At 53.0% G+C, this 102,429-nt stretch overlaps 1 protein-coding gene across 1 annotated transcript; it reads right to left on the reverse strand.

Annotated features, from left to right (window-relative positions):
• Nucleotides 1-16,092: 16,092 nt before the first annotated feature.
• Nucleotides 16,093-95,258, reverse strand: IGDCC3 (immunoglobulin superfamily DCC subclass member 3; the record flags this gene model as incomplete). The annotated part of the gene is made up of 14 exons (XM_084293547.1): nucleotides 16,093-16,248; nucleotides 16,358-16,571; nucleotides 17,013-17,151; nucleotides 18,239-18,343; nucleotides 18,629-18,817; nucleotides 23,816-23,980; nucleotides 24,339-24,586; nucleotides 32,313-32,478; nucleotides 37,277-37,435; nucleotides 43,156-43,293; nucleotides 47,149-47,279; nucleotides 49,661-49,805; nucleotides 87,089-87,394; nucleotides 95,192-95,258. 14 exons carry the CDS (start codon nucleotides 95,256-95,258, stop codon nucleotides 16,093-16,095), a joined length of 2,328 nt encoding a protein of 775 aa, XP_084149673.1.
• Between the last annotated feature and the right edge of the window lie 7,171 nt (nucleotides 95,259-102,429).

Raw genomic sequence — 102,429 nt, forward strand, 5'->3', positions numbered from 1 at the left:
CAGGGGGCAGCTGGGCGCCACCAGCTCCTGGCACCGGGTCCTGGGGACCTCTGCAGGAGAGGGCAGAGGACAGGAACTAGAAACTAGAAAATGGATGATATAACAATAAAAATAAACGATATCTCCAGTGGCATTGATGCAGAGTTTTGCTTTGAGACACCCAGCCTCCCCCAGCATCACACCTGCTGCATCGCTCTTTTTATTTGATTTATTTATTTCTTTATTTTTTGTGCTGAAGGATGCCTCTTGGAGTGGAAACAGCTCGAGGACGGCTCAGGGTGTGGAGCAGCGGGTGTTTGGTGTGGCTGTGCTGCCTCTCCTTGCCCCTGTGCTGGGTTCGGGTGCCGGATGATGGCAGCAGTGCATCTGCACTGGAGGCAGCGCAGGGAGGCTGGGAAGGTTCCTCTGCCTTCTCTCCTGCCCCTTCCCCTTGCTGCTTTGCCCCAAAAGTTGCAGTTTAGGGTCACAGCACAGCCTCCCCCTGCCCTGCTGCCATCCAGCCCATGCATCGGACCGCAAAACTCCTGCGCAGAAGCAAGGCTGCTGCTTTGCAGGGAAAAAACTGCAGGAAACTTTTCTTGTCCGTGCCCCCACCCTCCGATTTTTCGCCTTCAGGAGCAACAAATCACCTCCAAAACCAAATGCCGGGCGCTGAGTTGTTCCTCCCCTAAATGCAGGACTGAAATCACATCCTTGGAGGCTGGGGGTGACGGGTGGCTCCCTCCCCATCCGAGGGGCTGCGGGTTTGCTTGCAGGTGTCCCAGTTTTCCCTGGGATTTGTTGGTGCATTAAAAGGACAAAAATATTCCCCTTTCGCCCTTGCACCCAGCACAGCTTTGTCCCCGCTGCCACGGAGGATTTGGGATTTTTTTTCCATGTCTCCAGGAGCGGTAACGAGCACGAGAGCTCTCGCTTTAGGATACGAGGAGGAAGAAGTCACCTGTAGGGCACCCACCGGGTGCCAACCAGCTGCCCCTTGCACTACCCCATCCCGGGCACCTGCTGCTCTTTTTTTCTTCTGTAAATCCCCCAAAGCAGCTGCTTTTGGGGGATTTACAGAAGAAAAGGATGCTGGGCACAGAGCGAGCCTCTCCGAGCAGCTTTACGCTGGCACATTTGGTGCCGTGCGTGGCACCAGGTCTGATCTGTGGCCACCTGGGGGGAGCTGGGTATAGCCGAGTACCAGACACAGGGGGGTACACAGGGGGTCAGGATTGTGCCCTAACCCCCTGGAGTTGTTTCTTTCTCTTCCCCTGGACTCATCCAGGCTGCAGGGACCTAATTTGTCTTGGCACGCTGCGAAGCCTCGAGGCTCGTCCAGGTCCTATCACCCAAACCGTACCCCTTCCCCTATCCTCATGAAGTTCAAGGGAGGTTTTTATGGCATTTTAACGAGGTTGCTGCTCAGAGCAGGACCCCTTTGGTGTCGGGTTGAGTCCCTCACAGCTCCTCAATGAAGGGAAAAGGAGGCGAGAGGGACCGAAAAGCGTGCCCCCCCCCTTCCCATGAGGACACCTTTATACCCCCCCTCAACTACAAAGGTGAGGCTCTTGATGGATTTGGGATTAAAAGGAGCAATCCGCCTGCCTGAACATCTGGCCCATCGTCAGTGGTGACATTAAGAGCTGTCACACCGGAATTGCCATCTGTGATGGGGTCGGAGGCCTTTCAAAGGGAAGGAAACGGAGCGGGGAGGGGGATGCAGGAAGGGTTTGCTGCAGGGAGAGCGACTTCCAGGCACCACAAGGAGCATGTGCCCTTCCACCCCCACCCGAATCACTCCGTTCCTCAAGGAAAAAGTAAAAAAAAAAATCTTATTTTTCAGGAATAAGCATGCCTCAGCTGCATAGACAGAAGCACGAAAACCTCCAGGCACCCGGGGATGCTCTTTTCCTCAGTTTCCCCTCTTTCACAGCATTTTGGGCTGGGGGAAGCTGTTTCCAAGCAATTTGGCTCGCAGCTCCACAACAAGAAGCGTGGCAGGCAGGAGCTGCTGCCCGTCGCCCTTCAGCTGCTCCTCATCACATGAGCTCTGGCTTCCATCTCCCCGACAGTCCTGCTAAAAGGATAATAACGCTTTAAAAATTAGAGTCAGCCCAACGACTACTTCATAAATTCATGGCCTTGCCCTGATCCTTTCCAGAAGTTTTTCTTTTGGGTGAAGCCCACGTCAGGCCTTGGATGCCTCCCCCCTTTGGAGACGCGGCCGCTGCTCTCCTTCCACCCAGCTGTGTAGTGGGGGTTCCCAATTAGCTGTCATTAGCTCAACACAAATGAGCCTCGCTTTGGGATCATCTTGTGATCTCTCCTTTAGATAAAGCAGGGTAATTTCCCTGCAATATTGTCTCATGGTGGGATTTTGCCCTTGGTAGACAAAATGCTCCTGAAATCCTGTCAAGAGCCGTTCTGCCTCCCCTGAACAAACTCCTGGCCAACTAAGAGGAGCCTCAGCTTCATCCACCCGATGGAAAACGGCTCCCTTTCCACCTGCACCTCTCCTGGAAGCAGTTTAGGTTGTAACACAGCCCCCGGGGGGCTGAAGGGGCTCCTCAGCCACCAGTCCTATACCAGTGCTGCCGAGAGCTCCCACAGTGCTGGTGTTACCACTCTGCGTCCTACACCCCATCGGGAAAAGTTATGGGATTTTAACTTGGTCAGCGAAAGTCATCGGGATCCCTGAAGCTCTGTTTTGTAGCCTGCTTAAGCTGGGGATTCATTAAGCACCAGATTATTTCCCATTACTGCAGCTCCTCAGACACTAGAGCCATGGAGCCCTGCAGAGCCCTCTGCAAGGGGCGCAGCTGGAGGCAGGGTGGGCTTTAGCCCCGGTTTCTCCCACTTTTGCTCTTTCATCAGGGCTGGGGGGGTTGTTTTAACCCTCTTATTTCACCCTCTGCATCTCCTTACTCCCAGGGACATCCACGGGTGGGGATCGATTGAACAAACCGTGCATTTTGCTGCTGCACAGGGGGACTCAGCGAGCAGTGCCAGCCAGGGTCAGGTGCCTGCTGCATGGAAAAGATGCAAAAAATTCATTTTTCAGCGCTGCATCTGAGAACGTCGATGTGTTGGCTGGTTTCCCATAGCAGGTTCGTGCCTCTCGGCTGACACACAGACTTCAAGGTGCAAAGAAATATTGGCGTAGCAGGAGCCTCTCAGACAACACTGCTATAAATACACGTTGTGTGTTTTTGGCAATCCCCGCTTGCTCTGCAAATTTAGGGCCTTTATGTCTCGGAGAAAGTTATGACAATAAAGGAAAAACAAACCCGTCAGCCACAAGGGGAGTTTGGAAATGTTTTTAAAAACCGTGCGTGGATTTGATGAGAAATATCGAGTGAGGTGTAAAAGTGAAATCGCATCCTTTAGAAATCTGACAACTCCAGCAAAGTTAAATTGCTTCTCAAGGGATGCCAACAGGAGGATAGACACTACCAAAGTCTGGAATTTATAAAAAAGGAAAGAAAATTGTCTAAGTTGTCTTGGATTTCTTTTTTTTAATCTTATTTACCGAGAGCCATTCAGCCATGAAGGGCTGGCTGTGCACATGCACCGGGGTCTCCCCACAGCTGTTTGCATCTCAGAAAGCAGCGAGGGCGATCTGAGTCCCTTGGGTCCTTTCCTTTCCCTGCAGTTTGCTCTTGGCCCCCCCAGGTCTTTGGGAGGCAGGGATCTGCTTCTCCTCGGGTTGTCCTTGCAGAAAAGATGTGCACCGAGGGCTCCTTCCAGCAGGGAGACTCCAGGTCCCAGCAGCCCAACCTCCCCTGGGGCCATCAGCAATTTCCATCACTGCAAAGATTTATTTCATTTTATTATATTATTTTATTTTATTTATTATTTTATTTTTTCCCAATGGATTTTAATGGCTTTTCCAGTGGGTTTAGTCCTGGAGGTTCATTCGGCGGAGCCTGAGTCTCCAGCAATAACCCAGCCCGGGGCAGGCAGCAGATGAAGCTGCTGCAGATATAAAGGTCACATCCTAAAGGCCAGCTCAAAATGTGCTCGTAGGAAACGACAGCTTCTAAGTGCCCTGTTATCTAATTACTTGTGTCAGGCGGAGAAGCCTGGGCAGCAATTATTTGTAACCTAAATCACATGAGCAACTACTGTTGGGGCTTTCCTGGTTCTCTTAATTATGATTTTTGGGCAAAACACGGAGCTTTGCAGGACAAATATCTGTCTGAAAGGGTTGGGTTTTTCTTCCCTCGAGTCTGAAGGTGGGGATGCTGTTTTCTTTTTTCTTCATTTCCCCAATGAGAGAGGGGTCCCATGGTGAAATAAATAAACTTTTCTTAAGTTTTTTTCACCAGTGCAGCAGTGCTCAAAGGGATCTTTGGTTGGCAGTGAGCTGATGGTGGGCCTGATATTGCTGTAGTTGGGGCACGGAGGTGGGTGCCCTCCCAGGAGCTGCCCACAGTGGGGCTGGGGACAAAGCCAGGAGGGAAGAGTGGCCACACACCTCCTGGTCACACTGCTCCAGAGCCATGCAGGAATTAGTGATGAGCAGCTCGTTAAATCTTTATAAAGCACTGCGGTGCCACCAGTCCCCACCGAGAGCCCTTTTGCAGGCGCCGCAGCTCCAAAGGGCCGCTCCTGATGGAGCTTTTCTTTTCCTCCCCCTCAATTTTTCCCAATATGAATATTCGGGATGAAAAGCACATTACTCCAAATGCGATTAAGCCGTTTGGAAGAGGATTATGGCGTTTTGGGGAATAACAGCCTCTTATTCCACAAGGAGATCGGTCACACAGGGCTGAGCCTCCGGCCCTACGCCGAATGCGCGCCCGCCGCGCTCAGCACCAGGCCTCGTGTCGCAGAGGCAGCAGCCACACGTGATTTCATTTTATTTTATTTTTCATCCTCTGATATGTATTTATTACTGAAAATTAAAGGGTTTCCCAAATTTTCATTTCCAAGCACACAGCTTAGGCACAAGCGACGCTTATTTATTTGCCGCTCGAGCAGGAAAAATATAACTTCTTTCCTCGTGTTTCTGTAATTTCTTTTCTGTGCATATGCAAATTGCCGGTTTATTTGTGCAAGATTTATGCAGCTAAATGATGGGGAATTATAGAGGCAATTCAGCGCTTAGAAAGGAGAGAGACAATTGCTGCAATTTGCTTGTGCCATGCGCTAATTCCTTCAGAAAATGCTTTTTGCTCATTTATTTGCACCAATTTCTGCACCTCTAAGCAAGCTGGGGAAATTTCCTCCAGGGTCAATGTAGAGCAAGCGGCGGATATTTCTTCCTGCCTGTGCCGTCGCCTCCCCGTAATCCTTTATAGCAATTAGCGATGATAATGAAATGTAGCTGGGACTTCTCAGCGCTGGCTGGAGGAGCAGCTCATGCTTGGGAATCGAGCACATTTTCTGGTCAAATCAGCCGTGCGAGCGCGCTGCTCGGGAAGCTTTGATCCACCTCTGTGAGCTAAGCTCAGTGGGGGAAAAGCAGCATCAGGAGCAGGATTTTTCCTGTTCCTGCCCCCGATTTTGTCACTGCTAAAAAGGTTCAGCCATGGGATGCTCACAGGGTTGGGGGCAGCATCTCAGCATGCTCCTGAGAACCCCTGAGTGTCCTCGCAGGTGCAGCAAGATGCTGGTTTGTAAACCAAAATTTGGGCGTTTCCCAGGGTTTTTCCAGGTGTACCCATGGGTGAGAACGAGCAGGGCAATGCCATGGGGTCGGGACCCATCTGGACATGGGATGGGGTCGGGACACAGGGCTGGAGGAGGCCTTGCTGTGGCTAAATGCCACCAGACAGCTGGTGCCCAGCTCTTGGGGAAGGGGAAGTGATTTAGGTTGGGCCATTACCAGAAAAACATGTGCGGAGGACGGGGCAATGAGAGGAGCAGCCGTTTTCTATTAGGATAAGAGCAGGTCAGGTGTAGTTAAAACTGGGTAAATGGAGCAGGAAATGTGGCTGTATATTACTCACCCAAGATATATTGCACACATTAGCTTTGTTTGATCGGGTTATTCCGAGATCCCGCGCCCCGAGTGGTGTTTTAGGGTGGCCGAATCCTGGCTTTGTACTCTATTAAAATAAATACATTGCTGGTGTTTAATAAAGTCACCGAGTTTAACCGCAACCAAAAGTCTGCACGCGGGCCCTTCTGGAAGTCTGTGCCCTTAATGAATCCATGCCCACGATGTGCTTTTGAAGCTGGAAGGTGTGATATTAACACCGGTTATACAGAAAAATAATTTATGAATATTCATTTAACCGCCTTCCTGGCTTCCAGCGTGTTCCTGCTCTCGGGAGCGCTCGGGGTGTTTCAGAGAGCTGCAACCCGGCTCTGAACACGGCCGTTTTTTGCAAGGAGGATTAGGAAAATAATGCACGGTTTTGGTTAAAAATCCACGTGCAGCCGGGCTGGTGGGGCACGGGGTGGCTGCGCACCGCACTGAAGCGCGGAGCTCCTGCAGAGCACGGGCTGCTGGCGGGGCCCAAATGGTGAAAATAATAATAATAATAATAAAAAAAAAAACACCACGGGCAGAAGGTGCTAGTTTTGGGGGGAGCTGCTGTCGCCCCGGGGAGATGCCGGCGTGTCCTGCGCGCATTAATGAAACACTTTCGTTCCGGTTAGGACTTGAACGATGCTCATTGAAAATCAGGCTGCCATGGAAACCGGAGGTGTTGGGTCTTTGGGGAGTGCTGCCGGACGGAGGCGCGGGGAGGGGAGGGGAGGCATTTTGGCAAAGCCCCGGCTTGCAGAGGGTTTTGGCAAAATCCCCCCAGCGGGTGGACGCGGGGACAAGAGAAGGGATGGAGGGGAGGAGGTGGCCCTGAAGCCCTGCCACCACCAGCACTGCCACCGTGCCGCTTCCCAGCCCCGTCCCATGACCAAATTTTGATTTGAATCATCTTTTCCTCATTGCACATGAGGAAGAAACGAGCGATGCCCTCAGTGGAGGAACTGGGGGGATTCTGCAGAGGCTGAGACCTCGCACACCAGGTGCACGAGCCCGGGCAGTCACTTCTGCAACCCTGCTTTTTCCTTTCTGTTTGTGCTTTGCTCGTGAGTGTTTTACTCCTCTGGGGCTCGGATGTCACCTCTTGGAAGTATTGGTGGTGGGGCTGGCCAGAAGGTGACAGCTCTGCTTCACGATGGGCTCTGTGGGCAGAGCCGGTGTGTGCCGCCCTGAGAGAAACCCAAAGCCTCCCTGCACTGGGGACCATTTCCCCAAGAGGCTTTTGAGCTCTCCCCAAAAAGCGCAGGTTAAAAAAAAGAGCTTAAAAGTGACTCGGAGCCTCTCCCGGTCACACACACACCACATTTTATTCTCTGCATGCCCCCAGTGATTGCTGAATGATGCTCACACCTGGCTGGGTGCTGCCACCTCCCAAAAGCAGCGCAGGGCCTGCCCCGAGCTGCCCCGAGCTCTCCCTGGCTCCGTGCTCCGCACCCTGAGCCCCAGCCCGAAATCACACAGCACAAAAAGGTGCCCTCAAAACCAGTGTGCGGTGACTAAATATTTCTGATCTGGAGGATTATTTTCTCTATAGGAAGCTGTTGGCTCGATGTGTGGCTTGCCTCATGTCCAGGTCACCCCACACAGGTTTTTCTGGGCACCGTGCCCTTGTAGCTGCTACTGCAGAGCCGCAGGGTCCACGGTGTGCATCTCCACGTAGCCCTGTTACAGCCTACACAGAAATAACTGGAGGGTTAAAAAATAAATAAAGTCTCGAGGACGGCATTGTTCGTGCTGGATAAAATTCTGTGAACAAAGCAATTGGCGTAATTTCACTTGCAAATTGAGCAGCGAAGCAAAATAGCATTTATGAAACCGTAATTTATTCCTGGGAAATCAAGCACTTACAATGTCTGCTTGTCGCAGGTTAAGTTACAGAAAGGGAAAAAATAGATTAATGATGAACGTGACAACATCGCAGGCTAAATCATCACAGCCAAAGCCTTTGAGAAGCTCATGCGCTCTGCACAAACTGGATTTTTTTTTTTTCCCAGCAGCTTTAAAACTGTGATTGCTTGGGGATGGAGATGTCAGTGCCACCGGGCTAGCAGTGGCTGGGAAAGAGGAGAGAGTGGAGAGTGGTGTCCTTGGCCCCATCCTGCTGGTGGGTTTGTCCTAACACCTCTTGCTCAGCTCCTTGCCAAGGGAGCTTGGTGGGGACATCACCAGAGCCACCATCGGGGCACCAAAGCTCTCGCAGAGGAACCTCGGGAGATGCTCCACGACCTGGTTCACCAAAGGGGGTCTCCTCAGGGCTCCTTTCTGCCCTGGCTTTTGCTCCCCATCCCTCTCAGCCCTTCTTGCTGGGGGTGCACTCTGTACGTCTTTATTAATGGACACACCAGGGACCAGTCCTAATCCCCTAATTCTGACTTCATCGACATCTCCTACAGGTCTCACCCAAGCGCTGGATCCCCACCTCTGCCTCGGGAGGAAATTCCTGGTCTCAAAGCGAAGTTTCAGATAAAAAAATGAATTAAATGCCCTCAGACTGGGGGTGGTGACCGTGCTGTGATGGTACCCGACACCCCAAGCAGTTTGGAGGCATCAGGGGCTGGGTTTGGGGCTGGGTCCTGCCGACCCCATAGCACCGACTGCATGCATCCCGGTACCTGTGGAGACTGAGATCCAGCTTTTGGGGCTTTTGGTGGTCAGAAAAAACTGAACCCACTGGGCTTTGGCAGCAGGGCTGGGCTTTTGGCACCGTAACACACACAAACACACACAGACGAGCAGCGATAAAGCGGAGTTCGTGACCTGGGGAGCGATTGCTGGCTGTAATAGTGTGTCACGTATTAAGGGAGCATGTTTGAAACCACATTATATTATTAAAATTCATAGGAGTGATTTATAGGGGGGTTTAAAAACAGCAGCTTGCCAATATAAATTGGCTTAGGAAAGTCAACTGTAATCCACACAGGTCCAAATAATGACATTTCCTCCAATACATCCAAAAAGCTGAAAAGCAGAAAATAATATCCAGGCTCCAGAGATAAGGCGAGCGCCCAAGGGAAGGAGGGCTCTGAAATATTCATGCGGTTGGAGATTGGATGTCGGAAACGGCCGTTCCCGGTGGCTGTGTTTGGGGACTGATGAATTTAGTTACTGTACCTTTATATTTATCGCTCGATAAACAAGACAAGCTCCTTTACAACTGCGAGCAAGACTAATTTGGCCGTTTTAGCACGGAGGAAACGGCTTTCTGGACAGCGCGAGGTTTTGAGCAGGAATCCCCTACAAAATTAGGAGAATTTTAAGCCAGCCTGGCCGGAGGCGGCCAGCAGCAGAGGGCTGGGGGGAGCCATCCATAACGGGGCTGAAAACCCAAATTTGAGGTTTCAGATGATTAAAAGCCAGCAGGGTGGGTGCCAGGACTCCCTGGCCATGTGTGCTGTGGTCAGGGTGCCCGGACCCCAATTTTTCCCTTTGTGGGAGCCCCGCGAGGTCGGGATCAGCCCAGCCTGCGTGGTGCTGATGGAGATGTTCCAGCTCGTGGTTTTTAAAGATTATTTTTCGAGGCAGAGAACAGCGCTGTAAAGGTTTTACAGCGGCTGTGCTGGAATTAAAGGCGGATTCGTAAAAGTGTCAGCAAATGAAGCCGTAATGCCCGAGCTGTATTAGCGCTGAGATGACCTTTTGGCTAGTTAGGGGTTTATGGGATATTATAAATTCTCCTTGTGCTGGCAGGGTTATACCCAGGGCATCGTTTCCACCCGAGGCAGGAACCCAGTGATCGGTGCCATTGGCCACGAGCTGGGGGCTGGGGGTGTTTGGGGACTGGGGGATCCCAAAATACTCAGCCCGAGCATCCTGAGCACTCCTGCAGCTGGAGAGGCAGTATCAGGTGGTCCCAGTAGCAGTGGTCATAAGGAGATTTCTTTTATTTTATTTATTATGAGTTTTGGACGCTCAGTTAACTGCTTCTTGAGCCTGCTAATAATTCCAACAGCCAGAAATCAAAGAGATTTAAAAGTATTGTTCGGCTTCTTTTTATTTCCTTACCCTCTAAGACTTTAGATTAATATCGTCGAGGCTTTTTTTTATTGCTCTGAAGGCAGGGAAAGTCCTTTTTTAATGAAAGCCGAGAGCTTTATATAATACCTTGGCTCCAAAGCTGTGATTTGAAGCTCCGCATTTCGCAGAACTTACAAGAAAATCCCTGGAGTTAACCAGCTCTGATCTTTCTTCACCTCTTGCTTTGCCACCGGGAAATAAACCCAGTTTTTATGCCCGTGTTTATTATGAAGTGTGTGTTTAGCCCTTCCGTGCTGCAATTTACCCATTCTGGGAGCTTCAGGGAGCTGTTTGAAGCGACACTGCTCGCTCACCTGCTGACTGAAAGGCTCTTTAGGAAGAGCTGAGGGGGCGGCAGGGTTGTGGTCGTGTCCCCACTGGGGTCAGCTGAGTCCCTAAAACAAGCCGTGCTCTGCCCGCTGCTGGCTCCCTCCTCCCCTGGGAGATTTGGAGGCTGAAAATGCTGATTTTCAGCGTGGTGGAGATCAGAAGAAGGGGCTCAAAGCTCTGCTGAGACAAGGAAGGGACCGTGGTTAGCGGGACACCCTGGAGGTCTTCATCATCCAGCACCAAAGCTGCGCTGCCTCCTCCTGTGCTCTGTTTCTTAGGCACATCCCCAGTGCCCGACGCTGCAGCACGCCTCCAATAATGGTTAAAAAACCCAGCCCTCAGCCCTTAAAACCTGCGATTTGGGAGCCGCTGGCTGGTGAGAGGAGCCAAATCCTCCCAGCTCCCGAAATCCCGGAGCGCCGCGCGGTTCCCACGCTGCGGCCATTCACGCGCTGCGGCAGGAACAAAGCACGGCTCGGGCCGGACACTGGAGCTATTCTCGTTTATTCTAGCTTTATTTTTCTTGTACAAGTAGCCACAGGCTAAAATCTAAACAGAGCAAACTACAAAAAAAAAAAAAAACTTTTTAATTTTTTTTTTTTCCTTTTTTATACAGAGCTAACAATCGTAGGATCAGTGGGATTTCAAATATCACGAGAGTTCAAAGTAAGGAAGGTAGAAAACAAACAGTAGAAAAGTGCTTTGCAATTTGGGTTTTTAACATTACTCTTAACGGCGGATTTCCGAAGAGGGCCGGGACAAAGGTTCACCATCAGCTTTGTTATTCCTTCACGACACACACAAAGATATTGCAAGTTCCTAGGATGTAACCGTGACCAAAGCCAAACCCCTCTTTGCTCCCTAAGACCCTGACCCAGAGCCCCATAAAACCCGGCAGTTCCCCAAACCACTGGGTTTTGCCCCAACCTCCTTGGCACAAAATCCCGATGGGTGAAGGCTGCTGCGGGGTAATCCCAGAGCCGCTGCCCCGACACCGCCGCCGTGGTGGATGCTCCTGCATAATTGTTTCTAGAGGTGAGGGCCAGAAACTGCCCCGACCGAGCCCTTCCCTTTTCCCCTTCGTTTTTTTTTTTTAATTTGCTGGGGGGAGGAAAATAAATTAGCAGGCATCAGGTTGCTGGATGGGAGCTTTAACCTGCCTTCAGTGGCCCGGCATCGGGAGGGATCCATTCCCAAGCCCCGTTTGCACAGATGAAGTCAGTCGGTCGCTCCCCCCGTGCCACTGCTGTTTGTTTTTGCAGGTTTTTAATTTCCTTTTTTCCCCATTTTCGAGCCGGGAGAGCTGCCAGGCGGCTCGGAGGGGGCTCAGCTCCCGAAGCTGGTGGCCGAGGGGTCGGGGCTGTCGGGCGAGCAGCGGGGACGGTGCCAAATGTTGGGGCAGCGAGAGGTGAGGTGGGGTATCCACGGCCAGCACGGTCACACTTGGTTAAGGGAGGGGTGGTGGAAACATCTTTTAATTGATTCTCTAATTACCGGTGGGCTCGTGCACACCCGGACCAGGACCAAAGCCATCGATGCAGTTAGGAGCATCCCGCTCGGCTTCGCGGCGTCCCTCATCCTTCGTTGTGCACAAACCTGGGGCTGTGCTGCGTAAAAATGATGGGTGGAAGCCTGAAAAGCCCCAAACTGGTCCAGCACTTCAAGATTTCAGCGTCTTTACCGAACGAGGAAGAAGAAAGGTACGTTAGACAAATAAATACCTGAATCCAAGAGCGTTGAAAATACCCTGTCACAGCATAAAACTATTCCCTGTCCAACTAAACACAACGTGGATCCTATCCCTGAGGTAGCAGCCGTCTCTGGTAAACTTGAGAGCTCCAAGAATAGGTTGTGCCCATTATGGGTTACCGAAAAAAAATCAGCTTTTGGATACTTTGCTCCTTGCTGCAATTTCATCTCACCACAGCCAGAAAAGCGAGAGGGTTTTGGGATCTGCCCAGAAAAGGCAGCGGGGTTGGATGAGTGGAATTAATTTGATTGGGAAAAAAAAATCACAGGACGCGATTCCGACCCGAAAACGGGGGTGGTTGCCAGCAGCTGGCTCGAGATCCAGCACCTGCCCATTATCCAGCAGATAAAACGCTCTGATCCCTCCTGGCAAGGGGGGAAAAAGAAATAAAAAAGCCGTCGAGCTTTCTCCTGAACACCGGGGGTGCGCGCTCCGGCCCTGGGGACAGGCGAGGATGAGTGGGGCTCATCCCACAGCTCCTGGAAAAGCAAGAGCCCAACCTGGCATGGGGATGGAGAAACTTCTGATGACAAACAAACGGGAAAGTGAATGGGAAAGACCCGGGACGAGCACTTTGACTCCTGGAAATCTCCACCCAAGCCACACGGGGACCAGCAGCCCTTATTCACCCAGCAACTGGACAGAAATCCCACAATTTCAGGCAAAAGCAGGCCTACAGTTTGGCTGGATCGAGGCCAGACTTGAAGCTCTGCCACAATCTGAAACCAAACACAAGCTCTTTCTTTTTCCCTCCATCCCACTTCACAGATTAAAGCCCAGACTCGCTTCAGGTAACATTTTCCCAAGCTTTTTCGGGCACGGCTTTGCCTCCAGCCTGGCCCAGGTATCACAGAGGCAAAAACACCAGGAGTACTGAAGAGTACAGATGGACTAAAGCTGGAATTGGATGTTTCAAGGGCTTTTTTTGCTCAATTTTGCAGGCTTGAGAGGTTTCGATAATTCAGGGAAGGTCGCATCCCCCTCCAGCGCCTGCGGATCGGTCCCAGCGGTACGGATTGACAAGAGCGTAAAAGAAACCCCAAAAAGAGGAAAAGCTAAACGTCTAAAAATAGTCTTTAAAGATTCACATCCATCTTCAAGCGTCTCAAACCAACCCACAATCTGCATTGGTTTAAGCCATTACATTTCTGCATAATTATTAAAAAAAACAAAAAAAAAGTCTACTCTCGACATACTATCGCATTTTCAGCTAGTCAAATGGCACAGCATTTCCCTTTAATAAAAGGAAGTAGTGACAAATACTTGTTACTATTACAATATCACAATAATATGATATTAAATTAATAGCATGTTCGCAGCTCCAGGGACTCTGAGCTGAAAGCTACTCTACATCATGTGTTCACTTTGGCAACAGTACTGATCCGGCGCGAGCTCCGCCGTTCCGCACGAAGACAGCGGCACGAAACGCGGGAGCAGGGTGGGAGGAGGAGATTTGGGGTGCTGTGGTGTGAGGTCAGGACCCAAATTTAGGAGATGGGGCTCAGATCCATCCCCATCTCGACGTCTGGGGGGCCAGGAGTGAGCTGAGCCTCCGGTCCTTGGCCCAACTTGGTGAAACCCGGACTCCGTGCCGTCGGCCGGTTGGGTTGGTCAACGGAGGGGTTGGGAATCACGGCAAGAACTTTGGGGTGGGTGAAAAAAAAAAGCTGATGGGTCTGCAAAAATGAAACCCTCCTGGCCGTGAGCACCACAGGCTGCAGCCGTGGGCATCTCCTCCTCCTGCCTGCCCCATCGGTGCCCTTCGCACGCTGTCCCCGAGCCCAACATCACACGTCCACGTCCCCCAGGGCTGATGTGAGCAGGAACCGGCCCGGTGGAGGGGCTGAGTGGGGGATTAATGCACAAACCTGACCTGGAAGCACATTTTCCTGCTCACATCCAGCCCCCGGCCGTCCCCAGCCCAGCCCCGGGGCGACGTTTTCCTTCTCATCCTGTATATCTCATTATTTACACAACGAGCATCCCGTTGCCAAACGTGACGGTGACGGGGGATGCTTCTGACACACGGGACCCTCCCCCTGGTACCATTTTAAAAAAATACAATTACCATTTCTTTTAAACTCAAAACTCGTTTCCTTTCCTGATTCCTTTCTTTGCAAATACGGCGACGCCTGATGTACCACCACCTCCACAAAGAGTTCGGACCCTCACATTTGTCCGGTTTTAACGAATCCACACGGGGGGGGAGGGAATTGTCAGCCCTCTGCCTGGCGGACATCCCCGTCCCTCCTGTGCGTGCCCCCATCTCACCCCACGGATGTCATCGCTCACACACCGACTCACGAGGCCTCGCCGGGCTGCCCCGTGCCAGGACAACCCCAAAACGGCGGCGGGTTGGTGGGGGCCACGCACAAAACCTCTCTTTGGTGTCGGGAGCCCCTTTGCCCACCCTGGGTGTGGGTGGCTGCCGGCAGCCCCCAGCGTCCTCCAGCGTTGGATCCTGTCCTGCATCGCCCCCCTCCTCGCCTCGTCCTCCACGGAGAAGCGAGCCCGGTGAGGATGAGTCCATCCTTTGGCCATGCCCGCCTGGGGATGAGCCCTGCTGGCTGAGAATACGCTGGAGGAGCTCAGCAGCAGCTCAGCGGGGTCTGGAAGTGCTGGGTCAAGGTTTCCACGAAGAGCTCCTGGCGGCAGGGTGGGCTTTGAAGGGACAAGACGGTGACATCGGGGTTCCCAGCTCGCCGGGGTGCCTCGTGGTGCTGGCACACGCCATAAACCGTCCTGGGGGAATTGGATTTGATGGCAGCAAGCTACTGGGGCAGGGGGGTGCCTTGGCCCTGGCACAAAAGAGACCCCAGCACCCAGCCCAAATGCACCCAGGATGGACCGAGACTGACATTTGGGGCTGGGAGCCTGGTTCCATCAGGAACAACGGTGCCGGCGAGCTGCAGGGCACCAGCAGCCACACATCCATCACGGCCCCAACAGTCTTTAAAGTAAAAACCAGGATATAAAATCTCCACCCGGCGAAATCCCACCGTGCCTGCAAGTAAAGCTCATACGACCAGCCCTCCACGGGGCTGGGTGGAGGAGGCAGGAATTGGGGTGTTTGGGGGGGGGAAAAAAACGCACACACACGACTTTCTCTCACGCTTGAGGTAGAACATTGCTTTCAAGGTTTGGAAGTGCTTTACACGGGAACGACGACAACAAAAACGACGACGCGGCAGGAACAGAGCGTGACTGCTGAGGTAGGACCAAGCTTGTACTGACCAAGTGCTCCGCTGCTCGTTTCTGAACACGAAGGAAGACGCAGGCATTTCTGCTCCCCAGAAGACATTCATTCCGGTTGAGGTAGGTTCTGATTTCACTCGGGTTGTTTTGTCCAAGTCTTTCAGTAGCCCTCAGGCAGGCCTCCTTTGACACACTCTTTTTTTTTTTTTTTCTTTTTTCTTTTTTTTTTTCCATATTATATAGAGTCATTCAGCAAAAAAGTATCCTGAGAAATAGCAAAAGTGTACAAAATCATCAAATCCATGGAAAGACGGCCTTCCCAGGCCTCGATTTTTGGAGTCAAGTTCGAAGGGTTTCTCCGAATCCAGTCTTCTCAACATAAAAAATAGATCCAAAAAGTAGTCCTAAAGCTGCTGAGCGGGAAGAAGTCTGTGATGCCAAGAGGACGAGGCCCCACTGGATCCCCAAAAATGTCAGGGATGGGAGAGTTTGCCAGACTCTGCCAAGGAGTCTTTTACTTAGCAGCAGCGGGAAAAATCCATCGTGACCAGCCTTGATAAAGCCATCGTCGAAAGAAACGCACCAAGAGGCCTGAGACAGGTCGGAATGACAAACTTCACAGAGTTTCCAAAAGGCTGTACACACACACATATATATATATTTATATATATATATATATATATAAAAATAAAGCAAAACAAAAAAATAACAATCAGACTGTAGAAATCTTCAATTGACCTGAGATTGAGGAAATCATCGTAAAGACGTCGCCAGCCGCGGTTTTGGTTTCTGGTAGCTCCTCCACGAGGGTTCGAGCCTTGGCAGGTTATCCTTCATGGGTGGGAATGGGGTGGGGGGCCACAGCAGCGGGGCTGCCGCCGCAGGGGCTTTTTGGGGGAGGCTCTGGCTGCTCCTCGATGATGCTGAACTCGTCCAAGGGCAGCGTGGAGATCTGCGTGTCAGCAGGAGGGCTGCGAGCCGGCTGGGAGGAGAGAAAGGGGAAATAATTCAGGGATGGTGGCAGGTCACCGATGCTCTTGGACACGTTTGTGTTTTGTGGTGTGCCCCCAACCCCTCGCCGCTGGACTTACCGTTGGTCCCTTGTCCTGCTGCTCCCGGCAGGGTGCTGCTGGGAATAACCTCTCCAGCTCGTTCATGTCCAGCTGCTTCCCGTTCAAGTCCCTCTCGTCCCTGTCCCTGTCCCTGCGGGCGGCCCCGTTCAGAACGAGCCCCGCGGCGCTCCTCTGGCTCCTCGGGATCTGCGGGGTCGACAGCTGCTCCTGCACGTTTTTACACATCAGCAGCCTGGAAAATAACGAGGCGTAGCCTGAGGGAGAGCAAAGCTGGTGCCTCTCCTCCTTTCCTTCCCTCAAGCCTCAATTTGCTTTATTTCTCTGCTGCCTTCCTTAAATTCCTTAAATCCTTCCTAAAAAAGCTACGTCTCTTCCATTCGCTGCAGAAGGGCTTTTGGTTTGCAGGGGGGATCAGGGCTGGCCAGAACAGAAATATTGATGTTCCTAGGAAGTACCAGGAAGGACTGGAGCTGATGGGGTCTCTTATAGTGTATTTGGAGAAGCCTGTGGGGTCTGCATGCATGGGAATAAGGCAGAGACCGTGGTGCAAACAGCACCTGTGTGGTGGCATTCCCAGGAGCTGGGCTGTGCCATTGCACACTGGGGGATGTGCGTGGCAAACAGCCTGTCATTGTACTGGGGGGGAGAACCTGCCCCGGTGAGCAGCTCCTACCTTCCTCTGTAGCCAAACATGAGGAAAAGGACGCAGAATATGATGCACGTGACGCCGATGTGGATGCCGATGATGATACCCGTCGTGGAGGTTTTATTGTTCTGCTCGTCCTTCATGCAGTCACAGGGGGGGTTCAGCACTGCCAGAAGAAAGGGGAGAGAAGGGGTCAGCGGTGCTGGTTTCCTGCTGCTTGTCCACATTTGGGGATTGCTGGGAACAGACTGCACCTCGCCACAGGGCGATGGCTCAGTGCTGGCTCACTGCTACAGCCCCTGAGGAAAAGCCAGACCCCGAGCAGCGCTGGGAGCTGAGTACAGGGCTGAGGAGAGCAGGGTGGCACCGTGCAGCACCGTGCCAGCACGTTCTGAGCTGAGCCGAGCAGTGCTGTGCTCAAGCCCTGCAAGAGGATTCAAAATAGCCCTGGAGCTGCTCTCCCACACAGCCTGGCTCGGCTCAGCTCCCTCCCAGCACCAGCACAGCAGCTGCCAACCAGAGGAGTATTTACTGCAACGCAGATAGAGCAGCAATAACTGTCTCCCGGAGATATTCCCTCTGGAAGGCTTAAAGGGACTCTGAGAGCAGCAGGATGTTTTTTACACATAGATGGATATGAAAGGTGTGATCGGTTAGAGATTCCCTCTGGAGATTTCCTCTCTCCTGCCTCGCAATGTAATGCTCACGCGCTGCAGCCCCTCTCCTTCCAAAGCCACACGGCCTCCCTCCTCCTCACCAGAGAAGCTCAAAAGATCCAAGGGAGCTCCAGAAGAGCAAAGACCTCGGTGCACCACATCTCACCTGAGGACAGCAGCTCTTAGCTAACACTTGAAGTTTTGTTCATTTTCATGGCCTCACTTCTGGCTCAAACTTGGGGGACAAAACTGGCAATTGTGGAAGCATTGGGCTTGTCCTCTCCCCCATGGTGAAAAAGTTACGGGGCTGAACTGTGCTGCAAAGAGGTGTTGGCTTGCTGAGGCTAACGAGGGGCAACTGGGATGGAGCGAGGCACCACTGGCAGCATGCACACCTCACCTCGACAAAGGAGCTGCGCGGCCTCGTGGCAAGGAAGCCACCCTACCAACCCCACACGGTTCCATCTCGTCATGCTGAAAATACAGGGACTGAAAGCGATGGTGTCTGACATCAGGTGCACCATCAGAGTCACACCTTGCTGCTCTCCTCCAAACCAGTTCCCATGACCCACCACCGAGAACAACGGCCCGTCCTACCTGGCCTCTCCACGGTTTCCCTCAAGGACACGAAGCGGACGGTTGAATTTCCATCCCCGTGCTGGTTGTAGGCGAGGAGTTTGACTTCGTACACCACCGACGCATCTGTTTTGAGACATAAGAAGGGTATTTCAGCCTTGCTCATTGGCGTTATCTCCCCAGGGAGGAAGGTATTTAGGAACCACGCCTAACCCAACACACAAGACACTGCTAACGAGTCACAAGGCAAGCTCCCACCACCTCTGTGGTGTGTAAAAACCTCTTTTTTGGGTGGGAAAGCACCCAAAAACCTGGGGGAGAGCTGCAGCATCCCTTGGTTGATGTCTGAGCATCACATCTGAGCCCCTCGGGGTCGGGAGGTGACAGGGATGAAGCTGTCACCGGACTCACCCAGGTGGGTAATGTTGTACGCCGTGATGTTGCTGGCCAGGAGCACCGGGCCCGTGTACTGGGAGAGGTGGACTTTGCGGTAGAAGAGCTTGAAGCCTTCGTGCTGGCCCAGTTTGATGGAGGGCTCCCACGTGGCCTGGACAGCAGTGCTGTTAATGACTTTAATGAAGAGGGACGGCATGGCTGGGACTGAAAGAGAGAGAGAGAGAAAGATGGCGGGGTGAGAAATTCCCCCCCAGCACTGCCCTGCAGCCGCTGCACCAAAGAATGTGCTGGGTGAGTTTGAGAAAATCAGATTAGACCAGACCCTGCTTTAGCAGCTTTGAATGTCTTCAGGGAGCTGTGTGAGTTTCCAAAGGTTTCCTACGCTCCGCTCAGCAAGCAAAGAGGCTACTTTTACACTCGGGTTGCAATTTGATGCTCGGCCCCCCGCGGGTCAGGGCAGGAATGCAGCCACTTTGGAATCGCATTCCCAAATTCCACTTTTCTGCCCTCGCCTCGAGGGCAGCGAGGACCTTTCAGAGTGATTAATCCCCGCAGGAGGAAGGAACCAGAAGGGATGGAGCCGGAGACATCCATCTTGAAAAGCAGTCAGTGAAATATCCTACTGCCCGGCTGAGGGTACGAGGCTCCTGCGCTGCCTTGCAGGGTGTTTGGGAGCTCGTTCTCCCATCAGCTTTTGGAAGGAGGTTTGTGATTCTGTGCTGGGGATGGAGGAGAGAACCGGGACATCTTCAGCAACAGCCCTAACTACCTGAGCAGCCTGAGGTTACTGTGGTGCTGCCCGTTTCAGCAGGCAGGCACTTACCTGGCCTTAGGGGTGCCCAGGGATTTAGCTGGGAAGGTGTCCCTGCTGCTGCCCGGTGTCACCGAGGCCTGAGTCAAAGGACAAACTTTCCTATGGTCTGTGCCAGCCCGGTCAACACCCCAAAATCCTGCCCTCATTCTCGGGGTGTACAGCAGCAAGGTGTCAGTGCCACTTTGTCCATAGGTCCCTCAAGAGCTGCCCGACCCCGTCCTGCCCCCTCAGCCTGGGCTGAGAGGCAAAGCTTTGTAAACCTGAGCCAGTTTTCTTCTGACTCAATACGTGGCTTTTCCAAAGCTGGTTCTGCACAAAACCACGCAGAGCAGTGGCAGGCAGGACCACGTTTCCCCCGAGCATCTTCCTTCCCCTCGCCCTCCCTTTCTCGCACACCGAGCACATCAGCGCAGAGCCGTGGCTCAGCAGGACCTCTCACTGATGATTTTTTCACTTCATTTCCACCAAACAGCCCTGGGCCAGATGCTCCCATCGATTCCTGAGCCTTTTGCACCATTCGGATGGCACCAGGTTCTGCAGGGTCTGCCTTGCCCACGGGCTCTGCTCCTGCTTGTTTTTTTGGGCACTGCTAACCCCAGGCAGCGAGCTTGGCTAAACCCAGCAGAAAAAGCACGGAGCAGAACAACAGCTCCGCTTCTCCACCAGCCTCTGGCCAAGAGAAGGCTTTGAGGCAGAGCTATTTTCCAGTCCCAAGTGATTATAAGCTCAGAATAGCCCAAGTAGAAGGACTGCTGGGCTTGCACTGCACCGATGCTGCTTTTTGTCTTGTTTTCCCCACGGGGTCTCTAAACGATGAGCAGTGAAAACCTGGCCTCGACGCTGTCCTTTGGCACGGAGTTCAGCACAGCCATTTAGTGAGCGATGTTGGAAAGCCGATGAAATGTGGTTGTGTCAATCTAACGCTGACAAGAGCTAAAAAGGGCACTTCCTCAATTTAACAGCAAAGTCAAAGCGGTACAGCGTGATGGTCGGACTTTTCCCGGTCACCAGGAGCAGGATTTCGGGGAAGACATCTCTCCTGGTGAGCAGGAGGGTTGGGGAAAGCTCTTCCCAAAGAGATGCCCTCCTTCTCCGAGCCTTGGCAGGCTGCAGGGCTGTTCCTGATGCATCAGGAGAGGAACGAGTCCCTGCTGGCTGGTGAGCTTCTGCATGTGAACGCAGGACAAAAGATCAGTGAGCGGCTGTCCTTGTTCAGGTTAGCGAGATCCCACCCTGCCTGAGTGCTGCCAACGGGGAAAAAAAGGGACAGGAACATTTCCTCTGGCTAGGATTTATTCCAACATGCTTTTCATTGATGGGAAGGCTGTGCTTAGCCATTTCTAGGTGGCAAAACACAGAGCAAATTCCATTTATACCATTTATATCATTCTTCCCAAGTCCTCATCCTTTTTTAATCCAATGGAATAATATATATATTTTTTTTTCTCCCAATTCCCATTAGGGTAAAATTAGGAATTGCCTGGATCACCCCTCTGGGAAGCGGGCCCCTTGCTTAGAGCAATCATTTTCTGAATCATCAGTGAAAACGCCACGGAAAGGGAGATCGCATCATCCCATGGACAAAGAAACACTAACGTGGGCCATCCTGATTTGCGAAGAGTCGGCTTTATTTTACGGTTGCAGAGCCTTACATTTCATAAAAACCACAAGAATACCTCTCCTTCAAAGTACGAAATATATAGTATTTATTCAAACTCTGAGTATATATATATAGATATGTATAATACTGATTATATGTAGGCACTTGTAGAGCACGTGCTGTTTATAATGTTATTACACAAATAAGTGTATACAGGTGGATTATATCTGTGTGTGCATAAATATATGTACACACACGAGTGTGTATGTGCTTCACAGAAGTATATATAAAACACAGCATGTTTCTAATATAAGTAAGGCACCTCCCTCATGCTAAGGGCTGGGTTACTCGTTTTCCTCTTCCGTGCTGTTTGGAATTTTCCCCAGGTCATTTCAACTTTCTTCTTGAAGGCGTCTTTAGCCGAAGGAGACTAAAGGAACGGTCTTCATCCTAGAGAAATGTCAAAAAGTCCTGGAGAAAACCCTAAAAAGCATTAAAAGACAAGAACAGGAGCGTGTGCTGCTTAATGAAGCGGATATAGTTTGAGATTAAAAACACCACAGCATTCGTAAAACGGTGGAAAGGAGCCCCGAGCCGGGCACACGAGCTCACAGAGAAGCATTCGATTGCCAAAGCGAGGCAGTGAAGGGGCTTGCCACGGAGAGGGCTCCCCGTCTATCCAGAGAAATCCCTGCAGGACCCCTGGGACCCTGCTCCTAGCCAGTCCTGGGGAAAGGGGAACAACAGGGAGGAGACGAGAAGACCTTTGTAGCGAGAGATGTTTAAGGAGGACGAGGTTAACTTGCTTGGTTTCCCTATAGCATCTCGCCTGCTTTTCATCCAAAATTATCACTGGTCACAAAGGAACGAGCACTGCACTTTCAGAAAGCATTAAAATCTTCAGCCAATCTCTCAGCGCATTACTAGTCCTGCAAAGCTGACCACCAAAGCCGGGAGCATCCTGCTCCCAAGGCCCACACCCGCAGAGCAAGGCAACTACGAGGTAATTCAGACCCATCCCCAGCTGCCAGCACCTTTGCAGGAACTCCAACAGATGCTGCCCAGGCTCTGCAGAGCTGAGCCATCCTCGGCAGCCCAAATCAGCCCCCACATCCCTTCCAGGCCAAGCAGCACACAGCAGCACTGTGGCACGCAGGGCTCTGTTTGACCACGCACTCAGGAGCTCCCCTAAGACAAGGGCTCGCAGCCCCCTCGTGTGTCTCAGGGAGACACAAGGCAAAATGGCTTGGCTGGGCATGAAAAGAGGTGAATCTGCAAAGAAACCTTAATTTGGTGGCAAAAACTGCTGGTCCCTGGCTCCCTGACCTGCTCCCAGCTCTGTGAGCAACCAGGAAAGCAAAGCAAACAAGCAAAGCTTCTTGCACCCTGCATGCCTAAGGATCAAGCCAGAACTGGGCTTTGAAATCTCTTTTTATTTCCCTAGGACGCAAACCCAAGCTGGGTTGAGTGATTTCAGCCAGGACAGTCTGTCCACCCTGCACACGTAGCTCATTGCTGAAGCTTCGTTACACAGAACAAGACCTTAAAGGCTAGTAGAGCAGGACAACGATGCCTTAAATTTTTAGAGAGCCAGGAAATTTATGATCCCATTACCATACTTAACTATTCCTGTCGTGATTGAAGGTAATAATGACCAAAAGTCCTATCTTGCTTGACCCAAAGTCCTGCAGAAACACCAGACTCCATGAAGCATGGCTGGCTTTTAGCTCCAGTAGCTGAACTCAGACTGTCGGGTCAAGGAGTTTCAAGTTTTAGCTTAGCCAATCCCTCTGCCTCTAAATTGGAAGGAAAAACAAACTCCAAGGGTGACTGATTCCCTGTGGAGTACCAAGGAAATAAACTCACAGGACAAGGATTTATTGGTGGCGTTGCCTCAATGCTGCAGTAACATCTGCAGCAGCTGAAGATGGAAGGAGGGCTGGATCCCCCACCTGGAAGCCAGTGCACTCCTAATCCTAAATCACATCCTCATGTCCTCTCTGCCGCAAATTCCTAATTACTGAGTGTTTATGAGAATAATGCAGTCCTCCTAGGAAATTACTCTCAGTAAGTGAGACGAGACAGGATTCAGAGGTGCTGGAGAGGCACACGAGACGAGGAAAATGTTCCTACGATGCCACTGCCAGAGGGATGATGTTTGACAGATCACACTGGGACTGTGGTTTGTAGGTAAGTGCCCTGCATCAGAGCACCCACTTCTTACTGGGGAAGCAAACTGGTAGCCACATCTGGGAGGCCAAGGCAGGGAAAAGCCTTGGAGACCACTGTAACTTCTCACTGAACCAGGGCTGCTCCAAGGCAGGGACTTGGGAGTCAGGACGGCTCAGCTCGGTGTGTTTTCTCCAGGGTAGAGCAGAACAAAATCTAAATTCAGAAAGGTGTAGTACCTATAAAGTAAGAACCGTAAGTACCAGAGCTGCTGGAGAATGCTTGAGACATTTCTGGAACAGGAACTCTGCATTTAGCAAGCAGTTTAGGGAAAGCCCACAGCAGCTGCCATACACGACCAGACGGCGGAAAGGATCGACTTGCACTCACAGCAACACAAGCTGTGAGAGGTAACGCCACGTTTAAAGCCATCAGGCGATCCCCGTGTACAAGTGAGCTTCACACAATGACCCAGGGTGTGAGGAGGAGTGGAAACAGGGAGCAGCGACAACACAGGCTGCGTGCCAAGGCACTCAGAGAGGGTCTGGGGGTGACTGGCGCCGCTGCTACGCACAGCAGGATTTAGCATCTGATGGCCCAAGTGCAAAGCGTCCCTTACCTTCTCCCAGCGTGCTCACCACTGTGACTTCTGAGGCCTTGCTGGCACCGCGGGAGGTGTAAGCCTTTATATAGAAGCTGTAGCTGGTGGAGGGCTCTAAATCCGTCACCAGCTGCTGGAAGGTGCTCTTGCTAACAGCCTCCTGGTACTCCATCTCCACGGGATCTGAAGTGGGAAGAAAGAAGAGAGCTGCGTTAGGCTGTGCAAGAGCTAAAGGGACTGAAGAGATGCAGCAAGCAGTAATTTTGGTCCCTAACGTGGACCTGGACCTGCCCAGACCCTTTTCTGCTTACGTTTCTGTGTGCTTTGCCAGAGACCTAAGTAAGCAGCAAGATTCGACTGTGCAGCTCCACTTTCCCCATTTTTTTTGGTGTTTATATCACCGTTACTGCCTCATCTCTGTCTTTCAGAAACAGAGGGGTGATGGAGGACATGGCAGCACCACCTACTGCAGTGCAGTCCTGCCTCACCCGCTGGGCCTCGCGCCTTGCTTCTGCCAAGGCCGAGGAAGCCGGAGACGTACCCGCAGCCTTGCGAATGTGCAGCACGTAGCCGATGATCTCCTTGGTGTTCTGGAGGGGCTCCTTCCACGACACCTGGATGGTGGTTGCAGACACCGTCTCGGCCCTCACAGCCTGCGGAGGCCCCGGCAGCCCGTCCGCCCACAGCACCGTCAGGCGGGCGCTGGCCTGCGTGGAGCCGGCGCTGTTCTCGGCGATGCACTGGTAGATGGCCTCGTCCGCCTGGTTGATCCCGTAGATGGAGAGGGTGCTGCGTGGGGACACGAGAGGAAAAAGCATCCCACTGAGTGCTATCCAGCATGAGTCCCCCCCCTCCAGTTGAGGCTGTGAGGGTAGGGCATCCTACAAGCCTCTGTTTCCAGCCCCACGCACGCGGTGACCCCAGGAAGCTGCAGGGTGGTGTTTTTTTGGGAAATAAAAGCCCAGCAGGTGGATGTGGCATTTCCCTGACCTCAGGAGGGGCAGACTGTCTCCGTCCTGAACTCCAGGATTGCACTTGGGATGCAGACGAGAACAGGAGCAGACGCCATGCACACGTGGGCACCTCACACCCTTCTGAGCTGCACGGCTGGGCAACGTCAGGGCCAGCCCAGGACCTTGAAAACCACAGCAGCCAGCACTGACTCAGAAATAAATGCGCAGCACTTTGGCACTATCTTGCCATTCAGCGTGCAAAACAGCTTGTCTTAAGAACATTTATTTACAAACAGAGACCCATCAGCAAAAGCTCTGCGCTCTCCAGGGCTTAGCTCTCTTCCTGAAACCCAGCCTGGAACAAAACGATTCGATTTGTGAGAATTCAGCAGGCACAAGACCCCGTAAATAAAAACCCAGCGCATCTCCTGGCCAAGACATGGGGCTGGGGGAAGTCTCCCCACACTGTTTCCATCCTTTACTGCTGGAGATTTTGTACCAGCCTTAAGGTAGGAGCTCAGGAAGGTAATAAAATAGGCTTATGATGCTCTTAGTCCCGTTCGGATATCCCTGCACCTCTGCTGATCTGAGAGGCACTTCAAGGCTTTGGGGGAGTCATCACCAAAGCCGCCTTTTATGCAGGTGAAACACGGGAGGTGGAGATGATAAATAACTTGCCACCGCCTGCCTGTACAGCAGAATGAATGCTGCTTCTAATTGCAGCAAAATATTGGGCTCCCTGCATTAAAATTTATTATTGCTGTTGATTTAACATTTGTATTTCTGCCTTGCAAATTGTCGGGGCCATGGTGAGCGAGCAAATGTTTAACAGTCATCTATTTATGTCCTGGGCCTTTGTTTCCTTGGTAACATTGTAAATGGAATATCAAATGTGATCTTTTCAGCTGATATGGTGATTTTAGAGAATCAGCCCTAAGCCCCGATAGCCACAGGCTCAACAGAGCTGAATAAATGGGAGGAGAGACCCGATGGGTGGCTCAAGTGTGCCAGCAAAGCCCGGCTCCTGCGAGGGCAGATGGCAGGAGGCAGAAGGATTATAAAGTCCAAAAGCTGCACTCGCAGCCCTGCACGAAGCAGATGTGAGCAGGGAGCGGCGGCGTTTCCCCCCGCGCCGTCAATGCCGCGATTATTTTCGCGCGGCCACCGCGCATCTGGGCACCGGGAGCAGCCAGGCTGGGCTGGCACGCACATCGAGAGCAGCCTCAAGCTGCCCAGGAACAACGAGGAGCTCTTAAACTTACACACCAGCTCCTCGAAAACAAGGCTTTTCTCTCCCTGCCGGGCCCTCTGGCACACACAGGCAGAGCTCTACGAGCTGCAAGCCCCGATGTGAGCTCCGAAACCTGCTGGCAGCTGCCACGAGGAGGGCAGGGGCTGCCGCTGAGTTACAGGCACCCCAGCAGCACCCCAGCTGGTGCCTCTCCATCCGAATTATCAACAAAATTCTCCCCCATCCAGCACCCCTGGGATGCGGAGGATGCACGCGGCGTGGTCCCCGGCTCTCCCAGGTCTGGCCACTTTTTGCTTTTTGCTTTTTTTCCTTTTTTTAAGGAAGCTCAAACAAAAGGGAAAGATGCAGTTGCCACACGAGGAGGCGCAGAGCGTCTCCGCGCGTCAACCATCTGAAATATGCGGCGTCCTTTTCTTCCTTCCCGTCAAGGGGGGGGAAAAAAAAAAAAAAAAAAAAAATCTGTCACTTCGGGACATCTGCTGTTGGGAAACTTTCCCGCGAGTGCCAGACCGGCAGCGCCGCGAGCACGTCGGGCGCGGCGAGATGCCAGAAGGCTTTCTGCTGGTCACCAAAGGCGCTCGGCGAGCCCAGGGCTCCGTCACGGCTCCGCACAATGCCCTGACAGGCAGTGATGGAAGTGGGGAGAGGAGCTGCTGCACGTTCACACCCGGCCGAGCCGCGGCACGGAGGGGAACGGGAGGCAGCTCGAAAGCCGCCTATTCCCAAGCTGTCTCGCGGCTCGGAGGCAATCAAGATGACTGATCTGGCTCGGGTCAGGGGTCCGGTGCTGCTGACCGGAGATCGGCTTTCCAAAGGCTCCTCTGGAAAATAAAAAAAAAAAGCCTGAGAACTGAAGGCGGCCTCTTCATCGATTCGGCAGCACAAAGGAGAAGAGGGGCCCAGCTGGAAGGACAGCAGCGTGCGCGCGCACAGGCGCACAAAGGAGGGAGTGTGATGAAATTAATGCGGAGCAGGCTGCCGCTAGCGCCGAGCCCCCTCTGCTGTGCTGGTGGCTGCAGAAACGAGCTGGGGCTAAACGCAGACACCCAGCACCAGCACACCAGCACCATGCCCTGCTCTGCCTCGATTCCTTACGGGCTGCCAGCCGCTGGCACGCTACAAAGGGGCTTTTCCCTTTGGTGCTGTGCCCCGGCAGCCTTGCAGAAGCACCCTGCCTTTGAAGGTTGTCTTGGGCCAGGCTGAGAATAGGGTGCAAGGCATAAAAAGTGACCCTTACCGGCCCAGAGGGACACTGCAGATCGTCCCCAGCCCTCCCTAAGCACGTCCTTACGTCTCCAAAAATTAAATACCATACAGAGCTTCCTAGCCCAAACTGAAATTCCCTGGGCTGTCTTACACAGGAGAACGATCCCTTCCCACGTGGATGGGTTTATGTTTAGCAGATCCTGCAGCACGCCGGCCAGGGGCCCAGCCTGGCTCTGCGGTTACAGACTCACCCCGCTGGGGTCCCTGGAGGGATGCTGCAGGTCCCAGCGGGGTGCACAGCGCTGCAGGAACCATCCCAGCCATCTGCCTGCCCTGTGCTGGATGGAAAGCCTGCAAAGCTGGCCAGAGATGCTGTTCCTTCTTGCACTTCTGGGAGGGGACAGCATGTGGCAGGACAGGGATTTGTCTTACAGCCTCTTTTCTGCAAAATGGGATGCTCTCCATGAGTGGCATCGCACTCGCTCCAGGAGGCACGGCAGCGGAACCATTTCATCCCCAAAAGCTGAATCTTTCTGGCTGGCTTCACATCTGGCTTTGCACCGCCTCGTTGTGACACCAAGGACACGCGGTGAATGAGCTGGCTGCCACTCCATCTGTCCTCATGAATCAAGACTGCAATCACAGACGTAAATGAATCCTGTCCTGGTAAAAGGAAAGCTTTTACACCCACAGGACCGCAGGGGAGCACAGAACACCTCGGGAATTGCTCCTGGAAGGGAAGGGAGATCCCTGCGTTGGTTGTGACGGTGCCAACAGCTGGCAGAGCCCTGCTGCCAAATGGAAAGCCCCCGGAGCTTTTTTTTCCAGCAATGGCCATGGGTGTTGGAGAGGAAAAGGACTCAACCTAATTCCAGGGAGGCTGAGCTTGGGCTGCCCCATGACGGGCTCCATCCTGCCTCCAAGCTCCTCTGCAAGGGTGCGTGCTCGCTGGGGGAGGCAGGGCCAGGCGGCCGCCCCGCTGCTCACGCCGAGACCCTCCCTGCGAAGGCAATTAGGAGCCCACGCAGCCTCCCCACGTGTCTTCCCCACAAAGTCAAAGCCATAAATTATGCTTAAATCAGGAGCAGCTGGTTCGCATCCCGGTCCTCCACGCACGTATTTGTCATGCTTCTGGGAACCGAGCTGGGATTTTCTACGCGGTGCCCTGCCAGAACCACCAAAGGTCTTCGAGCTCCTTGCATAAATGATGTGCACCTTCCTCAAGGTGTCAAATCCCTACAAAATCAAGAGTCTGGGGGGGGGGTGAACCCCAAAGGGACCAGGGTTCACCCATTTAACATGGGTTTCATGGTAAAACGCCTCCTTGCAAATGACAGGGTGGAGTTTCCCTGGGTTTGGTACCAAAACAGCTGTCCTGCCTCAGGTGCATGGGTATTCCTGCGGGCAGCCCGCTCTCCCTGTCTGCTGTAGGGTTAAGTAACACCACCAGTGCTAGAAAAGCAAAGTCCTGAGGTTGAACTGCAGAGGAATATTTTCTTTGATGAGCCCTGAGCGTCCACAGCCCTTACAGCGAGTCATTGGCAGAGCCCTAAAACGAGTGCAAACCAGCGAGGAAGAATTTAAAAAGGAGACACTTGATAAGCAAAGGTCAGCGAGGAGAGCAAATGCCACCTGAGCCCGGGTTCTGATGGAGCCTTTTTCCTCTGGAACAAATGAAGTCCCTTAATTACCATTTTGTAAATAAAATCTCCTTGGAAAAATCAATATTTAGAGCCTGCCTCCTCTGAAGATGTTGGCCTTTGTTCCGTGCTATTAGGGCAATATAAACCCCACGGTGTGATATACTTCGGGGCTGAAAATTATCCCCCTGAACCTGATTGGGTTAAGGGAAGGAAAGCAGTAAACCTTTCAGAGCAGTAATTCGGGTGCTATTTCATGCTTCCTTGTACATTTTGAAGTAATAACCTAAAAAGCAGGATTTTCCACGAGCTCATGACCAACGTGGCCAGCCAGCACCCCTTCCCCCTGCAGCGACACCTCTGCTTTCAGGCCAGGCTGGCGATGCCAGGTAGGAATTTAGCTGGCAATGCCCACTGCACCTCTCAGGCTGGGGCATTTTGAAGCGTGATAAACCCAGATCACCCCATGAAAAATAGGGCCATGCCATCCCTGATTATCCAAGGAGGACAAATGATGTGGCTGCTGGGTATGGGGACGGCTCCACACAAGTCCAAAAGGCTCCACCAAGTTCTCCATCCCAGAGCGGCGCCGAGTGCAGCACCACGCCGACACCCCCAGCGTCAGCCCCCTCGGTGATTTTTATTCACAGCTTTTAATGGAAAACCCCACAATTCCCTCCACCTGAGCCTCCTTCATGCATTTTTCATCACCAATTACCCGCTGGCCCAGAGCCGCTTTTGATTTTTGCTAATCATCGATTGGATATTTTGTTCCCACACAGCTGGCATTTCCCAAACACAACCACCACCTCTGGAGGGGGGCACAGCAGAAGGCTGATCTTTAATGCTAACGTGTCAAGAAGCCGTCAACACATCAGGCGATCAGAGGGACCGCGAGGGAAGAGGTATTTTGTTGGACACAGCCTGCAAGGCTTATTTTACTGCACTGCAAGGCTGGAAATTGCATGGTGAGTGGCTCCGGAGACCCACATGATGTTGTACAAGCAGCCACAACCAACCTGCAGGGAGCCCAGCCCTAAAGCTGCCATCCCACCTCCACGAGGACGATCTTCTGAAGCCCCCTGACCTTGAGGGTTTGTTCTCCTTGGCTTTGTGGTTAAATGCCCCGTGTCCTGCAGGTCTGGACCTCGCTTCTAGCTGCGTTCGTCTACAAGAGTGAGGTTCCTCATAACGATACATTTCGCAATCAATTAGCACGATTTGGGATGATTTAGTCTTTTTAAAAAAAAAAAAAAAAATCCCTTTGGGGGGCATTCAGACCTTTATTGCCATATTAAGCAGAGTTTTAATCCAAATGAATTTTCTAGGAAACCACGTAATCTAATTAAAAAGCTCACGGTGAAGTTTAGCAGCTTCATTACTGGTAGATTCGCGACCCATCTCTACACGGACAAATGTTTTCCAAGTGCAATAGGCTGATAAATCCAAGGCATAATCACAAACCAGTTCTGCCTGGAACTAAGTGGGTTACAGCACTTAGTCATGCCCATGGGAATGAAACAAAGGACAACTTGAAAAAGCTCCAAAAAAAAACCCAACCAACAGTCGTTGATCTGTTTCCTCTGATTCCTGGAGGAATCCGTGGCTCCGATTCATGCAGCACCCAGCCACGCTGTACCAGCAGGGGCATTTTTCAGACTGACAGCTTTGGGAACCACCAGGCACGGCCACTTTCCTGAAGCTGAAGGTTGGAGTAGACCAAAACCAGGGTAAAAGAAGCCAGAAGTTGAATGTTATCAACTTTAGGGCTCGGCTTTACCATCACGTTACTCTAGCTTAAGAGGATGCCCCACGTCAGCGGAGCCCCAGCAACGGGCAGAGGTCCCCCAGCCTGTGACAGATACAAAAAAATCTGATCACTCAGCTTGCAATGGGGAAGACTGGAGCTAAACTGCATGAAATGATTGCCATAAAATACTACGACAATGCTCACCAAGTTAACATCCACGTGTAGGGCACTGGGGCCTGCTCAGGAGTCGTGACCAGGATCGAAGACCCTACGTCTACCTTCCTGGAGCAGTGAAAGGAAAGATTTCATAGGCAAGGCACTTGGGAAAGACAAAGATCTGGACTCTGTGAGTTTTGGCATGGATTTAATGACCACGTGCAAAGTCTTTGGCTACAGAATCATGGAAATATTTATGTTGGAGAAGACCTCTCAGGTCATCAAGTCCAACCAAGTCACTTCCCTGGTCAATAAAGGGGAGAATAATGGGAGAAGATTTCCCTTCTCCCCTTTCTGGTCTGTTCATATGATAAGAGCACACGTGCCTCAGAAACCATGCACTGTAACACCACGAGCCTGGAACGAGTGACATCTGTGTGTGCATGCACAAAGTTCACCGAAGCTTTCTAAAAACTGCCAGCACGGAAAAAAACCTCTGCCGATCAAGATTTTATTACAACCCACACCTTATCCTTCTTGCAACTCACCGCCTTCCATCCTTCACATAATAAAGCTTAAGAAAGCCTCTCTCAAACCTGAAAGCAAACAGCTGTATTACAGAGAACCTTAAAAAAATAAAACCACTGTTCTCCATACATGCCATAATGCCTGCACAGGCTAAACTGAACATCCAGACCCTCCATGGAGGTGGGGTTGTATTCACGAGACACATTTGTTAACACAGACAGCAGCTATATGACACCATAGAGTACAAATCTCTACCAATAATTTCGGTTTACAACACAGCTCCTATTATTTTTCAGGATATTGTTCAATGCTATTTCCATAGAAACTGTTGTCAACTGGCAATTTTCCCGCTCAGAGCATCGCACCGTATCATTTCCGCGGCACAAACGTCCCCGTCCCCTATCACGGGAATTTATTTGTTCAGTACTCAGAGAGAACACTCTTCCCCGGTGAGACGAAGGGCTGAAGCTCAGTGACAGCCAGCTTCCACGCCAATATTCTCCCAAACGGGGGTAAAGGCGTTTGCACACCCAAGCAGGTGGCTAGAGAGGGGTTAAAGGATGGTTCCTCCACTGCAGTTCAGCATCCTCGCTGCTAGTGTCAAGGACAGGCTCTGGTCCTTCCAGAAATACCCAGAAGAGGATCAGGACAAAAGAAAAAACTTTTGCTGGGCTCCCACATCATCAGTCCAGGTCTATCACTGATATTCTGGTATAATAAAGCACGGAGCACTGAAATATAAGCCTACAAAGAGCAGCTGGCAGGACCAGAGAGGATGCTCCAGCATTTTTCTGTATCAGAGCCCAAGTCAAATCCACAGAGCTGCTTCTGAACACCACCACCTTCACGCCAGCCCTTTGCTAACGCAAAAAGGAAGCCAACCTCCCTCCCGCTCCCTTTTCCACTGGAGTCAAGATTGTTCAAAACGCTGGCTTTTAATCCAGCGATACAAGTCCTCGGTGCAGGGTGACTCCAGGCTGACACTCCCCCCAAAATCTGGAGCTGCCGAGGCCAGCAGGCGGCCACTTACCTGTTGTTATTCTTCAGCTTGATGTGGTCGCTGGTCTCCAGGATCTGCCCGTTCCTCAGCCAAGTGATCTGCGGCGGGGGCTCCCCCTGGGCCACGCAGGTGAAGATGGCAGTGGTCCCCACGGGCCTGGAGATGGACTGGGGGTGCTGCACGAACTCCGCGGGGGCTGCAGGGAAGAACGAGGAGAAGGATGAGAAAAATCACGATGATCTCACTTCGCCCTGGCACAAACCTCATAGCTTGGCCTTCTGTAAGCCTGGGAACGTGGGGAAGGGAAGTCCTGGTGCTCTCAGAGCCAGGGATAAGTGGTTAACCCACAGCACAAGCAGCAGGTAGCATAAAACAGAAAGCGTGCGTGGTGTTTTGCTGAGCGTGGCACCGAGCACATCCATCACCCTGGCAGCAATCAGCCCCGACTAGAGAAGCTTGCAAAAATCTGCATGCACGGGCAGCGCAAAGGATGCTGAGAAAGGAAGACAGTGACTGCGTGCTGAAATGATGGTGCTGGTCGGTGGGAAGTCCTGCTCAACGGCACAGCAACGCCCCATGGCCTCACCCAAAGGACCCGTACGGCATTAGCAAACTGCTTGACAATAGATTGTAATTTCTGTCCCCTGGAAATATCAGATTTGCTGCAGATTCTCCTGATGGCAACAGACTGGGGAGCCCTTTTTACCCCAGATCTGCAGCCCGGGACCCTTTTGGTCCTGCAAAACCTTGGAGAAGACTCCACAGAGCCTGTAATCGCTTCTCACCCCAAGACCAAATGTTTTTTACCTTCAACATCAGGCTTTGTAAACAGAAAGCGATTTCTCCCGCTTCCAGCAGCTCAGAATAGATTTAAAATCATTTATCAGAATAAAGCAGGGTATCAGCCTGCAGAAAGCACAAGGCAAAACACTGCCGAAGAGTTGAGTTTATCCAAGCAGTTACGCTTCAGAGGGCAAAGTGATAAATACACTCCACGTTGCTGCTGGGACCTAGCATCACACGGAACCAGCAGCAGCCACAATGAAGACAAACAGATGAGAGGCACGGGCCCGTAATGAATTTACCAACCAGCATCACACAATGGATGGCCAGCATTAAATTTTTCTACAAAAGCAAGATCAGCCAGGGAGGTGCTCTCAGCACCACTCAGAGGCGTTTTCCAAGCATGGATTGGTGTGAGACAGGAGGAAGGAGCAAAGGGGTCCAGCAGAATGGAAAGGGGTCCCCAGGCTGCGAGCAGGAGCTGCTGGGTCAGGGCAGAGCTTTGTGGTTCATGGCTAAAAGAAATCTCGGGGTTTGCTGTGGCAGCACAGGACAATAAAACCCTTCCCCTGCTGCAAGGGGACAGCACCGCTACCTGCAGCAGGGCCAAAACGCAGCAAAAGGTGCCTGTGTCTAGGAGCAAAGCCTTGCAGATTGTAAATCCTGAGAGCAGGAAGGAACAGAAACACACTGCAGAGCTGCTCTGCCTTGCAGGAGCCCCCTCGTTCATTTTTAATAATCAAAGGGAAGCGGAGCATGGCAGCCCTGACTTGTGTCAGCTAACGAAGCTGATCCCAGCAGCCTGACGGGCACACATCTCCAGAGCCTCCTGCTAAACTTCCCCATGCTTTTGAAGGAGCAATTTTTTGGCAAGTGGCCGTGCACCTCCCTGCTTCCATCCCACAGGTTGTGCCCACGGTGCTCGGAGGTGCAAAACACGATGCCAAGGATGGGCACAGCCAGCTCCCAGCTCCCGGTGGTGGTGGCTTCGTTAAGGATCCTGAGCTCTTTACTCTTCACTGTCCTGCTAAACACAACCAGAGCAAAGCCTCAGCCCCCCGTTCGACTTGCTCAAACTCTTTGGGGAGCAGCTGGCCCCTCGCTGTTTAAGGCCGAGCCTTAAACAGCAAGCACAATACCTCTGCTGACAAATTCCAGCCCGCAGCCCAGGCTCGCAGCGCCAGCAAGGCACGGAGATGGGAGAACCATCAGGAAACGCAGCGGTGCCCGGCTCTGCCAGCAGCAAGGGGGGTGAAAACAAGGCAACCATTGTCAGCAGAGCCTTCAAAACCCCGGCCTTGAGATGGGCACTCATTTAGGAGATGGGATCTCATTTTTCTGCGTAGCTTTCAGGAGGAAATGAAGCGTGGAGCGGAGAACACTGGTGACCATCTGGCCATTCACAGCCCATCAGTTTGTTATGACACCAAACACATAATAAAGCACAAAAGATTGCGCAGGAGGTAGAGGGAAAGCGCTTTGATTTTCTTCTTCTTTTTTTTTATTTTTTTTTCTTTTTTTTCCCCTTCCCTTGCCACCGAAGCCTGCTCGTCCCTTGCACCACACGCACGGCCTGGCTCCCTTCAGCACTCCGGCCCTTCCTCGGCTCCCCCCGCGAGGCTTTTTTCATTCGCAGCCCGGCACAAAGCCATATTCAAATGGCTGCGCCGGGATCTTAAAGAGAAAAATGGCAACTTTCTTCTGGGAGAGCCTCACAAAAAGAGATCAAAGGAGCCTAAACGGCCAGGGGAGGGCAGGGAGGGAGGGAGCGGGGGATTGAGGCCTTATCCTCTGGAGGGAGGAGGAATTCCCAGGAAGATAATCAGATGATCTGAAGGAGAGGCTGCGACGGGAAAGGCTGGAGTGAGAGCAGAGCCCTGAGATGGGGACACCTCTGGGGATGCTGTTATAGGATGAGGACCACCACTAACAGCCCGCAGTGGGGTGGAGGTGGCAGCAGGAGGGTGGCCGTGCTCTCAGCCCCAGCTAACTCCTTACAGCAGGAACCGTGGCTCTTTCTGCCCGTCTTTCCCACATTATAAAACTCTGCCTCCTTCAAAAGGCATGGGGGCAAGTGAATTTGTGCCTCCGGGCACTTCAAGGGCCCTGCATAAAGGCAGCAAGTACCTGGCCTGGCAATGCTTTGAGGGCGCTCCCATTGTCCCAGCCCCGTGCTCACTTCCTCTCCAGCCAGGCTTTTGCTGGCCTCCTCTTTGCTTTTCTTCCCTTTTTCGGATGTAATTTGCATCGCTGACATCTCCACAAAGATAAACCCCCCCCCGGTCTCCCGTGTCAGTCATTATTGGGGTTTTCTTCCCACACAAACCTACCAGCACTCATTTGTACCTCTCAGCTGGAAAATTCCGGCAAAACGAGCTTCAGAGGGAGAAGCTGCTTCAGAGGGAGGGGGGAGCAAACCTGGGATGAGTCCAGCTGCTCCCCTGGGGACGGCCAGGCCCCCAAAACAGGAACATTTCGTGGATGGCAGCACGGGTTCAGCTCCTGGCTGCATTTCTCCATACCGCTCCCACTCATCCTGATCACAGAAGCAACTCCCTTCCACACTGAAGGGCTCTGATGACCCTTTCCTTTTCCAATTCTTCCGTTTGCCTTTTCCAGTTTTGAGGACAAATTCTTATCTTGGTTTTCCAGGTGAAAATCCACAGAAATCCTGTCCCAAATGAACTTCAGCTCTAGGGCAGCCGCTGGGGGGTGAAGGTCAGCTCTCCAAAGAGCCTGAAAACTGCTGATCAGTAGCGATGAGAAGTTGTGCTACCCTCTCCCCTCTCACCCAACTGCTAACTGAAGCAGCCAACAGCATTCAATAGCTGCATTTTTACAGCTTCATCGATTTTTCAAGGAATTTCTTTCGGCTCTGCCCGCCTGATAGCTGGACATCAGCTTTGCCTTTGGGTTCACAGCCTCAGCTGCATGCAGTACATGCAAAGCCATCCTGCAGCAGCTCTGAAGGGTTTGTCTCAGTACTACCAGGTTGTTTGCAATGCCTGGGCTCTGTTTCTCTTAACTAGGGGACCCCCAGGACAGCGGGGAGACCCCCTCGTTGCACTGCTCACCCAAAAATGCAGCAGCAAAAGAAACAGCAACTTTTCCCCTCCTGCTAGCACCTGGGACTCAGGAGGAGCATGCAGCCCGGTACAAATTCTCTTCCTGCATCACTCCCTGATGCTGCCAAGGTAAAAGGGAAGAGGGATGCCAGCACCCAGGGACCGCAGCCTCTGCACAGGCCCCGTGGTGCCGGATCCCTGGCAGCCGCTCCCAGGACCTGTCAGGTGAGCGTCAGGGCTGGAGCAGGGCACTTTCCCCATCACCAGCATGAAAGGTTCAATTAGCCTGCTCCGGCAGGAGGTGTATAATTTTAGATTCAGGATATCATCAGTCAATAGTTAATGAGTGAACTGATGAGAGCGCGAGATGCTTTAAGTGGACTAGCTTGAAGAGGAGGTGAGTGCCTGTAATCAGGGGCGGATTACTGCCATTCAGAGCACGCTGCCAGCTGGGTTTGCCTTCTGAAATACTTGCCTGGCTCCCCTCACCATGGAGACTGGTCGCACGGAGCATGTGGAGGGGATTTGCTTGGTTTCTTGAGCGCTGATCTCTGCTCTGGGCTGAATCACCCTCTACAAGTGACATTTCTGGGCAGTTGCTGTGGGGAAGGGGAGCAGCCCACACTCCTGCTTTACCCACATTGGAGCAAAGAGCTCGGATGCAGCGTCAACTGCTGCAGCAAAGGGTCTTGCTGACTTCCTGGAAATGGTTTTAGACTTACTTGGGCCACTTTAGGTCAGGGAGAAATACTCTGAGTGAGATCCACTGCTGAGTGTCACTGCAGCTGTGATATCCATCATGCAGAGGCAACCCATATAAGAACAGTGCCCATGTCAGTAAGAGCCATGCAGAGGGTAAGAGGTGATTTGGCTGAATAATTCAGCCCATGCTGTCGAGCCAAATACCTCAAGGAGGTGGGCAGCCACTGCCACCCAGCAGCTGAGGCCTCAGTTCAATGATACTTGGTCACCACTCACCTGTTTGGCTCTTTTCTACACAAAACCACGTGTAGGAAAGAAGTGCTTTGTCCGACACCATCAGAGAAGCCCACACCAACCCATCACAGTGCCCAGGAGGCAGGCAGAGACCGTGCAAAGGGCACAGCAAAGCGGGCATCGTGGCTCTGCCAGCCCCTTTTTGCTCACCTTGCACCACGAGTCGGCCCTGCGCGGTCCGTCGCACCCGCGTGCCGGGTTTGTTGGCGGCGCACACGTAGATGCCCGAATGCTGCACGGTGAGGTCCGAGATCATGAGGTTTCCCGTGCCCAGCACCTGGATCCCCTCCACGCCAATCGGGCGGCCGTCTGAAAGAGGGAGAAGAGGGTAAGGGTCACATCCTGAGCCTTCGTGTGAAGTGCCCCAGCGCACGGTCCTTGGTGAGGTTTGATTTAAGTCCTTATGGAGTGGCACCGTGCTCTGTTACTTGGATTTGCCAGGTAAAGTCAACGGGTTTTAGCCGATGCTCTTAGCAGAGCTGCCTTCTGGAGGAAACCAGGATCCTCAGCTAAGTGCTTCCCCAAAACCACACTCTGTGCTTGGAAAACTAAGGCACCATCACAGGAAATTTGGAAGCTTTAACATGCCCAGGTTAAGATGAAGTTCCCAGAACGCTTTCCAATAAAGCAGTACAACCAAAAGAAATCATATCAATTTCCGTGAGCTACTGATACATCGGGCTGACCAAGGATCCAGACAGCTCAACAGCCTGTTGCCAACAGAGGTAGATGCTCTGGGAAGGAGAGCAGCCACCCCACAGCGGTACGTCCCTGCTGCACCCTCCCTGCCACGAGCAATTTATGGCTTGGGGATTTCCTGGGCTAGAAGTGGTGCTTTTTTGTCTGCTGAACCTTGATGGATCTGTCTGGTTGCTTTTGGAAACTATGTGAACACTGGGTTTTCAGCTCCTTCGCTCCTGAACACACAGAAGAGCCCAGAGCCAAGGAGCCCAGCTCTGACGCTGGACTCCAGCACAAGGTTTTGAAGCACTTGAAGTGCTTACCATGAAATAGCAGTATCAGAGAATTCGCCTTTTTCCATCAAAGCCTCTTTTCACTGGAGAATTCCCAGCCAGCTCTAATTACAATGTGTTTCATTAGTATCAGGCTATTGCTTTTTATTGTTTCATTGGTTTGTGTTTTAAGACACTGCCTGACAAAGGCAGCTCTAAATCAATCCTAGCATGTGTCAGGGTGTCTGAGCAGAGGGGCAGGGCAGGGAGCACTTTTGCTGGAGGAGCAGTTAAGGAGAGCACACGTTCATCAGCTGGGAAGCAGCAATTCAGTTCCTCTCCCACATTGGCTCAGGGAAGAGTTTAAGGAGCTCACAGAAATGGAGAGGCAAGAACCAGCCTTAGTGATTGCCCCATCTGAACATCCCAAGGGACTGCCACACGTGTGCTCCCCAGCAGCAGCAGAGACGCTTCAAAGTTGGGCTTGGTAAAAGGAAAAAAGCCACCCCGTTATCCCCAAGGATTTCTTTCAGAGCTCCTGCTGTACCCAAAAATGGACCTGGCTCTCCAGACTGTGAGAAACAAAGTTGTGGTTTTGCAACAGAAGGTGTTTGCAGCATTGTGCTAGGAAACACGGGCAAAATGGGGACTGAAAGCTACCCTGCACTCCATCAACACTTCTCCTGCCACGCTCTCTGCATTGTTTTTCAGGAAATTTTTAGACTTGAAGGATTCCTTGCTTCATTAGGCAGGCAATGCCAGATCACTTCATTATTTGCATTGCAAAGAAAAATGCTTGGGTCTTCTAGAGAGAGAAAAACAATGTCATTAAATGATTAAACGATCACATAGCTGGCCAAGCCACTGCAGCAGTAAATGGCTCGGTCATAAAAAGGACAGTAAAACATGACCTGTCCCGCATTTAATGAGCAATAAGAAGGAACCATTTCCTTCAAACATCATTTGAACTGAAGTGTAAAGAGGCCTGAATTAAATTCAAATTGAACTTGATTTCATCTCTTAAGTCAGACCTTTAGCAAGTCCGTATTTACAATAGGTGTAAAAATCAAATCTCCCTCTCGAGGGAGGGACAGGATCAGTGAAAGATGGGAAGTGTCCCCACCTGGATGCTCCATCACATCGTTGCCTTAAGAAATACCACAGAAATGTGACTTGAATGTCAGCAGATTTACTGTACTATTTACAATGTGCTACATAATTTAAGCACAAAAGACCCAGCCTGCAGCAGGTACTCTGCACAGGCCGAATACCTGTACATCCTCAGTTGTCTCTCCAGCTCCAACTATTAATTACGGGGGTGATGCTCTGAAGAAACGTCTCCTGTCAGCCAAGCATCTTTCATTTCCCTGAAGAACAAAGCCCTCTGTGCTCAGAAATCCCAAGGGGACTGCCATCTGATTTGGGGAGCATGACCACCTCCAGCAGCCGGACAGGATCACTGTGCCAGATCAGCCCACAGGCTTCTCGCTCCATTGCTGCTTTCCAATAAATCCTGGAAAGGGTTTCTAGAGAAACATCTGCACTTTTTAACCCTGTTTTGCTTACAGGAAGGACTGAGTGGCTTGGATCAAGGGATTCAGACCCCACAAACCCACCTTTCTGGCACTGCTTTCCATCACCAAGTCCATGGTGGAGATCCAAAAGGCTGCAAAAGCTAACCCTGCTGCTCAGTCCCCGAAGCTCTCTGGACCCATGCAGGCTTGCAACTTGCTCACTTACTATGATCTTCTCCTTTTTATGAAGTCAAAAGCAGAAGATTGGAGGCCTGAGAACAAGCCAGTTTAGGGAGAAATATCTGCCAGATCATCTCAGTCCCCAGCTGAAGAGGAATGAAGGTTCAGCTGGTTGTGAAGAGCCGCCGGTGACTGATTAATAAATCAGACTGTTCTCCAAGTGGGACATGCTCCCAAATAACACCCAGCTCTGAACAAGCAGAGGTCTCCAGATTTCCCGTTGGGGTGAAATCTGGGGCTTGGGAGCCCCGTTATTTCTTTTCCTAGGTGTATGTGATGCTTTATGGAGCCCGCTCTCCGCCTGCTCAGCCGGTGATTGGCACAGCGGCACCAATTACGGGGCCCCGAGAAAACGTGCCGGGCGATATGAATATGCAACAACACCAACGCCTTTCTTTTGGAAGGAGCGAGCAGAAAGAAAGTAACAACTTTCTAATGTTGATCATTTAGGTCTTTTGTGAATTCTTTGTATTGTGCCATAGTAGCCTTCCACTTTTGAGACGCATGGGTCTCCTGCTCTGTCCGACACCGGGCACGGCGGATTAGCATATTTAGAGTACATTGCAACAGTTGACTATTCAGGATGTGAAGTGGTGAAATTTACTCTATTATTTCTAAACACTTACAGGAACGGCGCTCCTGTCAACCAGTCAGCCATCTATTGCAAGCTTCTGTGTCCAATAAGTTACCAATTAATTGGCTCCTGCAATTGTTGCACGGTTTACTTTTTGAATGGCTCCCTCTTTAGTAATTTCCTTCCCATTGTGCGACCCTTTCTGACAACTTCTGTATAACGCTATCAGATAATCACTGTCTTTTCTTTTTCGCCTCACTTTTCTATATCTCTCTAAATAGTGTATTATTCTGCCCTGGTACCTTTTATGGAGGCCAGCTCAGTGGCCTGTCACTTAAAGGGTAAGGATACATTAAAATCGTCATTCATTCAAAAGGCTTTGCAGTAAGTGCCCGGGATATTCATTTGTGCACGCATACAGGTCCCTGCCTGAAGTGCGTAGCTCTGAAAGGAAAAGCCCTATCTCCCCTGAACAAACCCTTAATGATTTTACGTTTCTCTCAGAGCCTGCTCCCTAATGAATGTTGACATTTCATGCGCTGCGAGACACAGGAATTCTGTTTGTGGTCAGGGGCTACAACATATTCCCAAGGAAATTAAATTCAAAATTGATTGCGTGACACTCAAAAACCGGCCCAGAATTGGAATGATTTCCTTTAAGCAAAATATAACTGCCTCTCCCCCTGAAAACCCGCCAGGTTTTCGCAAAGCCAAAGCAAAAAGTGCAAATGTTGCTTTCCCTTGCAACTGAAAGCTGAAAAAGCAAAATTGTTCTTTGCTCCTTTCTGATGGAAGAAATGCCACAACGTCAAAACTGTGAGCGAAAGGGTTCAAACAGATACTCCAAAATGGCAACAAGCCCTGTACACAGACCTGGTGTAATGGCAACACCGTGGTTGAGGTTTCCCTCGAGCAAGCAAGAGAGATGTTCACATAGAAGTGAGCTTTACATTTTAATTATTGTGCCTCTTTAAGTCTTTGTGGCCATGGATTTTATTATTTCTTGGAGTGGATGAAGGCTTTTTTGCAAGGTAAGTTGGAAAATTACATTGGGAAAAAAAATAAAATTGGTTATTTAAGCTGAACCAAGTCTGCCAGAAGAACCTGATGAAGGAGACCCTCACACGGGAGGAACCTACCTACCTGTGGAAGACAGATGCTCAGAGAACCTCCCTGTCCAACATAACCCCTCTCCCACCTCCAGATGACACAGACACGGCTTCTGAAATCACTACCAAGAGGTGACAGGCCCACAAACTCATCTGAGAGCCTGTAAGCCCCATCACTGGTCAGATTGGTGTAATAAGAAACAAGACCGTGTGATTCTTTGGGCAGGAAACCTTCACGCTGAAGGGGAGGGAAAATAACGGGGTCTCTTTGCCACTTCGGAGCTCTAAATCTGCTGCTTTGCTGCAAGGCCACGTGGGGAGGGTATTTATTTTTGGTGGAAGGCAATGCTGAGCCCACGCCATCCAGGCAAACATAGCACGAAGTTATTACATCTTCATTACTGCACTGCTCTTTAGAGACAAGTGTTTTGAAGAAGGTAATAAGCACTTATAATTAAGGCAATTATAACGTAGTTTATTATAGTTGAGCTCTAACGTAGAGCTGCCTTGTGTCCAAGAGAGCCAAAACAGTGATACAGCTCGTCTGGGGAATTTTTAAAACAGCATCAATCTGATGGTTATGGCTCTGGAGGAAAAATAAGAAGGTAGCAGACACAAGTTGATTTTATAAGCCACCAGAGGAAGCAAGCTGGAGGGGAGGCACGGAGAAATGGTGTGAGTGCTGCTGGATGCGTGTCCTTGTCCCCTGCAGATGGCTCTGAGTGGGAAGTCACCATCCCATGAGCCAGGCCAGACTCCATTAGCACGGCCCTTGGAGAGCCACGGGGGCAAAGCCCTGCACCCAGCGCTGCTTTATGGGGCAGGATTATCCCTGCTCGTGCTTCACAGCCACCTCGGGTGACTCGGGGAGATTAGCTTCGAAAAACAACGTGACCCCGCAGAGCACCAGGGCTTGGGAAATGCTAACTGAGCCCAACCCCACAGTGTGCTCACACGGTTACGAGCTCCAGAAGATAAATGAAAAGCCGTCAGCTCTTCGCTCGGCGCGGATTTCTGTTGGGAAGTGGAAGTGTTGCTCCGCACAAAGTATTTTCTGAGCTACTATCACGGTATAAGCCTAAAAGAGCCCTTGCTTTTGGACAGGGAGAAACTGCACTTTGCTTGTGTGATGCCATCAGACCCTGGCTCTGGTTTCCATGCTGATTAAAAACCATCACTGACCCCAGCAGCAAGCATCTGTATTTTCAGAGCTTCAGACACGCCACCTTAAGCTCTCTCTGCCCCCTAAGATTTTTTCCAACTCCCTGAACAGGCAGAGAGTTTCTTTCAAGTCTGTTTCACGTGGAAGACGTGTTTGTGTGCGCTTCTGCTTCTCTGGGCCAACAGTGGTGATGTTTTTGATGCAGCTGAAGAAGACGCTGTCACTCAGGGAACGCTAAAATTATCACCTTTCAGGAAACATCTACGGGTTTAACCAGCCCACTTCTCTAACCGCTAAACACACGATCTCGGCAGGGAGAAAAAAACTGAGCGCAGACACGATAAAAAGCACTTCCAGCCTACAATTAATCCCCGTAGGAAGGGAAAGGGTGGATCACTTGTTGCGTGGGACAGTCCCTGGCATCACCAATTTCCTCCGTGGTGGCGATGGAGAGGAGGAAGGAATCCTCGGGCTTACCCAGGCGGCTCCAGGAGACGATGGGCCGGGGATTGCCGGTGGCGATGCACTCCAGCACTGCAGTCTGGTGCACCGTCAGCGTCAGGTTCTCCGGTCCGACGAGAATCATGGGGTCCTTGTAAACAGTGGAGTGGGAGCCTGCAAGGACAGCATCACTGTTAGAAGGCATCCCTGGGGCCTCGGGACATCCTCTCTTGTTGAATGGAGCCACAGAGGGCTTTGCTCATCCTCTGGGTAACGATAAGATGTTTGGTGTAATCCCCAATAAATCTGAGACCCATGTGAAACAGAGGGAGCACGGTATTTGGGAGGCTGTTGCATTTGCTGAATGTGTTTTAAGTGTGTGCTGCTATTTCTGGGGAAAATTCAGCCACACCCAGCCCCAGGCACTGCTCGTAGCACCCACGTACAGGGCAGCACAGGGAAGAAACCTTGCTGCGAGCTGCAGTGAGCAGACCTGCAGGTTGGATGTGGTTTGCAGGGAGGACACAAGCTACAGGACAGCTTGTGCAGACTTACACAGACATTATGCAAATAAATGAAAGAGCTGCTTCACCTTCCAGCATCTCGGTTTGCTAATTAATCTGTGTGCTCCATAATGCATAAATTTACCTCCGTGCAAGCCTCCTCTGTTGCTGCTGGTGTCATTTGCTCCAAAAACCCTGCCCTGGGACACAGAGGGAAGTGCAGGTGGCAGTCTCTGTCTCCTGCTGGGGATCTTTTTGAGAGGAAACTCCGGAAATTGTTTATTTGCACTACGGTAGCACCAACAGGCAGCAGCCGAGATTGAAACCCGTCACACAAGATGATGCACGGACCCATAAAATAAACCCATAAAAATAAAGCTCTGGCACGAGGACACTGGAAACTAGACAACCACATTTCACCGGACAAAAGGAGACTGCAAGGACCAAACTATCATCCCGTGTCAGGTACAGCACAGCTGAACCTGCATCTCCTGGGCCACCAGAAAGCGCCTTACCCCTGGGCCAAAGCTCCCTTTGGCCTCCACTCCTGTTTTTGGGGAGCAGAAGCAGAGGAAAATGAGATATTCTCAGTTCTCCCTCAGCAGGAGACAACAACCTCTGCATTAGCCTTCTCCCTTTATGCTCTCCCTTGCTGATGAGATCTGGGTTGCACGCCAGAAATGCCGAGGTCAAGCAGTGTTTAAGGAATTTAAACAATCTGACAGCTGCTGCTGGCAAAAAAATGCTCCGTGCACCTGCAGAGAGGAATACTTGGGCTGCTCTTCTCCCCTGAGCAAGACTGGGGCACGGGGGAGGCTGGAGCAGAGCCCTGCCACCAGCAGGGCTTCGCTGTAGGGTCCACCCCGCACCGCCTCCTGGACATCGACGTTCCCAAAAGCTTGTTAAAAAGCAAATCGATGCCCCAAAAACGACCTGCGAGGGCTCTCCCCATGCTTTTTAACATCACCCTCTCGCAGCACCTCAGGGGCTGAAACGAAGGTGGCAGCAGGAGGATCACACAGCACGGATCCGAGCGGCTCGCTGGTTAACCAGCCCTCCGGGGGCTGCTCGGGGAGCGACAAAGCCACCCCGAGGCTGCGTCTAAAATGGGCAAAATCCAAGAAAAATCACCGTGTCGGCGTGACTTAAGAGCTGACTCTCGCCGAACGCATTTCACCGCGAGCCATAAAATGCAGATTTTTTGATGAGAAGCAGAATGCACAATAAATTCATATGACCGGCTGCTTAACCCCAAGGGATCTGAAAAACAATACCTCCCCCCTCGGTACCTCGGCGTGCCTCTAAAAGCCATGTAAATTTATTGTTCTGTATCACAATGGTAAACGTCCACGCTTAGAATAACACGATATTATCATCGTATTATACACTGATTGCAGTATTTCAAAACGCTGAAAAATGAAATGAAATGCCCAAGGTCACCCAAGAAGATCGGCAGACGGGAGCTGGGAGCAGAGCAGGATTTATAAAACTCCCTGTTTGGCCAACAACAAAAATCACGCGCTTTGATTTACGCTCCTCAATATGCAGGCGGGTTCCTGGGTGTGGGATCAGCTCCCTGAGTTTGGGCAAACCTTGTCCATCCCTGGGACCTGCATTTCCACCGCTGCCGAGCCCGATGCTGGTGGCAGTGGCAGCTCCTGCAGGTCCCCAGAAGGGACGGTGACCCAGGAAGGATGCAGCTGCCCCCTGAGCATTGGGGAGGTTTCCTTCTCCTACCAGGACACTCTTTGGTGCAGGGGCAGGAAGGGAGGAGTGAGAAAACGAGGGGTTTTCAGTAGGCAGGTGCTGCTGGAGGAGCACGACAGGGGTTTGGGCAAGCTGGGGGGGGATTTATTTCGAAAGGGAAAAAGCCTCTAATGATGCAGGCAGTCCCCGGGGGCTCTGCCAGCAGCAATCCTGGTGAGGGTGGGGAGGTCCCCGGCACCGTCAGGCACTCTAGGAGGGATGGGAGCATCGCTGGCACGGGCTGTTAGATCTTGATCAAAAGGACAGCAGCAGAGAGAGACGCGGCTCGTGCTGAAAAGGTGTCAGTGCAGAGAGGCAGGCAGCCCCCTGGGAGCAGCTCCGCTAAGCAGGCACTTGAAAATAATCAATCAGTAGGGCTGGAAGACAGATCTGTGCTGGGAGAGGGAGGGAAGTGCCGCGGGCAGGCTCCTTCCTCCCCTGCAGCAGTCAGCCTCCTCCTCCTCCTCTCCCACCCCAGGGAGGCTTTCTGCAGGTCAAACAACTGCTCAGGTTGCTGTCCCAGCCAGGGAACCCTCGTCTGAAGAGGGTAAGGTGTTTGCAACAGGTTGAGAGCGTGCAAGTGTGTGGTTCCTGCAGCTCTGCTCACACGCAGTGACTGAAGCACGGTCCAAGCCCTTCAGACACTTACACACTTACACACCGTGCCCGTATTCATTGCCCGACTGCCTTAAGGAAGAGAAAAACCACAAGCACTGCACAGACAGGAAACCTGGAAAATATCCACTCGGGATGAGGGATGGTCAGCTGACAACAACCAGCACTTTTTGCCCCGCCAGGAACAATAACTCAGAGCAGAAAACTGACACAAAGAACTTCAGCACGTCGGTAACTCACTGCACGTTCCCCCCCAGCATGTGGCTACTGTTCACATAGATCAAGAGAACAGCAAGCTAACAGGCAGCAGGAGCTCCCAGGTCTTTCAGAGCCAGCTAAGCTGCTTGCTTTCCCCACCAGGCGATGTGCACAGCATCGTTTTTTCCTCGGCTTCCCCTGTTTCACACGTTTTTTCTCCATTTAGCAGAGGCCAGCCTGGCACAGCTCAGGAGGAGGACCCTTGGCTGCATGCAAAGGGTCCGTGCGTGCTCTCCCAAACCCATCTAACTTGTACACAAACAAAGCGTGGGTGTGAAATGCTTTGCTTTGCTTGCACAGCACACTAAAAACCAGGAGGTACGTGGCTTGGGACCTGTTTCTGGAGAGGGACTAAAAGGTACTGCTACTTCTTCAGCTGGAGCTTTCCGAGGTGAAAACCTGTTTTCAGCCAATAACTTGGAACACGGACGGAGAACCAAGCCCAAATCCAGCCTGGGGTGCTCAGGGTTTCTCCTCCTCATCTTCCAAAGAAAGGTGAGCCCACTTTGGCTGCAGGGTAATGCTCACGGCCTATGGAACATAACTCCCCGATTAGATAAATAATTGATCACCCCATGTGCTGCAATTACTTCCAGAGCGGGCAGGTCTCATAAGGAGATGATGCATCTTCCGCATTTCCTAAAGAATTTATTTAAAGCAAAGCTGCTGTAACTCATGTTCACACCGTCCTCCCTCTCCCCAGAAACTGGCACTAATTTAGAGGCAAAGAGATGAATTTCTCTGCTATTAAATGGACCGATGTGGCAGGAACTAATAACAATACAGCGCGAGGAACGTGCTATTGCTGGACAGAGGAACTTTTCTCGGTGTGATTAGCCCAAAGCTAAACTGTCCTGGTCCAGAAGAGCAGCAGGAGGAGGGAAAGGCAGTCAGGGCTGGTACTGACCTGACACAGTGAGCCTGGCCTCCCGGCTGAACTTCACGTTAGCAATATTGGTAGCGACGCAGTGAAAAATCCCGCTGTCCTCTGCCCTCAGCCCCGTGATTTGGAGAACCCCCTTGGGAAGCAGCGTGTACCTGCGGGAAGAGAAAAGCAGAAATGAAGACTTGCAAGGCGGGACACGATGGGAAAGCAAGCTGATGACAAAGCAGCTGAAAAGCTGCTACCACCCAGATGATGCAGACCCCAGCATGTTTGCTTTTTGGTTGTTTGCTTTTTGGATATTTGAGCCTCTGCTCTTCTTTTACGGAGGTTACATTCCTTTTTTCATCTTCTGATGCATCCTTGGGAAAGGATGGCTTTCGATGGAAGGCTACGAAGTAGCTGCTTCTTATTTAACTCGTGGAAAAGCTTTGGAAAAAAGCTTTGGAAGTGCATTTTCGTGTGAAGACAGCTGACACGTGAGTCTATGGACAAGCACGGGGGAACTGTGTGCTCCAGGTCCAACACAGGACTCAAACCCAAGCAGCATCAAAACCTCGAATGCACGGAAAAGTGTCTTTAAAACAGATATTGTGTGGGCATACATCAATATAAATATTTTGTATATACAAACCAGACTCACTTAGAGCACACGTGCACACACACACATCTATACGTGTCCATACATTACGGGTTGCTTGGCAACTGCGTGTTTCAATGGCTCGGTGCTCTGTCGTTCCGCCGTGATGAGTTAATAATCCATTTCCGTCGGGAAGATGAAGAATACCTTGCTCCAGATCAGCATATGGTTAAGTGCCCATAACCTGCTCCCTGCGCCGGGTGCCAAACGCGCGGTGTCGGTGGCAGCGTGACAGCAATCAGCCTTACACGTCCCCAAGTTGATTGCAATCTCTCCGGGACTTTAAAACGCCCGTTGTTTTGGATGAATTATACCACAAGAAGCCTTCATTTTTGTTAACAATCTGCCCACAGCATTAGAAGATTCAATTCCAAAGCTATTATTCTGCCTTCAGAGCCTCCGAGTGCAAGGCTCGGCATACAAATTTATCCACACTTCATACGCAGAAATGCACCGGGCGTGATTAATGCAGAAATCCAATTCAGTTGGAGGAGCAACCCTCATCACCCAGGCCCGCTGGTGGCAGAGATTAATCCACTGAGCTAACAATAAAACCCTTTCACTACAAGTTTACTCCTGCAGAAAGCCTGTTCAAAATCAGGACACTGAAAACTAGGAAAGCTGCTCCTAGACCGTGTCCATGAGGGCTTGGGTGAGCTCCTGGCCCCAGAGAAGATGCAGTGGGATGGGCACAGCTTGGGGTTATCCGGCTCTTCCTCCTTGGTCTTGGTCTCAGGCTCAATTCCACACCCTTTACTCCTGCTGATACCACCTGGTACCAGCTGCCCTGCTCTGCCACATCCCCGGCTCAGCACTCGTGTGACTGAGGAGCCTTGAGAGGAGACCGAGTTTGACGAATTAACCTTGTGCTGGGCTAAAAAAAGCTCAGACGAAAAACACGGGGAAAAACAAAACCTGCCAGTTGCAGTTTTCCACCGTGAGGCTGGGCCTCTTGGGCCTTCCTACCCTAAGTTCACCGTGACGCTGAGAAGGTCAGGCATTGTTCCAAGCCTCACGTTTTTCTCCTGCCTCCGAAGAACCCCAGCGGGTTCTGTTTCAAGAATAGGGGCTTCCAGGAAAATATTTACGGCTTCCTGCTCTCGCTTATCCCCAACGGGCAGACACCAGCGGGCGATGGGGGCGCGCTGCGACCTGGTCTCCTGCCATCGCTTTCGTGCGGCCCCCGAGCTGCAGCTGGGCCCGCCGGAGGCTGCCGGCACGGAGCACGGGCTTCCTGCCACCTGTACCCTGCTCGGAGGATCAAACCGTGGCCCGGTGAGGTTTCCGACGTGGAGGGAGCAGGCTGTCAAACACAGGAAGCGAGGACGTGCCGCCCCAGGCCTCGGCTGCGGAAAGGGGGCGGCTGGGGCTTCGCTGCAGGACACTGTAGGGAAGGATGCTCTCCGCGGAGCCTCCCTGCTGTAACCCATTCAGGGAGCTCACCCGGGAAGGAAGGTCTGGTGGTCGTGGTGTAGTTCAGTTTTGGGAGCCACTTGCAAGGCCGTGTTGTGGTTGTGGTGTGGGAAGAGGTGCTCAAAAGGGAGTCACAGAGGGATGAAGGGTGCCGGAGTCGCTCCAGGGTCTCCTAGGACTGCTGTGGGGGCTCTTCAGGCTGGGGGGGCAACCTGGAGGAGGGCTGCCTCCTCTTGGGGGAGGTCACTGAAAGCTTCTACCCCTTCCAAAATCATCTAATAGGGTTTATTTAGCTCTCTTGGGAAACGCAGCCTTTCTGCATGGCCAGAAGGAGCCCTCACAACCCATAACATTCACCTAAAGTCTTCCATGACAGAAATGTTGGCCAAGAGTCTCAGCCCAGGTCAGTCATGTCGTAGAAGACCCCTGAGGGTAATTCTGCCCAGGGAAAGGACAGCAGCACGTGCTTTGGGCATGTCCTACCTCTCGTTGTCCGTGTTGACCGGCATGCGGTTCTTGTGCCAGAGGATGACGGGCTCGGGCAGGCCGTGGATCTGGCACTGGAACCTCGCGACGCCCCCTTCCTCCACCACCGCGTTCTGCGGGTGGACGTGGAAGTCGGACATGGCTGGAAGACACAGAGAGAGACAAAACGGGTCAGGTGTGAAAGGAGAGCCATCGGCAGCAACCTCGCAGGACCGAGGAAGTTTCCCAGAGCTGGGAAATGGGACCCTCAGGCACCCGCCCCGGCAGAAGAGCAGGCTGTTTGCACTTGATCCCCATCTCTGCTCGGCTCACCGCATGCCCTGCCTGCAGCATGATGGAAGTCATGGTCACATCTCCACGCTGCAGAGCACCAGGCTGCCAGCAGCACCACAAGCGGGCTGCCAGAGCTCAGCAGCTCAGCCCACCGCAGCTTTTGGGGCTGGGACCACCCCCCTGGTAAAGGATAAACCCCACTCAGGGTGAACACAGAGCTGAGCACAGAAAAAAACACAAAGTGAACCCGTTTCAGCACAGCCGCAGCTGTGAGCACCGTGCAGAAAGGCTCTGGCACGCTGGTAGAGCTCCATAAATAATACAGTAATTATTACTATTAATTAATTGGAAGGTGCTGCCTGTTGACTCGGCAATAAACATATTCGAGGCTAATAAACATCCTGGTGGTTATTTAGCTCGTGATTCATTTACAGCGCCGCATCCTCGGGAAGATCTCTCGCATTATCATATAAAATAAACTCCAAGAGAGCCCCCCTGCTCCGCCAGCCCAGCCCGATGATGCCTCTCCCCAGCGAGAAAGCCTCGTCCCCTTTTACACACGCCAGGAGTAATGAATGTACCTGGGCTTCGGGACAAGCTGCGTGTGTGTCAGGGCAGCTGAATCACTCAGCTGCAAGCTCCAGTCGGGCTCGGGCAGCTGGGAGGGGGCCATTAGCAATCATACATTAAATATGTGGTGCATTAACCCGCGCTGCTCCTCGACCCGGCGCTCCCAGCCCGCTTGCCACGGGTTTGTTAAGCTGATGGCACAAGGCGCAGCGAAGCCTCGGCACGGCCGTGGGGTTGGGAAGGGTTTGCAGCTCTAAAAACGTGCCCACGGTCCCACGTTGGGGTTTTTGGGTTGGCAGAGCCCTGCGCCATGCTCCAGGCAGGCTGCCAGGGGTGCACGAGGCAGCACAAGGCGAAAAGACCGAGCACAAACCTATCTGACTTTCCCAGGATGAAAGGGAACGCAATATTCCCTCCGGTAAGGGGCAGAGCAATGGCAATTTACCCTGGTTTTACAGATTCAGCCTGGAAATGGGACTGTTCGTGGCCCAGAGCACCCAGCCATGCAAGCTCGAGCCCAAAGGCAGCCCCCAAACCAGGCAATCCCCTCGCCAAATTAACGGGGGCTGCTGAAAGCCGTGGGGTGGCCGGGGGTCCCCACGGCACGGGGGCTCGAGGGAGCTGCAGAATACATCAAGGCTGCCCCTCGGAGGTCCAGGTCAGGGCGAGCATCCTGAGCCCAAAGCTGATGGGCTCTCACCAAGAAACAAATCCTAGAATTAACGAGAGTGGCACAAAGCTCGTTAATAAAGGAAAAGGGAAAAAAAAAAAAAAAAAGAAAAAAGCTGGGATTCAGACGCCTGCAGGAAAATTCCTTTCAAAGGTCCAGATGCTCAGCGCCGAGGTTTTTTGGTGGCTGACAGGGCTGATAAGAAGAGGGAGGTGTGAATGAGAGCAGCCCCAGCACAGACGCTGCTCTGCCGGCTGCAGAATTCATCGCCGCCCCTTTCTTTCCATAATATCACCTCTTCTAGGTAAAACTGCAGCGATAACCTCTCCTCTTAAAGACACCAGTATTAATATTTATCATGAATAAAACATGGCCAGTTATAAATAATTCAGTTATGAGGATGTTAAGTAAAATATTACTCTTCAACGACCCTATAATGTGGCTTTGAAGCACAGTTTTATGTTAAACGCCTAGGAAACACTGTGACCCTTGCCAAGACCAGCTGGTTTGCAGAAGATGCATTAAATATTCATGCGCCGAGCTACAAAACGCTATTTTTAACACGGCTTTACGAGTTTATTTACAGTTGCACAGACAAAGGCTTTCGTGGCACCTCCTGTAAAGCAGCGCCAAAAGTTGAAGGCGAGCGATTACCTGGGCACCGCGCTCAGCCAGGACATAAATCATGGGAGGAGAAGGGGAGAGGGACAGGAGCACGGCAGGGCAATGCTCAGAGGGTCTCAATCTCTGCTGATCCCCGTAAGATTTTTACACGAGCTGCAGCTGACTGCAACAAACCCATCCAGGAGTGCTCGCTCCCGTTTGGCACTCGTCTTCCAGCAGAAAACGCCGGGGCTCCTGTTTTTAGCTGGGTGCTCTTGTTTCAGCCCACACCAGCCCGGTGGGGCTGGCCAGCAGCCAGGGAGCCGCATCTAATCTCTGTGCTAATGGCCAGAATCATTTTAAAAATAAATACACGCAACCACAGCAGCCCCTCGCCCCCGTGAGCTCCTAAGCGGGGAGGCAGCCTCTGCTCCACCTGCCTGCGTTGCCCATCGCTCTGCTCATCCAGCAGCCACGTGGCAGTGGAGGAACTGGTGCTGCCCCAGCTCCCTCTGTACCATCCTCACACAAGGTGTCTGTCACCCTGTTGCATTAAATTGCCCTCTTACAGCTCCAGGTGTCGGCAAGCCCTGAGATCAGACCTGAATCCATGCTGCTGGAGCTCCGAGCCGCGCTGTCTCAGTGCTTCTGCTGCCACCGCAGCTGGATTTTGGCTGTGGCACACCCAGACTGGCACGGAGCAGGGAGAGAAAAAAGCAAACCTGACAGGAGAAGGCTTGCAGCAGCTGGGGATGGTTATAGGAGCCCTCCCACATCGCTCGCATGGGTGCACCTTCTCCTTGAGACGTTGAGCAGCGATGCCAGCTGGGCAGCTCTGCAGCGCGAGGCAGATGAGCTGCTTTTTACCACTTTTACCACTTCTCCCATCTCAAACCACAGAGGAAATTGGTTAGGATGGGGCTGGGTGGCTGGTTCTCCTCCCCAGAGAGAAGCCCACGGGTGTCCCACTGCCTCACCTTCACCACCACGCAGTCCCCACGCGCGCACCACGCAGGTGAGCGTCCATCCTCATCCATATTCCGAGCAGATTTCTTCAGGCAAACAGCTTTGCTGGGTCTCTAATCAAAGAGCAAACAGCTCCCCAGCCTAACGGATGCCACGGAAAGGCCAACGGAATAAAAACGAAAACAGGTATTGAGTGAAATTTCCTTTACTCCACGAAAAACTAAATTGAAACCATTAGCGGCCAATCCTTTCTCGCTCGGCGCAGCATTAGTGCTAAGCCAGAGATTGACCTAGATCTGATATAGAAAAAGAAAACATTATCTTGGTGTGTCAAAGCAAATCCCAGGCCTGCCGGAATCATTAAAACGCAAACATTATCATCAAGTGCAGGCGCAAGGGGAGGAAGAAGACTTAAAAGGTTCGGTGCCGAGCACGGTGGTAGGAGAGTACCGGGGAAGCCTGGTGAGTTTTGCAGCACTTTGCTTTCTGCTTCCAAATTACTTGTGGGGAAAGGGATGCCCCAGCTGGCTGCGATACAGGAGGATGCTGGGGAGGTGCTGAGCATCCTCACCACCGCACAGCCCGCAAGCAAAGACCCCTTCTTCACTTTTTTGCCTCCAGCCTGTTAAATTCAGGCCTCTTCTAATGGAGCACGTGGTTAAAATGCCTCTGAGTTAACGCAGTGCGGGCAACAAGAGAGTTTAACGGGGACACGGCCGCAGTACCTGGGCTCCCAGATGCTCCTGCCGAGGAGGGCAGGCTTCGTTAGCTCCGTTACAGCTGATGGAGACGAAGCCTGGGAGGCACGTGGCTGGCCCAGGGAGAGAGAAAAGCCACAGGCAGAGCCCTCCCCTCCCAGGAGCGGCTCCATCCCGATGGTTTATCCTGGTACAGCTGCTGATTTTCATGCTAAAATCTCCAACTTGCGAATAAAAACTGAATTTCTGCGTGGGCTGGCAGCAGTCCGGGTTGTTTTTAAAACGCAAGGAGCCACTCCTCCAGTTAAACCCAGACCCGAGCTGTTCTCCCATCAGGCTCACAGCTCCGGCAGAAGCAGCCCTTGGCTGGATCCACGAGATTTATTAAAAACCCGTCCTGCTTGGCACCGCAGCTCCTTCCCCAGAGAGACTGCAGCCCCAAAGCGAGCAGGGGGATCTCATCTCCCATCCCCTCTCATCTTAGGACACCTCCACCACTAAGCTAGCGACCTGCTGGGGAGTTTTTTCAAGAAAGTCGGCAGGAGAAGACTTAGCAGACAGAGGTCACTTCACGTGCTCCTCTCCACACTCTGAAAATTGAGGATTTGCCTGGAAAAAGGAGCTGGCAGAAAAGAAAGGGGGAATATGGACACCACAAACCCCATCCTGCCCTCTCCGTGCCCTGCTCTCAAACAGAAATGCTTCTCTAAACCCTAAAGAGAAAAAAACCACTTGATCTTCTCTATTTTATTTTCTTTTTAAGATGCATTTTTACAACAATGCTGAAACCGCCCGTGTCACCGCAGCCCGGTGGCCGCCCCAGCTGCGGAGGCAGCGATTCGGCCCCGCGTGGCGAATGGTGCCATTGTGCGGGGCTGCTGCTGAGCTGCCAGCAGCCCGGGGTGTGAATGCAAACTGCTTTGTGCACCGTGGAGCGTGAACGACAGCGCCGCCCATTTATCTATTTAATTCGCCAGGAGTAGCAGGAGCGGGGGCCTTCGCTCACACGGCGAGGGAAGAAAAATCGCCCCCCTCTCTCTCTCTCTCGGCTTTGGAAAGGGAGGGAAGTGTTCAAGGACAGCCTGCACGGCTCCCAGAAAAGGGTAAATCCCCCTCTGCCCCTGCCCACTAATCACAGGGCTGAAAATCCCAAATCTCCATTGTCCTCGCCGGGCCTCAGATCTCAAAAAGAAATCAGGCTGCACGGCTCGGGAGAGTTTGAAGCCAGGCAGAGATGTTGGGGGAACGCAGCTCAGTCTACGTGGAGAGAAAACGGAGGGGGGAAGCCCCATCTCACCCTGTGCCAGGCAGATGAAGATGGAAAGAGGGTCAGAGCTGCATGCCTTTTGCTTGCAACGTTTGCAAATAAATGCTCATTCCTCTTCTGCTGTCCCTTTCTCCCCCTGCAGCACGGATGGTCCAGGCTCTCCGCGCTTCTGCATCTCGCATCCTCGGCTCTCTGCTGTGGTCACACTCACTCGTCCTCAATCAAAGCTGAGAGAAATCATTTAAACGAGGTTGATGCCACATCAGTCGGACTCCTCTGGCTCAGGAACCAAGTTTCCACCTGGCCTGCTTCTCTTCCCCTGCCCTAAGCCCTGGAGATGGGGATGAAAGGGAGACAAGTGAGCTAATGCCTCGTGGCACCGCACAGCAGCTGCCCATGGGGGCAACGTGCAACAGGGAAAAAAAAACCCTACTGCTTCGTGACTCGAGCCCACCAGCAGGCAAATATCTGCGAGCGGGGCTCCTGAATTTTTGCACAACGCACAAAATGACCTGAGCTGCAGCTCCATGCTCCGCGCGAGGCTCCCTTGAACACGCAGTGCTCCCGTCATCCCATCGCGTTACCTGTGACACTGAGCAGCACGGCAGGCAGCCCAGGGTGGCGATTCGTCTTCCAGCACCCTGTTTTGCAGGGGAATCGCCTAATAAACAGCCCCTTCAGCGCTCCTGAATTGGTTTTGGGGAGAGAAGAAGTTTCTGGCGGGGAGGGAGGCGGCGCTGGGAGAGACCTTTATCAGGGAGCGCGATTGCGGTAATTTTTCAAGCCGAAATTGCTCTCTGGCTCGTGACAGCATTTAGTGTGTCCTGAGGCGACCATTTGCGAAGCCAAAGCCGTGGTCCTGCTGCCCTGCTGCTGGAGGGAAGGGGGAGTATTAAATGTCATAAACAACTCTTAATTTGCTCGGGCGGACTGCATATGGGGCTCGCAATCCCGCGGTTCAGGCGGAGGTTATCTGTCAGCGGCACCGCGGGCAGGCACCAGGGGCAGCCACGAAGCACGGAGGGCTGCTGGGTTTCTGCGGGGTCAATTTTGGAGCAGGGCAAACCCCAGAAACGCAGGAGGTTCCCCCGTGGGGCACTGGGCTCCCCTCCAGCAGCACCACAAGGTGCCTCCGCTCCATCCTGTGGCACTCACCCCGCTCCGAGCATCGTCTCCTTCGGGACCTCGCCGCCTCCCACGCCCTCCTCTGCAGCACATTTGCAAAATACCTACGATTTATCCTACTCAGGAGCCCTGAAATACCGAGAAGACGAAGGGCAAGCAGTCCCACAAGCCCGCAGGAGGCTGGCTGGGCTCGGCTCAGCGTGCTGCCAGCAGGCAGCTCTCTCCTGCCAGGTTTCCATCCGGAGCGCCTCGTGTTTTCCCTGCTCCGACACAGACAATTAAGACAAATTACATGGTTACCGTTTTGATTTGTTGCACGATAATGATGTTTCCCATCCCGCTCCCAAATGTTGACGGGAGATGGTAGGAGAGGAGGCTCCGGCACAGCCGCTTTTGGCCGCAGACCACTTTGTTCACAGCCAGCTGCTTTCTGGTCCCAAGTGGGGACGAGCAATCCTGCTTTGTCCTGGCCCCAAGAGGCAGCGAGCCCCCTGAGCACGGCACAAGGAGGGCAAAACAGCACCAGGCAGCGCCCTGCCCCGCTGCAGCACGTCAGAGCAGCCCCGCTCAGACCTCAGAGCACACGGGGCACTGCAGACCCCAAATTCTGGGGCTCAGGAAGGGGCTCACGCGGCATTTTGGCACCTCCGGAGGCAACGGAGGAATTTGGAGAGAAGGGCAGGAAGCTTTTCATCACCGCTGCCCACGGAAATGCCATCAAGCCCTGCTCGCAGACAGGGAGCCGGCCTGATTTACAGGCTAATGAATTTTAAATGAGATGCATTTTTTAATTTTTTTTTTTTTTTTTTTTTGTCGTCAGCCCCCATTTTTCTGCCGGCAATCACTCCAATAATAGCTCTAAAATTTTCAGCATCTGTTTTTACCAGCTCTCTTGTAATTAGTTTACTAATGCGTTGCACCGCGCCTTTGTTGCTCCCCGCGAATTACTTCATTCCCAGCTATCAGAGATAGCGCACTTCAGTCTATAAGGAGTTTGGCCTTTGTTCCCTCGTGGTTATTCACATGGGGGAAGATGGCTCGGTGAATGACAAGCCTTTCTATCACCGCACAGCCTCCGTTTAATGTCTTTATACTGGCTCATTAATTACCGCAGAAAACTCCTTTCCGAATGGAGCCGGTGATTTATCGGAGGCTCGGGCAAGGTGCCATTTTTATCGGGCCGGCAGCGAGCGGCCCCAGCGCCGTTCGTTCGCTCTTCTTTTCCCCTCCTGGCCAAGCACAGGGGGAGTTTTGCCCGGGGAAGGCTGCAGGAGCAAGCGGAGGCTGGATGAGAGCCTGCAGGAGGTGCTGGGTGCCCCGGGAGCGTCTCCAAAATGATTTCCTTGAGTCTTTTTCTGCAATCTGGTGACTTGAGGTGTTGTGGTGCATGCAACGAGGCACCTGGCAAAAAAAAAAACAAACCTGCAGAGCATGGAGAGATCCTCAGCTCTTCTGCACGGCACCACTGCGCCCAGGCACAGCACCTCCAGGCCACCCAGCATCCTGGAGAGCTGCAGGGCACAGAGAGGAGCTGCATGGGCATGGGTAAAGCCTCTCTGCAGACCAGACCAAGTCTGAGAGCAGCAGAAAGAAGGATCCTTTCCTTTGCAAGGGTGTAACCCGAACAACAGCTCCTCTGTCCGAGGGAAACTCACGTTAAGTCCCTCAGAACACTGTTCCTTTCAGCACATCCATGCGCGGTGCCGAGCGCGACAACCTTCCCCTTCTTTCCTCAGGGCTGGAATGGAGGTGGGAATGGTGCACGTGTCGACTGAAGCAGCAAATCAAAGCAGAAAAAGAGTAACAGGCTGGATTTCCATCGCCTGATGCAGAGGAGCTGCGCACACCGCCACAGGGGAATATCCAGCATCCACTGTGCGGGGAGGAGACGAGAAGCCAAGGACCCAGATGCAGCTGCAGAGCGAGTCGGGCACAGAGTTAAGGTCACAAAACACTGCTTTTGGCTCCTTTCTGCTCATTTCACCACCAAATTTCTCTCGTGCACGTGATTACCCGAAACCTTCTGCTCCCATCCCTGGCGGTGAGCAGTGCCGTTGTGTTACGGCGCTGCCCGACCCCGGCTGAAGGTGCTCAGATGGGAAGATTCAGAAAGGATTCAGCTGCCGGGATACCTGAGAAAATCCAGCTTCCCCCCCAGAGCTTTGCTTCTCCTCCTGGCAGCACCAAAGCCGTTGGCTGTCACCTCATCCCCGTGGCTGAGCCGTGTCCATCAATTCCTGCGCGCTCCTCGGTGAGAGCAGCGTTTTCCCATCCTCCTGGCAGCCAGCCAGGGGGACCCGAGCTGAATTGCAACCATTCTGCAGAAAATAGGCCAAATCCACGAAAGCGGGACACATGACCATGGCGGAGCTCGTCCCTTTTTTTTTCCCCCTCTGGTTATTCAGAGAAATAAGGCTCAGAGGAGCCTCGGCGGCTGGAAATAGCTTATCTCGGGAAGCCCCCTCTTCCGTCGGCGGCTGCCGCTGCTGGCTGCTGGCCAGGCCATTACCACCTCAAAGGGAAAGTTCCTCGCCCAGGCACATCAGCCCCGCTGCACGGCGGGTGGGGGGGTGATGTTTTCCCTGATTTTTCTCTCGGTGAGCTCCGTGGAGACGGGGATTGGGTTTCTGTGCAAGTGCCGGCGTCGGTCCCGTAGCCACGTGGGGCTGTCGGCGTGAAGGTGTATGGCCGGGCATGGGGTGTGCACTCATGGGAACGTGTGCCAGGGAACAGGGACAATGTGCAGGGGTCCCTGTGGATACCCAGGATGACAAGTTGAGGGCTTACGTTTCTCCTCCTGGAAATGCTCGCCTGGGCTGGGGCGATGCTGAAGTCATCGCAAAAACGATGTGGGTTTTAGGGAGCAGGCAGAGGTCAAACCTCACCAGTGGGGCTGCAGGGGGGCATTTTTACTGGCTTTGAGCTCTGAACTTGAGCTTTGCCCCGGTGTTTGCAGCACACGGGGGAAATCAGAGCCAAATCAGAGCCAAACCCCTCTAAGCCCGATCCTCTGGGAGCCCCCGCGGGGAAGCTGAGCCCTCCCTGCGCCGTGCCTGGGCAGTCGGTCCTCTGCCTCCTCAAATCTGCATCTCCATCAGAAAAAAAAACACTTGCACCCCAAAGCAGGCACCTCTGCTGCTAACAAGAGAGATGGAAAGGCAGGAGCAGACGTGTCACTGCGGCACAGGCTGCTGGAGACCTGCAAAACTGCCAGGACACCCAAAATAACCATGATGGAGACGAAGTCCATCTTAAGAAAACCTTGCAGCGCAGAGACTGGGGCACCTGAATAACTTGGGTTTGAGACCAAATCGTCCAGGAAAGGATTTTGTGCGGGCATGGGATGAAAGCTGGGCAGCAGCAAAGCCCACAGGATGCTCGCGGAGGAACCCACGCGGAAAACCCCGGCTGCAGCCTCGCAGCGACACGAAAGCACCAAACAGCGAGCTGCAGGAATTAGCTGGGGCGCTGACGGCCCCGAACGAAAATGAAAGCAGAAGGAGGTGGAGGGGGGGGAATAAAAAATAAATAAATCCAGGCAGGCTGGCTTTTGTGTCACGGCACAATGGGGCACGTCAGCTCCGCAGCCTCCGCAAGCCATCACCCGCCATCTGGCAGCGGGCAGGACCGCTAATGGGAGGCCCCGGCGCCCCAGCTGACTCGCAGAGCCACGGGGGAAATCAAGCTGCTGAGATGCCCACATTAAGGCGGCTGAATTAAGGCAGATGCGCGAGAAATTTGGCTGGTGAGTCTCTCAGTTGGTGCGGGAAGGGCTGCGGCGCGCCGCGGAGCTGCGTTCGTGGATCCAGCGGGGCCAAGAAGGGCACGGGATGCCCCTGATGGTTTGGAAAGTGAGGTGGGCACGAGGGGAGCTGAAGGCACGGCTCTTTTCACTGCTCCTGGCTCGATGGAGGGATGCACGAGCTGCCTGGAGGTGGCTGGATGCAAGGTCTGCAGCAGCAGGGCCAGCCTGGATGAACACCGCTTCGTTGAGGCGTCGTCCTCAAAATTAACTCACCTTCCTCTAACGCCTTCCTGGAGCCGATCCGCTAGGAAATGAGCACGGACGGGGGACACACCGAGCAGGGGATGAAGATGCTGATATTAGGGGTCGGGGCCAGGCTCGCAGCCCGCAGTCCCGCAGGGCAATAGCTCTCCCCAGAGCCACCCCGCTGATTTCGGCAGGGTCATCATCCCAAAGGAACACTTACCGCCATGAATATCCGATTTTCTGAAGCGCTGTGGTCCTGAACGAGGGTGCTGGAGCCTGGCTCACGAGGAAAAATCTCTCTTGGTGTAGCTGAGTGCCTCGCTGAGGACACGAGGTCCAGCTCCAGCTCCTTCCCTTGCCAGCTGCTGCACGAGGAGCGAGAAGAGAACAAGCCTCGGGGGATGAAGGCTGCACAACCCTTCCCAGGCATGGAATTGGGATTTGGAGAGCTCATCTCCAGCCTCCTCCCCTGCTCTGAACACGTCAGCAGGCTGTAAGGCCACCACAGAGGGCAGAGCCTCCTCACAGAGCATCCTCTGTGCCTCTGCGAGCTCCCCAGGTGCCATCCAGGGGAAATTTGGGTGCGTTGGTCGGTGCCCGATGCTGCTTCTGTGCCACGAGATGCAGGTGAGAGCTCTCCAGAGGGACTCAGCTCTGGCTGCAGCATGCAAAATCTGGACAGCTGGCTGTTTCTCCCCTCCATGGCCAGTTTTGGAGGGCTGCAGGGGATCAGAGGCAGCGGGGTTCGTTCAGATGTGGATGAAGAAGAGCCCAGAAGGATGAAAGCAGCCCCACGGCAGCGCTGCCACCCGCAGCTGGCCCCCGCACGCTGCTTTGCACCCCGGCAGGATGCAGGCAAACGATTCCCTCGCTGGCTTTCCGTGTGCTTTAACCACAGCTGTGACCAGCAGCCTGCTTCTCACCGGTGCCAGGGGACAGCCGAGTGCTTCCCTTGGGCTAACTCGACCATCGGAGACCTCCAGGGAATCGCTGTGACAATCTTTGGGGCAAACAAGCACATTTTTTTGCAATTGAGGCTCATTTCAGCATCCCCAGGTCCAGCTGCTGTTGCACAGCCCAGGGAACATCCAGGATGGCAGCGATGCCTTGCAACAAGGCGTTTGGGGATCCATCTGTGCCTCCAACAGCTGAGCAGATTTTGGGTTAGGGTGGGAGAAGGGGGAGAAAACCTCTCCACGTAATTAATTCGCCCACAAAGTGAAGCTGGTGTAAGTAAGGTGTCGGTAAACGCCGAGCACTGCTGGGATGAGAGCTGAGCAGGGGCGCCTATTAAAGGAGCATCTCCAGATGAGAACAGCGCTCATCTAAAAGGCATCACCGCTCCTTCATGCTCAATAAAACACAAAACGGTTACAGATCCAATTGATGGAAAATGAGAGAGAGATGGAAGCACAGGTAAAAGGGCCAGGCAGGGAACAGCACACGAAAGGAAAAAAGGGGAAAAAAAACAAAAAAAAAAACCCTACCGTGAAGAGGCTGATTTAGCACTCTGCTTCAGGAGAAGATTCAAAATCTGGTTTTAATATCTGATATGATCACCTTGTTCTGTCCCCTTTTGGGATCTCCCCTCGTGGAGGGCTCCAGCCCAGGCTGGCTCGGCCATACAGACAGACCCGGGGGCTCGCTTTCCACTCCACTTCTGTTTTATAGATGATTTCCCGATCTAATAAAGGAGCACAGCGTTATCTGCCGCCTCTTCTCTTATTTCCCAAGGCTGGCAGTGTCTGTCTGTCTCAATAAAACTTTTACAGCCCCCTTCCCTGACAGCCCCGAACAACGGCACGGCCAGGGAAAGGGGAAAGGCAGCTGAGGTGGGTTTTTATGGTTGGTCTGAGTCCTGTTTTGTGGTGCTTTTTAGCACTGGTCTCTTTTTAGCACTGGTCTAACCCTATCCCTAACCCTGACCCTAAACCTAGCCCCCTCCCCATGCAGGATGAGCAAGGAGAGAAACCCCTGCCTCCTACCACAGCTCTGGGGCTGTGCTGACTGAGAAAGAACAGCGTTGGCCAAGGCAGATAATTACCGGGAAGCCCTAATTAGGAGGATGAACGAGAGGAACGTGGAAGGGAAAAAAATATCCGATGTGAGATGGTTTAATCACCCAGGAGGAGCCTCCCTCCAGCCCGCTACTGCCTCCATCCACCCGCCGGGATCTTTGAAGACATCTAAATCCAGGGTGGGAAACAACAGCAAATTGACAAACCGGGGGGATGAAAGCTGCTGAGGAGCAGGAAAACTTTTTCTAAATCACATAAATTAAGCCAGGGAAAAGATTTCATGCTGCAGAAACCCAAGGGCGAGTTATTCCTACAGTCAATCACCAACCCCGGCAAGGAGAGATGTTTCCTTTCTCTCTGCAAAATGTTTTGGTTTTTTTTTCATGTCACGAGTGGTTTTAATTAGCGGGCTCCAAGCTCAGGAGCAGTTCTGGGAGCCCAGGAGCCTGCCCCGTGCGCGGTGGAGCAGGAAGCTGAGCAGGATTTGTCCCTGCTCTAAGGCTCAGCTCCGTCCCCTTGGCTCCAAACCCAAGAAAAAGCAGGCGGAGAAGCAGAGCATGGGGTCCGTGTCATCAAAATGGTCGGGTTCCCAAAATCTCTCACCTGTCCTCAGCAGCTTCACGCTCCCCAGGCACGGCTCAGGCTGACACCAGCCCCTCTCCTCCCCGCTTCTGACCAGTTTGCAGAGCTCAGCGCTGAGCTGGCATCACCCCCAGCACTGCTCCAGCTCCAAAACTCCCCAAATTTTGCTACAGGCTCCACAAGAAAGCACCTGACCACAGGTCTAACGCAAGCTCTGAGCCCCTTGCTCTTGGATCACGACACAGATCCTGGCTCGGCACACGGCAAACAGCCGGGAACGAGCTCCTGGGGAGATAACTTCACCCTACAGCCCCTTAGGATGGCAGGACCCGTGGCTGCCTCATTAAAGCAGAGCCTCGCCTCGCCGAGCACGCACCACCTACGTTAAAGCAGCAACCCGACCTCCATAAAACATAAAAACAATTAACTCACTAATTAGTCAACAAATAACTTTCCCCCACGTAGGTACCAAGTTGTTCGGAAATCTATTAGCGTTTCCACTGTAATTTCATGCTTTGCTGATGATGAATAAAGCAAGGTTGAAAGGGAGCCATTCACATCCCCTGCACAATGCCTGGGACCCTAAGATGCTTACAGGGAAATTTCCTCCAAAAAGCCCAGCGGCGGGGCCAGAACCAGGGCTGGTGTCACCGGCACCACGGCAGCACCGAAACCTGGCAGGGGCAGAAGAGCCCCGAATCCCAGCGTGCTGCTGCCAGCCCTTCACATCACGCTGGTGAGCATCGATGCAAGCGCCCATATTGGTCCCAAGGACCCTCGTGCATGGGGAAGGTGGGGTCTCCCGGGGGACAGGACCCTCCTGACTGCAGGACTTGCTCCTTGGTGGCATCCCGATGCTGTGCCAAGGAGAGGGGAGCGCCTCCAGCCCTGCCCGCGGCACCCCAGCACGGGAAGGGCCAAGGATGTGGCCAACTCAAAGGGCAAGCCTTGGATGAGCACCAAGAATGTGCACAGCATCCTCACAAAGACCTTCGGAGAGGAAAATGATAATACCTAAGGCCAGGAAGAAGCTGCTGTAGGGACAGAAAGGATTTGTGATGCTCTCAGCCCAGCGATGCGCCCGGCAGCCCCACGCCGCCCATCTCCCCCCAAACCCTGCCCACAGCTCGAGGCCGTAACACACACTCCTGAAACTCAGCCCCTGCTCTCCTTTTGTCCTTACACGTAGGCACGGGACCAATTTACATGTTGGAACAATTAGTGAAACGTTACAAGCCTTATCTGGGTGGCATTACACGATTGGATTTGCGGCGCGCGCAGATAACGAGAGGCTGAGCTCCCGGCAGCCAGGAGCGCACATCGCGCGCCCCAGCGCCTGCAGTTAGGGTTGGGAATATTTTCAGAGGCCCCGGCAAACACGGTGTTTACATTAAGAAATGGAATCGTGTTATGAGGCCCTCCGTTTATCCAGGAAAGTCTTTAAAAAGCCCATAAACTCGTTCCTTGATTAGTTCAGACTTACTGTATGTATTTGAAGCAATGCTCGGAGGTATTGTTAAGCTACTGCAGGCAAGGGTTACGGCTCTTGGGCTTTTTCCTTGTGGTAGCACCAGATGTGCCGGGGGCTGGTTTGGAAGCTCAACACCCAGAGCAAGCCCAAAAAAAACCTTCTGTGTGTTTCCACTCACCAGGGACCTCTGGTACACGGGCAGCTCCGCTCCCTCTGAGGACAACTCCTCACCCATCAGCCTCCCCAGCCCACAGGATGGCCACCTGAGAGCTGGCTGTGCAAACCCAGCTGTAAACCCGCTCCTGCCTGCACTTCTGGTGCTAATTAAGCCAAACGAGGTCCTGCTCACCACCTCCGGAGCACCCACGGAGCGCAGACGGGATCCTGGTGCCACTTGGTTAGTAGGGAATCACTTCCAGAGCTGCTCTCGGAGCAACCCGTCCCCATCATCTGCTCAGATCCAGATTTATGCAAAGAGCTTGATGCATTAATTTATGTATTTGATGAATATGCACTGCTGTGCCCCCAGAAGTGGCAGCAAACACCCTAATTACCAGCACGCCAGCCCCATCGGGCTGCAGGATGGAAGGAGCTCGCCAGGCAGAGTGGTGCCCTGCTCCTGCTGGTGGCTGACACCCAGCGCTGAGCCCCTCGCCTTTGGTTGGGGCAGGTCGGAGAGTGTTAGCAATCTTGTTTTTAACCCACTCTTCTGATTTTTTGGGGTCAGAGCTGAGTCAGGAAAGCTTAAAGCCATGATGCACAAACGTGAGGGCACTGCCCTGCCACCAGCCTCTGATGGGAGCACCCTCAGCAAGCCAAAATCGTGCCAAAACCTCCTCCAAGATGCACCCAGAACCCCATTAACCCGCCAGGCAGCACCGCTCCCAAGGGACTACACGGCTCAAGCTCCAACTCCCAACACCACCATCCCGGTGGCACTCAGCAGAGCATACCCTGCACCCCAAAACCAGCCACGTGCTGCTCCCCAGTCCTCCTCCTTGGGCCCCCCACTCCCCCGGGCTCTCTCACCCCACAGCAGCTGGGTGCCAGGTGAGCAGCGAGGCTGCCCCAGGGGGCTCGTGGCCCCCGCGACCCCGCAGCTCCTCGCCCCCCTTCCCCGCCGCCTGCCCGCCTTTGAAGCCGGGCTAATGACAAAATGACATCCTGCCCCTGCCCGCTGCTGGGGCCCCTCGCCTGACCTCGAGGTGTGACGGCTCCTCGGGTTCAAAGCACCGGGAGGATGCTCGGAGCTGAGCCCCAGCCGCCCGCGGCCATTTCGCAGCCCCAGGGGCGACAGCGCTAATGGATGGCGCAAACCACCACGGTTTTGCTTTCACTGCAGCCCCAAAACACTCAAGAAAACGCTCTTTTCCCCTCTTTTTATTTTTTCTAGCTGGTGTGTGAGCAGATTCAATCCCTACGTTGGGAGTTTTTACCTGGAAACGAAGCTCTCTCCAGGTGAGCGGTCACCAGAGCTCCTTGTGCCACCACGGACTAAATACTTTATAAGGTCTAATTATTGATTCAAGCACTGATTGCTGCCAAGCAGTGTTTCAAAGAGGGATCGGATGAGACCCAGCTCTCCATTTGATACGTCATTAAATCAGGTTCCCCTTACCTGAGCTTCTCGGCTCAGACACCGGTGAAAACGGACGAGACTTCATTTCGCCAAGTATTTCTTATCTCCTCTTTAAAGAATAATTAAAATGCTTGAACAAAGCCCTCCCAAGGCTTCCAAGCAGACAGGGAAAACATTTCTTAATCTCTCCCTCTGCAGTTTAATATCGGCGATCATTTACCACGGGCTCAGATTTATTTAATGGGATGTACAGCGTGAGCAAGCAGCCATCCGCTATCAGGAGCCGGGGATGCAAAAACTCCATCACCGGCGGCTGCAAGCGTCATAAAGGCCATTAAGGGAGCTCGTCTGCCTAAATGCACATAATCAGCAAATTTATGGCCTGTTTCTGCTGCTCGGCGAAGAATTGGCAGAGGCAACAAAGCCGTGTGATGCTGACAGCTCCCCAAAACCGGCAGCGGTTCGGTGCGCCAGCGCGCCCCGCATCCCACAACAGCTCCGCCGCCCAGTTCAATTTAATTGATTCCCCCCAGGGCTTTGCTACGGGTTTTATAGCGCATAACTAATACTGATAAGCAGGCGTGATAAGGTGGCGTTATTACCCAACTAATGGGTCACTTCATCCACAAATACTTTCTAATTTAATTGAAAGCAGGAACACGAGCTGCAAGCGAAACCTCCGGCGTCCTCAGCGCCGGCCTTCCCAGCGGCTTTCTGCTCTCCCCTTCCCACCTTCGGTAGCTCCTGAAGCATGGCAGATGTCCCCGAAGTGTGTTTTGTGGCGACGGATTCACAGCCGAAGACCTCTGGATTCAATTCAGCCGTGCAGCGAGGAAGTGCAGCTCCCGGGGACTTCAAAGGGAACTGCATCCATCACTTCCAGCGGGGCTCCGCCGGCCTTTGCTTATACCTACCTCCCTAGGTCTGCCCCGAAAAAAGGAAATTCCTCGAATAACTTTCATGTGCTTAACCCTTCGGAAATGGCAGGCATTAAGGAAGCCCCTCCTCAGCATCCGCTTGCCTGGCAGAGGCTGGAGGCCGGCCGTGGCGATGGTTGCTGGCCATTAACAGAAAGATGCAGCTCTGAGGGTCCTTTTGGGTGAAAAGCAGCACGTTTCGCCTCCCTCCTGAGGACATTCCTGAAGAGCACGGCTACCATTAAGCAAATTGCTCTAACGAGAGCCTGGCCTCCTCTAATAACAGCTACAGGATGAGGCAGAAATATCGGGTGAACTTCTCGGTTACCTGGGTCCTGGGGAGCAGCACGGTGACCTCTACCTCAAGCAGAAGGAAATATTTTCTCTCTTTTCTCCATTTCCAGCTGCTCTAGCACTAACCCTCCTCCCCAGAGGGGATTTTGCCCATTCTCACCGCCCCTCTGCTTGGTACCGTGGGGTGCTGCCACGTTGCAATGCTTGGCTCCCACTTCGCAACCAAACCAACTGCTGGGAACGAGAAGGATTTAAATATTCCTGCTTACACCTCCCTCTTTGTGCCTACAGCCTCTGTGAGAGGCTACAAACCCAAATTCTGGCTGATCAGAAGTTGAACTAAGCGATGGGAGAGCCAAACCTGGGAGCAAAGAGCAGCCCCCACCAGCTGGGGAGGGTCCCAGGGGGGGCACATCGGGGGGCTCACGGTGAGCACGCTCCTCGTCCGTCACCAGCACCGGGTTTTGCAAAGCAGGAGCAGGCTGAAAGGAAAATAAAACACTCCCCAGCCCGTCCGTGCGTGCATTTCCCTTCATTAGCACTAAGATCAACAATTTAACAGGAGGCAGCTAGGGGATAGCGAGACCAATCCAAACAGTTTGACTTAAATTCCGTCTAAATGGACCCAGTTTTCTGGGCTTTTAGCAATGGAGGGATAATGTATGCCTATTAAAGAGCATGTCAAAGCCCCAGTCACACAGTCTGGGCATTCAGCTAAAGCGAAGGTCACAGATCTGTGCCCTGGGGCCAGGAGAAAAAGGCTCAGAGGAAGAGGAGTGGCCATCTGGTCCCCCGCTTCTGCAGAGGTCACTGCTTTCTGTCACCCCCCCCCCGTGGCCTCTGACTTCTGGGACTCAAAAGGGAAAGAAAAAAAAAAAAAAAAAAAAAAAAAAAGAGCCAGGCATGATGAAAGCGGGGCCCTGATGTGCTGAGACAACTTGCTAAAAGAGCTCTAACTAAAACCAGCCACATGCTCTGCACGGTTAAAGGGACAGCTCTCGCCTCGCCGGCGCCCGCTGCGGCGGTGCCTCCCGCGTGGGCGCGTTCCTCCATGCCCAAAAAAAAAAGGCTGGGGAGAAAAAACCAAGCCCCCAAACCTCCCCCAGCTCTCACAGGGAAGCATCCCGGTGTAACACACCGAAATGCAGCAGCGGCAAGATCGGGATGGAAAGCCAGGGGGGGAGGCAGAAGCGCAGGCTGTTTGCGGAGGTCTCTGAAGTGCCAGACACTCGCGGATGCCTGCAACGAAGATTGATGGTGTTGGTGCCCGGCGTGCTTGTTTCCTGCCCGGCGATGGCATGTGCACCGAATCGAAGCCACTAATTGTCCCATCCGCATCGCCGTTTGCGAACTGGATGGCTGAGGAGGCGGGGAAAATAAATGAGGTGTTTATTGGAAGCAAGGCCGGTCCCGTATTCGTTATAAAAAGCTGAGCCTCCATCTCCTGAGCCGGCTTTCTGAGATGTGACCTGGAGCTGCCGGGGCTCTCATTGCCTCTGCAGATCCTCACTGGAAATTCAAAGCACTACAGCAACTGTGCCATTTATTTTCAGCATAAACAGGTTTCTTGTTCATTAATTTCGTGGCTCTTCAGACAACACGCACGATTTGCTGTTACCTGGGCTCTGGGCGGTTTGCTCCCTGCACGCCCGAGCACTGGGAGCTTTTTATCAAAAAATTGGGCTTCATTTTCATCCCTGATTTACCTGCGGGCCCAGCGCCGGTGCCTGAAGGGTATCGTTGGGGTAACGATGCTGCTGTGCACGTTCCCACATCCAGTGGCTGCTCCGGAGGATGCACGGGCTCAAAGGAAATCATTAAAAGCCACTGGCCTGCAGAAACTAAATTGGACTCGAAAAGAAAAACTAACAACAGGCAGGAAGCCACCGGCAACCAGGCATGGCGGAGGAAAGCAGCTCTGGGGGGAATAGCTTGGTTTCCCCTTACAAGCCCTCATCACGGCCCAGGTTTCTTTCTTCAGCAGCGACAGCCCCAGAGTTAAATTCCCGTCCATACACACAGCCCCGGTGCGTGGCTCGGTGTCATCTGGAGCAAATTCTCCTTTTCCCAGCGTACGGCAGAGCCACAAAAAGCCCCTCGGAGGCACGGCAAACCTGCCTCGCTCCCCACTGGCACCAACCGAACCCCGTATTTTATCCCCTGCCCAAGCCCCTGGAAATGAATCCAGCCCCAGCAAAGGCAACGACTCCAATTAAAAGCTGGTGAGAAGCTTCCCCGCTTCGTATCCCAAACGTGTTCCTGTTAAAGCCCAGCCTGGAGCAAACACAAATCTACCTCAGGGAACGCCACGGTTTTATGGCAACAGGAGAAGAGATGCTGAGTATTTGCTGACTCTTCCCCTGTTTGCTCAGGAAAAGTATTTCTTCCTAGGATGCCACCTGCACCGAGACTGTCTCAGAAGCTACTTTTAGATTAAATTAAATTAAGGGAAGGGCACAGTGCTGTGTAAAAGATAATCAGTGCAACAGTGAGAAAGCAAACCCTTCCTTCTGTCAGAATAGTTTTTGAAGGAGCTAATAGAGCAAGGCAGCATTATCTCATCCCTGCTGCTCAACAAAGGTCAAGAGAAGCTGCTCCTACACCGAGGATGGAGTATTTTTTGAGGAATAGAGATAGTGTTAATGACGTCTTGAAACTACAGAGGCTCCCAGATATTTCACCTGGGGGTGTGGGATGCTCCCACCTGAAGGAACGACAGCTCCAAGCACTCGCACGGCTCCCAGCTGCTACTTCTCCTCCTTCTCCAAGCCTGACTCCACCACATTGCCCTGAGCCTGCACTGCCAGCCCAGTGAGATCCACCAGCTCTCCACGATGCAGCAGCCCACCAGGAACCAGCCTGGGTTGCACACCCCACGGACACACGTTGCTTTTCCAGTCCTCATTGATACCAGGTCCAAAAAGCGACAGCATCGCCAGAAACGCTGCTCATCACTTAATAATCAATAACCACAGCTCTACGTAGCCTGGCTGCACCATAACTCACACAGCAGCTCCCAGACAAGCTGGAAATTCAACACATCTCCTCTCAAAACAGTACCAAAATGCCACTGCCTTTGGGGAAAAAGGCATTTCCAACGCACCCCACAACGAGGAAGAGATAGAGGAATTAGACGCCAGTTCATCTGCAAATATAATTAAACTCTGCAACACGCAGGCTTCATTGTTAATTTACTTGCACGTCCGTGTCATGTGTGCAACAAATCAGGAGCAGGCCTGTTAATTTGCAGCTTTACATATCAGCTCTTCAGAAGGCCGCATAACATGGCAGGAACACAGGCAGCTCCAGCGAAAGCTCCGCAGTTGGTAAATTAAATCTATTTGCAGCAAAGTAAATCGAAAGACATACTGAACTTATTACCGTGTCTGCTTTAATATCTACGAATGGGTTGGATTTCTCCAGGTGAATGTTCTCCAGATGCAGGGGGGGGAAATTTGGCTGCTCCCCGCTCACCGTCTCGCTCGCATCCTCGGGGTGCTGCTTTGCCCCGATGCCTCCGGGGCTTTGGGGTGGATGGTGTGGGGGGGAGATCCCAGCAAAAGTTCTGAAATTTGACAGTCATTCAAGCATTATTAGGAATAAATACTGTATTTTCACAACGTGGCAGTGTTTTGTAGGGTCAGATGGACACGAGTGGAAAAATAAAGGTGTTTTAGTCCTCCACGGGAGCGTTTTGATGTTTTCATACCTAGGTGGCCATCAGATTCACTCAGGAAGGTCAGGCACGTCCCACAGGGTGTTACAGCCCAGGCCTTGGGATGTAACTCAGTGTCTAGCACAAATCTGAGGGGGAAAAACCACTCACAACTGTTTTTTTCCACCCAAGACAGACTGCAGGATCCCTTTGCTCCGGAGCCAGCTCCTGACCGAGCATCTAACCAACACAGCCAGCCCGAGCTGGGCCACGAGGGCTTTAAGCAAAGAAAACTGGGACCAGGGCATGAAGTCTGCGCCCGAATTTGATTTCCAGAAGAAAAACATCCCCCTGTTCCACCCCCTCCAGCCTGCCCCTGCCTAACGGGCTTTCTTTCAACAGGGCTCCCAGCAGCTCGCCCCCCTTCATGCTTTCAGCCCCTAATGCCTGAAAAGCTCTTTCCCTGGACCCCGCACGGTTTATAGGGTTAATTGAATGCACACTGATCTCCTAAGTGTCCAGAAGAAGAAGAGCCATTCTTTAAGATGTCATTTCTCCCCCCCCCGGCCCCCCAGACAATGCTGCGGGGCTGTGCCCGGCCAGCCCTGGCCCCAGCGAGGTATTGTTCCCCGGCCGGGGGGGCCCTGCGAAAACAAAGCAAAACAAAAGAATCCCTGACATGCCTAAAAAGGAGACTTCATGCCAGAGCTAACCTTTGAAGATTTATTCCCCGCTGCCCTCGTGACCCAATTCAACCTCCATTACTCAGGAATTCCCCAGACAAGCCCCGAAAGGCAGGGATGGAATTTCGGACTTTCTACCTCATTTGTTTGTGCAGGACAGGGTGGTCTGGCAACCCCGGCCAGAACTGGGGAGAGGTTTTATATAAAAAAATATATCTGTATTTAGAGGTGCCGTAGGTGTTGTACACAATTATCACGCCGATTCCCTCGCCCTCTGCTTAAAATTGCAAATCCCCACCTTGCACAATGCCCCGGGACTCTCGCAGGCTTTTGTGCCTCCCTCAAGCCCCAGAATTCACCGCCTACTTTTTAGGGCTGGAAACTGGAGGGGGGGCACCGGGGGAAGGCTCATCTACATTATAAAACTGAAGCATGCCTCTCTTGAGAATATCTCCGGTGGTGGGGTGAGAACTTGGGAAATGCTCATTTGGGACATCTGCTGCGAAACGCCTCTTGCGACAAAGCTTCGGAAGAGCTGGGGGGCAGCCCTCAGTGTAGGGCCACGGGAAATGCCCAGGGGGATGCGTCCGTGCCTGGCAAAAAGTCAGAGAAAGGCAGAGAAACCCTGAAGGAAAGATGCAAGAGCCATGAAGTCAGCCAGACCCGCGCCTGCGAGCATTACCTCTGCATCGCTCCCCCGTCTGCAGATGGCTTTGCCAACAACACCGGGGGGCTGAGGGGGGGAAGGAATCCAATTTAAGCACTACAAAACTTGGAGGAAATAGCTGGGGAAGGAGTCATAAAAATGTCACACATGCCTGGTCTCATTAGGCCAGCCAGGGACGTGTCCCCCCCGCTGGGCTCACCGCAGACCGAGCTGGAGAGCGCAACTGTCCCGGGGCCGGTGCGGTCTCCTGGGATCCCCGCTGCGTGTCCTGTCCCCTGCTCTTCAGAGGGGACAATTTTTCTCCCTGCACAGTAACACAAGCGAGTTTCTGGGCCAGTGTTTTGCTCTGGCCTCTCTAATCAGCCGTGGCTTCCCTCGGACCCTTCCTCCAGGATGGCAGGGGGGATTTTGCATGCCTCAGGTGCCGGGAACAATGCGGTCTCGCGCTCCGGAGGAAGGAGAAAATTCTCTCCCCGTGGGTAGCAGTAGGCTGGAAAGAAGGCTGGCTGGAAAATAACTGCCTGCATCTCCAGCTGCACACTGGTCACGTACTGGGAAAAGAGCTATGAAAAGTCCAGCTCAGGGCAAGGTGCCTCGGACCCAAGGTGATGACCCCAAGTGGAGGAGGCTCACTCCAGGGAACAGTCCCTACCCCAGCCCCACTACACCGTGTGTGGTGGAGAAGTAAAATCTTTGCTAAGAAGCATTGTCAGAGCTGCTGAATGCCTCGAAACACACTGTGGGTGCACAAGCAAGAAGCCAGCAAAGATTTCTCTGCAGGTGGCCTTAGAGACGTTCACACCACACAAAATACATCGCTGCTTCCCTCTTCCAAAAGGCCTGATCCTGCCTCCCTGCCTGGGAACAAGGCACGAGCAGAGAGTACTCGGAGACCATGACATGAAAATACTCTGGGCCAACTAGAATTTATGTCCCAGCATAGATGTTGCTCTTTGGAAAGCTGGCAGTGACATCCCAGCTCCTCACAGAGCCTGAAAGATATCCCCAGCTCCCGGTGCTCACAGACACGGGGAATTTAAGAATTTAAGTCAGTTAAGTGCAATAGTTAATGAACTTTTCACCATCTGTATGTTAAAAAGCTTTGAGATAGAATGGGATCTTTTGACATTGGCTTTGAACAAGCAGGAATGAGTCCAGCAGAGCAGGGCTGAATCCCCCCCCCAGGCAGGGCACGCAGCACAAACAAGGGGCTGGAGGCTTTCGTGCTCCACATCTGCTCTGCAACAGAGCTCCGGACTGTCTCAGCATTGCCCTGCCCCTCCTATCCCTTCACATCCCCCCCGAAAAACAACAGTGATAGCATTCACCTGCTTCACTGGCCCCGTGAGCATTCCCTCACTACTCTTGGCATCCTCCTTTATGTACATGGGGCTGTTCCCAGCCGGAGCTGCGCTGATGTACGCCAGCTGGAAGCCTGGCCCATTAAGGGGTAGGTGTTGCTCGGGTCTACGTTCAATACCTAGGAAACAGGCTCGAGAAATGAGGTTGCACACACAGCACGGAGCTGCACGTGAACTAGGCCAGGGAGCTTTAGTGCTGCCTGGTCGGCGCAGCCCTGAGTGACTGGCTGATTACTCCGTCTATATACAGTAAGACTACACTGTAAATATGTCAGCATCGTGTCAAACAAACCTCAGAAGTGGTAAGTACAAGGTGAGAGCCTGGAATGTAAAAACAGTCACGTTTTTGGCTGGTATTTCCTAAGTACGTTGGCTAAATGTCTGAAGTGTTACAGGAAAGCTTCGAAGTGAGCATCGCGTGGCGCAGCGCACATCACAGGCACGTGTTCGACACAGCTACCTGGGGAAAAGCCTGCAAAATTCACAATGTGATTATCCAGATCACTTACAAAGTCACAACACACTTGCTAGAAAGTCTCTTGGGTTTCTTCTGAAGCCTCTCTCCCTCAGGAAGGCTCCAGAGGCCATGGGCACTAAATCCCACGTAGGCACAGCTCCCTGCCGAAAAGCCAAGCCCCGTGCGCCCATCCCGCAGAAATGCCTGCCAACAAACACAGGGTAGGCTCCAACACCCTCACCAGGCAAAACTCAATTAATCTCCTAACCCTTCTCATTAAGATAAACGAGGTCTGACTGCCACTTTACCTTGCCACCCTTGCACTTAAAACTGAGAAGGAGGAAGCAGATTCTTAATTAGCATCCATCAGGGGCGTTCACAGGTCTCAGTGTGAGGAGTAAGCAATCTGCTATTCCTTGGAAATCCTGGGTGACACCCTCTATCTCTGGGGGGACGCCTGCCCCGTGCTGCAGGGGACAGAGGGACAAAATATGGGGTGAAACCAGAGCCCTGCCAAGAGCCTGTGGCTCACCTCTGAGCTCGAGGCAGCCAGAGGCCGAACGCCCACAGCTGCAAGGTCTGCATGATCCCTGTATCAAACACTGCAGGACCCAAACAAAAATGCCTTGCCACACCTCAGGAGATCTGCTTCTTCAGCATCAGGCCCCTGAGGTGTTGGTGTCATTTCAACGATGCTGATGGGCACCAGCTGAAGGCTGCAGTTGCCCTTCAAGCACCTGGACAAAGCAGCCCCCAGTGACCCCAGTGAATCTGTCCGCCCTGTCCAGCAGGCATAATAAACCCACCTCGAAATGGAGATCCTCTTTGCATGGCAAAAGCAGCTAATTCACTGCAAAGGAAGCCTCGAGCACTTGAGCAAATAGAGATAGGGGAGAAATGAGCACCCCCGGAGAGCTGCGTTCCTTCCAGAGACCCAGAAGCCCAGCTGGGGCTGGAGTTTGCACCTTCCAGCTTGACTCACCCAAATCTCATGGAGGAATCAGCCCCAGGAACGTTAATGAGGAATGAGAAATCCCCAAGGTGCTGAGCCTGTCTGAATAAATCACGCTCGGAGGTGTGATCCAGCTGCCCTCGCTCCCACCTGAGGAGACAATCAGCGGCTTCGCCCCAGCAGAAATACAGCAGGTCTCCGGGTGGGAAAGAGCAACAGATTAGAGCCCTCAGGAAAAAGATAAAATGGACTATTGGCTGGTTAAGAGTCCTTGATTTGAGGAGGATGGGCCCGTGGTTCAATTTTATCAGCTGCTCAATAGGTGCATTTAATGAACTTCATTGCTGCCTGTCTCTCAGCTCAGATGGGGATTAGCGTTAAGCGGGGAGAAAACAAAGCAATTTGATGGAAAAACACCTAATTGAAGGAAATGAGGATGGGAACCACTCTGACCTCTGCGATGCTAAGGATATTTTGACTCCAAACCCATAAAATTCCCCCAACTACCCCCAGATTTAAAAAAAAAAATAAATCCCCACAATTCACCTCTGAGCAAGCCTCCATTTATTCCCCATTAAAAACTCGCGGTTGTGTAAATTGGATTCAAATGAACGTATTTACATTTGCAGGAGGAACCTGAAGCCAAGCTGTCAAAGTGTCACCCTGTCACTCATGTTTGCATTGCACCCCGTCACAACACGGAGACGTGTCCCCCCCCCCTCCCCGACAGCTTCCTTGGACCCAGGGGATGAGTGGCAGCGAGGACGGTTGCTGGGGGGGGATCTCACAGGGATGTCGTGGTGGAAAAGTGTTATTTGCCTGCAAATTCTGGCACGCCGGGCCCTTATTGTCATTGGATTTCAGCCAAGTGCTGCCAGGACACAAGAAGGTGATTTAAGTTGGGATTTTCCTTGCCTCGCTGCCCCTCGTTCCTCACCTTTCTGGAGCAAAAAGCTGGCGTGGCCGTATGCAGAGTTTTCACGTAATGGTTCGTCTTGGTTAACGGGATGGAGGCTGGGTGATATGGGCAGGATTGGGTTCGCTGTGAAAAACGGTGTGTTAGTAATCTGGGGCTGTCTGCTGCATGCCAGGGATTACACGACTCCTCCCGCTTTCCTTAAAACACAAGCCCATGGGAAAAAAAACAGTCTAAAACCAGACAGTTGAGGCTTCTGAAAGCAGGAAAAGTCTCCAGAATGAGAATGAATCCCGGATAGGACCAAGATTTACCACTTGAGGCTACACACTGCAGGGGAAGCAAGCATCAGGAGGAAGCTGAGGAGTGTCCCCATGGCTGACCGATGGCACGGAAGCCCAGATCCCAATTTTTAAACATAGCTGCACGCAGAGATGGGAGCATAACCCATGTACAAGAACATTTTCCTTATCAGTGTTAAAAAGCTAAAATATTCTGAGTGCCCACGCCTCGGCCTTTTATCTGAACCAGGTATTTTGTCCCCTGTCAGAGTCAGGAGACTGCCCTAACCAGAGCCTTCTGCACTCCTCCGAGACGCTGCCTGCAGGCTCATTACCCAAAGTCTGAATTGCAAAGAGCTCGATGCCGTGGCTCTGCATACCAGCAGGAAAAAAAAAAAAGAAAAAGAAAAAGTAAAATCCACCAGCCTGCGATCTAATTAGGAAAGAAACTTCCAGTCCCAAAGCAATTGTCAGTTTTCCACCCCGCAGACCGCAGCGATGCGGTGTCATCGCGCCGCTTCCCCGGCGTGCCAGAAGTGATCAGCGTTAGGCCCTCCTAATGTGTCTCCGAAACAATAGCAATTACGGAGTCGCCCATTCATATCTAAAGGCTCAGCAGCCTACAACTTCCCTCAGGAGGCTAAAGACATTTCATCGAAGCAATTATATTTATGTAGCATTAAAGTACTTTTCCTCCAAGCCCCGGCAGCCACCTCTCCGCATCAGGAGCCGGCGGTAACGAGGAGCCCTCTCGGCCCATCCCAGCTCCTCCGAGCGTATTTTATTTTTTTTTGCCTGTTTAAAGACAGCCAAAACACACACGTTAGGGGCTTTGCTGCCTTATTTTTAATGTTACATTACGCTCGCTCACCCGCGGGATCTGACGTGCAGCTTGGAGCCTATTTACATGACAAGGGCCCGAAATGGAAGACGCTGGGCGGTTTATTCGGCTTTCCCAGCTCTCCTCGTTTCATCAAGGATCTTGTGATGTCTGGCAGCGCTGCGAAGCCCCAACTTTCAGTGTTTTGCAGCTCCAGCAACCTTCGCTCTCGATATGTTGAAAGTGATGCTTTCAAGCTTTTTTTTTTTCTCAATGAATCACATATGCCAGGGACAGGACTTCGGGGTATCAGAGCAGCTAAAATAGATGATCTAAAGGACCTATTAATTAGTGGGTTTTTAATATCAAGAATTCAGAATGGATGTTGTAATTTTGGGAGGGGAGAGACAGCTTGCCTCACAGGTCTCGCGTGCTAGAAGCTGTCGATGCCACACCGTGTTTATTTTCCACTTTTTTTCTTTTAAGCCTTTTCCTACAGAAGCGAAGCAGCTCTCCAGAAACATCCCACCTATGAATCTCACAGCATGCACCCGCACATCGGCAGGCAAAGCCCCTGGCGTGACGTCTCAAATCTCCGCGATTCAACAGCTGATAATATTTGCCCTTTGAGCTGCACCAGCTGCACCCTCCCAGCACGCCCGGCTCGCAGCACTTCCAGCAGCTGGGATCCAGGCTTGAAAAGGCATCGCCTTCAAAGCACGCGCTGCACCTCGCTCTGGTACACAGGGAGGGGGGATTTTTAGAGCTCCTGCTTGGAGCTTTAATGAGGGAACAGCTTCCTCGTGTTCAATCCTTGCTTCCTTAGACCTGGGCTCCTCTGTTAGAGGGCTGAGAGGATTGCCCAGAGGTTGGAAAGCAGCTCCCATCCCTCCAGGCTAGCAAAGCAGCAGCCTAAATTTTGCAGCCTGCACTTTCTGGGCTTGAAAGCCGTCCCCATCCCTCCTGCCTCTTCTTCTGGGGATGCCGCAGGCTGGACGGGCTCCCGGCCGCATCGCCACGCCGCAGCCGAGCCCTGCGCTGGCCGGAGGATGAACTTGTTGCCATGGCAGGGGGGAAGCATGTGTGGGGCTCCACAAGGGCTTTTTGTTGGTCCTTTCCCACCACGGCGGCCCCGCCACGACGTGCCCGTCCTCTCGCCGTGCTGGAGCAGCCTGGCAAAACCCAGCTGACCGTGAAGCCAGGGCAGCCCCGCGGCCGAGGGCTCGCCGCTGCGTTTCTCTGCCTCCTTCTTGAGCACAGCACGGGAGAGCAGACCCAAAGGCACAGGGAGAGCTTCCCAGCACAGGCAGCACACCAGGGGATGGCAAAATGTTAGAGGCAGGAGCTCTGTCCTCTGCGGAGATGAGTTTTTAAGCAGCAGCACACAGAAAGGAGGTTGTGTCCTCGGAGATTACCTGGGCACAGCGAACGTGCGGCTGCTGCTGGGGTGTTTGGTACAGGACAGGCTCAGCTCGCCTGCACTTATCTGCTAAAAACTCCCTTGCGGCTTTGATTAGCCTCTCTGAAACTGAGGGTGTCTCTCATTCACACGTTAATCGCTCGCTGGGGTTGGCGCTCCTCATCGCTGTGGGTTTTAACAAGGAGAAATGCAAAGGTGGGCTTAAAAATGAAAGCTCTGCTCCTTCCCCAGCAGCGGTTTCGGTGCCTCTGAGGTTCCTGCTCTGCGTGGCAGCGAGCCTTGCCGAAATAATGAGCCTGCTTCCGTCCCAACCAGCTCCCGTTGCACTGCAGAAATGAGCAGAAAGGTATTATGGGCTCACACTCACCAGATGGATGTCCTGCTTTGTTCTCCGCTTACAGAAAGCCCTCCACATACAGTTTGGATTATCTTCATTGTAATTCTAATCAGCGCCTCTGGAAGGGAGGGAGGGATCCGGCCGCAGTCAGGAGAGCTAATTAAAAGTTGTGAGTCATCCAGACTTCTCGGCACGCTGGAAGCTCTTTGGAGGACCAGGTAATCTCTCCTTCTGGGGGGAACACAGTTAGCAAAAGGAGAATCGAGCGGCCTTCCCTTGGGCAGGGTGCTGGGCAAGACCAAACCCTGCTTGCCCCGCAGAGGTGCTGCAGACGGAAGCAAACTGCACGTGAGAACAGCAAAGGCTTGTACATGTTCCCCAGAAACTCGTCCTGGGTGCATGGACACCTCTGCACGCACACACCCAGGCTAGTCTTTAAAATGAATTGCCTAAGAGGCTTTGGGGTCTGGGTACACGGAGCAGGGACCTCTGCCTCCCTCTGAAAGGACTTCCGAACCCCTGGCTGGTTCCTGGGATGCAGACAAGTCCCCATCACTTCTGTGACAAATTCCTCGCGAGCACCCTCACCTCTGAAATCCCCAAGGGGCCTCTGAGGCCGTGCAGGAGCCAAGCCCCAGCTCCTGTGGGATGGGACGGCTGCAGGGAGAGCCAGAGATGCTGGGAGAAGAAATGGCAGTGGGCACCCACCCCAAGGAAGGAGGGGAAGGAGGGGAGTGCTGCTTCTGCCCCATCGCCTTGTAGGTTTGCTCAAAAAAAAAAAGCAAAGCCATGAATCCCACAGGTGAACACCCTCAGCTTTTCCCTGCCTCATTCACAGCCCCCTCCCCGGTGGGATTTCACTGTCCCCCTCTCCCACTAACACCCTATTTACCCCCAGCCTCCCTTCACCCCCTCTGGTCCATCCCATTGCCCACACCTCCTCGCTCTGGCCTTGCTCCTCCAAATTTCTGTTCCCCTGCAGTCTCCGCAAAGCACATCCCTGGGAGGGAGAGCTCCAGCCTGAGGTGGGCTCCATCCTCAGGGAATGCACTGTGCTCATCTGCTGCCCAAAAACATCTCCCTGGGACCTACAACGACCTGACCTGGCATATTTTGCTGTCCCTGCCCTGTCCTGGGCACGGCAGGCAGGAAAATACTCATTTTTTCCCTCAAAACAAGCACTGAAGTATCGACCAAGTGCAGCACAACGCTGCAGCTGAAGCATGCACGCACGCAGCCCTTTCTGCTCCCGCAGCCCCGCCGCTCATTTACACACCAGCAGCCTAAAACTATCTCTTTTGTACGTCCAAATTGATCCCGGCTCTTAATTAGTGCTCTCGGTTGCAGGAAAATTTCATTTGTTTCTTCCAAACGTGGCCCGATCCATTGTCCCTCTCCCGTGACCTGTGAAAATCCGTCATTGAGCTCAGTGACAGTGCTAAGTGCGAAACGCAGCATCAAAGGGCCATAATGGGGGCCTCTCAGGACTGACAAAAAAACACCATTAATCACGGCGGGCTCGGGAGGTGCCAACTTACTGAGCCCTGGGAGCGGCGCCGGCCCCGCAGAGGGATGCGGGGGCACAGGAGGATCCCGCACCCGAGCATCGCCCCTCCTGGACACGTCCTGGAGTCCTCCCGCGTTCCCACGGAGGTTTTGGAGCCATGTGGATGCTTTCCTGGGCGGCTCCTGGGTTTAAAGGGTTGGGATTGAGCTTGTCCAGCAATACCTTTCGCGCTGCTTCGGCTGCATCCGTGGCCCTACTGCTGTTGGGAGCAATGCGTGGGCCGTCCTGCAGGATTGTGGGGCAGATTTCAGCAGCTCCGTGTGTGTTTCCAGGGCTAACACGAGTGCCTGAAGCCTCCTGGAGCTGAACACGGCATCGTGCATCCCCCAGCAGCCAGCACTGACCCCCTGGTGTCATCCCAGGGCCAAGCTCAGGGGGAAGGCACAGAAAGCCCAGAGCGGGGCAGCAGCTGGGACAAAACCCCCCAGGGAATCACCCCCAAGGACCAGGGCCAGAGCTCCCCATGGATGAATCTACACAGGTAGCAGTGGGACAGCTGAAAGGTGAAGGCAGCAATTTTAGCAGAGAGACTTTTAACGTCAGGAAAACCAAAGCGAAGAGGTAAATCTCCGCAAAATCCCAACCCCTGGAGCCGAGCGGCGCGTCTAAGCCCTCTCCTGCAAATCCATGTCATTAAACAGAATAACTCGGACTCGGCGAATCCAAATGACTCTCACTTTCAAGGTCCTGCATTCAGAAGCCCACAATGGAGAACAATGAGGTAGAGAAAAAGCCGAGGATCTTGACGCCGCATTCAGGAGGCCATCTGGTCCGGCCGGCACAGCCAGCGCTGGGAACGGGCAGCGTCGTGGGTTGAGATTTAATCTGAGCCACTTATTGAGTGACCTCAGGCGAATCGTTTGACCTCCTTTTGCCTCAGTCAACCCAACTGTAAAATTGGGTTTAAAGCAAGAACCTCTCTGAAAACCATATGCCGTGCCTAGGAGGAGCGGGAGCCGCTTCCCTCCCCAGCAACGGGGCTGCGGCCGCGGGCAAAGCCAGAACTGGTGTGGAAGAGCCAGGATCTGGCAAACCTCGGTGCTGGGGAGCTCGTGGACCAGTTCCCAACCCGCAGTCCTGGGGAAACTGCTCCGGTTCCATGCAGGGGCTCACCTGAGAGAGGGCATTTGGGAGGATTGCCTTTGCTCATCTCGCCGCTGCACCAAAAGACCCCAAATATTCGAAAAGCGGCTCCCCAGCATCCCAATCTCACAGCGGGCAGCTGCGAGCTGGGATCAGCACCAAACACACGCCCTTGACAGAATCATTTATCTTTCTCTATGCTTTCTATGTCCCTTTATTTATTTATATTTCTGTTTTCAGTAACTCGGCTACGGGCAGGCCCAGAGCTCTGGGGCAGCCGCAGCGCCGCAGCCCTTTACCTCGCAGGCACCCGCTGCAACCCACAAGACCAAGAGCATCGATTTCTCTAGCCAAATACCCCCACAAACCAATTCCTACTCCCAGCCTGGCCAGCAAAGGGCAGCAAAAACCCAGCCCCCAGCACCAACCCATCCCCGCGTTCGCCTCCTGGCAGGCACACAGGGAAGCGAAGGCGCCGACGAAGCGCGTCCCCATCAAACGAGGGTCCTGAGCAAAGGGGAAACAGCAGCAGCCTGCCCCCAGCTGCAGTTTGCACGCAGGGGGGGTGCACAACCAGCTGGTGTGGGGGTGTCCGTGCCCACCCCGTGGCCAGCAGCTCCCCTGGGACCCCCGGAGGGCGCAGGGGATGAGCCGGGGAGCGGGCGCGCGCGGCGGAGACGTCAGAACTTCCTCAGCTGTGCTCCCGGAGTTAATTGAGACAAATAACTCAACAGTGCTGCCATTAATGAAATTCTTCTGATATATTTCCCCTGAGCTTTCCGTAAATGACTAAGTGACATTGCTGCCTGCAGTGCAAACCCCCTCTTATATGAGAGATAACGCTGCCGGAGCGGAGGCTGGCGCGGCCCCGCTAGGAGCCCGGCGGAGAGGCGCAGGATGATATTTAAATAACTCTCACACTGCTCAGAAACGAGCAGCCGAGAGAAATATGGCCTTATAATGTGCTCGCGTCTCAGGATGGCTGCTGGCTGTTCCGCGCCGACACTGAAAGGCAGCGGGTGGTAAGTGACAAACTCTTTTAATCCCCCAAATCGACTAAAATTTCCAGCCAGATCTCTCCGTTCCCCCCCGCCGGCGGCTCCTCGGCTCGTGCAGTCGTTTTGCAGCGCACGCAGGGCCAAATGCTGCAACAGGAGGGATGTGAGAGGCAGCGGCACGGCAGCCAGCGTGTCCTGGAGGCAGCCCAAAGGGCTGATGGAGAGAAATAACCCACTCGTTTCCCTCCCCTGCTAGCCTCTCTCTTTTTGCTTCGCTCCATTTTTATTATTTTTTTTTTTAGTAATTCCTCATGGGTATTTCTTCCCCTGGGAACCTCTGCTACAAGCCCATGATGTGCTCTGGGTTTCCTGAGAGCTGGGAGCATCCAAAGCACGGGCATTAGGCAGAGAAACACCACTGGTACCAGGCTAAGCCCCGCTGCTCGGGCTCACTCCTCAGTATTTGAGAAGAAAGAGCATGAAACGCAAAGAAAATGGGGGAAAAATAAATACAAATTTTGATTGTGGATGCGAGAAATTTGGTGTGCAACAACACCAGGGGCTAAACTGCAACAAAGTGCAAGTGAACATCAGCCCTGAGATCCTGGGAGTGACACGAGCACAGCTCCAGAGCAGCACCTCCGAAGCATCCCTTTACCTCCAGCACGTGCCTGGCGCCGCTGGGACCTGTCCTCACAAACCCACCCCGTTGCCAGCTGTGGAAAGGGGTTCCCTCGGTGGAAGCAGGAGCACGGGGCAGGGCCGTGCTGTTTGTCCAGGTGCTGTGCGTGCAGGAGCAACCAGCAGCAAACGCCGGGCGCTGGCGGCGTGACTTGGCGGTGGGAGCTGGGAGCCCACATCCGAACAGTGGCACTGCCCAGGAAATACCTCGGGGACAACTCCGGTGCCACCTTTTTTAAAACCTTAATTTCAAATGCTAACTTCATAATGAGTGGAACAAAACTGTGTAAAAACATTTCCCACTCTAATCCCGGTTTGATCCCCCCAGTATGGCCTTCTTTTGTAATTACATCCCTTTGTGATCTCGCTCTAATGCCTTGTATTGTGACCCATAAAATAATCAGCCCCCTTTGTCTCTCCCTAATCCTTTTAGACTTCCTTCTTGTCTCTACACTCTTATAAATGCTGCCATTATTTGGGCTCAGCAGCTCTTCCCACCACCCCGGAGCCTGGAAAGGGGGCTGCAGGTTAAACCCTGAATGTATTGCGCGCGGAGGAGCTGAACCGCTGGGAAGATCTCGGCTGCTTTAAAATCCCCGCGATCCCCAACCTCCTCCCCTCGCCGGGCAGCTTAGCGAGGGAAAACAACTCGCAGGCATGCATATTCAGCAGACCTGCCCCCTTTTGATATTTTCCAAATGGCCTCGAGACCCTTGGCCTGGGGGGTGCGGGTTGGTGTGTTTGCAGGGAGAGCCCCGGGATGGGGGCTGCGGGGAGATGGCAGAGCTGAGCCCCTGTCCTGGGGGAGGCCAGGGATGGCCTCGAAATGTGCTGGGAGGGAATGGGATTTGGGGCAGGATGAGGAAGGAGAAGGGAATAAAGGAGCAGTGACAGGCACAGGGGATGTGTGGTGTCGAGCAGGGCTATGGAGCAGTGCCCTGTGGCAAGACACAAGAAGGAAAGCGCCTTTATTGCCAGCCCTGACTTCTCCATCCTCACTCTCACATCCCGCAGTATTTCAGGTACCAGCAGGCTTGGTTTCACCAAGCTTCATGAAATATCTCTGGATCTAAGCCACACAAATGACTTACCTCCCTTTATTTTTTTTTAATAGCAGCGGATCAAGCGGTGACAATCGCTGCTCTCAGGCCGGACGCGTGCGGAGCCTGACCCGAGAGCCGGTGTGATGGGGATTTCCAATTAGTGGCAACTGCTCGTTATTGAGTGATAGAATCAATGGGGCCGACTCCACCGGCCGGGCTGTGATTTATGAGGATGTGGAGCCGGCTCCGTCGAATGACAGCATTGGCAGAAAGGCTGGAAATGCCAGGAGGAAGAGCAGTTGGGGTGGAGGAAGGCTGAGTCAAGCAAGAGGTGGTGAGGAGAGGAGAAGTGGCTGCATTTTGGGGAGCCCCTCTTCCTAAGGAGCGGACTGCAGTACTTACTGAGTTGCCACCTGAGAAGACGCTGCCTACCAAAGCGATTTAAATTAAGACAGCTCAGAGTTGTGAGAAATTATGAAACTGCCATCAGGGAAAGGTCTGCGTTCAGTAACCTGGTCGGATCACAACAACACACAGCGCTCCACCGCCTGCTGACAGCACACCAGGGCCCGAACAGGCACAGGAACAGCCCCAGGCAGCACGTCAGGCAGAGGATGGAAGTGCCAAGGGCTTCTGCTCGACTCGGTCATGCACATGCTGCTTGCACACTTGTTGAAAAGGAGGTTACAGGACACAAAAATATCATCAAGGTGTTTAGCGTCTGGCCTGCCAAACCACAAACCAGCCAAGATCCACCTTCCTCCGCCGAGAATCTTCGATTACCAATGACAAAATACAGATATTTCCAAAGGACTGCAGTTCAGGAAATGTCACAAGCCAATTTCTAGCAGGAAGACTTTAAGAAGCGCCCGCTCCATGGGGAAACCGAGGCAGGAGAGCAACGAGACTCACCTAGGGCAGCGGGGGAAGCTGGGACTGCCAGCACAGGCTGTCCCGTTCCCCACCTCTCCATACAGCTCACCTACTGCTCTGGCAAAACTGCCCATTTTTGCAGCTCCACAGTTTCCAGATTGTGCCAAACCCGTGGCTTCCTTGCAAAGCCGAGCTAATTTGCCTGCCCCGTGCACACACGGCGAGCCTACACACAGCATCGTCTTCCAGTTAAATTCTGCTCCGCACCCAGCACCCGAGTACATGTGAAACATAAAAAAAAAATATATGATACCCAACCCGCATTTCCTGAATGCAAATATGTACATTCCTCCAAGCCGAGGAGCCGAGCAGATTATATTCCAGGCAATAACCCGAAGCCAGGGGCTGTAACGGTGATACGAGCCCCACAGCCTTTGAAGACAGCGAAAAGTGCAGCGGGGCTCTCGAGGGGCTCGGCTCCGTCAGATCCCTTTTATTCCGCAGTAGCACGGCCTTGATCAACTTTCAGGATCGTTGTTTGTGAAAGGTTTTTATTTCTCCTCTGCTTTTGTGTTCCGATGTCAGGCTCGGGGAGAAGAGCTCGGCACCGGGATGAAGTTTTACCCCAGTATTTGCTCTGCTCAGTGCTCGGGTTTTGGAGCCCACGGCTCCAATGTGATGTTCCCCTCGTCTCTAAAACGGGGATAATTAACCTCCTCCCCTTGTTTTACTCCCTTATCTGGAGCTGGGGCAAGGAAAAGCACTATGACTTGTGTGCAACCACCCCAAGACACGGGAGCTCAAGGGTTCAACTGTGGTTTGGTTTTGGGAGATCTCATCTTTGCTTGCACACATGCGGGGTCTCACCAGAGCCGTGCATTGCACACCCCACGACATCCCCTGTTCCAGTCCCGCTGCCAGCAGGTGCACGTGGCGTTGGGGCCAGGTGCCTGTGTTTGGCGCTGGCCTCGCCCAAACCTTTTCATAGGGATGGCAACAAACCAAGCCCGAAGCCAGCACAGACCCACAGGGTTTTCAGCACGATCCCAGTCTCAATTCGATTCACACGAAGCTACAAAAGGAAACATTATTCAGGGCCAGGCAGCACATCCCATACACACTGATGCAGGAGCCGAGGCAGCGGTATTTATCGACAATCCGTTCTCCCAAAGGTAACCCCTCTGGCTCTCCTGTCTCCTGTTCACGGGTCGGAGAAGCCTGGCATTGTGCTCGTGCATCAGCCAGCCCCCAGAGCCGCTCACCAAAAGCGCTCCGAGGTTTAGCGCCGCAAGACGGCCACGTTTCGGATCCAGCTGCTAATCTGGCACGGCCCCAAAGCCCTTGGCTCCCGGACAATGTCATTTCTTACCCGCCTGAAAAGCTAGGTTTGCAGATGGCCACTTCACGCGCTCGGGAATTGTTGCACACAAGGCCTGAAGTGTTCCCTTGGTGGGCTGCCAGCGGGCCCCAGCGCTGCAGGGAGCGGGACGCCGCGCTCCAAAGGGCCCCCCAGGATGGGGACTGCAGCCCAGGGACCCTGGGTCTGGCCCCAAACTTTGCTGTAGGTTTTGCACCGAACAAGCACGGCGTGGTTTGCAGGCACAATGGAAGTGGTGTAAGTGGCTTGCACACAGAGAAGAGCGGCAGTCGCCTCCCAGACAAGTCGGGGAGCACTTCAGTGAAATTTAATTTAACGAGCCAGCGTTTGGCCGGGTCTCAGGGCCATGCTGAACACCCACATCCCCGCTGAATATCAATCAAACCCAGCAGCAACTTCTGGTGCGATGCAAAAAGGGCTGGTGGCTGCCCCTCCGCAGCCTGCAGGCAGTCTGTGGGCAAAGCTGGCCACCACCACAGGGACAGAAGCCACCATGTCACAGCTCCTCAGCTCTGCCACCAGCCCCAGGACAAACTCAGCCCTGCAACCAGAGCTGGCATGGGGGAAATCATCATCAGATGACCCAAAGCAGCAGCGTTTCCAGGTGCAAGGGGCTAAGCCGGGCGCTGTGCAGGGCTGGAGTCGCAGCCAGCCCTGTAATTCTTCCTCCCCCACCTTTAAATTTCATTCCCTCGCTGACATTTTCATCTCTCTCCTCCTCCAGGCTCCCCCAGCAGACAATCTGTCTGGTGTTGTTAGCCTTGCCCCCGACGGCACTGCCACGCTGGGTAGTAAATAAGACCTTGCTGCCTCCACACTGCCTGTCTTAAATAACAAAAGGGAAGAAGCCGTGACCTTCAGAAGGTCTCTGCTGAAGGTTTAGGGTGTGCTGCCTGCCAAGCAGAGCCCGACTGTGCTGCAGAGCCAAGGGGCTTCCAAAACTACCGCAGGAGAGCCACGGACCATAGCTTATTTCACTCCATGACTTTACCGTAACTCACCCCTCCGAGACAGATTTACTGCTGGAAGCTGCCTTTTCGTTTTCTCCCCCCGAGAAGGCTGATTAGCTCTTCTTCCACAGCTGGACAACCGCAGAGATTAGACGCCAGATCCCCGCGCCGCCTCCCTGCTCTTCTTTCTCTTCCCCTCTTCAAGCCTCCCTCCCCGAGCACGCAGCACCGTAGCAGAGCTACCCCAGGAGGTGCAGCTAGGATGAAACCCATACTTACTGGCTGCCTGGATCCTGGCTTTCCTGCTCACCACCAGCCCGTAGTGGTTCTGCGCCACGCAGTCGTACTCGCCTTCGTCCGAGGAGCCGTCCCCACGGATCCTTTGGAAGCGGGAGACGTAGAGCGAGCCGTTGGCCAGCACGAAGGCGTTCTCGCTGTCCACGATCACGGCGCCGTTCTTCCGCCAGGTGATGGTGATGGGCTGGATGCCCTCCACCTGGCAGTAGAGGAGCAAGGGCTGCTCCTGCACCGCCACGTCGTCGCTGGGCTCCACCACGAACGCCAGCTCGGAGGAACGGCCAAAATCTAAAAGGCAGGGAGGAGAGAGAAGGAAAGAGTCAGCAGCACGTCCACAAGACCAAGCAAGGGCCAACTGCTAAGGGTGATGATGGGGAAAACATTTTGGAATGACAGAAACCCTTGGGAATGTCTTGCCTCCCGAGGCTTTGCCCTCGAAATCTCAGTTATTGCAGGATCTGTACCAATAATGGGCAAAGCCTCGCCTCCCATCACACAGATACGCACTGATTTTCTTCTTTCGCCAACAAAATGCTTAAACACCGTGGCGTGTTATGCTTCACCTGGTCCAGCGCACCTTTTTAGGGTATAATTTGCCATACAGGCATAATTAGGCACCACAGAAGACGATGGAAAGGGAGCTGTTATTTAAAGATTAGCCCAAAACGCACGCTGACACGGAAGGCAAAAAAGCGACCGAGTAACAGGAGCCATACAAACATCCACAGGGTGTGAACGCAGGGATGGAGGCGATTTTTTTAATCAAAATGAGCAACAGAGAGAAAATTCCAGGAGAGTAAGGAAAGTAGGATTTCAGATGAACCCCCAAAATGCCTCTCCAAAGCTGCTCTCCTGTGCTACAGCCACCCACGGGTGGAGGCTTCCAGAGGTTGTGCCCTGTGGTAAAGCTTCTCCCTCATCCACGGGCTCCAGGGGACCAACTTGGGAGGAATTGGGCTGCTGGAGGACCTGGGGTGCACGTGGGCAAGGTCTTTGGGCAAGCAGCAGCCACAGCACGGCCTTGGGGTAACGGGGGAAAGCACAGTGGAAATAAGAGGGGTGAGAGGAGCCAGTTAGCCTAAAAGGAAAAAAAAAATAAATTAAAAAAAAGCCTGTCTTTTTGGCTCAGCAAACCCGGTGAGATTTTTTTCCTTTCTTTCCATAAACCCCCATCGCTTTCTACGGCAACTTAAATTGGATTACGGGGGATAAACACCGGGTGCAACCTGAGCCGGGGCAGATGGACGGAGCAGACAAAGGAGGCCGGGGCAGCGCTCGGCGGGTCAGAGGTGCTGCCAAGGTATGAGCCTGTGCAGGGAACGAGCAAACCCTGCGTGGTGATGGACACCTCCGGCACACGTTTTTTAACCCATTTTAGCCTTAAAATGTCAGGCGAGCTCCAGCCAGCTCGGTGATCCATCGCTCAATGTGACTTCAGGTTTTTTTTTTATGGGATAGCACTGGGGTCCTCTCTGCAAGGTACACTGCGGCCAGCACAAACCCACCAATTGCTCTTGTTTTGGGGTAAAAATTAAGGAATTAGACGAATGCTCCGCATTTTTCTGCATAGTGGCCAGAACCTCGACAGCACCCACCGTGCGGGGGCCCTGTTGGCAGGGTAAGGGCCCTCACCTCCTGCCTCTCCGCAGAGCCCAGGGGGGCTTCTGCCTCGATACAATTGAGCAGATTTCAGGATTTAACCGATCAGGCAATCAGGGAAAACCCCTAATGAGTTAAATGCCCCGTCTTTTCCCCCGCTCCCCTGGACTCTTAGATAAAATAGCTTATTATTAGATGTACGATAAAAGGAAGAATCAACATAATTACACGCCCTCCCCACAATCGCTGTCATTATAATAACCGTCATTAGGGCCCGTGATTGGAGCTAATCATGTTTACCTCCATAAACAGTCGCTCTGCATCCGAACTCCGGGCTGCTGGAGCAGCAGAAGCGCCGCCGCTCGTAATTAGGAGCGGGGCCCTCCGACACGCGCCCGGCACGGGCTTCCCACCCCAACTCCGGGCCAAGTTTCTCCTCTTCCCAGACAGTTCGATGCTGAAGGACACGGGGAGGACCCTTCGAAAGTCCTAAAGCTTTTCCCCGGCACTTTGCACACCCTACGTTGCATCATGAAGCAGATAGATCCTAAATTGCCTTGGACATCTCCGCTTTGGTCCTCAAGGGCCTCGGTGTCCCACTCTGCAAAGTTTGCAGGGTGCGGCGTCACGTTCCTGGAAATTTTCCTCAAAAAAGAGAAAAATTGAGGCTCTGGGATGCTGCATCACCCAGTGCTATGCACCAGGAGGAAGAGGAATAGGAAACTGGCCCACAAACCCCCCAACCTATGGTCTGTGCACAGCTGCTCTGGAGAAAACGGGGTGCAAGGCACAGTAGGAACTGGGCGCCTTACAGGTTCCTTCTCCCTTCCTAAACATCTCCCTGCAGCCCTTTGGCCCTAACCACGCTGGGAAGTGCCACTGCCTGGGATTACTCACACCAAAAATGGTTTTCAAGGACTGGGTTTCGAACAGGGACACTGAGGTTTGGCCTCCCAAGACTGGCACCGTGGGGCTCCAGGTCCCCAAGACGGACCCCAAACGCAGATCCCTGCCTCTGTGGGATGATGAGGGTCAAAGGGACGGGGACGGTGGCTGAGCACAAATATCTGATTGCAGCTAGCAGAAACGATGAAATTGGAAGTCAGTGGCACATGGAAACAGTAAAAGCACAATTCATTGCGAGGGAGAGGAAACCACTGAGGCCATGTGCGCTCACAGTGGCACGAGGAGCCCCGGCTGTGTACCCAAACCTGCCTCACCCCACACAACGTCCCAGGCACCTCCAGGAAGGCTTTGAGGCTCCCAGCACCGCCTGCCCGGCACAGGGGTGCCACGCAGGGACAGGATCAGCTCCTCTCAGGCTGCGCACGAAGGAAAATTGCTTCACTTCTGCAGCAGGACGGAGGGAGGAAGCGTTATGAGCCGTGACAGAAAGGCCACGAGAAAATTATTGGGATCCTCATCCTACAAGTCTCCTTTGGAGAAACATTTACCATCTCCCCGAGCAGTACAGTGTGAGGCTATACGTGCAAATATTTAACAAAAACTCCTGCCCCTATTGATCACGCAGACAGGCATACTCAGAGAAACCAATTAGCACTTGGGCTTTTGAACCGAGAGATTTATTTAGCGCTGAGAGAAAGAACTTGGAATTAATGGGAAGCTTAAAAGACACTTTGAAGTACATTTAAAAAAAAAAAAAAAAAAAAGTTTAATTATTTTTTACTTGACACTGTGATTCACGTTCAAAGCTTCAAAAGAACTTGCTCATAGCCTAGCATTGCCCTTTCCCATTCGGTTTTGGCTTCCCCGTCCTGGTCTCCTGCAAACACAGCAGCGATCTCACCGTCACAAAGAGCTCGAGCAGGACCCGGGCTCGTCCTCCTGCACCCCTCAGCCCCAGCAGCACGTGGGTCATTAAAACAGGACGTGGTGGGAGCAGCCAGGCCCTCGCTGCCCGTCCCAGCTCGGCGAGGAGCCGCCAGCAGCCCCAGCTCCTCTCGCATCACCCCGACATCCTCCTGCAAGCGGCCTCTGGCGGGCAGCGGGGTCGTGCTCGCCCTCTCCTGATTTACCGTGTTTGTTCCCAGCGTCACGCGGCATAAATCAGCAGCGAGCCGCCGGCAAGCCCGGCCTCCACCAAGGTCCTGCTGCAATCAAAAGCACAAGGAAGCAGCCCGAAATCTCCTCCAGGCTGACCCAGACCCTAAAGGAGAAGAGCACTGCAGAGAAGCGCGAATTGGCTCTTTAGGGCATCCAGAAAAATGATAGAAAAAGTTTTCTAGCTCCGATTATTTTAGTCCCTTTCCTTTCGGACAGGGGTTATACGGAGCGATTTGTCCATCAGGGCGCAGAAACCACATCCACTCGCGAGGGGATTGCAGGGGGCTCTGTGAGGACAACCTCCCTCTCGGCCACCTGATGCCGAGGTTTTAACAAACGCAGCCCGAAGAGGCAGAGAAACGGCCCCAAATAATTTTCAGATGTTTGAGACCAGACCGGGCAAATCCCAGGAGGTCGCTCGTTAAACACGGCGCGGAAGCAGGAAGCCTTCCCAGCACAAAGACCCCTTTCCAGGACGAGCTGCGAGCCCTCGTGGGCTCCCCCGGCCCTAAATCAAGCCGGGAGAAACCCGTCGGTGAGGCTGCAAAGGGCACGGAGCATTTTCTGACGGAATTGCCCACGGTAGCTCCGTGCACGGCGAGGCAGCGGGGCAGCAGCCCCAACGTAGGACGCGTTGTTGTTTGCATTCCCCACGTGCTTCGCAGCCCTGACCAGATCACAGCCTCACCGCAAAGGGCATCAGCGACACAAATACGGAGCAGGAAAGCGCCGCGTGCGCCAGGATGGCCAAAAAAGTGGCCGAGAAGGGAAATGCTGTGTGCAGGGCTGGCGCCCCGCAGCCAAAAATCACATCGCCCTGGAAATTCGGCTTGAGTGCTGGGGGCAGGACTGCCTGGTGAGCAAGGGAAGGAAAGGCAAGGTCCTTCTGGAGGAAGAAGAGTTTCTGTGCACGTTAAAATCTTTGAAACTCTCAGCCAAGGGATTCCAAGGCTCCCAGCTCCCTCCCTTCGCTTGCCTTTCCCTCTGCCCCGTCACCTCCCGTCCTGCGACTCGGAAGCACAGGTCCCTGCCAGCTCCAAAACCAGAGCCTTCCCCAGGCAGCTAGCTTCAAAACCAGAAGCAAAAACCTGCTAGCTCCAAAACCAGAGCCATCCCCTTCGCACTTCTCTCCCGTTTCCTGCACATCTGGGTTTCAAGAGGCAAAGATCCTCGTGCGACAGCATCTTTGCACGCCACCCGCCGCAGCCCGCGTCCTCCCGGCTCGCGGCGAGCTTCACCACGTGCCCAAAAAAACAATAAAAGGGCAGCAAATCCCCGACTCTGCCTTAAAACTCGGGTTTTAAATTTCCACCGCGGGAGCGGGGCTGGGTTGTTGTTAAGGGACCGGGCTCCTCTCGAGCAGAGGGCGCGACGCAGCAGCGACATCGGAGATAAGAGCGAGGCCAGCGCGGTGCGCTCGCCCGCTTGCCTCTCTTTTCTCTTAAAGTGCAATTATTGACATGTTCGCCTCCTTAACCGTCCGTTTTATATGCTCGCCAACGACTCCTGAACATGTGTAAACAATTATTTTTATTTTCTTGCAAAAGCAAAATGTTGCATATTCTTTTGGATAAGCGGACCCGGGTAGGTTTTCATGAGCCCTGCTACGTGATTTATTGGTTTCGAAACTCTGTAAAACTAAAAGCTCCAGGAAAGTTCAAATAAGTTTGTGATTTCAAAGTAATTTTGGACGGACTATTCCTGTTCCTGCCCGACGTTATTGATGTAGATGGCGATTCCTGATCTGCAGAGGGGGGCTCCTGCGTTGTTTGGTCAGGTCAAATAAAAGGACAATATCCGGGGGCAGAAGCCCAGGGGCGCAAAGCACGAAGAAATAAAGGCTGGGGGAAGGGGGCACGGAGGAAAGCATCTTCTGCCTCAGCCCTGTCACAGGCTAGGGAATGAAGCGTGAGCTCTGCTCCAGCACCGTGACACAGCCCCGCAGGAGGAGGGAAGCCACAGAAAGTTCACGCAGGCAGAAGGGAAGGCGAGAGGTTTCCTCGTCTGCACGCACGCCGTGAGAGCGGTTTTGCAGCTCTCTGCCCAAAGATTCTGCTGCTGAGCTGCTCCACGCTGGCCCAGGGCAGGCTGGTTGCACCGGGATGCTTGGCTAAAACCAGGCTGGAGCAGGAAAGAAGGGAGGGGGACCTGGGCTGTCACCGGGACCGGGGACCCCCTGCCACCGCCACCTCTTAAACGAGCACGGGATCTCGTGCCGTGCCAGCGCAGAGCCTAACAGGTCATCAGAAGAGGAGCGACGTGATTAGCTCAGGATTTTCAAGTCCCCGTGCCGGGGGGTGGCAGGGAGGACGGGGAGGGGACCAAGCTGCCCCCTCTCCCTTTCTTTCGGGCGGCTTTTCAGTGCTCCCAGCGGGAAGCTTGGCGGCGGTGGCCCCGGCGGACGCGTGCGCGGCGGCGGCACGCTCGCACCCGGCACCGCTCCCCCAGCTCCTCCTGTCGAACCCCCCCAAGAGAGGCAGAGCCCAAAAGCGGGCTTGAATTTCATACAGCAGCTTTGAGCTTTCCTGGGGAAGCGACGCCAGATAACCTCTAGGTATACAAATTAAAAAAATTGGGGGTATTATACCAGGTTAGAAGATGGCAATCTTAATTTTTACTATTTTTTTTTTTTTTTGAATCTAGAAACAAGAGCACAGAGCCACGCAGAGCTGGAATTAGTGAAAGCTTAGGGCTTCAATAATTTAGAAGTTAAGCCTACTTAAATATAAATGACGACGCTTAATTCCGAGGCTGTTACTGAGCAGAGCCGGGAGCCTCTGGTATCCCTGTGCCTGCCTTTGAATGCCGGGCTCAGCAATAACAGACAAAAGCTGTCCACTACCCAGAACAAAGAGCTCCAGGAAATTAAAAGGGAAAAAAAAAAAAAAAAAAAAAAGAAGAAAAGAAAATAGTGTCTCGCTGCTGAGCAGCTCCCATGCCTGTGCTTCGGGAGAGCCGCACGGGTGGGAGCTGAATGCCACGTCCCGAGGAGCAGGGCAGCGAGCATCCTGCATGGACAGGGACAGCACCCGTCCCCAGAGCACAGGATCTGTCCCCATCCATCCCCAGAGCACAGGATCTGTCCCCAAAGCACAGCATCCATCTCTATCCGTCCCCATCCGTCCCCTGCTCCGGCGCCGACATCGGCGCGGGGGCTTCATTAAATGCAGCAGAGCCCACAGACACCGTTACGCTGCCGCTAACCGCACCTACGGTGAATAAACCCATCGAGGGCAGGGGGGGAAACCTCAGAGCAGAAAAACTTTCCAAGCTGAGCCAAGCGGGTCGGCAGCAGGGCCAGAGAAACACCCCCCGAGCCCGCAGCCGCTGCCTTGCCCAGCGGCAGCGTGAAGGAGCACGCGGGGCAGTTCCCACAGCAGCAGGCACGCACTCAGCTCATCCAAGTTTTGCTTTCCAAACCTCCTTCTCCCCACCTTTCCCCCCCCCCAAAAAAAAAAGCAGAGCAATCCCTGGCCAACTTCTATTCCCCGAGTTTCACCAGCTGCCACGCAGCACGTGGCGAGGTTTATTATGGGAAGAGCCCCCAGCCCCGTTCCTTAAACCCCCCTCGTAGCAGGCAGCAAACCTCCCGATTCATTAATCTCACGCACACTTTCCTCCTTCTGACCCTGCTGGGCTGCTCGTAGGGTTTTAAAACAATTCCTGCTTTTCTTTATCAGGCTGCTAAGCGGAGAGAGAGCAGGAGGCACGGGAATATTTCGCTACAGCACAGCGGCTGCCTCAGCATCCCTCTCCGATCAGCCCTGTACTTAAGCAGGGCGAAAACACGGCGATTTATCAGCAGGGCTGGTAGATCTGGGGGAAAAAAAATCCCCTTTGATGGTTTTGTAGCTCAGCCTTGGTCCGGTGGATGGTGTCACCACAGGTTGGGGCTGAAGGAGCGGAGCCGGGCGTTACGTGAGAGCTCGATGCTTGGAGGTTTGGCAGCTCGCAGCCCAAAATCCCTTGGGCAGCCACCACCTCCCGCTGCTCAAGGCGGCTCATCCAAGCGGGCACCGTCTCCAATGGCTTCGTGTGGGCTCTCCAAGCACGGACCCAAAGCCAGGCCAACCCCACACAACCTCCGCGTCCCTGCCTGGTGGCTGAAGGCAGCGCGGTCCCCACAGCCGCCACCGTCACCCACCAACACCTCACCCACCCGGGGCAGCTTCCAGCAGGGGTGACCCCATCCCACAGGGGGATGCCACGGGTGACGAGGGGCTGTGGGGCACCTCCACGCTTCACCACCCGGAGCTTTCGGAGCCCGAGGCTTGGCCCCACCGGGTTGGGACCCAGTGGGTTGGGACCCCAAGCAGGGTTTTGGGTCGGGGCTGCGCGTGGGGTGGCCCCGCTGCCCGAAAGGGGACGGATAGACGGATAGATGGATCAGTGGGGATGGCTCCCGGTTCCCCAAGCCCTTACCTCCGCGGCAGGCGAGCAGCAGCAGCCCCAGCAGGCAGGCGGGCAGCGCGGAGCCCGGCGGAGCCATGGCATCCCGGGCGGGCTCGCCTCCCTGCGCCCCACGGGGAGGGAGCAGCCGGGGCGGGAGGCGAGGCGGAGATCCTCCCTCCTTTCTCAAGCGGAGGGAGGAGAGGGGGAGAAAGAAAAAAAAAAAAAAAAAAAAAAGGGTGAAAAAGGCAAAAAGCGGATTTCGGAGCAGCTCCCCTCCGTGCGAGCACGCCGCCGCGCCGGGCGGGCGGGCGGGCAGGGGGCCGGAGGGGCGGCGCTGAGGGAGCGGGGCCGCCGGCGGGCGGGGGCGGGCAGCGCCTTGCGCCATCTTGTGCAGCCGCCCGCAGCGCCGCGATGGGGCCGGCCGGGATGGGGTTGTCACGGCTCAGGGGCTCTCAGGGCTCTGGGGATGTCCCTCCCGGCCGGGGGGAGGCAGCAGTCGGTGTCAGTGAGGGGTGTCTCAGCACCCGTCTTGTGGGGACCCCTCGTGGGTCTCCCCCTTGTTAGCTGCTGCAGGGGTCTGCCCTCATGGGTGTCCCCTCACCAGAGCTGCCTCACGGACATCCTCTGAGGGATCTTTCCTCATGGGTGTCCCCTCAAAGGACTCTTCTGAGGGATCTTCCCTCATGGGTCTCCCCTCAGAGGTCTCCCCTCAACCCTGGCCCCTTGCTAATCTCCCCTCATGGGTCCCCCATCACCATTCTCCTCTCACCAGAGCTGCCTCACGGATCTCCTCTAAGGGATCTTCCTCATGGGTGTCCCCTCAGAGCTCTCTTTTGAGGGGTCTCCCCTCATGGGTCCCCCATCACCAATCTCCTCTCACCAGGGCTGCACCATGGACCTTCTCTAAGGGGTCTTCCTCACATATCTCCCCTCGCAGTTCTCCCCTCACGGGTCCCAGCTGTTTAGCACAGGCTGTGCTAATGGCAGGGGCTGTTTTCCTCATGTCTGCCTCAGGGTCTCGCTCCTGCTTGTCACCACTCAGAGCGACCCGTTGTTGGAAATGGTGACCAGGACCAAGGCAGAGGGTGAGGGCAGGGTCCAGCCCTGCAGCCGTAGCCATTCCCTATTGCGGTTACCCCACTGGCCCACGTTCTCCACAAACACAACTCCCTGACATCATCAACAGCAGCAAAATCATCCCTTTGATGACAGCTCAAAGCCTTTTGTGTTGTTTGAGGGGAAAAAATATTAGAGTTGGTTGGTAACTCTTTTCTCTTTTCAGAACAAAACCAGAGCTTGATGTACCAGGTTGCTAACCCTGCAAACCTGTGCAGGAGCCTCATGAAAACCTTTTGCAAAGACAGGCAATGCATGGCTCACTCTGAGCGTGGTGGAGTCAGCTAGCGAGGAAAGAAGACGTCACTGCATCTGCTCCACATTAAAGGTTTGCTCATTTAGGGAAGGAAGAATTTGCTCTGGGCTGAACTGGCTCTGTTGGCCTCTCGGTAACATCTGAATTTCTGCGCTGTCCCTGACCTTTTGCACAAACTCTGCTCCTGTTCCCCAGCTGTCTTCCTGGCTGCCACCACGCAAGCATTTATCACGAGCAGCCATTGTGAGCTTGTAGGGACTCCACCAGCATGGTGAGCAGGCTCCAGAGCCCAACTGGCCCCAAGGACAGCTTGTCAGGATCAGTAACTCCAAGAGAAACAAAGCACAGTGTGCTTTACAGGGCTTGTTTCCCCCAGGAACCACAGATTTTGGATGCTTTTGTTCCTATGCATGGGCAATACCCTGTGTGGCAGTGGCAGGACTCAGGAGCAGGGGCAGATAGCTACCTCTTCAGAGCATCTCTAAATTCAGCCCACGTTGTGCAAATATTATTAGTGTCAATTTCAAAAGTCACAGGTGTGGTTCTGACAAACAATGGGACTCACCTGATATTTTGGGTGGGACGAGGTTTGGGACTCACCATGATATTTTTTTTAAATAAAAATGCAGGTTTGGGGCTCTTCTTAGACTTACTTGAGGACAGGAATCTGGAGCACTCACGTTTTTCTGTGCTCCTCTGTAAACTACGAAGGCTAAAAAGTTGCTTTGTATTGGATGCAGGAATTTGTTTGTCACACGGTGAGCAGAAAGAAAGAAACTTTTGAAAAACAGCAGAGCTGCAGCGTGGAGGTGCCCAGCCTGTGCCGAGGCAGTGTGGGGTCCATCCCTCCATCCTCCCTCCTGCAGAGGGGTCCATCCATCTGTTGACCCTCCCCACAAGGTTATCCTCCATGAGAGCCAGCCTCGCGGGGCTTCGCTCACCCCTTGCTCAGTGAATTTCCATTAGCTCCAACATTGCTCCTGATTTACACCAATTAATTGCAGACTGAGGTCCCCAAGACACCATTAGTAGTTTCAGAGGATGAAGCAGGAGATTAACCTGTCTGAATCCACTCCATTTATTATTCTATGTGTAATTGTGGCTTCCCTGCCTGCTAACAGCCTGGGAGCTTTTCACTTACGTACACACACGTGGGGTTTTAGCATCTGCTTTGTGGTCAGTATTGGGAAGAGGAGCCAAAATTGGGGCACCCTGCAGCACTGGGACATGCTTCTGGAAGCCGCTTTTCCCAGTGGAAACCCTTTGGCATCCAGTCTCAGGGCTGGGACCAGCCCTGGCTGTGCGACAGAAGTGTCATCGCTGCAAAGAGGCGAGGAGATGGCGTCACCGTCCGTCCTTGGCGAGACCTCTCTCCCTTGGGCATGGCTGTAAAACACAGCGGGGGGGCACGCTGCTGTTTGGAGAGCCTGGGAGAGGCTTTATAACCACTAAGGTACACATCGCTCCCAGCCCAGTCGGTATCCAGAGTGCGATGGGAACAGCTGTGGAGCATCCCCGGCCACCTCGCTGCAGCAGGGCACGTTGCCTCCCAGCCCCTTGCTGAGCTACCTGAGACCACGGGAGCCTTGAGCCCAGTATGAGGATATTGCCAGCTGCATCACAGCACGGCAATAAATACTGCCAAGGGAATGAAATGCAAACAAATCTCTTATCTCCAGTCCTCCGTAGTCCCAGCTCCCCTGTAACCGCTCTGTCCAGCCGTCCCTCTGCTCTGTTAATCCAGGTGCTGCCCCACCGTGCCCCCTCGGCAGCCTCCTGCAAGCATCACATGCTGTGAACTGAGGTGGATGTGGGGTGTGTGCAGTCATAACCCCCAAAAAGGTCCTTCCTTGCTCGTTACCTGTCATTAAGAGGAAAACTCACCAGAGTTGGGCAGTTTGACAGAGTTCCCTGTAACCACTATCAGCGAACACTATGCTAAGTGCAGATTTATTACCTCTATAATGCAGATAAAATGAGATTTTATGGCCCCGTAGTCCTGGCAGCATAAAGCAATAATGGAAGCCATCTCCTCAAGTAGGGAATGCATCCTAGGAAGAAAGGGAGATGCATGGGAGGTTAATAGTGTGTCCTCAGGCACCGCCAGACATCTTCTTGCCAATCTTGCTGGACACAAGCCACTGAGTATTTAACCTACTGCACCATCTAGGAGAGGTCTCACCATTTCTTTGCTTGATGCTTCTGCTTATTTTCCCCATAAAAATCCACAACGAGACAATGTACAAAACTGGACTTGTTTTTTTTCTTCTAGGAATCAGTTCAACAGTTGAGAAATGAGTAAGCATTAAAACCACATTTCCCAGGGCCCAGCCGCTCCAAAGATACAAGACGAGCCTTCAGCAGCAACTTGCTCTCTGAGAGCTGTAACAGACTGACTCCTGAGACAAATTCCACTGTTTTTTAAAATATTTTATTAATAATCCATTAGTTAAGGAATATAAGGACAATGTCTTCTTACACTTTAACACTAAAGAGTATTCGTGGAGTAAGAACAGTCTCTGAAGAAAGAAAGTTATAATTAAGTACAGCATGGAACCAAATACAGACACAATCTTCAAACAAGATCAAGTTCTGGTTACACGTCCTTATGCACTGTGTAGAAAGTTAAATGAAATTTAATTTTAAAATATTATCGAGGGAATACAGTAACAGAACGAGATGGTGGATTTCTGCTGGACTAAAGCCCTCTTTTCTAACAAGGGTATTGATTAGAAAAGACAAAATGATCCCTTCAAGACATCTATTTCTAATGAGACCAAGAACATGTATAGCAATGTACTGAAGTGGTTGTTTTCTTATACAGCATGTTTCATGGGCTGACCTCAGGATTATTAGGCTAGTAACATAAAAAAAAAAAACTCTCAGAACCTAGGTTATAAGTTATCTGATTTTAACTATTTCAACCAGAACTTTATTGTCTGTTAAGTAGGAAATCAAAGAGTGGAGATACTCAGCTGAGTCATGTATTTCATGTAGCAGGGATTTAAAAGAAGTAAAGGAATAAGAATTGTGACTCTCACAGCAGCATGGGAAATATACAGTTGTGTAGCCAAATGGCAACATTAATACTACAAAATTATGCCAGTGAGACAAATCTGACATTTTAACAATGTAAAACAATATACACCGGCAAAAAGCTGACTAGCAATAATCTTTAGTGTTACTGAAAGGAAGGGAAGGGGGAAGGGAGCCTGATGCGTAGGAACATATATTAAGTGTGATGGGTAATTAAAGGTATCAACAGCTTGAGTGTCTGTGAGAAATTTGCAAGAAAGCTACTTATTTCATGATAAAAAAATATATGCACTGGTTGCTTCAGCTTTACACGTCACGTGTGCACTGTCTGTCTTCTTCCATTCATTTCTAACCCAGTCCCACGCGTGCTCAGGACAGGAGGGCCCTGGGGCAGAGCTGCAGCAAACGAGGGCACCAAGGGCCCCCGGACACTGCATGGACACAGCGCTCGTACGGAGCCTCGCTGTTGGCATCTCTTGGTGTGAGGGAACGGCCCTGATTTCTGCAGCTGAGGTCTGACACTCCAGTCCACTGCCCCCACAGCGCCGGGACATCCAAATGGTGCCAGCTTCGTGCCCTGGTAAAATTCACTGGGGTGGAACGAGATCAGAAGCAGCTTCGAGGTGGGGACACAAAACTGTTTCTGTGGTGTGTAAGGAGAAGGGTCTGCTCTCTGCTCTCAGAGCACACAACTAGCGTGGAGGTTTCACGATCGGCCCCAGATGATCCAGGGGAATGCTGCCACGCCGTGCCTGCTTCAGTGACAGGCTGATCAGCAATGCTTACCCCACGGCTGTACCCCACTTTTTGCACATCACAGCTAGCAATGTGGCTTGTGCAGGGTCTGCTCTGTCACCGGGGAAGGACAACGACCCTTCCATAAAGCTAACAGCAACTCAGGCCCAGTCTCTCCCCCCACCCTCCGCAGCTGGGGCCTGATAGTGCCCAGCTGAGGGTTTATACCTCTGCAATTGCATCCGCTCCCAAAGAACTGTGAATTGCCCTCATTGCCTGCAATAACACTTCACTGCCTTATCTGCAGCCCTGCTAAGTCGTTAGTCTCAAAGTCTTGTGGCAGGGAGTTCTGGAGGTTAATTATGCACTTCCTCTGCCCAGTTATCATTTCTTGGCTTTCTAGCTCCATGCACTAGCTCCTGCCTGGCCTGCTCGCTGGCACTGCTCTCCAGTCTCCGTGCCACACACAGCCTTGGTGACTCTGAGACTCGGTCAGCATTTCTGAGACTCCTCAAGATACCAAGCACCAGCTGGAGCAACGCCAGCTGGGAATCTTTACCCTCTTTTTATCTTTTAACAAACAGCCAGATCTCTGAACCCTCAGGAAGGCAGAACATTTACCAAACACCCCATGAGCAGAATTAACAATCCTTATCACCCCCGAGGAGTCCATCTACAGTGTTCACAGTCAAAATCCATGACCCTGGAACAGGGCAGAGACAGGCTAAAGGCCAGCCAGAGGAGTTCACCCACCACCAGAAGGCTGGGCTGAGAGACACGGCAGCAGCAAGCCAACGGTGTCAGCAAGGAAGGGTCACAGGATGTCTTTCAAATGTTATCTCTAATAAACCTAGACCTAGCAGTGTGAGCACAAGGACTTGAGGACTTCACTTTGATTTTGTTCTGGTCTTAAAAAGTATTTCGGCCAGCATTTTCAGAGGTGACTAGAAATTATCACCTGTTCATCCAAAGCCTTTAGTGGGTCTACAGCTCATGGGAGGCTGAGAGCTGCTCTCTGAAAATCAGAAACAGCTGAGGTGTCTCCACTTGGGCACAAAGACATGTCCCCAAGATCACAATTTACTTTTGCAATTGGTTCTTTTTTCCCCTAGATCACAGCTTGATTGTTGTTTTTTCATCTTTGCTAGTATAAACTTCTAAAGAAAGGCTGACCACCATCCCACCAGCAGCCTCCTTTCACCAGCTTCTGCAAAACAGAGTCCTACAGAGCGCACAGCCCAACTCTCCAGCTGCAGGGAACGTGTCCCCCAACAATACTTAGAAACAAACCAAGATAAGACATCAGCTCTGCAGCGCTATTCAATAAAAATAGTCAGCAACCAGTGCAAACATATTCTTTAGAAAAAGGCAGTATAAGAATAAGTTAAAACCTATAATGGACTATAACAAAAGAGTAGATTTACTGCTTTTTTTTTCTCCAACAGACATGAGGTAGTTGTGTTGTTAGGGAGGAAAAAAAAAAAGAGAGAGAGAAGTAGTAAAAATGCTACTCTATACCACACACTACTCCACTTTATAAAATTAAATAATATAAAGATGCTCCAAGGAAATAAAAATACATGTTGTACATTAAAAGGACAGATGTGTACCTAAAATATTAGGTACAAGAACCTACGTAAAACCAAGCCCGGGCTGGTGAAATGACCCAGACGCTGAAGAAGGTTCTATATAGTACAAGTTGTTAGAGGCACTCGTAGAGTGTGTAATAAAAGGCCACTACATCAGCCTGCTAGCAATAGTTACTGTGGTAGCGTACAAAGAGAGCCTTATAATCCTTTTAACCACGGGAGGGCAGAAAAGGCTGGTGGTTACAGCTCGCGGCATCTGTTTGTGTTGCTTCCACCCCCTTGTGGGACTCCGAACAGAATTCATCCCAACACGGCGAGGCAGAAGGCAGTGCCAAGGCCCTCCCTGGCGAGCAGACGGTGCAGGAGAAGCGCCCGGTGCACCCTGCCTCGTGCCAGCAGCAGCAGGAGCCTTGCTGGGCGCCTCGAGGACCACAGCAAGGGGACCGCAGCGGGCTGCGTCCTAGCCCTGGTGCTGGGTCAGACTTTGGAGACGGCTCAGTCCTGCTCCCACGAACACCAAGTTACTCACTAGCTTC

The sequence above is a fragment of the Netta rufina genome (assembly GCF_964035555.1).
Source record: "Netta rufina genome assembly, chromosome: 11".
NCBI classification, from domain to species: Eukaryota; Metazoa; Chordata; class Aves; order Anseriformes; family Anatidae; genus Netta; species Netta rufina.